General features: G+C 35.0%; 2 protein-coding genes across 4 annotated transcripts in view; one reads left to right on the top strand and one right to left on the bottom strand.

The window, feature by feature from the left end:
• The window catches only part of METTL15 (methyltransferase 15, mitochondrial 12S rRNA N4-cytidine), a 192,958-nt gene extending 155,627 nt beyond the window's left edge, over positions 1 to 37,331 (bottom strand). For 2 of the 3 annotated variants that reach the window (XM_024764741.1, XM_024764743.1), the window contains exons 1-3: positions 37,208 to 37,331; positions 35,094 to 35,142; positions 33,928 to 34,205 (exon numbers count right to left, since the gene is read on the bottom strand). In XM_024764741.1, coding sequence (XP_024620509.1) covers positions 33,928 to 34,188 — 261 coding nt within the window. In that variant the 5' untranslated portion in view covers positions 34,189 to 34,205; positions 35,094 to 35,142; positions 37,208 to 37,331. The remainder of the gene's footprint in view (positions 1 to 33,927; positions 34,206 to 35,093; positions 35,143 to 37,207) is intronic. The other variant, XM_024764742.1, reaches the window with a different exon arrangement.
• Positions 37,332 to 39,552: 2,221 nt separating this feature from the next.
• KIF18A (kinesin family member 18A) lies at positions 39,553 to 118,333 on the top strand. Its single transcript, XM_024764693.1, has 17 exons — positions 39,553 to 39,605; positions 48,348 to 48,720; positions 50,969 to 51,126; positions 54,311 to 54,415; positions 54,830 to 54,940; positions 55,987 to 56,184; positions 58,506 to 58,682; positions 60,080 to 60,154; positions 60,367 to 60,473; positions 65,694 to 65,856; positions 72,392 to 72,556; positions 78,335 to 78,456; positions 85,399 to 85,634; positions 108,271 to 108,712; positions 109,456 to 109,563; positions 115,160 to 115,269; positions 117,773 to 118,333. Exons 2-17 carry the CDS (start codon positions 48,396 to 48,398, stop codon positions 117,853 to 117,855), a joined length of 2,685 nt encoding a protein of 894 aa, XP_024620461.1. The 5' UTR covers positions 39,553 to 39,605; positions 48,348 to 48,395; the 3' UTR covers positions 117,856 to 118,333.
• Positions 118,334 to 144,179: the final 25,846 nt, after the last annotated feature.

Here is a 144,179-nt window from a genome sequence, read left to right as displayed (position 1 = left end):
AGTTACTTGAAATAAATTCAAGTGTTTAGGCTAAATAAACAGCAGGATAGGAAAAGTGAAGCATATTACTCCCTTGCCCAAAAGCTATCTTACCGAGCAGCGTCTTAGCCTGGCGGTAATGGCGGTAAAATTGCTAAACAACCTGGCACCAGTCCACATTTCTAATCTCATCTTCCATATCCTTTAATGCAGTATTATACTGCTTTGGGTCCCCTTTATATGTTATAAATTCAGTTAAGTTATGAATTAATGGCTTTTTTGTCACTGAGATCATAGGGTGCTTGAAAATACAGAGTATGTAAACTCCCTAATGGCCACTACAGTTCTGAAAACATAACACAAACTCAAGAATACTTGCTGACAGGAATGATGACAAGTACCATAAGTAAGAAAGGAATAAATTGAAAAAGACTGCAATAAAATCAGTATACTAAATGCCTTGGTGACTGAAGAAACATAGTCATCTATTGGCCAACAGGAAGACTGGTAAGAAGAAGTTAGTTTAGCTTAGGTATAAAAAGCCAAAGACTTAGGCAGTCTCTTTTGTACAGAAGTGCTAAGAATACGGCTCCAGAAACAACATTATTAAAATGAAGAACATACAGTAATTGGGAAAAGTGTGACCAAATATTACATGATTAAATAATCCTGACAGAACACGTAATTGCTAAGTAAACTGACTCCAGATTTAGAGAGAGGGCAAAGGGAAGTGGGGAGAGAAGAAGAGGGGAGTCAGGAAGTAAAGAGATAAACAAGAAAAATAGCAGGGAATGGAGATTTACTCCTTCTTAGTGAGTCCTTGAGGATGAAAAATGTCATACCTTTGAAGAGATCAGCATAAGATATGGTAATTAGGCTCCCATAATCTCCTGAACTTTAGATGTCATAAAATGCCAGAAAAAGGAGTTTTTCCTTTGTAATTTATACATTAACAAGAATTCTCTAGTTGTTCAGAATCTCTAATAAAACTCCAAACACCCAGTTAATAAGATTCAAATATCACAATTTTGCTAGCAAAAGAGGAAAAACTATATACCAAGACATGACTCAAGGGAAAAAAAAAAAAAGGCAAGGAATTGGTAAAGTGGTGTGGCCAAGCCATGAGCGAAAAAATAAAAATAAAATGAGCATGGGTAAGAAGATTGAAAAAAAAAAAATCCTTTAGGTGGGGTTGGGGAAGAGTGAAATAGGTGAGAGAAACTAAGGTACAAACTTCCAGTTACAGAATAAATGAGTCACAGGGATGAAATGTACAGCATAGAGAATATGGTCAATAATAATATAATATATTTTATGGTGATAGATGGTAACTAGACTTATCAGGGTGATTATTTTGTAATGTATAGAAATATCAAATCACTATATTGTGTAACGGTAACTAACATAGTGTTGTAGGTCAATTATACATCAGAAAGCAAACAAAAAAACTCATGGGAAAAGAGATTAGATTTGTGGTTACCAGGGGCGGGGGAGGGGGCGGTGCTGGGGGAGGGGTCGGTGCTGGTGGGGGCAGGTAACTGGATGAAGGCAGTCAAAAGGTACAAACTTCCAGTTACAAACTGAACAAGTACTAGCGATGTAATATACAACATGATTAATATAATTAACATCACTATATGTTATATATGAAAGTTGAGAAAGTAAATCCTAGGAGTTCTGATCACAAGGAAAATTATTTTTTCTTTTAGTTTGTATCTGTATGAGATGATGGATGTACACTAAACTTATTGTGGTAACCATTTCATGATATATGCAAGCCAAATCATTATGCTGTACATCTTAAACTTATACAGTGCTGTATTTCAATTATAGCTCAATAAAACTGGAAGAAAAATAGAAAAATCTGTTGACCCTCAGAAAGGTTAAACTCTAACTGGTGATAGTCTTAGGCAAAAGAGTATGTAATCCAGCACTTCTCAACATTACATATGCAGAGATTAAATTCTTCAAGCATATTCACTATGTTCTTTGAAAAACAGACAGGTAAGAAAGAGGTGGGGTGGTAAGAATTCTTTGGTTAAATAAGTTTGTACAGTGGGTACAGAAAGTTAAAAATATTTTGCTTTTTTCCCCCCCTAGGATTCTTACATGCTAGTGTATAATAAGAATCTCCAAGAGAAGTACAGATTATGCTATGTTTCTAAAACTTAATTAACCATAGAATTCTTTAAAGCCCATCTCATTAGAAGAGACTTAAGGGAAAATGAATGAAAACCCTAAAGGTCAAAATGTTGCCTTTGTTCTTAAATGTTTCTAAGGAGTGAAAAGAACAAGGACCATCTACTATATTCCAACAAATCTAAGATCATACTGATTATGAGATGAAGCATTAATACGTACTATGAAAGAAAGATGCTGCCAATTAAATTATGACATGTCATCAATTGTAAAATGTGTCTCAATTTCAAATAGCTTCAAAAGTAATATTTAAGAGTAATGATGCAAAGATGTGTAATCCATTTACTGTCATATAGATTATCTATTGTATATCTAGATCAAATACTTTTCCTAAATTTCCTTTCCAAATCTGGCATGAGACAGCACACTAGTGTGCTGCCATAAATTGCCTAACGTGCTTATTATACAGATATTGTTGAAGACTTTCAATAAGTTACTCATTAGCTGGGCTTCAAGTTCCACATTTGATTATGGGTAAATAATTCCCACCTCCAAGGGGTGCTGGGAGGATTTAAAGAAATAATATATGGAAAGTGTGAGGAAATAAGTAGGCACTTAATATGTGAGTTATCTTCTCTTTCTCCTTCTTTTATTTCTCCCCCTCAGTAATTAACCCTAGCACTTTATCATCTTGCCAGAACATATTTGATCGCTTCAGCCAAAATACCTTACTGGTCTCGATTTCTTGTTTAACCTTCTGTAAACATGAAGAACACCTAATAAATCCCCCCTTGCAGAATCCTTTATACAAATAAAAGTACTTTCAAACAAATATGAGCACAATGAAGAAACAGAATCTTTCAAAAACATGTCATTTTTAATAAGTTTATTAAGGTCAAATTTATGCAATGTAAAGGAAACTAAGCATGCCATTTAACTTCCGACATGTTTAGTTGGAGAGCGGGCTCTTATTTGACAAATCAATGTACTATTATTGTATGAACTAGTTTCTGTGGAGCATAAAAGAGTTCTCTCATGGTCTGATAAATTAGCAAGCTAAAAAGAGAAGGAATTGTATTGAATAATTTTTAAGGGAAAAAAGCATCAAGCAAGGGAGAAATTAAACACAAATGATATAGGGTTCATAAAAGAGCTTTAAAAAAAATCAACATGGTAAAGATAGGTCTATTCAACAGACCAAAAAAAAATAAAAATCATAAAGCAAAACAAAAACCTAAACACCAAAGAACAATTAAGCAAGTTGCCAAAAAACAAAATACTTTGGTGGGATGTCAATCAGTAACAGTGAGCTGACAACTGTGCCTTAATTAATTTTGAAACTGTTTCCAATTAGTTAGTATAGAACACTAGAGGCTTCATGCTGCCTATGACTCAGTGCACTGACTCATCAACCAAAACTTTTCTTACAGAAGAAATATCCAAGCACCCGCCAGGATGCAAGATCAAAAGGAAAGAAGGTTCACCAACCTTCTTAGTTAAAGGCCTGTGATAAATTTAGATGACCGGAAGGATATGGAACAACTTTCCAGAAAGGTTTAATAGCCAGAAATAACTTGAAAAGTTTGATTTGTTAACAAAACAATGAAAATATATTCCTTAAAATTGCTACTGCAACTATCTCTATAAAGAATGCTAGTTGTTTTTTAAACTATACAGAGGATATAAGTAATAAAACCAATATTAAAGTGTTTAATTAAATTCACCTATTCATCATATATAAATATCTCATATTTCCTAACTTCTTAAAATAGCAGTGGAAACAAAATTTAGATATGAATAAAATCCTAAAACCATCATATACATTTAGCCCATTGAAAGTTTTTAATATTTTTTTCAGATTTAGTTTATCCTTAGTGTGATCCAAGATTACTGACCTTTCTAGAATTAATATAAATGCCTTAAGTGGTTCTTCAAAATAACTACAAAAATAAAAAAGAATGCAAGTAACTACCTTTCCTTGCTTTTATCATAAAATTTATCTCTACCTAACATTTTATCTCTACCTCAAACATTTTATTAAATCACAGTTGCAATATAGGTAGCTATTTGTAAAACAGTTTAGGAATGTTTTGGGGTTGGGAAAGAGAGAAAAGAGGAATGAAAGACTACTCCCTGCAGGGAAAACAAAGAAGACCCTTTATTCAGAAACTGGAATCTAGGAGAGGGGGTGCTCCACAGGACTCAGCCAGTCTCAATATTGCAGAGAGCCTAGGGGATCCAAGGAGAGATGTCAAATTAATACCAAGTCAGTTCCTAAACAAATTGCCAATAAGATATCCATTACGCTGTAGAAGTCTATATGTAATGATTCAAAAAAATTAATGACTTACAAAGACAAGTTAGTACAGGAAGTAAAAAAGTAAAGACATGGAGATAGGAAGGGAATGAAGATGGCAATAAAGATAGAAGAACTAAAAAGGTAAAAAGGTAAAAGGAAGACCACAAAATTTATCAGTTTCCTAGAAGCCACTGCAAAGAGAGAAACATATGCAGTCACACGATTCATCATATCCAGAAAAACAAACACACACACACACACACATAAAAAAAAAAAACCTAGTCATTCAAAATAAGATTTCTTACTACTATTGTACCTTGAAAAAAATTTCCTATCAGTCCTCATAAAAAAATCACAGAAAACCACCTTCTCCTCCACCCCTACAGTGAATATAACAATGAGTTTTAAAGTTGTGTTGCTTTTAATATTCCTCAATATAAGCGATGGAATAACAGTGAAGCACAATTCAATTAAACTAATTCTAATGTGAAAACCATATGGTACAAGTACACTGCAGTCCTTCATAAATTTTATTTCCCCCAAACTTTTTATAGATATTAGGTGGCCGAGAGTTCAAAGTCATAATCTAAGACAAGAACCTGGAGTCTAGCTACTTTATGTTGTTTGCTAAAGAGCAAGTCTATATATTTTGACAGTAAGCAGGAAAAGAAATGTGGCTGATAGACACACACGAAGCCTAATGAGTCTAATGAGAACACCTGCCTGAATTAATTAAACAAGTGCTTAACGAGTCCCATTACATACAAGATAAAATAGTACTTAGTGGGGATACAATGTTGAACTTGTCTACCACCCTCCCTAGCAGAGGTTAGAGTGCTGGGAACCACATGCAATTAAATAAATAATTACAGCAGTGATAAGGACAATAATAAGATTGAGTGGCTGCCGGAGAAGAGCCTAACCTGGAAATGAAATGTTTAAAAAGGCCTTCCAAAGAAACCATTATCTAAGCGAAGACCTGAGACCTGAAGCAGCAGTTAGCTCAGAGGTTCCAGACAGAAGTTAACACAGATCCCAATCAGTCCTCCTCTAGGCTCATCTTCCTTACCCCAACCATTAAATGATGGAGCTACTTAAGGATCAGGACACTTTCATTTACTCAAAGACAAGGAAAAATACTCTAAGCCCATGGCTTCAATTTTTACTTAATGCTGAAAACTAGGTGACATGACAAAAATCAGTAATATGTCACTGTTCTCAGAGGTGTTCCATGACTTTCTTCTCCCTAAGTCATCAAAAGAATACCTGGCTTTGAGCTCCCAGTTTCTTTCCCTACTCTCCACTGCAAGCAAGGCCCTATGTTGTCAAAACAGGAAAACACAGTTACATCAATTTAAATAATGAAGAGCAAAGAAGATGAAGGGTGAATTAGAATAAAAGTTAGCCTGAATGGGAGTAGAAGGGTAGCTTCTTCAGGAGTTTTGAAGAAAGGGGTGGTACAACAGCTGCATTTGATGAAGACAGAAGATGAGAAAAGGAACAAGAACAAAATTACAAAGTACTGCTGGGAATTCAGAGTTCCATTCATAGTTTTGACAAATGCATAAAAAACTTGCACTATTTTGAAATAATTTTTGTTTTAATGAACTGTGTTCTTTTGACCACACACTCCTCAAAGACTGCATCACATGAATTATGACTTTATATGAAATAAAACTGACAAGTTTTTGTCTCATGCTCAGACCTTTCCTCTGAGTTCCCAAACAATTTATCCAACTAGCTCTTGAAACTCCATGTTGACTATGTGAAAAGCACCTAAAAACATGTCCCCCACACACACAAAAAAAAAATAGAAAATCTTCCTTAAAAAATCTGAGTCTTCATCCATCCAATGACAAGGCTATATACCTACCTTAACAGCTACATTTCTTTTCACCTCTCAGGTCTAACTCCTCATCACCACATTCTGTTTAGTTTTAATACAAAACCTCTCAAATCTGCCTACTTCTCTCCATCTAAACTGTCACCACTCTAGTCCAAACTATCAACATCTCTTTAGATAAGTTCTATTACTTTCTAACTGGTCTCCTTTCACCCACCCTTACACAACCTATTCCCAGCCTACTACCTCTAATCTATTCTCCACAAGGCTATCCAAAATGTTCTTTACAAAATACATATCTAGTCTAGTTACCCCACATCCCCCTGCTGAAAACTTTTCAATGGATTCCCACTGCTTTTCAAATAAAGACCAAAATCCTTAATATGGTCTTGAGCCTAGCATTTTCTGATGAAGACTTCATCTCTTTCCATCTCTTCTTTGCTGTCTACACTTAGCCACACTGGTGGTCTTCAGGTTTCTCAAAAGTGCCCTGTTTCTCCCACAACAGCATTTCACATGATGTCCCTGCCAGGAATGTTCTTTCCTATTCTTTAGATCTAAGCTCATAAACCTTTCCCAAACACCCATACTAAATCAGAAGTCTGTTTGCCACTCACAGACGTACACACCTTTCTCTAACGGCAATTATCACAGTTGACACTCTGTTCTTATTTGTGTATATTATTCCTCAGTGCTGTTACGAATTACCCTAAATTTAGGGTTTTAAAACAATAAACATTTATTATCTCACAGTTTCTATGGATCAGGAATATCTGACTTGAGGTCTCTCACAGATTGCAATAACAGTGTCACCCAGGGCTGCATTCATCTGAAGGCTTGTTGAGGCTGGAAGATCTGCTTCCAAGATAGCCTACTCACCTGGTGCTGGTTGTTACCAGGAGGCCTCAATTCCACTCTATGTAAGCCTCTCCATGGGCTGCTTAAGCATTCTAATGACATGTTAACTGGCCTCCCAGAGCAAGCAATCCAAGATACAGCACAATTTCTTTTCTGACCTAGCCTTTGAAGCAACTAGCATCATCATTTCTGCAATATCTTATTGGTTACACTGGTCAACCCAATTCATTATGGAAAAGAACTATGAAACAACACGAAAACCAGGAAGTGAAGATCAATGGAAGCCATTTTGTAGACACTGGCTATGACAATATGTTAACTGATCTTTTATTCAATCTTCCCTATTGATTAAACTCCAGGACTTAAATTTAAGTGACTATAGTTAGCCTGAAATTACCTTGAAGTCTTGTGCTTAATCTTAGTCACAACTCCCATCCCGAAAGTACCCTATTTCCTGCCATGATCCAAAAACATCCTCTTCCTACCTTTCAACCACTATTTCTAGCCCTACTACTCCAAGAGACATTTTTTCAATTTTTCTAAATATTCCAAGAAAGGAACACTTACAAATTTTCATACCCTAAGATTTACCTTTTGTCTTTTTTTTAAATCAGATTACTTTTAATTAACATTCCAGATAGGATTTTGTCATGACATGATATATTTGAACAATTTTGTAAGATTTAGAAGCTGCATTTAATTTCCTTATGCATCATTATTCCAATATGTCTGTGAACTCCTAAATCTGAGATGAAAATTGAAAATTAAAAAATACACTTTTCCCTTTAATCATATCAAACTTTTGTTGATTTTTGGAATAAGTACTAATTCAATACTTTATTCAAGTAAAACATACTAAAATTACAGTATAATGCAGTGGGGAAATAAGAGGTTTTTTGTTTTTGTTTTCTCAATTTGATTTTCACAAAACTTTTCAGGAACTTGTCTAAAACAAACAAGCAAAAACACTACATTGTGTGTCAAAGAAAGAAATAATTCTCATCTAATGTACCACATGACACACCAAAGTGAATTTACAAAGGACAGACGATTGAACAACTCACTTTAGGGCAAATAAAAACTCAATTATAGTTTCTGAAAATCTCATAGGAACCCCCCCCAACAGGATGAACTTAAAAGCAGGTGAAATTAATCTGTTAATTGATTTAATGGATTCATTTTTGAGATTATTAAGGGTCCATGATAAAATAAGAAAAAGAGATCGAGAACAAATTATTTTCTACCAGTTTAAAACATAGACTAAGTAACGTATTAAGGTTAAGGGACAAGAACAAATTGGATTTTATGAAATATCTAACTTTTCTCACATAAAAATGATATATATTTTAATATAAAAGAATGTAACTTAATAAAGAGATGCTACCCATGCATATAATCGTGATATAATTACATAGCGCCATTTAAATCAGCTATGTGACCATTACAGGGCTCCATTTCTAGACCTATGTCTTGTTGCTATGACATTTACAAGGCAAAAAAAAAAAAAAAAGGTTCAATTTTTACAGCTCTGGCTTCTCTGCAGGGAGACCCAAGAAGCTTAACAATTAATGTTAATCACAATGATTTCCATGGCATGGGCATATACCCCAGGAAATAGACTGAAAGTAGGAAAATATTTCACAAAGCATGCATACTTCAGGAACTACTCATCTTCACTATCAGGTTTTACTTCACAAATGAAGCTAAAAACCTCATCAAACCTCATTTAATTCCCTGGGCAAACGTTTTTATCATGCTAAATTTTTATTTACAATGAAAAATATTGTTCAGTATTACAAAAATCACCTAATTTAAAATAAGCACAATATCTAAATAGCACAACTTGGCTAGATTTTCAAGATTAATCTTTTGAAAGCAATACTTCTGATTGATTAGGATCACCAGAAGTAAACTACTGCAAATGATTCTTCCAAAAATAACAAACCCATTAACACTGGACAAGGATGACACTATTAAAAGTTTATCAGTTTGAACAAAAGATGAAACTGCAATAATTCCACTGCATTTTAGTGCACATTTGGAATGTTCATAAGCAAACACAGAAATTCAAAGATTACATTTTTATGCAACATATTTACTGACGGCAAGAAAAAATAGAGAAATAAACATTTTAATGGGAAAGATCAGGTATGTTCACCTGTTTTCATATGGAAAAGGAATGCTTGGAAGTATAGTAGAAAGGGAAGAAAATGCTAAGGTAGTTAAAAGAGAAGTTATGCTGAAATTACTCTTCACCAAATCCAGTCAAGAATTCTTACTGTACTAGGCCACTGAGTGTTAATTAACCTGGCTACCAGATACATCTAAGCTGGGGTGCCTTGGGGGAAGGAGTTAACAAGGACAGAGGCTGAGATGGTAAAGAAACTTTACTACCTTGCAACACTGCAACTTTATATCAGGATTCTACTGAAATTTTGTTGCCAGGTAATTCCCTGCTTCACATCTCTATACTAGGTCACTGTGCAAACCAGGACCCTTTTCCTTGGTTCTAATCCACATGCTACTTTGTGCCGTCTTTCCCCTAACCCAGTGGTGCTCAATGAGGGCGTTGAAAAAATGTGTTCAGGCTATTACAAAGAATTGGAGGATGCCACCAGCATTTAATGGGTGAGGTACAAGAATGCTGGATGTCCTGCAGTGCACAGCACAGTGCTTCAAAATAACCCAAATTCTATATGACACACAGTTCACAAAGTGGGGGGAGGGGGAAAGGGAGAACAATGATCTAAGCCTGAAACCAAATTCTGTTTTACATCTCATACAGTACTTTTTACAAGGATTGAATATACATTGAATTTTCTAGGAATGGAACTATTGTGTAAATTGAGAGAAACTTTACCAAGAATAGCTCTCCATTTCAGAAAATCACGTCACGTTCAGCAATGCCACTTGTCATATTTAAGTGGTCAATACAACACCCCTTTGTTGGTCTGCATGTGCAGATTTGCGTTCAGTCATTCTGTTTATAAGTACAAACCTCTGATACTTCAACAAAATGTCCATCTCAAATCCAATGACCTTCACCTCTCACAGTCAGTTGCTAGAACTTTTCACTGGCTTATCATGTTCTAACTGAAATTTTAAATTCAAATACTCTATTCTTTAACCACAACTACTCCAGTTCTCACGTGGGCACATCCACTTGTGTTCTTATTCTGTCTCTCCCTTCCCCAACCACACTACTTTCAATTACTTTATCCCCCACATTTCAAGTATATAATAACACTTGAAAAATATCAGTAATAATCAGAATTATAATTTATAGAGTATTTACTATGTACCAGATATACTTTACACACATCTATACTTAAACATTTATTAACCCTCACAATATTCTAATGAGGTAGGAACTATAATTATCCCCTTTCTTAGATGAAAACTGAGGCACAGAAAAATAATGTAATTTGCCTGTGGTCACACAACTCATCAGTAGAAGAGTTCCAGGGCCCAGGCTCTTAACCACCACACCACACTGCCTCATGTCTCGATGACTATTCTAAATTTTCAACAACCTCCTTGAACCCCCACTTCAATAATCTCTTCAAACAGCTTTCTGATTTACAGACAACATTGTCTTTGATCTCATCCTGAAAATAAAGGCACTCAGGCTAGATTCCTCTCAATTTTTCTGGCCCATTACCTACAAATTTATCTTCAATCACACCCATCCTCACTTCAAGTCTCTCCTCTACTCAAAGCCAATCTTGCACCTGTGCTCTTGAACCAAGACTCTCCTCCAGCTTTCATCAGACCTGCCCTCTCCTGTATCTTCAAACTTTCTCTCTGGCCTACTCTATCCTCACAGAAATAAGGAGTATAACTACCTACCTACCTGCCCTCCTCCCTACCCACATACATACATACACACACACACACACACACACACACATATATAAAACTCTTTCTTGACATACTACTATCCATAGTCTACCCTCCTTTACTCATCCAAATCTTTTCATATCAATTTATACTTGCTCTCTCTTCCTGTCCCTTCCATACAGGAATCTGATTTCCAATGAACCATTACTCCATTGAAACTGCTCTCCCTAAGGTAATCATTTAACTGTCAGCTCTGAAAAATATTTTCTAGCCTCTACCTTTCTGAAATTCGGGTGCATCTGGCATTGTTGATGGCTTGTGTCTTAAAACTCTATTTCCTTAGCTCACATGCAACCAGAGTCTCCTGGTCCTCTGCATACCTCTTTAACCATTCCTTCTCTCTCTCCTTCCTTAGGTCATCTTCTTCGACCAAATTTGTAATACATTAGCTTCCTCTGCACTTCCATCTGTAAAAAAAAAAATGAGGGACCTCATTCTCTTTTTGGCTTCAATACTGCCTCGCTGATGACTCCTTAAATTACTTTTTCTAATCTGCTCTTCTCCTTCTTGCTTCAGACTATTCAGTCAATCAACTACCTTCTGGACAGGAAAACCTAGATGTCCTTTAGGCATCTCAAACACACAAGCCCCAAATTTAATTCATTGACTTCCCCCAAACCTAATCCTCCTCCATTATTCTCCATATCATGGAGCAGCATCACTCTCCATTGGGCTAGTCACACAAAGAAGAGAGTGATGATAAGCTTTCTCCCCTTCATCCAATCCACTGCCACAACTGCTGACTTTTCAACTCCTTGCTTCAACACACTGATTATTGCTCCTTTTGTTCAGATACCTATTATCTTTTATCTAATATAAAACATCAGCCTCTTTGCCTACAAATTCTCCCAATATATAGCCACTGAGTAGCCCAAAAAAAATGGAAATTTAACCAGGTCACTCCATATCTTAAAACTCTTCAAAGATTCCCCATTGCCACAAGAAAAAACTCTACACATCTTGATCTGACTAGCCTAATGGTATTTTCTGCCAGGAAAATGACCTAAATAAAATTGTTGAGCTCTCAATTGATTATACAGTGAAGATAAGGGGGAACGTACACATGCATATATACACACATCTCTAAAACAAGTAACCACTGAAAATTAACATATTAGTCAGAGAGCTTATCATGTAGTCCCTCACAGAATATTTTCATTTTACAGAGACTCTTCATGACACTTAATGGTAATAAGTCCTTAAGATACAGAGATTGGTAGCAAGTCATTCCAAGAGAATAGAAAGCATTCAGTCAGTTCTGGAAGGGGAAAAAAGAAAAAGGTGGCACACCCAAACTTGGTAATTTGAGAATGATAGTTTAATTAACGAACTATTTATAAAGATGTAGACAGAGTTTAGGGGATAGGGAACAGGGAATAGTGTACAGCTCCAGAGGATCAGACAACAGCCAGAGACGTTACCATCCCAAGCCTGAAGGGCAAAAGGAGTAAGTGATTACCATTATCTAGAGAGGGTTAGTTATATAGAGAGGGCCTCCTGACAGGTGCTATGGCTCTGGGGAAAGAAAAGCAACCAATTCAAGGCAACACAAAGGAGTATGATGGCTTCACTTTCCCCTCACCCTCTGATCTCTAGCTGGTATCTCCCATTGGTATAATCCAACCAGAAGCCAAAGGGCAGAGGAGCTAGATGATATAGTTGGTAAAGGTCATCCTCCCAGGGCACATACAGGGTGAAAAGGATAGAAAGTGGTTCTGGAAAGGTAAACAGAAGATATCCAGCCCTTTATAAAGTCAACTTTGACAATTACAAATAATGTTATGTTTGTAAGAGACCTTAAAGAGGATATAGTTCCAAAATCTTCACTTTCCATATTAGGAACTGAGGCTTAGATAAGCAAGTGACATTTCCAAGGTCACATCATTACTTAGGAGTAACACATGAACTGGATGCCAGGTCAGGTGATAATCTCCATTTTGGTAACCTCTTGGTCCCCCAACACAGTGCTAAACATATAAAAAAACATTCAGGGACTTCCCTGGTGGTCCAGTGGTTAAGAATCCATCTTGCAATGCAGGGAACACCAGTTTGATCCCTGGTCAGGGAACTAAGATCCCTCGTGCCACGGAGCTACTGAGGCCGTGAGCCACAACAAGAGAGCCCGCGTGCCTCAACTACAGAGTTCATGTGCTCTGGAGCCCACACACCACAACTGGAGAAAAGCCCGTGCACTGCAACGAAGAGCCCACTGCAACAAAAGATCCCGTGTGCGGCAACTAAGACCCAATGCAGCCACTAAATAAATAAATAAATACTAAAAAAACAAAAACAAAAAAACATTCAATACATACTTATTGGATTGAATTTTGTAAAGTTCTTTTAGAGAATACAAAAAAACCAAAAGTAATTTGATATGAAAATTTCCCCCGTAGTCATTATGTTAGAAAGAAAAAAATACAAAAACAAATATCAAACTATATGAGTGTGCCTTTCTTCTGCAATCTAGCAAAATTAATATATAAAATGTTACGAAAATTGGGGGAAAATCTAAACAATTTCAAATGTTCAAAATAACCACATGTACCTATTCATAGACATGTTGACCTAAAGTCTACTGACCTGCTGTGTAAACAAAAAGCATCTAAAAGACCTCTCATTTCTGAGTCATGAAAATAAGTTAGCATAACAAAAAAGAAAACCATCAAAGGCTAATTGATGTAGTATAGACAATTTAATGTTTTTGTATTTTCCTAAAACATCACTAGAACTACTTCAAGTTACAGTCTACAAAATTCTGTTGATGATCAACACATACCGAAATCATCTAAGTTAATTAAATAATAAAGCTTTACCTATAAAATCTTAATAATCAGAAAACTCATTTCAAAGAATTTAGTTTCCCCACTCACACTTTTACAGGAAATTACATATACCCAAATTGATCAAAGAGAATAACAGTGAATGAATAGTTTCTGCTCACATTTGAACTTTTATGCAAAACATTAGAAAATGAAACCACAATGAGAGATTCATATAAAATATCCTTACTAAAAAAAAAAAAGCTTATAACTCTATCACTGACATTTTATTTGAGGGAAAACTATTCAAAGTATGTCGAATTTTTAAGAATCTTGAAAATAAATGTTTATAGCAAGAATACACATTTTATGTTAATTTTTGGCAATTGCAATACATTTACAAAAACCATACTCACCGAATGCCTCTCTTAAACATCATGCAAACTTTACTTTCAATTTTGAACATTATGTAGATTTAAGCTAAACTATTTTTATTTAAAATATTCTTATAGACTATGAGTGTGGTATATAGTACCTAATTGCAACATCCATTCATCTAGAATTCATCTGGAGATTATACTGTTATTCCTGGTTAATTATTTTTCTACTCAATTTTTTTTTTTACCCTATCTATTTAATACCATCAATACATAAATATGAAGAAAAGGTTTCTGCCTTGGTTAAAATAGTTGCCATAAGAAAATACCTGCAGAGCATTCAATGGAAACTCACATGGAAGAAGATCCTTCCCTCTTTTCCTTTAGGTATGAACATATATAATTCATCAAGTAGATCAGGAAAGATAAAATTAAGAAATCACATTCACAACTCAAGTGGGTATTCCCTGTCACTTAATTTTTACCCCAAACACAGGTCAGTCTCTGAAAGGTAATAAGCCAACTAACAGGTTGAATATTAGCCCAAGACACTGAAGCTACAAAAATTCAGCAAAATTCAAATAATTGACCAGAGATAGGTTTTCTCCAAGCTGGCAAACTTTGAACTTTCAGAGCAATTTCTTTAGTACTTTTTTGTAAACGAATTTGTCAGGATTAGTACTAATAATAATATTAGTTTGATTAGTTGGATCTATGTTATAATGTTTATTCTACATAAAACAATAGCAATGAAAAGCTTTCAAATAAACTCACTTTACAACATTTAGGTTTCTAGATGAAATACAATAATGCGTATGTTGTGGACTACCAAATGGGTGTTTTAGAGTTTGGATGAAATACTGTTAATTATAGCAAGGGAAGAGTTTATTCTAAATACGAGTAAGAAAACAGTCTAGGTATGGAAGGTATAAAAAATCATTTTTAGCTTTTATTTGATCTATTCACAAAGCCAGAAAACAAAATTTTCCTTAAACTCCTAGGCCAATGGGGCCAAAGTAATGAAGCAGATTAGACGTGGAGCCATTCATATTTCAACTTACTTTATGTATTTACCAACTTCTCTTATCCCTTCTTTTTCCATCTCCCAAATTCCTTTACAGCTTTGATATTCAATGTAAGTGTTATCCAAGGTTTCCTTCTTTTTGCCTTGACAATCATATCTATTCTCAAGGGTTTAAATATCACCTGTGTGGTAAATTCAATCTCCGTATCTAATTTCTAACTCTAGTCTCTCATTTCTGTTACTGGACATTCAAGTGACAGCCCCCCTCTTCAAACACAATCATCCATCTTTCCATCTCTATTCCCAAATAAGCTTCAACTCCAGAAATTCCTTGTCAAACCTCAGGGCACTGAGAGAAAGTATCAAGGCTCCCCATGTCCAAAAGGTAAAGTCCCATATCATTAGCAAGTCTTACAAATTCCTTTATGTTCTGAACATTTGCTTACCTGAGCAAATGCTGCTTTCTCAAGACTTTCTGCATTTGCACAAATAGTTCTCTTTACCTAGAATTCCCTTCCTCTCCACCTAGAATTCCCTTCCTCTCCACCTAGAATTCCCTTCCTCTCCTTATCCACTTAGAAAACTCCTTGTTATTTCTGAAGATGCATATTAGCCTTCATCTCCTTTGTGAAAATCCAGGTAGAATAGTTTCCCTTACTATTATATCAAAGCAACATATATATATACATATATATAATGGAATGTTTTATTTCAAAGAGTTCTTCTACTGCAGGCTATTTCTTTTTTGTATCCCTTGTACGTAATACAGTGTCTAACATGAAAATGGTGTTTAATTCATGTCAGCATCATCCTGTACTTTTTAATTCCTAAATATCTCTCTCAAATCTGTGCATTCCTCTCCAAATCTACAATTATCACCACTCATTATCTTTGGTCAAAAGTCTCATTAGTCTAGACCAATCCATTCTCAATAATGTAGAGAGAATAATCTTTTTAAAAGGAAAACTTAATCATCTCTGACCTCCACCTTCCTCTCCAGCCTCATCTTTCAAACCTCCCCTTTGCATCTTCAGCTCATTCAGTGGCTTGTTTACAATCCTTCAGTCTTGTCATACTCTTACCCAGCATAAAACCTTTATATATGTTCTCTCTTCTCTCTGAAGTGAATTCAACATCCATTTATGGTAAAAACTCTCAACAAAGTGGATATAGAGGGAACATACCTCAACATAATACAGGCCATATATGACAAGCCTAAAGCGAACATAATACTCAATGATGAAGAGCTGAAAGCATTTCCTCTAATATCAGGAACAAGACAAGGATGTCCACTCTCACCACTTTTATTCAACATAGTATTAGAAGTCTGAGCAACAGCAATCAGACAAGAAAAAGAAATAAAATGAATCCAAATTAAAAAGGAAGTAGTAGAACTGTCACTGTTTGCAAATGACATGATACTATACATAGAAAATCCTAAAGACACCACCAAACATCTATCAGAACTCATCAATGAATTCAGTAAAATTACAGGATACAAAATTAATATACAGAAATCTGTTGTGTTTCTATACACTAACAATGAACTATCAGAAAGAGAAATTAAGAAAACAATCCAATTTACAATCACATCAAAAAGAATAAAATATCTAGGAATAAACCTAACTAAGAAGGTAAAAGAACTGTACTCAGAAAACTCTAAGACACTGAGGAAATAAACTGAAGATGACACAGAGAGATGTAATGATATATTATGTTCATGAACTGGAAGAATTAACATTGTTAAAATGATGATATTGACTAAGGCAATCTACATGATTCAGTGCAATCCATATCAAAATACCAATGGCATTTTTTCACAGAACTACTACAAAGAATTCTAAAATTCATACAGAAACATAGAAGACCCCAAATGGCCAAAACAATCTTAAGAAAGAAGAACAAAGCTGGAGGTATCATACTCCCTGATTTTGTAACAGAGCAGGGCCCTATGGGTTTTCCTGGGACAGAGCCCTCCCCACAGGTCCTCTGGTTTAGCTCCTCTCTGAAGTATCTAATGAATGTAAATTGGTGCAGCCACTATGGAAAACAGTATGGAGACTCCTCAAAAAATTAAAAATTGAACTACCACAGGATTCAGCAATTCCACTCCTGGGTATTTATCCAAAGAAAACGAAAACACTAATTGGAAAAGATATATATACCCATATGTTTATTGCAGCATTATTTACAATAGCCAAGTTATGGAAGCAACCTAAGTGCCCATCAATAGATACATGGAAAAAGAAGATGTGGAGTATATATACAATGGAATCATACTCAGCCACAAGAGAATGAAACCTTCCCACTTGCTACAACATGAATGGACCTAGAGGTTATTACTCTAAGTGAAATAAGTCAGAGAAAAACAAATACTGTATGATTTCACTTAAATGTGGAATCTAAAAAACAAAACAAATGAATAAACATAATCAAAACAGACTCATAGATACAGAGAACAAACAGGTGGTTGCCAGAGAGGAAGGGGCTCAAGGGAGGAGAGAAATAGATGAGGGAGATTAAGAGGTACAAACTTCCAGTTGCAAAATAAATGAGTCATGGGGATGAAATGTACAGCATAGGAATATAATCAATAATAATGTAATATCTTTGTATGGTGAGAGATAGTAACTAGATTTATTGTGGTGATATTTTGAAATGTATAGAAATATTGAATCACTATGTTGTATAACAGGAACTAACATAGTGTTGAAGGTCAATTATACTTCAAAAACAAGCAAACAAACAAACTTATAGAAAAAGAGATCAGACTTATGGTCACCAGAGGTGGGGTAGGGGAGGGGGAACTGGAAGAAGGCAATCAAAAGGTACAAACTTCCAGTTATAAGATAAATAGGTACTAGTGATGTAATGTACAGCATGATAAATATAATTAACACTGCTGAATGTTATACATAAATGCTGTTAAGAGAGTAAATCCTAAGAGCTCTCATCTCAAGGAAAAAATTTTTTTTTCTATTTCTTCAATTTTGTATCTATATGAGATGATGGATAGTAACTAAACTTACTGTGGTAACCATTTCATGATGTAGGTAAATCAAATCATTACAGTACACACCTTAAATTTATCGTGCTGTATGTCAATTATATCTCAATAAAACTTGAAGGGAAAAAAATAGTGTAGTATTTTCATATAACCTAAGCCATGCTCTCATATACTTTAAATCATCCCTTGATTACTTAGAATACCTAATACAATGTACATACTATGTAAATAGGTGTAAACACAATGTAAATGTTTTGTAAATAGTTGCCTGTGAGCTGCAAATTCAAATTTTGATTTTTGGAACTTGCTGGAATTTTTTTCCTGAATATTTCCATCTGCAGTTAGTTGAATCTATGGATGTGTAACTGCAGATATGGAGGGCTGACTGTATTCTCCTTCACAGCTGTGGAAATTTCACATTCACCTTGATAATTATTTGATAAATGCCTGCCTCCTCCACTAAATTATAAGCTCCTTAGAGGCTAAGATCATGTCCAGTTTTGCTCCACATTGTATCCCCAACATCAAGAGCACTGCACCTGTTACACAGAAGCTCAATAAATATTTATTGAAAAAATGAGGAAATGATCTCATTTTCACACAGAAACTTAGACCTAACAGCTCATTGTCTTTTATGTCAATTTCCCAAAGCTTTCCTCACTTCACCCAATCACTTGCCATACCTACCTTCTTAATGTTTCTCTTACCAGTACCTTTCTTTTCATTGTTGCTTTTGATAATTATTTTAACGAATATTTATAGAGTACTTTCTGGATGCCAGTCACTGTCTTCAGCATTGAGGACACAGTTCTAAAGAAACAGAAAAAAACCCAAGCTTTGTGGAACTTAAATTCCAGGATGCCATGGAGGGAGGGTGTGAGGGAGGGGCAATAATTAAGAAGCAAGATGGGGCTTCCCTGGTGGCGCAGTCGTTGAGAGTCCGCCTGCCGATGCAGGGGACACGCATTCGTGCCCCGGTTCGGGAAGATCCCACATGCTGCGGAGCGGCTGGGCCCGTGAGCCACGGCCACTGAGCCTGCGTGTCCGGAGCCTGTGCTCTGCAACGGGAGAGGCCACAACAGTGAGAGGCCTGCATACGGCAAAAAAAAAAAAAGAAGCAAGAGGAAAATGAAAAAATATAGCATGTTACTGATAAGTATTAGGGATAAAGAAAAAAAGCAAGGAAAGGGGATATCAAACATTGTGGGATGGTAGTTGAAATTTTAAATAGGGTGGCCAGGGATGATATCTCTAAAAAGGTGTCATTTGAATGAAGACCAGAAGTGAGGGAGGCAGTCATGTGGATATCTGAGGGATGACTATTCCAGGTTTTCTGACTTAACAGATGTGCTATCTACTTTCACCTAGAAACTCCAGTTTGCTTAGATCAGCTCTACTGGAAAATTTAGTAGTGATGAACTTGCTCTAAGTGAACATACTAAGAAATGAGCACCAGCAGAAAAGATTAAAAATGCACCCAGAAATATATAGCCATGTAGGGATTTAGGGAAGGAAGAAATTAAGGCACTTAGAAAATCACTGTTACATAGAACAGAAAAGAACGGATATTCAAAATTACAACCTTAACTCAATTTTAAAAAGTTTAATTTAGATGTGTAGACTCTAAGGTAAGTAAGGTTATACTTTGGAAAGATTTATAAGACTTTTTACCCAAAAACCAATATAAAACAAAAGTAATGAATAAAAACATTTATAGAACTTAAAGTAGTAACTGGAATATGCAATCATCCTAATTTACAATCACACATAAGTGTTAAAAATGTTTTTCTCATTTAACTAGTCAATTCTTGGTCTCCCATAATCAGGAAGTAAATAGTATCAGAGACCTGCAATACTGTAGTTAACATCCTAAACTGACATAATGAGCTAGAGAGTAATGCTGTAATGAATCTTATTTAAAATGCAAATTAGTATCTTGCTTTTCATATCATAATGTAAATGAATATCTGCCTTTTTATATCATAAAATTCTCTACTTTGTAGATGTAATTATATGTTATAAACTTAGAGTTTGCTCTCTCTCAGCAAAATGAGCATCCATAAAATAGATTACCTTTGACCTATTATTTACTATTAGTTCTGTTAACAATATTAATAGTTTAGTTACTTATCCTGCCATTCAGGCTGCCTTTCCCTTACCTCCTTCAGGAAACTCTAAGCTATTTTTGGTGGGTGCCAGATCATATTCTTTGTTTCTTCAAAAATGAAAGAAAAATTTTTACCCTGTGGTAGACTGAATGTCCATATCCACCCAAAGTTCATATGCTGAAATCTTAACCCCCAAAGATGATGGTACTAGGAAGGGGGGCCTTTATGAGGTACCTAAATCATGAGGATGGAGTCCTCACGAATGGGATTAGTGCCTTATAAAAGAGGCTCCACCATATGAAGACACAGCAAGAAGACACTTGCTATGAAACAGGAAGAGGGCTTTCACAAGAACATCTGGCACAATGATCCTGGACTTACAACTATAGACTGTGAAAAATAAATTGCTGTTGTTTATAAACTACCACCTACTTGGTGGTATTTCCTTATAGCAGCCCAAATGGACTAAGACATACCCAGTGGATGGTCAGTAAATACTTATTAAGTTAGCCATGAACAAAGAACATTTTGATTTATATGGTTACATCTTCAGAATGATAAAACTCATTCATTAATCATTTATAAAAAACAATTACTTTTTGAATTTTTTTCCATGTGTAATTATAAAACCAAATCTGTCAAGTCAGTTACCTTGAATGTAATAAAAAAATTCAGACCAGAACACACTGAAAACAAAAAAATTGCAAAAAATGTCAGTTGTAGTTGGATACTTGTTTACCTTTATCCTCTATCCTTCAGCATAATCGAATCAGAATTATGTCAATCCATAAATAGATTTTACAGGAAATGGAGAATTTGACACTAACACCACTTCTCACCCCAGGCTTTCAGAAGGTATAGTCACATTAAAAAGAACTGACTCAATATCCCTAATATAAGTTTCTCAAAGAATTTCTAACACTTACTTTGAATAAATTCTGAAATAAAATATTTTTTTTTGTATGTTATTAACCATGCATTTAAGCTAATGGCTCTTCAGGGGAAAACAATAACTTTAGAAAAATCTCAGCAGTTTGTATAATGAACAAGATGTTACAAAAATATTAAACCAAGAAAACAGTATAAAACATTTCTCTCTCATAGTTGTCTATGTCTCACTTAGAAACATCTGAAATATCTCACTTTGTATTTAAGCTCTAAAGTAGTCCTTTGCAAGAAAAGTTGGCTTCATGCTCATTCATTAAGGTAGTTTGCTGCTTTGATCATTTTAAATTAGAGCAAAATCAAGCCTTTCTATTCAAAAATGTTGGTTTCACATGTATTACTCAAAGAAGAAATCATCTTGGTGACAATATTCCGTACTAGTGGAAAAGTTAGTCTTCATAAGACCATTTTGAAGATCATTTCTAAAGTGGGAGGAAGGATGAATGACTGAATTTGCTTTAATTATTTCATGATTTCTGCTATAAAGGAAGGTAAAATCAAAACCACAGAGAAGAGACATAAGGTAGCGTGGAGGCTGGAAAATGAAGGGAAAATATATAGAGAAGATAGAAATTCATGAAGTTTGTCTCCCTTTTTAGTACTAACACTGTTTCCTGAAAACATCCTCTTACAGTTTCCTTCCCTTGACAGCACCCTTTCCCTTTATCTCCATCTCTAAGCCTCAGTCACTTGATGGTTCTAGTCAATTTATGCTATACCTTTCTTTGAGTTAACTTCTTTTGCATTTCAAAAAGAAAAAAATATACAACAAAAGAAAGAATTGGCTTTTTTCTGGAAATGTAATTATAAATACAGAAAAATACTGTATAGCACACAGAGCAAATGAATATGACAAGGATAAAATATATCCTTAAAATTATTACACAATGCAATATAATATCACATACATTAAAGACTCAAGCAAACCAGGCTTCCCTGGTGGCGCAGTGGTTGAGAGTCCGCCTGCCGATGCAGGGGACACGCATTCGTGCCCCGGTCCGGGAGGATCCCACATGCCGCGGAGAGGCTGGGCCCGTGAGCCATGGCCGCTGAGCCTGCGCGTCTGGAGCCTGTGCTCCGCAACGGGAGAGGCCACAACAGTGAGAGGCCCGCGTACCACAAAAGAAAAAAAAAAAAAGACTCAAGCAAACCGAGTGAAAAGTTTATAGGGAACAAGAAAAATTAAGTAGCCATAAAAATGCATATAAATACGTTCTGAAACAACATTCATCAAATTAAATAAAATCTTTAAATGCACATTACCTTCTGATAAATATTTGTTTCACCCAAAGGAGACAAAAACTAGCACCCACAAAAAAAGTTAGAGCAAGAGAGTTCACAGATTACAACAAGATGAGTCACCATAAAGCTTTGCAACTTCGTTTATTATAAAATAACATTTTAAGTATTCTACTTACAGCTAAGTAGTTTGTTATACGAAGAGAAGGTAGTGGAAGAAGAGTAAAATAAAATGTTCTTAGAGCTCACAAGGTCAAGGTACACTTCCTACCACTTTTAACAAAAATAATATGGGACCTAGAAAAAAAACCACTGGACCTAGCCTCTTGCAGTAACTATGATTAGACTATTGATCAGGGACTAGTGCTGACCTAAATAGACAGTAACCAGTACTCAGAATGACTCATGCAAATGTGCTTTGTGAACAGAAAAACCTCACCTGTTTCTCCTTTTTCTTTCTCTGAGCCTCCCTTACAGAATGGACCTTTGTTTTCTTCCTGCTCAAATAAATTTTAAAGTTCAGTACTTATGTCTGACATTTAGAAATGGAAGATCATTTTCGCAACCATGGAACCACATATATTTGGGGATTATCGCTGAACCAAAAACTGTAATTTCTAATTACCTTTTAAGTTAAATTTAAAACAAAAAAAGAATCTTAAATTCTCATATTTGAATAGCAAACATATAGGAAAGATTCATCTTCTGGGGTACAAAAAAGACCAAATTATAAGAAGATAATTTAAAGACATTGGATAGGCAAAAGAATCAATTAAGTCATTGGTCTTATTTATCCAATGTCCTTTATAATCTGCTTCTAAATTCTAATGAAGATAATTATATACAGGGATAAAAATGCATTAAGCCACTGATAGAAAAGCAAGAATATTCTCATGGATACTAAACTTACTAGAAAGGGTGGATATACATTCAAGAAGTACACTGCAATTATTAAAGATTTCAATATGAAAACTAATGTAATTATACATATTTATTTAAATAAATGTGCATAAAAATACATAACTGTAAAATAACTATTTTAAATAGTACCACATCTTTAAGGGAAAATAAGCATGAACAAGTTATTCTTTTAGTTATAAACGATGTATCTAAAACTCTAAAGAACTGTTAAAGAAACTAACATTTTGGGCATGATTGAGTAGCTCATTTACCTAAAGACCTTATTTCTTTATATATGCCAAATAAAATTTGAAAAAATAACCCAAAAACTCATTTTTGCATCAATTTTTCACATTTCTTATAACATGAACAAACATTTTATAAATAGCATTAAATATATACATTCCCATTAGAGAAAATATGCTAAATTTATCATTGGGATCCATACTCCCATATGCCCCACCCTAAAACTCTTAAGAGGAATTCTTTTTTTTTTTTTTTAAGAGGAATTTCTATATTTGATACTTTGAGTAAGATGGGTTTAACTAATACACATTAGAGCTGATAAACTGTAGTTTTTACAACAAAAAATGAGTGATAAAAAATTATAATTAAATGAGCAGATATAAGAATTCAATATTTAATTGTCTAATTGTTTTGTTTATTACTGTTGACTCCCTGAAAGATTTTAAATACCTTAACAACAGTATGTAAAATGTTCATCACATCACCAGGTAGTGCAGGCTACATATAAATGCTACTAATAGCTGAAATATCAGATAACATATTAAATAAATATGGTACTAATAAAATATTGCATATAATAAACACAAAGCTAATCATGAGATCCAATACTAATGGGATTTTAAAATATATATTAAAGACATATTTTAGAAGTATACATAGAAGAAATCTGCAAGAAATACAGAATCTGCAACAGTAAAATAAAAAAGCAACAATATTTATTTTACTTGAAGGTTGACATATAATTATAAAACAATCATCTATTTCTAGAAGCCATAATTTAATATAAAAAGAAGTGTTTTCTCAAAACAGTAACTTGCTCTTTTTTAAAACAAATTTTTATTATGCTAAAATACACATAACTTAAACCCACCATCTTAAGCATTTTTAAGTGTATTTTTCAGTGGTAGGTATTAAATACATTCATAATGTTGTGCAACCATGCCTACCATCCATTTACGTATCTCATTTTATCTTTTCTATTAAACAGTCACACCCCATTCCCCTCCCCTACAGCCCTTGGCAGCCACCATTCTACTTTCTGCCTATGAGTTTGACTACAGTAAATGCCTCGTGTAAGTGGAATCATATACTATGTGTCTTTTTATGACTGGCTTATTCACTTAGCAAAATGTCTTCATAGTTCATCCATGCTGTAGCATACTGCAGGATTCCCTTCCTTTTTAAGGCTGAATAATACCCTATTTTATGTATAGGCCACATTTTTCTTCTTTCTTCACCCATCAATGAACATTTAGGTTAATTCCATGCTCTAGGTATTGTGAATAATGCTGCTATGAACATGGGTGTGCAAATACTGCTTCAAGACCTGTCTTTCAATTCTTTTGAGTATATACCCCGAAGTGGAATTGCTGGATCATATGGTAATATTCTATTTTAAATTTTTTGAGGAACTGCCATACTGCTTTTCACAGCATCTGTATCATTCTGCATTCCCACCAGCAGTGCACAAGAGTTCCAATTTTTCCACATCCTCACCAACATTTATTTTCTGATTTTTTTGACAGTAGGCATTCTAATGGGTGTGGGGTGGTATCCCATTATAGTTTTGATTTGTATTTCCCTAATGATTAGTGATCTTGAGCATCAATTTCATGTGCTTATTGGCCATTTGTATATCTTCTTTGGAGAAATGTCTGTTCAAGTTCTTTGCCCATTTTTGAATCAGATTGTTTGTGTTGTTGAGTTTTAAAAGTTCTCTATATATTCTGGATATTGAATCCTTATCAGATATATGATTTGCAAATATTTTCTCCCATTCTGTGAGTCACCTTTTTAACTCTGTGAATAGTGTCTTTTCATGCACAAATTTTTAAAATTTTCATGAAGTACAATTTATCTATTTTTGTCTCTTGCTATGTGTCCTTTGGTGTTATATGCAAGAAATCACTGCTAAATCCAATGTTGTAAAGTTTTGTTCTATGTCTTCTTCTAAGAGTGTTACAGTTTTAGGTGTTGTATTTAGGTCTTTGATCCATTTAGAGTAAATTTTTTATGTAGTATTAGATAAGAGCCCAACTTCATTCTTCTCTCTGTAGATATCCAGTTTTCCCAGCACCATTTGTTAAAAAGACTGTCCTTTCCCCATTGAATGATCTTGTCACCCTTGTCAAAAATCATTTGACCATATATGCGAGGGTTTATTTCTGGGTTTTCTTTTCTAGTCCATTGGTTTGTATGTCTGATTTTACGCCAGTACCACACTCTTGATTACTGTACTTCTGTAGTATGTTTTGAAATTAGGAAGCATGATTCCACCAGGTTTGTTCTTTTTCAAGACTGTTTTGACTATTCAGGGTCCCTTTAGATTCCAAATGAATTTTAGGATGAATTTTGCTATTTCTACAAAAAACATCGTTGGGATTTTGGAACAAATTTCATTGAATCTGTAGACGGCTTTGGGTAATATTGACCTTTTAACAATATTAAGTACTCAAATCCATGAACACAGGATGCGTGTATCTTTTTTATGTCTTCTTTAATTTCTTTTAGAACTGTCTTGGGGATTTCATTGTACAGTCTTTCAACTCCTTGCTTAAGTTTATTCCTAAGCATTTTATTCTTTTCAATGCTATTGTAAATGGAACTATATCATAATTTTCTTTTCAGATTGTTGATTGTTCATGTGTAGTGATTTTTGTGTGCTGCCTTTGTATCCTGCTAGTTTACTGAATTTATTTATAAGTTCTTTAGGTTTTGTTTTGGATTGGGTTTGTGTGTGGGATCTATAGGGTTTTCTACATATAAGATCATATCATCTGCACAGATAATATTACTTCTTCCTTTCCAATATGGATGCCATTTTCTTCTTTTTCTTGACTAACTGCTCCAGCTAGAACTTCTAGTAGTATGTTGAACAGAATTGGTGAAAGTGGACATCACTGCCTTGTTCTTGATCTTAGGGAAAACACTTTCAGTCTTTCACAGCGTATGATATTTACTGTGAGTTTTTCCATGTAAGGCTTTTATTAGGTTGAGGTAGTTTCCTTCTATTCTAGTTTGTTGAGTGTTTTTATCATGAAAAGGTGTTAAATTTTGTAAAACGTTTTTTCTGCACTGATTAAGATGATTACATGTTTTTTTTCCCTTCATTTTGTTGATGTGGCATATTACACCAATTGATTTTTGTATGTTGAACCATCCTTGCATTCCAGGAATAAATCCTACTTGGTCATGCTGTATAATTCTATCAATGTGATGCTGAATTCTGTTTGCTAGTATTTATTGAGGATTTTTGTGTCAGTGTTTATAAGGGATATTGGTCTGTAGTTTTCTTTTCTTGTAGTGTCTTTGTCCGGCTTTGGTATCAAGAAAATGCTGGCCTCATAGGATGTTAGAAAGTATCTCCTCCTCTTTAGTTTTTTAGAAAAGTCTGAGAAGGGTTAATATTAATTCTTCTTTGAATGTTTAGTAGAATTCACCAGTGAAGCCATCAGGTCTGGGGCTTTCCTTTGTCAAGAGATTTTTTGATTACTGATTCAATCTCCTTTCTAGTTATAGGTCTATTCAGATTTTCTATTTCTTCATGATTTACTCTTGGTAGCTTCTGTGGTTTCTAGGAATTTATCCAATTAATCTAGGTTACCCAATTTGTTGGCATACAACTGTTCATAGTACTCTTATATAATCCTTTCTATTTCTGTAGAACTGGTGGTTATGTCCCCATTTTCAGTTTAGTAATTTGAGTCTTCTCTCTTTTTCTCTTAGACCTTCCAGCTAAGATTGTCAACTTTGTTGGTCCCTTCAATTTGGTTCCATTGATTTTCTTCATTGTTTTTCTTTGGGTTTCATTATTCTTCTTTTCCTAGTTGCTTAAGTTGTAAAGCTAGGTTGCTGATTTGAGAACTTTCTTGTTTTTTTTAATCTAAGCATTTATAGTTATAAATTTCTCCCTTAGCACTTCTTTTACTGTGTGCCTTCAGTTCTGGTATATTGTGGTTTTGTTTTCATTCATCTCTAAGTATTTTCTAATTTCCCTTGTGATTTCTTTGATCCATTGGTTGTTTAAGAGTGGGTTGTTTAATTTCCACAAATTCATGAATTTTCCAGATTTTGTTCTGTTATTGATTTCTAACTTCATCCCATTGCTACTGGAGAAGATACTTTAAATGATATCTGTCTTTTAAAATCTATTGAGACTGAATTTATAGCTTAACATATGGTTTATCCTGGAAAATATCCCATGTGCACTTGAGACGTGTATGCTGTTGATATTGGGTAGAGTGTTCTGTAAATGTTAGATCTAGTTGGTTTATTGTGTTAAGTCCTCTATTTCCTTATTTATATTCTGTCTGCTTGTTCTATAGACTATTGTGAGTGGGGCATTGAAGTCTCTATTATTGTAGCACTGTCTCTTTCTCCCTTCAATTCTGTCAGTTTTTGCTTCATTTATTTTGATGGTCTGACATTAGGTGCATAAATATTTATAATTGCTTTATCTTATTGCTGTACTGAACCTTTAATTAATATTTTATTACTAAAATGGTCTTTTTGATTTAATTAAAATTCTCTTACTACTTCTACTTAATTAAAAATTAAGGTGAGATTCCAGGAAAACTGTTTACAAAACAGTTACATTTTTATTATTTATTTACCTGTGTGAATCCAAACTGTGCAAAAAAAAAAAAGACACTGATGTTGATTTCAAAGTTTCTGCACCCAACAAAATGTCTCACTGTTACATAATGCATAATGGACTTGATAACAAGTAAATTACATAAACAAATTCATACTATACAATACCATTTTTAACCTGTTTTATATTTGGGATGGATTGTTTATTAGAGAGAGAAAAAAAGAATACCACTGTTAAAAAGTAGATGAGAACAGTATTCTATGGCTACACCATGGTACCTTCCAGGAGAAACATAAAATATAAGTCTTAATGAGGGAATGTCAAATAAGCTAAGGGAAAAATTTACAGACTGTACTAATTTTCAGAATTGTCAGGCAAAAATTTTTGCCATTATATAATCTACAGATACCTAATGGCAACAACCATGAGGGTCCTATCCAGTGTTATTCACACTAGCTAGAGAGAGCCAACTGTACATATTTCTTCCTAATGCTACATTCAGTGACACCAGATTAGTAGCTTGAATTGTGCATTGTAGGAATTTGTATTTCATGGGAATCTGCAAACAAAATAAATCAAGGTTTTTGGTTTTTTTTAAATCCGTACCCCACCCTGATCCACACACCAGGTGTTACATATTTACCAGTACAACACTGGAAATATCACATTCCTGAAGGTATTTTGATACATAGGTCACTTAACTAGCTACACAATGCTTTAAAACAGAAACATTTTTCAAATAAACAATGGTAGAAAGAAGTGTAAAATAAAAATTTGCTTCCAAGAAAGCTATATGTTAAAAAATAAAGGAGAGGACACTGCATCTTGACACAGCCCATTCTATCTGAAATTTAATAGTTCTTTCTTTAGGAAAATAATGCATCTCCCTACATGTGCTATAGCACAGGTCCTGTCTCATATAAAAGTTCCTAACTTTTTCAATAATTTGAGGTTAAACAAAATAAACTGCTCCTTTCTGTTATCGATCAGCGTTTAATATTTAAAGACAGTAAACCTATAGTTCCAGGATTTTCTCTTTGATGTTCACTCTCTGTTTAAAGATTATAAAGGATTTAAAGTAAAACAAGTGAAATACTGCAATTGATGTTAAGAAAAATCCATTATATAGAGCATAGGGCGTTTTTTAGAAAGAAAATTATCATATCTTGTACCACGACAGCTTTGGTAAATCAAGTAATGATGAAATTAATGTTAAATGTTAGACTATCAAAATAGATTAAATACTTATTTTGAATATTTAGAAACCCAACCTTATAACCTTAGCCTGACATTTATCACAATCTATTTTGCATCAGTTAGGTACCAACTCATTTTCTCAGTCCTCATATCTGTTCCTTCCCCAGATTTCTCCAGTTACTTCATCAGACTGGGCCTGCCACACTGAGGCTGGAATCATATAAGTCTTGAGCCTGAGAAGCTACCATAATACCCGAGGGACATTCCTTTTATCTGTGCCTCACATCTGTCCTCCAGTTTACTCTGACTTTTATTCATTCCCTTAAAAATCATTACAAAGCCACCATGTTACAGTCCTTATGCTAGGCCCTGAAGATATAATGATACAATGGTAGACAAGATAAAGATGTCCATGACTTTCATGGAGGGCAGTCTGCTAGGAGAGATGTCCACTGAATAAATAATCTCATTTAAAAATTATAATTATAAACTATTATAAGTACTATGAAAGAAAAGTATATAACTCCATGAATGTATTAATCAGGAGACCGCCCTCCTCTGTAGGCTCCAGAAAAGCTTCCCTGAGAAAGTGAAATTTAACTCAAGACGTGAAGAATGGTTCAGGCAAAAGAAACGGTACTTTTTCAGTTCCAAACACGTTGGTTCCACCTTTGCTGGAACTTTTATTTCCACCTTTGCTGCCTCCTGGCATTTTTCTCCTGAATTTTATTGTATCTAGCTACCAATGCTGACCTTCCTAATCCCCATAATAGTATCAGATAATGTTTATTGAGCTCATACTACTCAGAAGATATCATTCTAAGCAATTTACATAAATGAACTCATTTAACCCTTACAATGACCATATGAGATAGGTTGTATTTCTTCATTTTACAGATGAGAAATCTGAGGCAGAGGCATGATAAGTTAGTTATATGAAATTACACATCTACTGGTACTAGTCCTTGCATGACCATCATGTCCCTCATAACTTATCACTCCTATAGAAACTCTAAGGCACCAAGCTACATTAGCAATACTACTGGGCAAAGAATACCAAGACTCCTATAACCTTCAAACTGTTATCATTTTCAACTAGACAGGATCATGCATATTTTCTCCAGCTTTCAGAAATAAGGAATAAAAAACTGACCAAGGTAGCTTACACCAAAACATCCTCAGGAGCAAGAAAAATGTCTTTAGAACAAGTAATACTTTCTTACAAAAATTATTCACCCAGACTATGAAATAATGAAAATGGGGCAAGGAGAAGAATTATAATTTATTTAATTCCTTCTGTACCTCCCAAGGAAGAGGAAGAGGAATTTTATTCTTTTAATTCAAATTCATAAATATTTTGCATGTATTTGCAAAACTAAGTTAATGTGTAGTGAATTGGCTATGATGCAGAAGAAATTACCAAAATCAATTATTTCTTTAAGTAAACATCTTTTAAATATTAAAGAAAAGGGAATAATTATCAAATGACCGAGGCCTCACTCAAAACTATATTTAAAGTTCCTGTTATGATCAAAGTTTCATTTGTAAATTTATCATTGAAGGTGATGTGAAAAACAGTAATTAAGTAGGTGATTGATACAAGTGAATGTATGACTCATAGTTTGCAAAGGAAAATAATTTTGGAGAAAAGGCTCAGGAAGAAAAGCAGCAAATAATGGGTTCTGGAAGAAATGAAGATCTTTCCTGTCCAAGGACTGTCAGTAGTTCTTTATTACTTGAAGATTAAGGGAATAGTGAATAAAGCTGTCTGCCAGACAGTAGAAATGGTAAGAAATAACATTGTCTCTATAAGTGTACCTCACATTAAATTTCTCATAAATAACATTCATAAAATTAAACTTTCTATAAAAAGTTACTAGAAAACCCAACTCAAATCAGAACAATGGAAATGTCAAAATAAACCAACATTACAATTGTCACAAACTTGAACAGAATGAAACAGCAGGGTAGGTCAAGTTGTAGAATCGCCTAATTTTATCCCACTTGGTTTTTAAAAAAAAGGCAGATCCAGTACTGAATTAGGAGGAGACTTAGCCAGGTTTGTTTTTGTTTGGTTGTTTTTCTACTTCATGGGTTATTGCAAAATAAACATTTGGTTTTTGCTACTAGGGTTCAGCAAATTTATACAATGAATTTGGTTTCTGGTTCCAGAGATCAAATTCAAGCCATCAAATCCAGTTTCACATTTTTACTAACTGCCCCTCCCCTCTCATATATATCTCAAATATATATAGTTATACATACATTTTAAAACTCACATTTTGGTATGAGTTTTAATTACTATCCTTGCCTTATGAATCTTTAAAGGAAATGAAGAGAATTTCATTTTGATGAAGTCATACTTAACAGGAAGTTTTATCCAATTTAATTTTTTAACTTACATTTTCATGTATATTTTGGAGTCCCTACTATGTGACAGCATTTAGCCAGATACTTTAAACACATAATCTCATTTAAGAATACTGGGTTTGGGGCTTCCCTGATGGCGCAGTGGTTGAGAGTCCGCCTGCCGATGCAGGGGACATGGGTTCGTGCCCCGGTCCAAGAAGATCCCACATGCAGCGGAGTGGCTAGGCCCGTGAGCCATGGCCGCTGAGCCTGCGCGTCCGGAGCCTGTGCTCCGCAACGGGAGAGGCCACAACAGTGAGAGGCCCCCGTACCACAAAAAAAAAAAAAAAGAATACTGGGTTTATTTCATTATATATATACTGCCTGAGGACAAGGTAAACAGAATATTTTTTATGATAAAGCAACCTAAGTCCTATCACTGATGGCTTTTTAAGGGCTGTGTGTATGTGTTCACACACACATGCGTACTAGACAATGGGTTCAAACCTACACAGTCTTGTTATAGAATCTTTGCTCTTAACTACTAAGCCACTATATGTTGGGAAAAGAAACAAAGAATGGCTTTAAAAATGAATATAACTGATTTAGGTAATAATAGTAGCTTCTAGAATAAGAGATCATAGTTTGGAAGTCAATATGCTAATTACTATCAGCATAAAGTTATAAGCAGACATTTAATGAAAATTTACAATGATAAAGATTTCTTTTCCTTTGGTAAATGTGATTAATTTTCAGAAAGACTAGTTTTTTTCTTTTTGGATATTGTATCACCTAACATTTTTGTGAACTTTTTATAGATTTTAAAGATTTTCATACCTAAGACCTTATACAATCATGTTAGCAACACTATAAATAAGGCAAGTATGATGGATAATTTTATATGTCAACTTGGCTGAGCCATAGTGCCCAGATATTTGGTCATACATTACTCTGGATGTTTCTGTGAAGGTATTTTTTAGATAAGAATTAACATTTAAATTGCTGGACTGAGTAAAGCAGATTACCCTCCATATAATGGGTGGGTCTCATCTAATCACTAGAAAGCCTTAATAGAACAAACACTGACCTCCCTAGCACAAGGAGGAATTCTGCCAGCCAACTGCCTTTGGACTCAACCTGGAAATCTTACCTGGGTCTCCGGCCTACCAGCCTACCGTGCAGATCCTGAATTTACCAACCCTCTATAATCACGTGAGTTAATTCCTTAAAATCAATCAAACAATCTCTCTTTCTCTCTCTCTTTATACACACATACACCATACACCCCCCCACCACACACACAGACACACACACATATTCTGTTGGTCCTGTATCTCTGGAGAACTCTCAGTAAGACAGAAAGGTAGCGGAAAACTAAGCCTAAGAAAACAGGGGACAGGAATTTAGATTTTTATCTTTGTCTTCAGTCATTCCTAAAAAGATACGAAAATTCTCAAGAAGCTATACTAGAATTCAGTTTTCATACCCTAACCACATAGCTGGAATGATGTTCTTTTCCTTTTAAAACTGTTATTTGACAAAACTAATCAATTCTGGAAAACAGCTTAGCAGATTCTCAAAAAGTTAGGCAAAAAGTTACCATATGACCCAGTAATTCCACTCCTAGATACATGCCCAAGAGAACTGAATACCTGTCCACACAAAAACTTGTACATGATGTTCATAGCAGCATTACTCAGAGTGGTCCAAATGTGGAAACATAAATCTCATCAATTGATGAATGGATAAAAAAAAATAAAAGTCGTATCCATACAACGGAATGATTCAGGAATAAAAAGAAACGAAGTACTGACAAACGCTAAAATGTGGATAAATACTGAAAACATGCTAAGTAAAAGAAGGCAGGCGGAAAAGACCGCATATTGTATGAATTCATTGATATGAAATGTCCAGATTAGACAAATCCATATAAACAAAAAATAGATTAGTGGTTGTCAGGGGTAAGAAGGGGGTCAATGGGGAGTGAATGCTAATGGGTATGGGGTTTCCTAGTGAGATGATAAAAATGTTCTTGCATTAGACAGTGGTGATAATTGCATAAGCTCATGAATATACTAAAAAACACTGAATTGTACACCTTAAAATTGTGAATATTAAGTGAATCATATCTCAGTTAAAAAGTGTTAGAAAATATAAAACTTACCTGCCTTTTTTGTGGTGCCAAACAACGAACAACTTCATCCACCATCACTGGAATATGTAATTTAGTCATCACTTCAGAATCTCTGCCTTGTAACTCCTGAGCTCCAGTTTGATCTGTTTGCTCCTGGGCTTCATATTCATTATATCTTTCTGCTGTAGCATGTATCTTTTTTGGCCAGACACCCAAATTAAATATGCCAGATTCCAACCAGCACGAAAGAAATTTTTTATAGATTCTACAAAAATATGGGTATTGAAGCATTCTGTAGATCAACAAATCTAGAAAAAAAATTTAAATATCATGATTGTTGGCTTTTTTCAAAAGAATGTTATAATACTTGGGGGAAAGCAAATTAGTATGAAATATTTAACACAGGAAAAATATGTAAAACTCATCATCTCAGACAAGTGAAGGTAACTACCCTCCTTATGCAAAGCATGGAACCCAAGAGAACCCCAGAAACTATCTGAAAATACAATTTTTAATGTGGGCCTGATAAGCTCTGAGACCATTAATGTTTTAACCATCAGAGATGTGAATATTGATTAATCAGTCATCATTTTTCTGAAAGGGATTAAAAACATTATTTTATTTTAGGTTCACATGGTCTTTTATTTCAAGGTCTTCTAATTGTTTTTCTCATAATGCTAAATCTTCATTTTCAATTTAACTTTGTTTGAAAAATTGTCCCTGAAAAAAGACTATGCATGTACAACCAAAAAGAAAAGGTTATCAGTCTATGAAAATCTTACAGATTTGTCATGGATATGCTCTGACGAAATCATCTCACCATGGCTTGTATCAGTGAAATACATATCATTTTAAACTATAACTTTATAAACACTCCACTGAACACACTTTGGCACTTCATATCATTTTAATTATCTGCTCCCTGCCCCATGCCCCCAAAAAAGCAAGTAAATAACTGATACATTCCTTTGCTTTCTCTCACTTGCTCCATTTTATTCTGTAATCTGTAATTCTTTAAAATGGAGAGGAAAAAAGTAATTTATGAAATGTATTAACAGAATACCTTTTGAAAACATTACGTTCTTTACCCATTTGGATGTAAGCAACATTTTTGATATTATTAAAGTAAATAACAATTTAACACTACTCTTTTCCTTCCTCATGGATTATGAGTTATTTAAAAGTAAGAACCACACCTTTATATCCACGAAATCAGATGCACACTAGGCGCTTAATACGTGTTTTCTGGAAAAAAGAAAAATATAAAAGAATGGATGGATAAATTCCAGATTCTATAGAATTAAACTTGCTTTAGAAAATTTTACTTGTCTCACTGACCCTACCAAAAACCACATTCTCAAAATATTTAAGAAACATAAATCTTGATTAAATATGCCTTCCCTTCCTTTTGCATTAGAAAATGAAGAATAATGTTGAAAAGTCAATCACATGTAATGACTGGAAAATAAATAAAAATACATATTTGATATTGTATCAATATAATATCAGTAAGATGTAACCTTGAGGATACCAAAGACGTAATTCACAGAATTATGTTGTAAATCTGACACAGAAAAAATATGGCAAAAAAAAAATTTTAATGAGTGTTTTAAGTAAGATTTTGGATGCTCAGCAATAACAAATTAGCCAAATTATGAATTATGCCTTATGTTTTCCAGAAAGTTTACAAAAGTAAGCCAAACTATGCTCTAATAGCTTAGCATTTCTAACATATTTCAAAATAAAAGCTATGCTCTAACTTAGCATTTCTAACATATTTCAAAATAAAAGCTAACATTTATTGAGCACTTACTAAGTACCACTTACTATTCTAAGCACACTACATGTACAAACTCATTCAATCCTTACCCCAACTCTTAAAGGTAGGTACTATTATTATTTCCATGTTGCAGATGAGGAAAACAGAAAAGTAATTTGCTGAAAAGGCACAAAGCTGGAGAGCCATAAAGCTAGAACTGTAACATCAGCATTCTATCCCCAGAACTTTTTCTCTTAACCTATATGCTATAAACACAGCCCACTGGCTCTATTTGATACACTCATGTAATTGAATGGTACACTTTAATTACACTATGACTAGGTATTTGCAGTATTCCATGAATTAGATTCATTTTTTTTAAGGAGCCAATATGTTATTGCTTGGTCCTACTCCACTTGGAAATACAGTATACTGTGGGGCACCCAACAGAGGACACAAGAACGATGTACAGCCCTAAATAGTGGAATATGGAGTATTTAAACAATACAACCAATAACTTATTCGATTCTTTTGCCTATCCAATATATGTAAACAATCTATACTGTATGTTCAGATTTTGATTTTTTTAAAAAAACAAGCGAACAAACAAATAAAAAGCCCATCAACTCCAATATCAGAATCAGAACCACACAGGAAAAAGCAAATAGGGTAGAAAAAAATGCTTCTTTCAACAGCGCTTAATTTTCTTCTGCATTCAGTTTCTTTGTATTTACTCAAATATATTCAAGGTACAAAGCCTCTAGATTTTAGTATACACTAATTGGCTACTAATGTGGGTAAACATGGAGAAAAAGACTCAATAATTAATCTTCCTTTTTGGTTGTGTCTTTGAATACCTCCCTAAAAATGGAAGAGGGTAAATTCTAAAGGGAGTTCCTTCCCTCTCTTCTGCAGCCCCATATCCCACCAGATAACCCAGAGCACTTCCACAGTCTGCTAAGAACTAGCCCCCCTAGACGATTTAAGATAGTTTAACTTCCCTCTGTTCACAGAAAAGAAGCAGGATATCAGGAAACCTAAACTCTACAGCCAACTCTGTGGTTTCCTAGGCAAGCCATTTAACTTTTCTCTGCCAGCAAAATTCAATTTAAACTGAGACCACGGAATTAGCCAGGTTACTCTTTTAAATGTGGGAACACAAAGGTGAGCGATACCTTTGAAAACTACTTACTCAACGGAGCTACCAATTACCGTCATTGCAGTCAGCTCCCCCTGCAGAGAACACCCTTCGGAAATTTAATTCCTAAGGCCAAAAATTCGACCTGGAGGCTGGCACCCGAACACAGAGAAAGTGAAAGAGGTCCTAAAGAATAAGTTAGAATCCATTCTTCTGCGTAAAGATTACACTCTGACAAGAGAAACTGTTTAGAAACTTCTGAACTCAGGACGAATGAGTGTTGAGAGGAAGCGGGAGAGCAGAGGCGCGAGTTTCCTCTGTGCTGGGTGAATCCGGCAACCCCTAGAAGTTCCCCCAAAGGTGAGTGGGGGGGCTCCAAAAGAGCTCCCGGGACTCGGCCACCTTCCCCTCACCTGAGGCACGAAGATTTCTCAGTTGGCCTCTAATTCGGGCCTGCGACGACCACTACGGTGACAGAGAACCTGAATTTGCCTCCCGCACAAGTCCCAGCCCTGGGGGAAACTTGCGAGAACGGACAGATTGGGCCCACGTCCGCCCCAGCAACAGAGGACCGTCTGCCTTTGGTTCCGCTGCTTCCAGGCCCCAGCTGCCAAAGGGCCCCAGGAGCTCGGGGTTCCAAATGGTGCTCCTGGGGGAGGTGCGGGATTTAAGTCCCTAGCATTACCAGGTTGAAATTCACTTTTACTTTTTTTTTTAATGTCTAATGAAACTTCAAATCTCACTTTCCATTTTATCCTTCTCTCCACTCTTTTCAGTTTACTCTGAATCGATGTTAAATTTCTGTTTTAAATAACGTTAGTATACTCTAATTTCTAACAAAAGGTGGGAATTTCTGTCTCCTTAGCACTACGTGTTTGGAAAGTTTTGGTTCTTTTCCCTTCATTTCGTTACAAAATACGCCAATTTCTTGTCCTTTCTGTTGTACGCCTTAATGTCTTGCCAAACTAAAGAGAAGCCAGCTGGCATAGTAAATCTACAATTCCTTAAAAATATGGACTTCAAAATCTGAACACTGTTAAATGGCAAGTGTAAGGCAGAATTTAAAGTTAAATGTAAAATAAGCATTTAGATTAGGTGTGGAAACACCTGTGAGACTAGTCAGCCTTATACAATGTGGGTATCAAAAACGACGAAATTGAAACACTTCTACTTATTCACCAATGATCAGTGCACCTTTACAAGAAATTGGTAATATATGCCTATTTTCAGACTACATTAAGATAGCATCTTAATATCACTTAATCTAGAAAGTATTTCAGAAACAAATGACTCCATTCCGAATTCGCTGGGTTGTACCCTTCAACAGAAATATTTTCCTTTAGAGATTTTCTGAAAACTTCAGTTTTCTCTTCAGTAAAATGAATAGTATCTACATCTCATGGACTGTTACGAAAATTAAGTGACCAGATAACATATATAAAATTAATAAATGTCCAGGACATCAAAGGTAAAGTACTATAGAGTGCATATTGAAATAAAATTAAAAGGCTTCTCAATTTTATTACCAAACCCAGCACCATACAAATCACTGTCTCATTAGCTAAGATATATGTAATACAGCCAGCAATTAGTAGCTTTATTGATGCTCTATCCAGTGTTCAGAAAGAATCTTATAATATGTATCATATACAATACATAGTGTTTCTGATTTTCAATAGGAAATAAATGTCTATAATATGAGCGTTTCCCCTACATTGTTTCACTTATAATACTCTGCATTTGGTGTTGTGCCATCCTGTATATATGGTGTTGCTGAATCACTAGAGCATAAGCTCTGAGAGTGCAGGGATTTTGACTCAATTGTGTGCTATTATGTCCTTAAAATCTACAATCAATAACTGCTGAATGAATGGATACAACAATAGTAACATAAAGAACAACAATAAAATTCAGATCATACTACTAAAAATATCCTGATAAATAAAAGATGAATTCTCTTAGCGAACACATTTTCCATTTATTTCCAGGTATTTTTTTCTTTTTAAAGTGTACATTCTAAAATACTACCTACAACCCAGGCTTAAAAGCCCATTGCATCCAATAATGAACTAAGCCAATAAATTTAAATGAATTTATTTTATAATGCCATCATTAGAAAGAAATGTAAAAACCAGCCGTACAACAAATAGTTTCAGAGTCAGCACTAAGGGAGTAGGTCTGGGGTTCCTGAGAAATGAAGCCTGGGGCCTCAAGCCAAAGTCCTGAACTTTCAATTAACTGAGGCGAATTGACCCCAGTTCGGTCCAACTGAAAGTGGTTGGAGCGAACAGGTCCCTATACCTTCCAGATTATGGGACCTGTGTCTTGGAGGCCTCACTACTCAATAGCGAAAAGGAGAAAACAAACACCCAGAACCCATTAATCCACACCCAACAGGCTCCGCCTCTCCCCCAGCAGAGAGCACCGCCAACCCCCGCCCGCACCCGTCTCACTCACACCCAGAACCCTGGGACCGGAGCCCGCGCCCACGGTCTGAAGGCTGCCTGAAGATCCCAGGTGGCAGCTCCGGCCTAGCCCCGCCCACCTCGGCCAACGCCTCCGGAAACTGCCGTGCGAGTTGCCACGGTGACACGGAGCAAGGTACCTTCCACTGCAAGGGGCCGCTGAGACGCCGGGCGCCAAACTGCAGCGCGCCACGGCCACGTCCGGCGTGATGACGTCACGAAGACGGCAGCCAATGAAACTAGGCGCTGAGAAAGCTGGCTTGGGTTTGAATCTCGTGGCTGAATTTGAATCGCCGAGAGGCGGACATTGAAGTGAAGCGTCTCCGTAACCTCTCCTGGACCTGAGGTGAGTTAAAGGCAAGAGAAGAAAACTCTCGTCTCGGGGACGTTTTTTCGGATGACCCGTCTCGCAGGAAGCGGAGGGGTCCCGCTGCCTCAGGGATAGAGGACCAAGTGGGCTTGTTGACAAATACGGAAGCGTTAGGTGGGGCGGTGAGGGTGAGGACAGGGGTGGGCCTGGTTAGGGTCCCCGTGGAGAAAGTGAAAGAAAGAAGGAACTCGAGAACCCACTAGAATGTGGCTCTGCCTGATCGGGAGACCTCGACTGCTCAGCAGGAAGGTCAGGGATCTCCTGCCTGAAATTCTCAGGAAGTCGGAAGTTTTAAAGGGCATCTTGGCCCCTTTCCCAGACTTTGGCAGAACACTTTTAACTGTCTGGCACCTTACAGTGTAAAGTTCCTTCCGGACTTCAAATTCAGAGTGTTTTGTTTCAGACACAGATGTAAATGTAACTCTGGGCTTAACTATCAAGAGGAGCCTTGGTTCACCAGCTTGTAACCTTTTTGTCCAGCGAGGTTCTGCGTTAACCTGGCAAAGGTCACTTGGGAACCTTCCCAGACCCCAAATGTAGCATCAGAATAAGACCTGCCAGCACTGACTAACGGGATTGCTGGGGATCAGATGAGCTATGGAAGAGATACTGGTTGACAAAGTGCTCTGCAAATGAAAGGGACTTAAAGCACTGAGAATCAGTTCTACCGTCTGTTCGTAGTTTCTGCGAGATTCGTTCGTCTTGAGGAGTGCTCATTAGGCACTCAGTTTCAGAGAAGTCAAGGCTGACTGCTGTTTACTCTATGAGATTATTTGACCAGAATTGAATAATTGTGCTGTATAACGTATAGTTTAGGTTACTAACTATTATCGGGTAGAGTAGAATGTGTTAGGCATTCTACAGGTTTTAGTTGATAGTGTTATTCTACCACAGTCAGCGCCCCCCCGCCTTGGATTTTGGGAGGTATTTATGAACTTTGTTGTGGGAGAATGTAAGATCCAAAGGCTAGATACTGCTTGTTATTAAGTTTCTACTATTTTGTAAGAATTGTGTATTTTGGTACACAAAGGTTATCTGCCTTTAACGGTAGTAATTGTCACCTCTTCTGTTACTAAATAAGTATTTACAAGTACACAAAATTTTCATTTCAAAAATGTATCTTGTCCCACTATAAATATACCTTGAATCAATTAAGGTACACAATAAAATGACTTTTATGCTATGAACTCTGAAAACTAGGAGGAAAAAATAGCCCAGATGTCAGTGCTGCCCTTCCCCCCACTTGAAATTTTCGTTCTTCCTTGATGCTTACAGGTGAATAGAAGCAGTGGCTCTAACATTCAAGTTATTTCCAATAAGAGGTTTAAGTTGCATAGAGACTATACATGATAGAGTGGAGGATAGTTCCTGGTCCTAACAAATGTTTATTGAATCTGAATCTAATTCAGATTTGAATTTGTATTTAAGAAATCATTTATAACTGTGTTACTCCACACATTCAAGAAAATTTATATGACCTTTCTGTTCCATTGTTTGAAAGCCTTCTGTTTTGATTCCAATAGACCAGAGTTGTTAAGAACATGGACTTTGGATTTGGACCTGGATTGACATTCTGGCTTCTCACTTACTCTCTCTTGTCATCTTGGAAAGATTCCTTAGCCTAAAGCTAAGTCTCTGTTTTTGTAAAATGGAGACAATAATAGAGTCTACTTTATCTTTTTAAGGATTGAATGAGATGTTGAATGTCAAATGTTTACCATAATGCCTGGCATATAGAGTGTGCCCAAATGATCATCGTTGTTCATTATTACTAGTTATCGCCATATCTACCTAATCCAAGAGCTCTCAATTAATAGCATATTTTCTGAGAATAGGTAACTGTGTGTGTTATCCAGCAAGCACAGAGAAATCATGAATTTTCAGTTTTATTTCAACATTCATTCAGGAGCACCAATACTAGGCCCTGAGGTTTTCTACCAAAGGTAGGCAAATAGTTTAACTTCTATCAGAAAATTTCTGGGGGTTATATATTTACATCATGGAGAGTGATGATTAAATACTTGAGCTTTAGATTCAGTCAGTCTGAGTTCAAATTCTACGTCTTGTGCTTCCAATAGTGTGACTTAGCCAGTTAACTTAATCTGTCTATACTACAGTTTCTCTCTATATAAAATAGGTACGATAATAATACCTATGTCATAGGATTGTTACAGGGATTAAATGAGAAGTATGTAAATTGCTTAGCACATTTGTATTTGTAGAATAAGAGCTCAGGAGAAAGTATTCCATAGTTGTTACTAAATGAAAGTTTGTGTTTAAGGTAAATTTTAATCTTGTTTTGTTTTGCTTTGTTTTTGAAATAAAAATACCTAGACTTGTTTAAACTCCAAATAATACAAAAGGATATAAAGTAGAAAGTAAGCCTGCCTGTCACCCAGACCCTCATATTTTTCCATCATCAAGCAACTGGTATTATCAATTTCCTCTGTTCTCTTCCTGAGAGAGCCCATGCATGTACAAATATGTATATATCTTTTGAAAATACAAATGTTTGAATGCCAGGTCCACTATTTTGCACTTGTTTTTTGCACACATATCTTGAAACTTTGCATTATTTCATTCAGTTATTCAACAAGTATGTAATAAATCCTAAATATTTGACAAACCCTCTTCTAGGTTCTGGAGTGCAGATGAAGTCCATACTCATAGTGCTTACATTTTAGAAGGTAAATAAGCAATAACTATGTAACCAAATAATATATATTTTCCAAGTAGTCTAGATGCTAGGAAGAAAAATAAAGCAGGCAAGGGCATGGTGATACAGTTTTGTATGGAATCTATTGGGAAAGCCTCTGTGAAGTGACATGAACAGAGACCTGAATGATGAGCTGAGATACTAAGATTTGCAAATATCTGAAGGCAGAGCTTTCCAGGCAAAGAGAAGAGAAGGTGCAGAGGCCATGAGGCCAGAACAAGACTGAGGTGTTGAAGGAACACTAAGGACAGTGTAACTGAAACAATAATTGAGAGGTGGGATAACATTTGGAGACAGGGATGGAGAGGTAGAACCCACAGAACCCACAGATGTAGAACCCACAGAACATGGTAAGGAGTTTCCATTTTATTCTTATGCTGGGAAATCATTGGAGCAGGAGAACAAGATGAGGTCCATAACATGATCTGATTGCTTTTGAAGAAGGTATCAGTACATACAATCAATGAATTAAGTAAAATTTATTATACTTTCATATAATCTTTGACTTAATTGGCTTAAACTTTATCTAGGGAGAACAGTACCTAGATATAAGATAAGGACTTGCCTGTTCCACTTGGTTCATATTCACTTGCAACTATTGAAGAGAATTAGTTTTAACACCTCTTCATTAAACATAACAGAAGAATGAGCTTTTCTATGTGAGTCAATCTCCCAGAAAATTGAATGTTACCCTTGATAAGTGATAGTGTTTTAACCATCTTCAATGATTAACATAAAACATGATCTCGCTTTCCTAATTTTGTAAAGAAATTGGGCACATTATTTAACTATTTTTGATGCCTCGGGGTCCTCATTGGGATTTCTTGTTATTGCCAACCATTGTACTCTACTGTGATAATGTTGGTTCTCTTAGAGAAGTATACATGTTTACCTCTACTCTAAATGGATATATTGCTTTCTTGAATTCCATGTCTACTTTTTAATAACTTATTAATTAATTTATTCATTAATCAAATGTTTGAGAACTTACTATATACCAGGTAAGCTACAAGAGATAAGGAGGGATATAAAGGTAGAAGCATACAGTCCTATTAGCTGTTATGTTTTGTCACTTTCTAGTATACTTTTCTAATCGTATGCAATAATCATAAAATTTAGAGCTAGAAAAGGACTTTAGATGTCATATAGTCTAACCCTGTCATTTTATAGATTACCACTAAAGCCCTTCATTACTCTCTTTCATACTGTACTCTCTCTAGACTAGACAAATACCTTTCTGTTATAATGAAAATGGCATTAGAAGTGTTTATCCTTAATGTTTTAGTCCCATCAATGAAATCCTACCAGCTTGCTTTTTTGATTTTTATCAACAAATACCACTTAAGAGTAGATATGACAAAATTGATCATAGTCTGTGATACTGTCTTCTGAATGGTCATCTGAAAAGAATTTTGAATCAACACAGTATTGCACAGGTAACAATATTTAGGCTTTTCTTTTTCCACTTCTTAGTAAAAATGGTTAAGGATATCCTTTCTGTGTGCCTTATTCAGAATCAACTGGATGTCCATCTCTTTTACCTGGCCATGTTAGAAAAGAAAGCAGTCATCATGTTTTAATGTAGGAACAACTTTGTTAATCCCTGAAGACATCAGTATATTTGAAGATAATTGAGCAAATTTTTACATTCAGTAATTCCCACTTAACTTAAAATCAAATCTGAGCTCTATAATCTGACATTCAAATCTTCTAGATCCGGCCCCACCTTTATCCAGTTTAATCTTTTTAATACAGCCCTCTCCTTTCCCTTTTCTCTCCAGCTGCAGTCAGGACTGAACAAAGCTAAACTGAGCATCTCTTTAGATGCTCTAGATAGAATTACAATCATCTAAAACTAAACTGTTAAACAAAATGAGATTTAAGCAAATTCACCATGCAGCCAGTTATGTCCTCTACACAAGCTGTTTCCTACCACAGGCTTTTGGACTTGCTGCCTGCAATACTCTTACCCCAGAGAGCCTCTTACTTGCTCAGTCCCTCACTTCAGTCTCTGTAAAAAGTTACCCCACTAGACAAGCTTTTCACAACTACCCCATCTAAAATACAAGCCCACACATACACTTCTGACCCTATCTATCCCAAGACCCAGAAAAATGCCTAGCACATAGAAGGCACTCAATAATATTTATTGAATGCATAACTAGTTTTCTTTCCTGAAACTTTTTTTAACCTGGTTAATAGCTATCCATCCTTCAGCTCTCAGTTCCAGTCATTCCTCTAGGAAGCTTTCTAAGAATATCAATCTCCTATTATAGTCTTAGGTAGCAAAGTTAACCTTTACCTGATAGCACTTGTCACCGTTACACTTTGCATATTTGTGTCATTTTATCAATGTTTCCTCACTAAGCTGTATGTAATAATAACAATAATAGCAGTAATAGCAAACACTTGTAATGCATACTCTGTGCCAGGCATTGTTCTAAGTGCTAATCCTCACAAGAACTCCATGAGGTAGGGATTATTACTAATCCCACTTTACAGATGAGGAAACTAAACCACAAGGGGGTTAAGTAACTTGCCCACTGTCACAGCCAGTAAAGTAGTAGAACTGGGATTTTAACAGTTAGCTTTATGAATTAATGATTAATTAATTAACGAGATACCTTCCAAGCTAAGATCTGTTTTGTGTTTGTTTGTTTTGTTTTTTGTTATTTATTATTTATTTGGCTGAGTCGGGTGTTAGTTGCGGCACAAGGGACCTTCATTGTGGTGCACAGGCTCTTTGTTGCAGCACGTGGACTTCTCTCTAGTTGTGGCACATGGTCTCCAGAGTGAGTCGCCTCTGTAGTTGCGGCACGCAGGCCCTCCAGTTGTGGTGCACGGGCTCATTAGTTGTGGCGCACAGGCTTAGTTGCCCCATGACATGTGGGATCTTAGTTCCCCGGCCAGGGATCAAACCTGCATCGGGAGGAGGATTCTACCACTGTATCACCAGGGAAGTCCCCTAAGATCTGTTTTGAAATAATCACCTGATGTTTTATATATGTTTTTTTAACCATTTCCTTTGTGTGTATTTTATCTATCATTGAAAAAAAAGTGTATCCGTTAAAATCAAGGTATTTGTTGAACATTTCTAAAAGCTTTTAGAAAAGTGTATAGAGGTTAGTTTTTGGTAATACAAAGAATGTGACACTCTACTAGCCTTTAATAGACAGGGATCAGAAATGCTAAACATCCTCTAATACCTGGGACAGTTCCGAATAAGGACGAATTGTCCTACCCAAAGTGCCAATGATAAGCTCATTGGGAAACACTAAAAAGATGGACCAGTATCTTTGGGAAGAAGAGGCAGGAAGGGGGGCAGATAAGGAAGAGAATTAGCATTTATTGAATGCCTTCATACACTTAATAATGTTATCTCCTTCAGCCTTCACAACAGCTATTAGGTATTATTCCTTTTATACAAATGAGAAACCTGAGACTCAGTGAGGCTAAGTAACTTGTCCAAGGTCACAGAAGTGGGGTATAGGTACTCTGTGCGGGTTGGCTAGACAGAAACTCAAGGGTGAAGAAAGAGCGGAGTAGCAACTCACGTGGGACCTCACCGTTAGAATCCAAATGACCATCCTTTCCTCTTCAGTGTTCCAATTTTGGGGAAGAACAGAGTCCTGAAAAGGGGGTGCTGTGTCCAGTGTCTTTTGCTTTTAGATTGCTTTGGCCTTATTCAAAATCTTTCCAAAAGTATATGATTTTACGACATATTTTAGCTTTATCATTGTTGTTATTTCTTCCACTTTAGGAAACAAACAAAATGTCTTTTAACCGTTTCCCCCTCCACCCACACCATTTCTTTGCTTACTTTTGCAGTAGTACTTCCTATATTTGCTATCTGAGTCTTCTTCTATTCAGGCCTTTGTCCTACCATTCCATTCCCCCCAAATTGCTCTTGTTTGTCTTCATGTTGCCAAATCCCCTGATTACTTCTTAGTAAGTACTTAACCTATTAGCAGTATTTAGCACAATTGATCATCCTCTCCTCATTGATTTAAAAGTTCCCCCTAAAAGTTCCCCCTAATACCACGTTAAGCTTTAAAAACTTTGAAAAGCTTCAAATGGCATTAAGACTCTGAGGACAGCGTTTACTTTCGTAACTTAGCTTTCAGCTGCCTTGACATCTCCACCCGATGTTGATTAAAATTCTCAAATTCGGGCTTCCCTGGTGGTGTAGTGGTTGAGAGTCCGCCTGCCGATGCAGGGGACGTGGGTTCGTGCCCGCGGTCCGGGAGGATCCCACATGCCGCGGAGCGGCTGGGCCCGTGAGCCATGGCCGCTGAGCCTGCGCGTCCAGAGCCTGTGCTCCTCAACGGGAGAGGCCACGACAGTGAGAGAGGCCCGTGTACCGCAAAAAAAAAAAAAAAAAAATCTCAAATTCAAGATATCCAGAATGAACTCCTGATCTTCCCCCCAAAACCTGCTCTACCCTCAGATATTTCTATCTCAGTTAATGGCTACTCTATTCTTCCAACACTCAGACCAAGAACTTTGGAGTTATTCTTGAATCATTTCTCTCATTCCCCACATCTATCTATCAGGAAATTCTTTTGTCTTTACCTTTAGCATACATCCAAAATCTGACCACCACCCTGTTCTGAGTTGACAGCATCATCTCCTGTCTACATTACTTCAATGGCCCCACTAGTTTCTATTTCCTAAAGTATGTCAGCAGTGGAAGTAATCAGATTATGTCACAATACAAAAAATTAAATGACACGCACATACAAAAACTTGATAAATCTCTGAAATATTAGTCAGACCCTGGGCTTCCACTTCAACTCAAACTTTGTAGCTAAACCATATAAAATCACAGGTATAGGCTCCCCAAAAAGCTAGGTTTGATTTTTCACAAGGGCTCTGATACTATTTTAGTTTGGATCACAGGAATGGACAAGAAAGGATCTCTCAGAATCATATTAAGGTAATGAAGGGAGAGCTTTGGCTTACGAGCTATTTTTAATAAAAGTGATCTTGGCGGCAAATCTCTTGGCAGTGGAAATTGACACAACCAGGCTTATCTCTGCCTGTATCTCAGAGACCCATAGGGTTAAAAATAGTTCCAGGGATGTGTCAGTTAGCTAGCCCAGGTATGAAGGTGACAGAGATAGTATATTCCCCCAACTGTGTATTCAGAGATCCTAATCTCTGAATATAGATCCTAGTCTCTGCTCTATAATGATGTAAGTTTAAGGTACATCAGTGACAGCAGGTTCAAAAAGTATGGTCTGACTATATGACTACCTCACATAAAAACAAGAAAAGTAAGGATAAACTAATAAAGATCCAACAATTTAAGAACCTCAACTATCCAGAAAAGAATCTAGGATCAAAAAGTTAAGACCAAGAAAAAAAAAGAAAGCCTTTTAGTATTCACTAATTTATTTAGTCATCAAGTATTTATAGTATCTACCATGTGCCAGGCACTGTTTTAGGCTTGGAAAGCATTGATAAGCAAAACAGATTAAAAGAAAAATGCCCTTAAACGGCTTATAGTTTAACTAGAAGAGAGAAAGTAGACAACAAACATGCTAAATATTCTGTTAGGAGGTGGTAAGTGCTTTGGAAAAAATAGAACAGTATAAGGGCGATTAGGAATTGGGTTGGCAATATTAATAAGGGTGGGCAGAAGGGGCAACATTTAAGCCAGGACTTGAAAGAAGTGAAGGAGTTAGTCATGTAGTTATTGAGGAAAGCACTTTATGATAGAGAGAATGGCTAGCAGAAAGATCAGGATTGGGGCGCTTGGTGTGTTAGCTGGAATAGAGTGAGCGAAGAAGAAAGCAATAGGACATTAGGTGAAAAATGTAGGCCATTAACAGAACTTCAACTCTGAATAAGATAACCACTGGAGGGTTTTGAACCAAGGATTTCCAGTAACATTTACCAGATGAGTGGAACAAAATTAACACCTTTCTTTATTTAATAAGTACTATATGCTAGTTATTTTGCATACAAGTAGAAATAATATTAATACTTTTTAATTTCAGAGAAATATTCAACCATTCACATAAACAAAGGAATCAAGATAATCAACAATGTCTGTCACTGAGGAAGACCTGTGTCATCACATGAAAGTAGTTGTTCGTGTGCGTCCTGAGAACACAAAAGAAAAGACATCTGGATTCCATAAAGTGGTCCATGTTGTAGATAAGCATATTCTAGTTTTTGATCCCAAGCAAGAAGAAATCAGTTTTTTCCATGGAAAGAAAACTGTAAATCGAGATATTACAAAGAGACAAAATAAGGACCTTAAATTTGTATTTGATGCTGTTTTTGACGAAACTTCAACTCAATTGGAAGTTTTTGAACACACTACTAAGCCAATTCTTCGTAGTTTTTTGAATGGATATAATTGCACAGGTAATTGTTTCAGTTGGGATTTGATGTTTCCATCTGATTTCAGTTTTATATTAAGACATCTCCTTGACCCTTTCTTCTAAATATAATCAATTTTTAGGTGCTTGTTTGCTAAAAATTCTTTAGTAGTTCACTGTAAATGTAGATTTTCTTTGAAATTTAGTCATCACATATAACATATATCATTTGCAAAACTTTTCCTGGGTCTTGCTTTGGTTCCTATAGATGGTCATCCTTTCAATTTCTTATGTTTTAAAACCATGTGCTTCTGGTAATTGATGCCACATTTCTCACAATTTGTATTCATAAATATTCCCAATGTTCACCTGTACAACTGTCTATCCCTGGGGAATAATGGGACATTTCTGAACATTTGGCAGTTTCTTCATAGCACCATTTTTTTCTTTGTAGTACCTTGAAGTAAAAATTTTTAAAGCCCATGTTGAGTATCATGAGTATCATGCTGTTTTAGCATATCTTCAGCCCAAAAAAGCATATTTAGTGCTCTCGATAGACCTATAATAATTTGCCTTTCAGAATGGCTATGTTGATTTCCTAGAAAGAGAGATCTCCAAAATGCCAGTTAATTGAATGCTTACCAGGCAGTACACACCATTATTACTACCTTATTTTTGTAGTTACCATAATTTATGGCATTTTCTTTAAGACACCCCAAAACTGTTACATGTTTACTGTCTTTCACTGACTCATTCACTTTTATTACAGAAGACTTACCCTCTAGGTCAGGCAAGAATGGAATGTGGTTTATTGATTAGACCTGCTTTGATTCTCATTTTTAAGCAGATATTCTTTTCCTCATTCATGAAACTTCATATTGTCTCTAGAGATTTAAAAACTTTCTCTTGACTCCAAATGAAAAAATCTCTACCAAAGTAATACTGAATCTTTGGTTTCTTCTTGGTTTTACTTTATATTATCCAGCTATCTTAAGACTTCTTGATGTACTACTAGCTTATATAAAATAGAACAAAATGAAACATGCATCAGTTTAATCCATTCTACTGAAAAGTCTCAATAACAAGAAAACAAACAACCCAATCCAAAAATGGGCAGAAGACCTAAATAGACATTTCTCCGAAGAAGATATACAGACTGCCAACAAACAAATGAAAGAATGCTCAACATCATTAATCATTAGAGAAATGAAAAGTATTTTTGTAGTTTGTTAATGAACTTAGCAGAGAGATTTAACCTATAAAAATAATTCTCAAAGACTTATTGCGTTAACTGAATATTATGTTTGGTATTTGCAATATGTAATTCAGAGTAGTTTTTTCCTTTGTTTTTTGCATTTGAAGAAATGCATCACTGTTCTGTTGTACTGGATAGAGTCTTGAAAACAAAGTAATTTGTCTAAAACAAAAATTTTAAAAGGAATTTTATAAATGGCTTTTATCTGGAATTCAGCAAACTTGTATTGAGTACCTGCTTTGTGCCAAGTCACTTGCTAGGTGGGAAGGATACATAGCCTCCACTTTGGTGGAGCTCACAGTTAGAAATACAGTATGATACATGCTAGAAGTAAAAGGATGTAAGCATACACTGAGGGCTCAAATGAGACAGTAGCCACTTCGGCCTAAGACAGTTAGGGAAGGCACAGGAAAGTGACTTTTGTGCTGAATATTTCGTGCAGGTAGAAGTTTTCCAGCTGGATTAAGTAGAGGCACTCTCCAGGACAAAGGCAGTGGACTCAAAAAGGAGCAGCACATGTGGAGAACTTCAGATAATCTAGTATGCCAAAGCACAGCAAGGAAGAAATAGTCTGGAGAGATATGCAGGGATCTTCCCTTAGAGTCACTAGTAATATTTCTAGGTGAAGAATTTGAACTTTCTCATATGGGACTGTGGAACAATTCAGGAGGTTTAACATATTCATATTTCGTTTTCTTAAAAACAACTGTGCAAATTCTAAGGGATTTGTTAAAGAAGATTGAGACTAATAGGTAGGGAGACTGATAATTGATTAAAATTTGTGATTGTTGTCGAAGAAAGGGAGCTTGTGGGGGGCAGTTGGGTGGGGGAAGTTACCATTCATCAATAGAGAACATAGGAGTAAGAGTAGACTTGTGATGAAATTGCCAGGATTTAAAAATAAGACTAAATTAATTTGGATCTGTTGGATTTAAAGTTACTGTTCAGGATATCCCGATGGAAGTATTCATTAGACAGTAGATATAGTAATGTTATATGTCATAACAAAGAGCTTTGATCCCTTTTCATAAAAACTCAGTACTTGCATATGGTGCCACTGGAGCTGGGAAGACCCACACAATGCTAGGATCAGCTGCTGAACCTGGAGTGATGTATCAAACAATGTTAGACCTTTACAAATCCATGGATGAGATTAAAGAAGAGAAAGTATGTAGTACCGCAGTTTCTTATCTGGAGGTAAGTTGGCAATATCATTCTTTAGATTAATCAGTAGTATTAAGAAATCTTTTTTTAAGAAGTTCCATGGTCCATTCAAATTATTCTATCATGCAGAAATTTTCTTATGAATATATAAAATCCTAGTCTTAGGTATTTGTTACGGATCTTACTCTTTTTCTGTTAAGCGTTTTATTTTGCCATAACTTCTGACTTATACAGAAGTAGCAAGATTAGTACAAAGAGCTCCAGATACCCTTCATCCAGATTCCCAATATGTTAACATTTTACTACCTTTGCTTTCTCTCTGTGTGTGTGTGTGTGTGTGTGTGCATTTTTTTTAACTGTTTAAGTTACAGACTTGTAAAAACAGGAAATTTCTTAAATAACCACTGAATAGTAATCAATATCAGGAAATTAACAATGATACACCTTTATCTAATCTATAGACCTTAATGAGATTTTGCTAGTTGTTCTAATAATGCCCTTTATTGAAAAGAAAATCTTAAGATGGCAGATTGCATTCATTTGCAATTCATCTGTTTAGTCCCCTTAATCTGGATTTTTTTTTTTTCCTCTGTATTTTATGTTGCTGTTGTAAAACTTTTAGTTTGGATTTGTCATGATTACATTCAGGTTATGCCCTGGCAGGAACACCACAGAAGTGATGATGAGTTCTTCTTATATAGCATATCAAGAGGCTTATGTAATTAGTTAGTCCCATTACTGGCTATGTTAACTGATCAGTTTCATTATGCTGGTGTCTGCAAAGTTTTTCCACCGTAAAGGTACTACTTTACACTTTATAATTAATAAGTAGCTTGTAGGGAAACAATGTAAATATCCTCTGTCCCCTCAAATTTTAATTTGTTCGTTTTAGCATCCACTGATGATTCATGCCTGAATCAATTACTATCATGATGACAGATGATACTGATTTTTAAATTCCATCATTTCTTCTACATTTGTTCATTGGCTTTCTACTATAAGGAAGAGCTTTCCCTTTCCTCTACTGTATCAATGTAGACTTATGGATTCTTAACATTATTCAGTAGATTATAATCCCTTTCTCTAAGCATTTTTTGTATGTTCAAATTGTGCCAGATTTGGCTAGGTGAGGCTCCTTCATGCTGTCTCTTGTGTTTTTTTGACATATCCCATCATTCTTTGAGCCCTCCTAACCTCTTAATAGCTGACATTCAACAGATCATAACTAAGTGACTGGCACTCTAACTTTGTGTTCAGGTAGTGTTTCAGAAACCAGTGCAGAAACAAATCTCTGATTTTACTGCCTATTTATTTGTGATGTCAGAGAGTGAATTTCTAGTTTTTACTGCTCTTGTTGACATGTTATTGTTTGGTTTCTACTGAGAGAGTTTCTTCTTCACATTTCGAAACTTGATCAAGATTATGTTGCTAAAAATTTTCTTGTCAGTCTATAGAACTTGGTGATAAAAGAGAAGTAAAACTCATTTTCTGTAGTTACGTATTGAAAAGAATTGTTCTGAACTTAATCAGGAAGAGAGCATGGCAGGATTCATTACTTCTTCCTTAGATCCTTTTATAACTGGGAGAATTTTGAAGTTTGATTATTTTTATAATGTTCTTAATTGTTTTTCCTTTTTTTTTAATCTGCTTTCATTTTATTAATGGTAAGGCAATATCTAATCTAATGGTTTTCCACTCAGGCTGTACTCCAAAATTGGCTATAGGGCTTTTTAAAAATAGACATGCTTAGGCCTCACCCCCTGGACATTTTAATTTAATAAGTCTGGATTGTGGCTGAGGCATGTTTTTTTTTTTTTTTTTTTTTGCGGTTTGCGGGCCTCTCACTGTTGTGGCCTCTCCCGTTGAGGAACACAGGCTCTGGACACGCAGGCTCAGCGGCCATGGCTCACGGGCCCAGCCGCTCCGCGGCATGTGGGATCCTCCCGGACCGCGGGCACGAACCCACGTCCCCTGCATCGGCAGGCGGACTCTCAACCACTGCGCCACCAGGGAAGCCCCCGGCATCTATGTATTTTAAAAGCTCCCGGGTGATTTTGATGCAAAGACCAGCTTGAGAGAAATTGTCTAATTATATATTTTGTATGATTGAAGTGGATAAGGGGAATCATTTAAAAAGTGACTGTTGCTTATCAGAAGAATAAGAACCAAAAAATTATCTCTTCATATTATCATTTTACTACTTCTAAGAATTTATTACATTTAAAAATGGTTATCATTCATTGTAGAAAATTATACCAGCAATGAATTATCACTGTGAGCTATTTATTAGAACAGGATATAACTTACACAAAATAATTCTTAAAGACAATTTTATATGTGTTTTTTAATCTTATCATATATGTGTAATTGTCATTTTGTTGGCACGTAGAAAACTTAGTATCTTTAGTAAATTCATAAAATCAAGTCAACTGTATTATTACTGTACGTTATTTACAGAAATTACTAAAAAATCATTGCCAGAGATTTAAAACACAGATGTGTATTCAGTGCCATGCAGTAGAGTAAGGATATCAGGCTCTGATCCCTGCTCTGATATGAATGCTACATCTTCTTGTTCTCATGCTATCCTATTACCTTTGTGACTGTGAACTTGGACAAATCACTTAAACACTTAGGGCCTCAGTTTCCTCATCATTCAAATTGGGGGGGTCGGGGTCCCATTATGGAATTATCATTATGCATTAAACTTAATGTAATTGAAGGATAAATGAAATAAATATCATTTATCTTTGAGTATGGGTTTTCTTTAACTTTTAAACTCTAAAAAGTTTGGATTACTTGGACATCATGAAACAATAAATATCTTCTCCAGTAAGAACCATGGTACTTCCATATAACTTACATTTCAGATTCACTAGAGTTTCCTAAGACCGTGTGTCCGTATATTTCCAGGAAATAGGAAAAGACAATTCCAGCTATCCTATTTCTGTTTCACTGTAGTCATCAAATTGGGAATTATGGGAGGAGGGTATAATGACTCCACCTTTAAATTTTAAGTTCAAGTGCTGGTAATCAAACTCTTCCATTTTCTCAGATGTTAGGAAAGTAATAGCAATGTGTGATAGAAGGGGTGAGATGAATGGAAATGAGCTGCTGCTTCTCTAATATAACCTTAAATCAGCAATGTGTGCATATTTGTGTGATGCTGTCGCTCTTGTTTCATCATCAATGCTAAAGGAGTTCTTTTTATTTTAAGGTATATAATGAACAGATTCGTGACCTCTTAGTAAATTCAGGGCCACTTGCTGTCCGGGAAGATGCCCAAAAAGGGGTGGTTGTTCAGGGATTAACTTTGCATCAGGTATGTTTATAAACTTCTTTTTGGCTTGTTGAAATAGCAAGTATGGTTATTTAGCCATTTACTTATTTTAAAATAATCAGGGTATATCTGTAGTCTTGTTTTGTTTCCCTTTGAAATAATCAAATGGGTTTTCCTTTTAAAAATCTACTTGAACATTTAATATAGTGTATTATTCTGCTTAATATATTTATATTTTATCTCCTCAGAGAGATTAGATTTTATCTTTTATTTTTCATATGTCACCAAAGTACTAAGCAAATGATACACAGTCAATATTTAATAGGATTTAATTTATGGAAAATATTTTCTTACTTATTTTACCTTTAAAAGCCTTCTTGCTTGTTGATGGTTTATTAAAAATTTTAAAGATGAATGGTTAATTTGTGTATTTTTCTTCTACTTCAACTCCTTTAGCCCAAATCCTCAGAGGAAATTTTACAGTTATTGGATAATGGAAACAAAAACAGGACACAGCATCCCACTGATATGAATGCTACATCTTCTCGTTCTCATGCTGTTTTCCAGGTAACAGGTCACTAGACTACAGCTCTTAATATTGAATTTAAAATAAATGAAGCCAAATTTATGAATGGTAATTTTCACACATACGAAAATATCTCTTCATCTGTGGACTTCTCTACTTCTCAGCACTTCCTTTACTTTGAAGCTTTGAGAAGATTCTATCAAGAATATTTAGAATTGAGATGATGTAAGTTAGACGTAAATTTTTACCTGTGTGAAAATATGACAGTAAAGTGGTAGTATTAGAGGTTTTCTTTCCTTTAATTGGCGAAAATATTTAATCTTTACAAAAGATAGTCTTATATTCAGAGCAGACTTTCTCTTTATAGATCTAGATTTACAGAACCAATAAATTGGGGAGATACTGATTCACTTTTTAGAAGATTTCACCATAGTGACCATGTAAGTAGCTGCATTCCTTAAGGAAGTGTGTGATTCAGTTGATAGTGCTTTTTAGGAATACCATTCTAGAAAAACCTAAAGCATAGGTTAGTAGTTATTATTTGTAGTTTCTAGTTCTGTTAAAAATCAAATGATTATACGTCTTTATTCTGGATTATGCTTTGTGGAACTCATCCAATAAAAAGAAATTGTTATAGCTGAAAGAATTCAAATCAGGGGAAACCAAGTCATTCGGAAAGTCTCTAGTCCACATAATTTTATTAATCTTTTCTCTTCTTACCACTGACTCTTCATTTATTAGTAATCTTGAGAGATATCTTTATCGGGGACACTGAGATTTCCCCAAAATGTCTTAGACCCTGCTTTTAAGGGTTACCAGAATATAAGTGGCAGTTGTTTTGACCTTCTATCAAGCCAGGAGTTATTTGCCCTCTAGTGCACATATAGGAAGTCTTTTCGTTTTCAAATTTTCTCAACTTTGGTAATTACTTCTGGTACTCTTGGATATCAGCCAGTCAAGTTATACCTTATTCATTATGTCTTTAAAAATAATTGATTTCATGCTCTTTTAAAAATCAAGTGTATTTCTCTTTTAATTTTGTTAAATCTAATCCTCATTTTCCCAATTCTCCTGTGATTTCAAAAAGATTTATTTGAGACAACAAGATAAAACAGCAAGTATCAATCAAAATGTCCGAATTGCCAAGATGTCACTCATTGACCTGGCAGGGTCTGAAAGAGCCAGTTCTACCAGTGCTAAAGGGACCCGGTTTATAGAAGGCACAAATATTAATCGATCACTTTTAGCTCTTGGGAATGTTATCAATGCCTTAGCAGATACAAAGGTAGGTACTATATGTTTATTTAAGTATTTTGAAATACTGAAATACGTATATTTCCCAGAAAGATATTATTTAATATAATTGTCTTAAAGATCTATTATAAATCAAATTTCAAGGATGTAACAATAAGGTTTACATAAAGAACAAAGACCTCAGAGAACCTAGTATATCAAATAAAGCTAAGGAGTTTTCTTGTTTGTTTGTTTTTTATAAATTTATTTTTTATTTATTTATTTTTGGCTGCGTTGGGTCTTTGCTGTGCACGGGCTTTCTCTAGTTGCGGCGAGCGGGGGCTACTCATCGTTGTGGTGCGCAGGCTTCTCACTGCAGTGGCTTCTCTTGTTGCGGAGCACGTGCTCTAGGCGTGTGGGCTTCAGTAGTTGTGGCACACAGGCTCAGTAGTTGTGGCACACAGGCTCAGTAGTTGTGGCTTGCGGGCTCAGTAGTTGTGGCTCGTGGCCTCTAGAGCTCAGGCTCAGTAGTTGTGGCACACGGGCTTAGTTGCTCTGCAGCATGTGGGCTCTTCCCAGACCAGGGATAGAACCCATGTCCCCTGCGTTGGCAGGCAGATTCTTAACCACTGAGCCACTAGGGAAGTCCCTGTTTGTTTTGTTTTTTAACTTCTAGCTTTATAATCAGAATTTGTTGAATGTAAAGTATTGAATATCAGATTGATAGTTAATATTTTATTATACCTTCTCATCATTTATTTTGAATTTGATTTTTTTTAAATGACCATTTAATGATCACTACACAATAAGCATGATAATTGAATTGGCATGAAAACAAAAAACACATTTTAGAAAAAGTAAACTCTGGTCTGGTTAGTGTTTTATATATATACTATAAAATTGGTTTAAATATTAAAGAGAATTGATTTTTCTTAAAGAGGAAGAGGAGTTAAAATGTAATTAAATTACCTAATAGGATAATGTTTGCTAGATGCTTCTGGGGCATTAAAAAATAGTTTACATCTACTATATGCCAGAAGTGCTTACAGGAACACAGCATATTTGATAGCTTCTGTATTTGTAAAAATGACTTCCTTTTTTCAAAGTTAAAGTATGATAATTTAAGTTCAAACCAGGCTCAGAAGCTTTAGGAAAATTACTGTTAAACTGTTCAAAATGTTGCAATTTGATAAAGTATAAAGTACATTAAAATGATTTGGGAAGTCTTTTTTAAAAGGGCAAGTTTCTGAAATCACATGAATATTACAGAAGCAAAATATATGTCGTATTCTAAGTTAAAATCTCAAAACATGTAAGCAGATAGCATGGTATAGAGACTAATTTCCTAAACTTCAGCCATTCATAGTATTTTTTCCATATACTGACTAAATTTTTAGTAATTGACTCCTGTTGAGTCATTTATTAGTCAGTGTTTAATGCATGTCTTGTACACGCAAAATCAATTCAAGTAGCACCAGCTGTGCACATTCCACACTGTTTGGGAAAGACTGCTATGGTGGAAAGCATAGTACTACTGGGAGTTGGGAGACTAGGGCCTGTTTCTAACTCTGGATTACCAGCCATGTGACCTGAGGCAAGTCATGTCACTGTTTAGCTTCATTTTTCTCTTCTGTAACATGAAAGATTTACATTGGATAGCATAAGGTTGTTTTTAGCTTAACATTATACTGCTCTGTTTCTATATGGAAGTGGTAGTGTTTGGAAAATTTTTTTACTTTAAAATCAGAACTGTATCTTTTAAGTAAAAGAAAACCTAGAAAAATTAAGTTCTCTTAGAACTGTGGTTGTGCTTTCAGATAAATATCTGTAAGACTATAATTTATTTTGTATTCATGTTAGATGGTAATTTAAAGAGAAGTAGCTCTATGCTATACAGAATTCTTACTATGCCTCTAGTATATTTCTCTAGGGCATATATTACTTTTGTATTTTAATTTCTTTTTAAAAAATGGAGATTTTTTTTAATAAACATTTTGTTTTTTAATAATTTTAGATACAGGAAAGTTGGTAAGATAATACAGGAAGATTGTATTAAATATACCCCACACTGTTTCCTCTGTTGTTAACATCTCACATTAATACGGTACCCTTATCACAACTTAATGCAACAATACTGACATTTTATGATTAACTAAAGCTCGTATTTAATCAGATAGAGATATAATGTTTAAATGGGAAATTTGTTTTATATATTCACTGAATAGTTCCATAAGATTCATCATCATTTTGGTCACCAATTATATCATAAGTCTGGGCAAAGTTGAGCAGTTCTTAAATTCTTATAGTGAAATGGTAGCAGGTTTACATTTGAATGTGGAAAATGACATAAGAATTCTTTTTTTGTTCTTTCAGAGAAAGAATCAGCATATTCCTTACAGAAATAGTAAGCTCACTCGCTTGTTAAAGGATTCTCTTGGAGGAAACTGTCAAACTATAATGATAGCTGCTGTTAGTCCTTCCTCTGTGTTCTACGATGACACCTATAACACTCTTAAGTATGCTAACCGTGCAAAGGACATTAAATCTTCTGTAAGTGTGTTTACTCTGCCTTTGTTGTAAGAATACTGGGTGCATTTTTTTCTTTTTTATACTTACAGCAAAAGATGAATTAGAGATGTACTTCTACTAATGAATTAGGAATCAGGGCTAGAAATGTCTTTACTAATCTGGTTAATTGAGCATTCACTGGGACAATTAAACCATTAAGCATCTTAATTACATATATAATAAATACTATTATTTAGTCTTTTGTGGAGCTAGGATGTTTTAGTGTCTTTCTTTCTAACCTTTTTCACATCATGGTACGTGATATTTTGACAGCACCCTGGTGTGATTGGTCAAGGCTTTAACACATTTGTTACAGCCAAGGCTGATGCTCTTCTGTAACCCAGCACCAACACTTTCTACCTGAAAACCTTGGACATGTTTGCTAATCTCTCCAAGCCTTAGTTACTTCATCTGTAAAGTAGATATAATATCTGTCTCAGTTTATAAAGTAAATAGCTCTTTTAAAACAATGTATTGTCACATTCATGATATTGATGTAACCAATCTGTGTGGCCAGAGCAATATAATAATGATTGGTTAGGTTGGTATTTTTGCCAATAATTTGGGGTAATTTTTTAAAACGTAAGTCAAACATGATGTGTAAAATCACAGGATCTCAGGGTTGGAATAGACATAGAGTTCAGCTGGTATGATGGTTTTTTTAGGGGGCTTACCCCTCTGCTACTCCCATTGAATGAAGATAAGTGGGTTATTATCTTCCTTAGAGAAATATTTATATATTGTTTATATAATAAATTGGGAAAGGTTGTACTGTATTAGGTATACAAACTTCTTTCACACAAGTTTTTCATGCAGTGCTTACACCAACTCATTGAGGAAGACATTTTTAGCTCCAGTTGAGGAATCACGTGGTCAGAGTTTTAAGTAAAAAGTGGGCAGGGCCTCAAAATCAAGTATTTGGATTACATGTTTAATGTTCTTTCCACTATTCCATAGCTGCCAGGGGGCTCATACTTTTATAAAAAGGATAAAATATATTAAGAACTCATTAAAAACTACTTGAACTTACAAATGGGTGGAAATTTAAATTATCTCTTTATATCTTAAAAGTCAAAGGACCAGAAAAAGAAAGTGGGTAATTTTTATGTGAATGACTGTTTTGCAAGTCCTTTAAAGTACCTTTTCTCAGATAGTAAGGGAGTTTCTTTTATAAATTCAGTATTAATGTGCTCAACATATCCTCTTGTCATAGATTTTTAAACATGAACATAATTGATTATGATTGTCAAATGATCGTAATTGTCACAAATTCTGGATTCATGGAACTGAATTAATGAGGCTATAATGCTATTTTGTTCATGTATACGACTGATTTTTATCTCTATATATACGCAATCATAATTTCTATTTTTTAACAGTTGAAGAGCAATGTTCTTAACCTCGACAATCACATAACTCAGTATGTAAAGATCTGTAATGAACAGAAGGAAGAGGTATGTCTCCTCTTTACATTGTGGCTAATCTCCCTCAATTCCTCATTTATGGGATTCTGCAATCTTTATTGTCTAAAACTTTGATTTGCTTTTCTTTTATAATTGAAATCTTGCTTTTTCAGTTATTTTTCACAGCTGAAATTTTTCTGTGGTCATGTATAATGGAGACAAATAATTTGTTTTGTATTTTAACTACTGTTTCTCTCTATTAGATTTTAATGTTAAAAGAAAAACTAAAGGCCTATGAAGAACAGAAAGCCTTTACTGATGAAAATAACAAAGTAATGATTTCAAACCCTCAGGAAAAAGAAATTGAAAGGTAAAATTGACATTAAGATCTCAGTTTGAGGATTTTGTGAAATTTAGTCAGCTATTTAAAGTTTAAAATTTAGTCAGATATTTTGTTATCATCATCATTTGTTGTATGTCTTTATATATTCTCAACTGAATTCAGGAAGTCACTGAATTGGTCTTATATTGCACACGTTGGAGGTCAGGTAATTTTAAGTGTGATTATACAGATAATGAGAACCAGGTCTTAGGTATAAGATGGAGAAAGAAAGCCAATTATGAAATTGGTTTTTAGTAGTTTCCATATTTTTCTTCTGTAGTGTCTTACTCCCTTCTGGCTTCTATAACGAAGTACCACAGACTGGGTAGCGTATAAACAAACAAACAAAAAATTATTTCTTATAGTTCTGGAAGCTGGAAGTCCTAGATCAGGGTGCCAGCATGGTTGTTTGAGGACCTTCTTCCACATTGTAGACTTCTCCTTGAATCCTCACATTGCCAAAAGAGAGGGAGATCTCTCTAGAGGCTCTTTTATAAGGGCACTAATCCCATCCATAGGATCTCTGCCCTCATGACCTGATCACCTCCCAAAGGCTCTGCTTCCCAATACCATCAGCTTGGGTGTTAGGTTTCAACATTTAAATTTGGGGGGACACAAACATTCAAGCATCTGGCATTATCATTATTTACATGGTTCATGTAAATCATACCTACCCTTTCCAGACTTTATATAACTCTAATAATCCACTTAATTGAGTTTAAGCAGCTAATTATTTGAAGGGACATCTCTCAGTGATATAAATTGACATAGAAATATGATCTGTACCCTCTAAGCTTTTAGCAGGTAAATTTTAAAAAAAGAAAGCTGTAATACAGTACTTGCAAGTACTTTTTCCCTAAGCAATTAAGACAATTTCCAAGTTGTCCTGATGGGACAATAGTTCAAAAGCTGTAAATCTTGAGTAGTTCTAAGCAGACAGTAAGGAATTCTTGGATCAAACAAGTTTGAAAATTATTCCTTACTTAAGGAATCTAAGAGGTTTCCAAAGTACATCAGCATATTAAAAGCTTAGAGGCCCTGTAGGAAAGGAATCTGTTCACCTTTGATTAAAATTGAGTAATTATTCTCCAAAGCTAATTTTCTATTATCGTTAGTATGAGAAACTAACCACATCTTAAACCATTGATTATTCACACTGTTTTGGGACTCTTGAGTTTGTAGAAGATGTTTTAGGGTACATAAGGAAGACTAGTTGGCAGTGATTTTCAACCTAGTTTCAAGTACAACACTTTTTAAAAATTGGATTTGTGTGTTGACGTTTATATAAAATATCCTTGATTTTAAAAAAATCATTTTTTCTGCCTCAGTAGACCCCAGATGCTAAGATAACTTCTTCTAATAAAATAACACTTTATGTTTGTAGCTGGCTTTGTAGATTTTGATGATTTTTAGGCCCACATTAATTTCATCTGATCACTACAACAACTCTGAAATTTGAAGTGGGGTATTGTTTTCTAACTTACAGATAAGGGCAAGAAATATATATCATCTCTTTCAAGTATTAATCCTTTGCTCCCATGCTATGCTATTTTACAAATACCATAAGAAGTAATTAAACAGTTATTTCTCTCTATCAGTGATAATGAGTCCATTTTTCATATAGCATAAAGTTAACCTATGTATTGTTATAGTACAATACCTCTGTTTATACCAGAGATTTCCTAAAGTGTTTAAATTATTTTCTGTTAATCCCCCTAACAACCCATTGACAAAATAAAGTTATATTTAATAGTCTTACGATGCTTTTTGTTATATTCTACCAATTTTACAGTGTCTTTTAAAAAATAACAAGCAAAATGATTCCTCATATTCCTTTAATCTTAACAATGAAAGCTTTTAACTCTGCTGTTATTAGTTGTGTTACTATATTTTGTTAGTCAAATGTAGGATTGGTCCTCATGCAACCAGATATCTTGTCAGTGATGCATGTTTCTTGAAAATTAAAGCAGTGACCAACTGCTCAAATTTGGAGTCGTTGCTTGCATAAAATTGCTCAGCAGTGCTTAACCAGATCAGTTACCAATTAAAACCTTACAAATTGGTAGACTTTTCTGGAGTTGATGTGGCTTTAAGTCATTGACTCTTTCTTTCTGGTAAAATGATTCAAGAAGGAGATGGCCTGAGCTATGAAATAAACACTTATTTGGATATTTTTTGCATTTCAACCTGACTTAACCAACAATAAAAACTTTGAGTTTTAATTCACTCAACAGGTTAAATAATTTACTTGTATTTATAAAGCAGGTAATAATAAAATTATATACCCCATAGCCTTTGTCATTTTCTCACAAAAGTATCTGTCTCCTTAAATAAATATATGGAATACCTTTGATCATACTTCACATAGAATTTTTTTAAATGGCATGAATTTTCAGTTTCTTTAAAAAATAACATTTTTATGAAGTTTAAACAGATAAAGGGAAGAATATACAGTATTTTCTCTCTATTAAAGCTATTTGGAAAGATAATATTCAAAAAATCATAAAAAGAAAGTACAGTTGTTCTTTATACAGAGTAATTATAAAACTTCACTTGTGACTATACCAAGAAAATTGTCTAGAGTTTATCATATGTCACCTAAAGTTATTAGCAAAGATTTTTCTTTTCTAGCTATTTGAATGTTTTAAATGACTAGAAAATAGTTATTATTAGTCAATCCCTTAGGGCTCTCTGTTTTAAAAATGACAGTTTTTTTTTTAAAAAGAGCTCTCTAGAAACCTTTGATACTAATTCCCTTCCTTCCATCCTAAACCATACACCACCAACTAAAATAAATCTGAACCATAAAATTTTGAAATTGACAAATATTTAACTATGTCCTTGGGTGAAGTGTTCCAGGAAAACTAAGAAATTATCTTTGAGTGTAACCTAAAGATAACTTATCAAATCATTTACTGGCCTTAGCCTTGTTGTAATATAATACAATGAAATTGCAATGTCCATACATACTTCCTATGAAATATTTATCAGTTTGACAAAACTGCAGTAAAGTCGATGTATTGTGGTTTAATATTCATTCTCAATAGTTTCATTAAGAACTACTGACGTAAATTGTCAGTGTTTTTACCACAGATCCTTACAAATATATCTAAAATTCTGGCCAAAGAAACTTTATTTTTAAATGCATATACTTTGTTACCATGTTATTTTAAAAGCTTCAAGTTAATTTTTCTTTGAGAGAAAAATTGTTTGCCTATGTACGATTGTTTATACTGTTACTGTAGCTCAGACCTGATCTGTGACCAATATTCTGCTGACCCTGGAGAATGCAGGATTTCAGGCTCCTTTTAGGGCTTTCATAGAAGTGATTTAGCTTGAGGTCTTTATGCATTTTCAGGAGATGTGAGTCACACTCCCCAACTTTGATTCCCTATATCTATATTGCCCTTTGGAGGAAGCACAGTGGAGGGGCTTTTCCTAGATTTACCACATTGTAAACTTGGATGTTTTCGGTCCTGGCATTGTCAGCTGACTCTTAGCCAAGCTGTAGGGGGTACCTAACCATATGGTGTGTTTTCACTGTAACAAGTTCTAAAGCTAAAAACTGGCTATCTCACTTTCCCTAGGGCGCCATAGAGGCACCATATGATTATGCCACCCACTGCTTATTTCTTCACAGCGAGCCAACACCAGAAGAACACATAATACTGTGTTGCTTCTGAGGCCTTATGAATTGGGAGAGTACAGGTCCACTTTATCATCCTTTTCTTACATACAAAATATTTTATTTTTGGTAAGCTACTGGATTATGCAGACCAAATACAGCATATGACTAATACCATAGGCCTTAAAATACCTATATCTTTTAATAACATGATCTTTGGAGGAGAGAGAGAGAAACCCAGTGCTGTAAAAATAAAGTTCAGAACCCATTCCAAACATTTTTGTTGTTTAATAGGAAAACAGTCACTCAAACCTATTTACTGTTTATCATTGAATCTAATTCTACGAATGGTGTATATTCTCTTGTTCATGCACTTCATTTTTTTTTGACATCTTTATTGGAGTATAATTGCTTTACAATGTTGTGTTAGTTTCTGCTGTATAACAAAGTGAATATATGTATACATATATCCCCATATCCCCTCCCTCTTGTGCCTCCCTCCCACCCTCCATGTCCCACTCCTCTAGGTCGTCACAAAGCATCGAGCTGATCTCCCTGTACTGTGTGGCTGCTTCCCACTAGCTGTCTATTTTATGTTTGGTAGTGTATGTATGTCCATGCCACTCTCACTTTGTCCCAGCTTACCTTTCCCCCTCCCCATATCCTCAAGTCCATTCTCTAGTAGATCTGTGTCTTTATTCCCATCTTGCCCCTAAGTTCTTCATGACCGTTTTTTGTGTGTGTGTGTTTTTTTTTAGATTCCATATATATGTGTTAGCATACGGTATTTGTTTTTCTCTTTCTGACTTACTGCACTCTGTATGACAGACTCTAGGTCCATCCACCTCACTACAAATAACTCAGTTTCGTTTCTTTTTATGGCTGAGTAATATTCCATTGTATATATATGCCACATCTTCTTTATCCATTCATCTGTCGATGGACACTTAGGTTGCTTCCATGTCCTGGCTGTTCTAAATAGTGCTGCAGTGAACACTGTGGTACATAACTCTTTTTGAATTATGGTTTTCTCAGAGTTTATGCCCAGTAGTGGAATTGCTGGGTCCTATGGTAGTTCTATTTTTAGTTTTTTAAGGAACCTCTATACTGTTCTCCATAGCGGCTGTATCAATTTACATTCCCACCAACAGTGCAAGAGGGTCCCCTTTTCTCCACACCCTCTCCAGCATTTATTGTTTGCAGACTTTTTGATGATGGCCATTCTGACCAGTGTGAGGTGATACCTCATTGTAGTTTTTATTTGCATTTCTCTAATGATTCGTGATGTTGAGCATCCTTTCATGTGTTTGTTGGCAATCTGTATATCTTCTTTGGAGAAATGTCTATTTAGGGTCTTCTGCCCATTTTTGGATTGGGTTGTTTCTTTTTTTGATACTGAGCTGCATGAGCTGCTTGTATATTTTGGAGACTAATCCTTTGTCAGTTGCTTCATTTGCAAATATTTTCTCCCATTCTGAGGATTGTCTTTTCGTCTTGTTTATGGTTTCCCATGCATTTCTTTAAGTAAACTTTGCATTATCTATCACAAAATACTGAGATTCTATGTGTTTTATTTTTGGTAGATTTCAAGAAATTCTGAACTGCTTGTTCCAGAATCGAGAAGAAATCAGGCAAGAATATCTGAAGTTAGAAATGTTACTTAAAGAAAATGAACTTAAATCATTCTATCAACAACAGTGCCATAAGCAAATAGAAATGATGTGTTCTGAAGACAAAGTAGAAAAGGTATTTAACAACTTTATCCTTAAATTGTAGAGAATGTAAAAACATGGGGACTTATAATTCTAGAAATTTGATAGGTGATGTTGCTTAATCACCCATTCTCTACAAATCCCTAGAAATGCTAGAGGAAATGTAGAAGACATTGTTTTAAATGTATAGTTAAGTCTACAAGAAAAAAATTAAATTCCTAGGTGTGAGAAACAAAAAGGAAACAAAACCCCTAAAATCTCAGTTATGACTGTTGCTTCTGTGAGGATGATGGAATGCTTAACAGGTAGGTAACACACTCAGGGAGAGTTGGGTACCAACGTGGGGCAGTGAGAACAGTCCACCCCAGATGCAGGCAGTAGTTTACAACTTAGACCATTGAGAGGTTTTTTTCCTCCCCAGGGAAGAATATTTTGTCACTGACATTGTTACAGTTTCCACTGCATCAGTGCTAAGAAAAAACCAGATCAACTTTTAATCAGTTTTATTGTTTAATGTAGTAGTGCACTGCCCTTCCCCTTCACACACACAGACCACTTTCACTACTCTGCTTTGATGTACACCACTACTTAGGTAGGGGGCCCGAGGGAGACAGGGAGTTAGAAATGACAGTCCCCACGTAAAGCCAGGAATCTCAGAGACCTTCACTCTTCATATTGGAAATACAGCAGGAGAAAACATTTTACCAACTAGCACAGGAAAACAAGGAACCAAGCCTAGGGTAAGAAAAAAAAGTCTCATTTGAAGACTGTCATTATAGATATACTTTTCACTATAGATTTTCATTATAGATTATACTTTTATAATCCATGTGTTTTATTTAGCAAATCCCTACAATGAGACATTAGCACAGAAAATGGCATCAGAGCAGTGATAATCTATAGGAAACTGAGCAGAGGCAATGCAGAATCAGCCTAGTGAAACAGATCCTCAATTCAAACCACTAATGAGAGCTCACTGTCCAAACTTACAAAACCCATGAAACAATCCTCCACAAGCAAGTCAGCAGAGTTAGCAAATATGACAGAATCCTCCAAACGTCAGATACTATAGCAACCTGATAAAACCTATAAAAATGAATAAAGTCATCAAAGAAGGACTTAACAATAAAGGAATCAAAGAAAAAAAGAACATACATATATGAGAAGAAAACAAATGACACTTCCAGAAAGTAAAGATTTATTTACTGAAACTTAAAATTTCAGTTTATAGGTACAATACTAGGCAATGTTTTAAATACTTCACGTACATTAACTCATTTAATTCTCAGAAAATCCTGTGGGCTATGTGATATTATTGTCCTTATAATTAAGATGAGGAAACCAAGGCACAGAGAAGTCATTCTGCCAAAGGTTACCCAGCTCATAGAGTAAGAGCTATGATTTGAACTCAAGCCAGCTGATTCCAGATCCTGAGCTCTTATCCCTGTCCTTTTATGCATGTTAGATATAGCTAAAGAGAGAATTAAAGAACTGGGAGATCTGAGGAAATCACACCAAATACAGGATAAAAAGATAGCAGAGGTGAACAAGATGTTGCTATTTGAAAGATAGACTAGAAAGTCATGCATTCATCTAATAGATATTCTGAAGGAGATACATTAGTGCAAAAGAACAAAGGATAATGTGCAAAGTCTAAGGCTCAGAATTTTCTAGGACTATTAAGATGTGAATAAGATGTAAATTCAAGAAACATGAGTTCTAAGCAGGATAAAAGAATGTATACTTGGAGGTGTGCAACTCCAGAGCACCAAAGATCAGAAAAATAAACATTTTGAAAATACTGGATTTCCCCCAGTTTGATGTTCGTTGATGATAAGGTTAATTGCATTTTTAAGTACTATTTTACACTTAGTAGTATAGTGCTTTAAGAAACTAACATTTTAGGTTTTTGTCAGCCTATGAAATGGGAAAGATGTGATGTGCTAAGAAATTAATCATAAAGTATTAATAAATATATCATGACTATGAATTTATAAGTAGCTATTAAGCTATATTATCAAAATTAGTAATTTATTTACTGAATATGCATTTATTATGCCTTATTGAAGCTATCTTTGTTTTAAACCACTTTATTGATATATATGATTAATATATGAAGAAACCATAAATATTTAATATAGACAATTTGACGGGTTTGGTGATAAATATATACTAGTGAAACCATCACCATAATCTATGCTATAAGCCTGTACCTTACCTCCTAAAGTTTCCTCCCACCCTCTTTATTAGTAGTAGTATTATATTAATAACAACACTTAACATAAGACCTACCCTCTTAGCCATTTTTAAGTATACAACAATAGACTATCATTCACCTTTTAAAAAAGAAGAAAATTCTACCAATTGCAACAACATAGATGAACCTGGAGGACATGCTAAGTGAAATAAGCCAGACACAGAGGGACAAATTTTACATGATACCATTTATATGAAAAATCTAAAATCGTCAAACTCAGAAGTAGAATCAGATGGTGGTTGCCAGAGGCTGTGGGGAAGGCGAAACCAGGAAGTATTAGTCAAAGAGTACAAAGTGTTAGTTATACAAGACAAATAAACCCTAGAGATCTACTTCTGTACAGCATAGGGCCTATAGTTTATAATGTATTGAATACTGAAAATTTCTTTTTGATTTTGTTTATCAAATGCATTTAAAATATTCCTCACATCCTTTTAAGGCAGAAGAAAAATAGAATTTATATCTTTATTTGAAATTTGTTGCTGTAGTTGTACTTTAACTTTCTTGAACTGCAAAATTGTTGCCAGTATTTTTGATGACCTTCGTGATTTCCAAATAACAGAATATCTCATAGAATTAATATATCAGTTTGTTGTTGTGAAATCCTTTCATATGTTTGCTAAATGGAATTCTGAAATACTGTTATATTTACCTATTCTAAAAGTTGTATGTATTATCTCAATTAATTGCACTTATTATAGAGTTATTTTCAGTGGGGATAATAATTCTCAATTTTGTGTAGGTATCCATTAAATAAATATCAATTATCTGAAAGTGCAATTATCTGATTTATCTCTTGAAAAAAGGCAAGAAATTCAGTCATGGAAAACTGCTAGTGACTTAATATCTCAACTTTTAACAACAGCTTGTTTTGAACACTTTTGTTTATATGCAGAGCATTGTGCTAGACACAATAGAGGTTAAAAAAAGTATAAGACAATATATGTACTTCAGTAATTTATAAGCTAGTTGGAGCAATAAACTGATATAAAAATGACACAGCACTATATGATTGTGCTGTAAGGAGTAGTGCAATAATAAAAACAGCTAATATTATTGAGCATTAACTACGTGCCAGATACTTTTCAAAGTCCTTTGCATGGGTTAATTCATTTAGTATTTATAACAAGCCTATGAGGTAGATCCTGTATTATCACCATTTGTGAGCAACAGAGATACTGAGAATTAAAGTAAGCTGTCTAGAGTTATACACCTAATTAATGTGGTTGAACCAATATTAAACTCTGGATGTCTGGCCTCAGTCTGCACTTTTAATCATTCTGCTATACTATAAGTACTTTAAGTGCTATAGCCATTCAAAGGAGAAAACAGTGGCTTCCAGTTGTTGTGGAGGAGAAAGGCTTCCTAGTGGAGAGATGAGATTTATACTGGGCATTACATGAGAATATTAGAGGGAAAAGAATAAAAGGAATAGTGTATTCAAATGAGGACACCAGTTTGACCAGAACACAGCATATTTGTAGGTCAGTGTATGTGGAAGTACATAACTATACTCTCAACACTTCCTGCCAATTCCCACTGCTTTACCCATAGCAGATATCATTGATTGATTACAGCACTCTTTCTCTCTGAATCTGAAGTTGCCAGAGTTAACCACTATAAATAGATTGAAAATGGCACATGATATAAGATATATTTTGCTATATTGGGAATTAGTCAATTCCGGATAGAATAAAAGGCCAAATTGTGGAAGCTTTGGTTGCCAAGAATTATACGGTCTATTTGTGTAGTCAAAAGGCAGTCTTTGAAGCAAATGAGTAGTGTATTATCAGAGCTTAGAATCAGATTGCCATTTTTTGAACATTAGAATATTAGTACAATTAGTAAGTTTGGTCTATTTAATCCCAAGCTAATTTAAATCATGGTTATTTTAGCCTGTTTTACTTACCCCATTGAATTGTGAATGTGCATGCTTGGAAACATTAAGACATAGAGTAAGGAAATGGCTTTGGCTGGTTTCTGTAATCTTTTTCTGTTTTCATCTTTATTCTGCTTTTTTCAACCCACTTGCCTTTTCTGATATCTCACTTTTGGTCATTTCAATCTATGTTCCAATTCTTATAGCTATTCTTACGAGACTAAGAATAGCTGAGTCTAATAGCTAATGAGACTTACCTAAGCAATGAGAATAAAACCTCTTAAGTTTATTGGTTGTAAACTATTGAAAAACATAGAAAGACATCTAGAGGCTGAGTTTGTTCTCACAGAAGTGTCAAACTATAGTTTTACTAAACTGCTTGCTAGGTCAAGGAATTTTAGATTTGTCTTGGACCCTCTCTGAAGAGGTTTACTCTCATAATTGCTGAAAGAATCTCACTGATTAAGCTATAAATGGTTCTTGAGTATGGACTCTGAGAGTAGTATTAAAGTGAAGTTCCGGGGTAAATTTATAGTCATATAAAGATAGTACACAAATTATTTTCAGTGAAATAATCAGTTTACCGTGTTAGCAGTCAGTTCTTTTGCACAAAGCAATAATAATACCTAAATTTTAGAATTTCATGCTTATTCTCACTCGAGACCTTTTGCGTTATTCTGGAGATTTTGTTAATAAAATATGTAAAGCTTTTTTGAAACTTTAATGGGAAACAATTAACTTTAATGTCAGGGTTTAACATACATATTTTAGAATTTATTTCCAAACACTTACTTGGTATTTATTTCAGAACAGTAATTCAATAAGAATTACCCTGATGGAAAATGTCCCCATGGAGAACCATCATAGAGTCTACATTTGATGAACATTAGAAGTACAAACTCAAAAAACATACCCTCTGGGATTTTTAGTCAGGATCTTTTGGTATTAAATATTGACTGCCATCAGACCTGCAGATCATGTCCTGCCCTGGTTTCTAAGAGTACCTACAACATTTTTAAACATTAAAGGAAAATAAAGGTAGTTTGATATAATGCCTTCCTTCAGGCAGGTACAATACTTTTATGTTCATTTTTCAAATAAGGTGACTGAAGAGCCACTGAGATTGACTTGCCTAAGTTTTCACACCTGCTGAATAGCAGAAGAAAGTCAAGAAGCCACATATGCTACCTTCTGTTGGATACCAGTGGCTCTAAACTTTCCAGGCTTCAGGACCCCTTTCTGCTTTAAAATAAAATATTTAGGACCCCAAAGAGCTTTTGTTTATGTGGATTTCATCTACCAATGTTCTATTAGAAATTTAAACTGAAATTTACAAAAATACATTATGTATTAGCTAACTTAAGAACAATCAATTACCCATTGCATGACAATGAAAAATAACTAATTATTTTCTAAAACAAAAAGAGGTAGTGAGAAGAGTGACATTATTACCTATTTTTGCAAATTTCTTTAATGGCTGGCTTTTCCTCAAAATGTCAACTTACCTTTTCTTTTATTAAAGATAATAAGGAAGTAGAACTTAATCTCCTAAAGAGAGTAGGTTTTTAATCAAGTTCAAATGTAGTTCCTGCTCCTTTTTTCGTTTTTCTTTCCATTTTTCATTTTTTTTCATAGGATGTGTTCATCCCTACTTCCAAAACCAGCTACAAGTGCTTGTTCTAATCTTTGGGGATCTGTTGTCTCAGGTCCAGCTATCAAATCTGATGATTATTGAGTTTAGTGTCTTTTGGAAAATAGTCCAAAGAGGTCAAGCTGTTCTGGCCCACAGTGCCCATGATAGTGTGCAAGACCCTTGGGGTAAAAAACCAGAAGGCCAGTTTTGATCTCAATTCATGTGTAGGTAAAACACCGAAAATATTTGGACTATCCAGTATGTGTCCTGAACCAACCATCAGGCGAGATCAGATGTTTATGACACCTGGATATACGCTCTCTTTTCTTTCATTGGCAACAGCCAATCTAAAGGCCTTGTAGACAAAACCACAACAATAGAATACTTCTTCACATCTTTCAAACTGAAGGAAAGACAAGAGCAGGACATGTATCTATTTTGTTTTGAGTAAGGAAATCATGAGATTTATCAGGCCTCACATGAACTTTTCAAATGCAACATTTAAAGGAATGTATTTTGGCAAAAAAAAAAAATGTGATAGTCTTCAATTTGGCCATTGTATTTCTTAAAGTCATAAACTCTCAACATGTAATGTTATAAAAATGACTCACAACTCAATTTCCTGTTTTCCTGCAAGCAGTAGTATTGTGAGATTTCAGAGGAGAAATAGCTTTAAGTACAAAAGTATAGCCTAATTTAATAGACAACAATAGCACACTTAAAAGGAAATATACTACTGTACTAATATCACATACGTCACGTATCATAAAAGGTTGACTATTAAATGCATTATTTTTCAGGCCACTTGCAAAAGAGATCATAGACTCGCAATGTTGAAAACTCGCCGCTGCTACCTGGAGAAGAAAAAGGAAGAGGAACTGAAGCAATTTGATGAGAATACTAATTGGCTCCATCGTGTGGAAACTGAAATGGGACTCTTAGGTCAAAATGGTCATATTCCAAAGGTACATATGTGTTTGTATATTCAGATTTATTTTCTAAGAACTGAGTTCATTAAACCCATTGTCTTTGTTATTGAGTAAATATCTTTCATAAGACAACTTTTGGTCCATCTCCCGGAGATTTGACTCATTTTACTGTTTTTAACTGAATATACCTTCTGCCTCCCTGATTACCTATTAGATTTGCCTTTCTTGTACTTTCAGAAGAGTAGTTACTTTTAAATGTTATTCTTAAGTGATTGCATCCTTTTATGAGGAGCTCTTAAGTTAGAATGAAGTAATTCTATTTCAGACTGTACTTGAAGTTTCATCATGTAGGTAATTTAAGTTTGTTTTAATACTTGATATTTTGTGCAAAAATAGTTTTAAATGTGGTCAGCATTATTTGTATTATAGCTAAAGAAAGCCAGTTTGAAAGCTGTATGCATTTATGTTTATGTACTAAACTGAAGATATTCCACCTAGAATGGCAAAAGTTTATATTTATAAAGAGTAGCGATGGGTAATGATGGTTAATGGCTGAATCAGATCAGAATTGTGTTCAGCTACGATGTTACAGATAGTTTTCTCCCTTAACAGTAGTAAGCTACAGAAGTATGCAGTTCATTCCTAATAAAGTACCTCCCAAATGTCTTCAGTGTCATCATTATACTTTTCTTTTCATAGTTGTGATAACACTATTTCATCTTTAGTCTTGAGTTCACACTTAGGCCAGAAGAGGAATGAAAGAAAGGGGAGAGAGACATCTGTATTGGGAAAGCAAAAACTTTTCCAGAAATCCCTAACAGACATATCTGAATTGACTAGAACTGTCACGTGGCTATCCCTAGATACAGGGGAATCTGGAAGGGTGAGTGTTTTGCTGGACATATTATCATCCTGAACAAAATTAGAGTTCTCTTAATAAGAAAGAAGGGGAAAATTAATATGGAATAAGCAGCTAGCAAACAAACTGCTACAAAGTAACTAATTTTGATCTCTAAATACCTAATACTTTAAAAGAACAACTTTTTTATACTCTTTTTTTTTAAAAGAAGAGTATCTAAAGTCTTTAATTTGATGATGCTCTTCTGAAAGTCTATATTATGTATCAGCTCTGAAATCTTAAAATTTCTATAAAAGCATTAAACTGAAAATAAATACAGGTGAAATGGAGTATAAAATATTCAGTACAAATGAATGCAGCTAGTGACTGTTAATATTCAAAGATATCAATTTTTTGTTATAATTTAAAGATATTAACCAATGCATCATGACTAGGAAAATCGATATAAATGTCCATCCTTTTAACACTGAAGCTCAGACTGAAGGGAGAGGAGACTAGCAGGAGTAGTGAATGATGACAGTTCAAGGTAGTAAAATTGGAGCAGGGAGCAACAGATACCTCGTTTCCTAAGAAGAGGGCCAAGGATAAACAGAGACTGAATAGTTCTTTAGTGTGGAAATTCATTGAGGGCCAACCAACAGTTTAATCGACACTCAGCAGTCCTAGAAGTCTTCACAATATCTTGATGAAAGTATGCCAGCCAGTTAGTTCAGTAGATTGAATATTAAATGTAGTACAAAGCATACTTTAATGAGATTTTATAACTTAACTTAATTGACAAAGCACTTTAGAAGATTAATATTCCTTATAGCAAGAATGTAAATATTGGATAGAGGATAGACACTGGAGTTGAAGTGGTTGGTAATTCCATTATTTGATAGTTGTGTTGAATACTAACTCTAACACTAACCATATAACTTGGGGCAAGTTGTTTAACTTCACTGTCTTAACTTCTCATCTTTAAAATATATTTAAGGCATTATGAACTTAAATAAAATGCTGTATGCAAAGGCCTAGCACCACTTCATACATAATGAGTGGTTGATAAATAATAGTTTAATATTCTAAGCCACAACATCATAGACATCAATAGCCAAAGAAAGGTGTATACAAAAGGAACACAGCAGCATTAGCTGTATTATAAAATACATTTGCTATTTTTCCTCCAGAACAGTGTTTCTGACCTTTTTGGGTCATAGATGCCTTTGAGAATCTGATTAAAGAGCTATATATAGATCTTCTCCTAGATGGACGATTCGGAGGGGGGGATCACATTCATACAATTTTACTTTTTTTTTTTTTTTTGGTCATTTTTTCCATTAATACAACATTAAGGATATCTGCTCTAGAAGAAAGCTAAAGCGCACTTATTTTAAAATGCCATATTCCTCTTAAGATTACGTAATGGACATATTTACATGACTTCAAAGGAATAAGCAAAAAAAACAATGATTAATCAGTAAACTGTAATAGGGATTAACTAGGCTTTCAAGCGGTAACGTCTGAAAGTCCATGCTTGATCTGAGAATCTAAAGCTGTAGAGGCCCATCATAGAATGCAACAGCCTCCATCAAAGTACTTGTCAGGGTCCCCAAGCCACAGTCTGGATATGTTTTCAGAGAAAACAGCTGATATCCTGGCCAAATGAGTGTTTCTCACTCAGTGCGCAAGAGCTGTTTCTCTTGAAAAGGTAGCAGATATTGAATGTTTATAGTAGTTTTTGGTTTGTTTCACTTATATTTGTCATGTTTCACTTATTTGTTAGAGATTATGTATATCTAAAGAAGTCTTATTCTCAAGGTGATCATTGTCAAAATGACAGTGTATTTCTTGGTTAGTTTTCTTTACTATTACTTACGGCCATGATGTTCTAATAGAATATTTAGCCATTCTAGTGAGCAAAAACTTTCTCATGAAGGGTCTAAAAAATGTTTTTGGCATATGGTAAAATATAACATAAAATTTACCAGTTTTAGGTGTACAGTTCAAGTGGCATTATATTCATAAAAAGAATTAATAGATATACATTTAAAAATGTTATTTTCATCTCACAATAGCCTTGCTTAATTTACATTATACTTATAATCTAGTACATTTGTGTAATCAACAATCTAAAATATAGCCCAACTCCAACTAGAGGAGTACTTAAGAACTTTTTAATATTAAAAGAAGCAAAAAAATCAATTGTAGATATTTACTAGTTTGCCTTTGTTTTCCCATATTTATCTTAAGCTCCCAATTTTTAAAATGGTACAGTATTCTTTTTAGTAGTATTATTGCTATTTTTTTTTTTTTTTGGCTACTTAGTAGCATTTATAAAGTTAATATTGTTCAGGTTATTTTCAATAAATTTAAATTTTTTCACCATGGTCAAATCTAATTTTTCTAATAATCTGTCTTCTATTACTCTTTTAAGCAGGACTTTTCACACCTGAATATGAATCTGGAATTGATTTTTAAATTCTTGTTTTTTAATGCATTTTATTATAAATAATTTGAAAAAATTAAAATTAAAGCTGTTTCCATTCCCGTCATCCTAATCCCACTCTCAGTTTTTTTTTCCTGTGGATATTTTCACAGCTGAAACAGTTATCTATGTATAAGCCATTATTTCTTACATAAACAAACTGAGACATAACTTTGTGAAAAGATTTATCCACAGTTGTACAACTCTGGACAGAGATCCAGTACTGTGACTTTCAAATTGCTGCCCTTTTTTCTATACCCTCCTGCATTATCTACCTCTTAACCTCACGAATTTATCCACTTCTCTGTATCTCCCCCGCCACTACCCTAATTCAGATTCCCAGCCCCCATTATTGGACTGGTACATTTGACCTTTATGCTTCCATTCGTATTCTACTGCAATTCATTCTCTCTACTGCAAGCAAAATGAGCTTTCTAAAAGGTAACTCCGATCATATCACTCTTCAGTACTTTCTCCCTAATGTAAACTCTGTTATGATTTCCCAGGTCTGGCATGGCACCTGAAGACCTTTCACATTTTATATATTGCCTCTCACTATATTCTTACTTCAGCTATTACTAACCTCCCCGTAGCTCTCATAATAGGCTATGCGCTTCCAATCAGATTCAGACATTAGTGTATCAAAACAAGAAAAAGATTCAAATTGTAAACTTGGTTTTTCAAAGACAACAAACTAGCCAAGAACAATTATTGAGTAAAATAATTATACAGTCAAGGCTTGTCTCTTTAAGAGTGGTGCAAGAAGATAAAACAATAGGATTAACAGAGGGAGTAAATAAAGAAGGGTTTTTTTTTTTTTTAAGAGAAAAGGTGGAATATTTGACAAACATGGTCATACTTTTAGGGTCGTTGAATTTTTTGACTGGAAAAGACTAAAGAGATCATCTAGGCAAGCTCTTAAATTTTAGTCAAGTAAACCGATATCCATAAAGACCATATTTTGGGTTCCAGGTAGCATTTGTGTCATAGTTGAGCCATCTCTAAAATCACCTGATTCATAGGCCAATGCTCTAACCATATCATCCTGACTCCCTAAAGAGAGTTCGCTCTAAAATACTTGCTGTATTTCTTGAAATATAATTATGAATCATGTGAATAAACAACCCCCAATTTTACTATATCTCAGACACATAGAATTACATTGTTTCCCTGTCATAGTGCCCACCACTAGCTTAGGAAGTATTACAAAAAAGAAAAAAATAACTTTAAGCTTACAGAGAACCAGTGGCCAACTGCAGGTTGAGAAGGAGTATTGAAAACCTAAAATGGATTATGGGAATTATCTGTAGGAAGTTTCTAGGCACAGCTCCCCTGATTATAGGATTTTTGTCTCAGCCCCTTACAATGTCCAAAATATTTCACTCCGTTTTATTTTATTAACTAAAATTTTTCCAATTTAAGATTCTGAGAATGCTACTGGATTATTACCATTCATACTTTAGTGTATCCACTTAGCTGACATTTTCCATACTTAAGGTTTAGTAGATTTGAGAAAAGATAAGTAATTTTAGGTGGTAGATTAGAGAACACAGCTGGGAACATACTTCAACATAATAAAGACCATATATGACACTTTTGGCCTAGAATTAAGCTTATACCAAGACTGGATGAAGGTAAGAATTTTTTTTTTTTTTTTTTTTTTTTTTGGCCACACCTCGTGGCATGTGGGATCTTAACTCCCCAACCAGGGATCAAACCTATGCCCCCTGCTGTGGAAGCATGGAGCCCTAACCACTGGACTGCCAGGGAATTCCCCAAGAGATTTTTTTTTGCGGTACGCAGGCCTCTCACTGTTGTGGCCTCTCGCGTTGTGGAGCACAGGCTCCGGACACGCAGGCTCAGCGGCTATGGCTCACGGGCCCCGCCGCCGCACGGCATGTGGGATCTTCCCGGACCGGGGCACGAACCCGTGCCCCCCTGCATCGGCAGGCGGACTCTCAACCACTGCACCACCAGAGAAGCCCCCCAAGAGATTTTTATTGTATGAAACTTTTATTGTATTGACATAGCCCCTGTCCTGGTGGTATACCTTACGTTCTAATATGGAGAATCTACGAAAAATAAATAAATGGAATTGTTACTAATCAATGCTATGGCAGAAACTATCGGGTGGAGAGTGTCCATCTTTAAATGTGAAGCTTAGGAAAAGCCTCCCTGAAGAAGTGACATTTAAGCAAAAATGGGCCATATTCATGTACTTTCAAAGTATTATGGACAAGTTGGATAGACCAAGAAACTGTCACTACAGTAAAATTCCTGATGTTCAGTTTCTGAGGAAATTTGAAACTTGTAAATCATAGACCACCTGTACCAGAACACTTGTTTTTCAAATTGTTCCTAAACATACCACTTCATATTTTTAAGAATTAAAACTATTGACACCAATATAAAATAAGTTTTATTAAAATTGATTTAATTTTAACATTTTTAAATGAATCTGAGGTATAGTGTGTATTATTTTCCCCAGGAACTCAATAAAGAACTTCATTGCCACCATTTGCACCTCCAGAACAAAGATTTGAAAGCACAAATTAAACATATGATGGATCTAGCTTGTCTTCAAGAACAGCAACACAGGCAGACGGAGGCGTAAGTACATGGATTTACCTGTTCTAAAAATTTTAATACTATAGACCTAAGGAACCTGAAGCATAGAAGTTTAGTTTTCCATTGCCAGAAAATTTAATTTTATCCAGTACAAGGTACATATTTTTTTTTAAGTGTCTGCCAGCATCAGAAATCATGCAGAGTTAGAAAACACCGAGAAAGTATAAAGGATGTTGTTCTTCTCCTCTAACTAAGTTTTTATAGTGCTTTATAGTTTTGAAAACATTTTTTAATGTATTATTTTTATGTAATGTATGTCATATAATACAAAATTTCAAAGATGCCTCTACAGTGAAAGAGTCTGTCTTCTACGTGTCCTCTAGCCATCCTTGTCCCCTCCTAGAAACTACTACTATTAATACCAACTGAATTTTTAAGTAGACAGTTTTTCAGCATTCGTAATTCCAGAATGATTTTTTGCTATCATTAAAATGAAGTTATTAAAAGTGTATATTTTTTAACATCATGTCCCAAGTTTTAAGTGATGCTATAGTAGCTCTTTCATGCTCTCTCTACTAACTCAGTAGTAACACCTTTTAATTTTTGAAACATAATAGTAAAAAAGTATAACTTGATCTTTTATTACCTTGGATATGTCAATCAACTCCTTAGGTGTCACTTTCATGCTCTGTAAAAATGAGAAATTTATTTCTCTAAGGGCTTTCTGCCAATCTAAAATTCTACTGGAGTTCTTCTAGTGTTCTCAAATAACTGGTAATTAATTTTCCATACTTTTGATTTAAAGGAAATTATATTAGCATAGTTATTTTTTAAAAGAATAAGAAAAAGGGAAGGAAAAACTTTAGGGAAATATTATCCTGTGGATAGAAGCTCACCCTGCTCTCCCCATACTTTCTATATTTATACCTAGAGCATACATTGAACATTCATTTACTTGTACTCACACCACCTGCAAGAGTTAAACTTATCAAAGAAACATTAATTTATTTTGACCATACTGTATTTGATATACCATACAAATAGATTAATATATTTAAGATACATTTTTGCCTCAAAATGGGCAAAAAGATTTCTAACTTTGAAAATTGGTGAACCAGAGCATTACAGAGGCAATACAATATAGTAGAAAGAGTATGAGTTTTAGAGTTGGTCGTGAATTCTAGTTTATATGAGCACTATAACCTTGCATAAATTATTTTACCTCACTAACCCTTAGTTTTCTTATATGTTAAATTATACTTTCCCTATAACAATTTTAAAAGGATTAAATAACAAAAAATAATAGGTGTGATGAACTGTCTTAGCCTGAGCTTATAGAGTGGAAACAAACAAACAAAAAGATTTAGTATATATTCAGAGTGCTGAAAGAAAAAAATTTTCAACCAATAAGACTACCTCGCAAAGTTATCATTCAGAATTGAAGAAGAAATAAAAGAGTTTTCCATACAAGCAAGAGCTAAAGGAGTTCATCAATCACTTATAAAGCTAGTATGAAGGTTAAAAGAAGAAAGTAGTAAAAATAACTAACTACAATAATTCCTTAAGGAATACACAAGATAAAAAGATATAAAATATAACGTCAAAAACATAAAATGTGGTGGGGGATGAAAACGTAGACCTTGAGAATGCATTCGAATTTAAGTGGCTACCAGCTTTAAATAGACTGTTTTAAATTTGTTGTTATATGTAAGCCTCATGGAAACTTCCAAGCAAAAACCCATAATAGAGGGCTTCCCTGGTGGCGCAGTGGTTGAGAGTCCACCTGCCGATGCAGGGGACACGGGTTCGTGCCCCAGTCCGGGAAGATCCCACATGCCACGGAGCGGCTGGGCCCGTGAGCCATGGTCGCTGAGCCTGCGCGTCCAGAGCCTGTGCTCCACAACGGGAGAGGCCACAACAGTGAGAGGCCCTCATACCACAAAAAAACCTAGAGTAGATGCACAAAAAATAATAAGAAAGGAATTAAGCATGCCACTAAAGACAGTCATCAAACCACAAAGGAAGAGAACAAGAGAAGAAAGGGACGGAGGAACTACCAAACAGCCAAAAAAGAATTAATAAAATGGCAGTAAGTACATACCTGTTAATAATTACTTTACATGTAAATGTACTAAATGCTCCAGTCGAAAGACAGTGGCTGAATGGATATAAAAACAAGCCCCATCTATATGCTGCCTACAAGAGACTCATTTCAGACATAAAGACAATTCACGGACTGAAAGTTAAGGGATGGAAAAAGGTATCCCATGCAAATGGAAACCAAAAGAAAGCTGGGGTAGCTATACTTATATCAGACAAAATAGGTTTTAAAACAAAGACTGTAATAAGAGACAAAGATCAGCATTACATAATGATAAAGGAGGTCAATCCAACAAGAGGATATAACATTTGTAAATATTTATGCACCTGACATAGGAGAACCTAAATATATAAAGCAAATATTAATAACATAATGAGAAATAGACAGCAATACAGTAAGAATAAGGGACTTTAATACCCCACTCACATCAATGGATGGGTCATCCAGACAGAAAATCAATAAGGAAACATCTTCCTTAAACAACATGTTACAGTAGACAAACTTTACAGATATATAAAGAACATTCCATACAAAAGCCACTGAATATACATTCTTCTAAACTGCACATGTGACATTCTCCAGGATAGATCATATCTTAGGCCACAAAATAAGTCTTAACAGATCTAAGAAGATTGAAATCATATTAAGCATATTTTCTGACCACAGTGGTATAAAACTAGAAATGATTCCAAAAAGAAAACTGGAAATTTTACAAACAAGTGATTAAACAACATGCTACTGAACAACCAGTTCATCAAAGAAGAAGTCAAAAGCAAAATCAAAAAATAGACAAACAGAAAAACAAGAATAAAGCCCAACGTTAGTAGTAGGAAGGAAATAGCACAGCTTGGAGCAGAAATAAGTGAAATAGAGACTAAAATACAACAAAAAAGATCAATGAAACCAAGAGCTGCTTCTTTGAAAAGATAAAATTGACAAACCTTTATCTAGACTCATGGAGAAAAACAGAGAGAAGGCTCAGATAAATAAAATCAGAAGTAAAAGTGGAGATGTTACAACTGATACTACACAAATACAAAGGATCCTTAGAGACTACTACAATTATATAGCAACAAATTGGACAACCTAGAAATGGATAAATTGCTAGAAATATACAACCTACCAAGACTGACTCATGAAGAAATAAGAAATCTGAGCAGACCAATTACTAGTAAGGAGATTGAATTAGTACTTAAAAACCTTCCTACAAGCAAAAGTTCAGGACCAGATGGCTTTACTGGTTAATTCTATCAAACATTCAAAGAAAAGTTAATACCAATTCTTCTCAAACTCTTTCAATTAAAAATTAGAAGAGGAGGGAACACTTCCAAACTCATTTATAGGCTAGCATTACCCTGACACCAAAGCCAGACAAGGATAGAACAAGAGAAGAAAATTTCAGGCCAATATCCCTGATGAACATAGACACAAAAATCCTCAACAAAATATTAGCAAACCAAATTGACCAATGCAATACTTTAAAAGGATCATACACCACAATCAAGTGGGGTTTATTCCAGAGATGCAAGGATAGTTCCGCATCTGCAAATCAATCAGTGTGATAACAAAATGAAGGATAAGGCATCATGTGATCATCTCAATAGATGCAGGAAAAGCATGTGACAAAATTTAATATCCATTTATGATTAAACTTGCAACAAAGTGATTATAGAGGGAACATACTTCAACATAATAAAGACCATATATGACATGCCAACAGCTAACATCATACTCAGTGGTGAAAAGCTGAAAAGCTTTTCCTCTAAGATCAGGAAGAAGACAAAGATGCCCACTCTTGCCACTTTTATTCAACATGTACACACTACTGTATATAAAATAGATAACTAATAAGAACTTACTGTATATCACAGGGAACTCTATTCAATATTCTGTAATGACCTACATGGGAAAAGAATCTAAAAAATAGTGGATATATGTATATGTATAACTCATTCACTTTGCTGAACAGCAGAAACTAACACAACATTTTAAATCAACTATACCCCAATAAAAATTAACTTTAAAAAAAGTAGTATTAGAAGTCCCAGCCACAGCAGTCAGACAAGAAAAAGAAATAAAAGGCATCTAAATTCAAAAGGAAGGAGTAAAACTGTCACTTTTGCCAATGACATGATATTATAAACAGAAAACTCTGAGGACACAACCAAAAAACTATTAGAATAAACAAATTCAGTAAAGTTGCAGGATACAAAAGTCAGTATACAGAAATCTGTTGTGTTTCTATACACTAATAGCAAACTATCAAAAAGAAAATTGAGAAAACAATTCCATTACAATTGCACCAAAAAGAATAAAATACCTAGGAATAAATTTAACCAAGGAGAAGAAAGACCTGTACACTGCAAACTATAAGACATTCATGAAAGAAATTGAAGAAGACACAAATAAATGGAAATATATTCCATGCTTATGGATTGGAAGAATTAGTATTGTTACAATGTCCATACTACCCAAAGCAATCTACAGATTTAGAACAATCCCTATCAATACTCAATGGCATTTTTCACAGAACTAGAACAAACAATTCTAAAATTTGTGTGGAACCACAAAAGACTCCAAATAACCAAAGCATTCTTGAGAAAGACAAAGTGTGAGGGACCACACTCCCAATTTAAAACTATACTACAAAGCAATAATAATCAAAACAGCATAGTACTGGCACAAAAGCAGACACATAGATCAATGGAACAGAATAGAGATCCCAGAAATAATCCCATGCATATATGGTCAATTAATTTACAACAAAGGTGCCAAGAATATACAATAGGGAATGGATAGTCTCTTCAATAAATGGTGCTGGGAAAAGTGCACAGCAACAAGCCAAAGGATATCTTACACCATACACAAAATTGTATTAACTCAAAATAGATTAAAAACTTGTACGTAAGATCTGAAACCATAACACCCTGAGTAGAAAACATAGGCAGGTAAAAATAACTGTCATATAATACAGCAGTTCAACTTCTGGGTATTTTTTCAAAGAAAATGAAAACACTAACACAAAATATAAAGCACACCTGTGTTCATTGCTACAAAAACAAAACCCAAGTTTATAGATACAGAGAACAGATTATACAGGTTGGTGGTGGGGTGTTGGGGGCAGGGATGGGGAATTGGTCAAGGGAGTCACAAAGTACAAATTTCCAGTTATTAAGTAAATCATGGAGATGTAATGTACAGCATGGCAACTATGGTTAATAATACTGTACTGCATATTTGAGAGTTGCCAAGAAAGTATATCTTAAAAGTTCTCATCAGAAGAAAAAGAATTCTGTGACAGATGTTAACTAGACTTATTGTGATGATCATTTTGCAATATATATCAATATCGAGTCCAAAAACTTAAAAATAAATTTATGAATGCATAAATACATACAAACATACATACATGCACACATATATACATAAATAACATATGTCCTGGGTCCCTGAGACCACCTCCATGTTTGATAATTTACTAGGATGACTCACAGAGCCCATCATATAGTTGACTCCATAGTTATGATTTATTAGAGTAAAAGCATACAAAACAAAATCAGCAAAAGGCAAAGGTGAATGGGGCAAAGAACAAAGGAAACCAGTTAGTGGTAAGCTTTCAAGTGTCCTCATCCAGTGGGCCCACATAGTTGTGCTTAAGTTCTCCAGAAAAAAGTTGTAATGACCCATGTCAAATGACGTCTACTTTGGAATCTCGTTAGGCTGACACTTAGTGTCCTGGATTTTTATTGGGAGCTGGTTGAATAGGTGCCCTGTGCCTAGCAGGGTGAATCAAAATTCTAGACTTTCCAAAAGGAAAGCAGTTGTAAATAACTGTTTTTATTGACTTTCTGATTAATGACTTTTCCCTACAATTGTTACCTACTTGGCTTAAATGGCATACTCCCCACTATCACCAAAAAGAAAAATGTCACAGACTATTTGTACTGCTATCTAAATATTTAAGATTCTTAGATAATAAAGCAGTTATTTCCTTAAGTGTTAAAATTAGTGCCTATTCTTCTCCCACTGCCCTATTCCTACTTCAGATGGTTCTATTCTTCTGGATGTTATGAGTCAGCTGGAACACCAGGACTAAGTCATTTCAAGATTATTCATGTTGTTTGATGTCTTCGTTGATATAAAAGTTAGGAACCACTTATAACTTTTAGTTCTGGCATTTCTTCAGTGAACACTCTTCATGGAGGTCTAATACATAAAAAGATGCATTTAGTACTGCTCTGATTGACAGCAATGGGCGAGATTTTGAATCAGAGCCAAGAATCCAATGCCCCATCATTTTCCTGTACCCACCATACTTTTCCACAATTCTTCCTTCGAATGGCTTTGAAAGCTATTGCTTTAGCTCATGAAGAGCTAACTTCAAGGAAAGTTGACTTTTGTTCACTTTTTATTTTTTAAATCTTATATACCTAAATTGACCTTCATCGTTTGACAGTGTATTAATATTTCATTTCAATCTCATAGTATTTACTAACAATAACAACACTACTTTTGATTTGTAAACCACATTATGCTTTGCATAGTTCTGAAAACAATCTCCTATTGAAAGTAGTGGCTGTCCAGTCGTACCCCACATTATAGAGGAGAAACCTCAGGTAGTGCCTTATCCAAGGTCATATAGAAGCAAGTGAAGACTTGCTGAGACTACAGCCTGGTGCTTGTAATTCCCATCCAACATTCTTTCCAATCTATACTTAATGTATTAAGAATATTTGAGGTATTTGATTGAAATATTCTAAAGGAAAATATGTACAGGGAACCATTTTAATCATCTGCTATTACTTTGGATGTTGCATAGAACCATAATAATGTATTTAAAATTTAGTATTTATCTTTCTTTTCTTGTCACCTTCTGTATGCAGAGTATTGAATGCTTTACTTCCAGCCCTAAGAAAACAGTATTGTGCATTAAAAGAATCTGGCCTGTTAAATGCTACTTTTGAGTCTGACTTCAAAGAAATTGAACATTTGGTAGAGAGGAAGAAAGTGGTGGTTTGGGCTGACCAAACTACTGAACATGCAAAGCAAAATGATCTACCAGGGGTTTCTATTCTTATGACCTTTCCACAACTTGGACCAGTTCAGTCTTCTCCTTGTTGTAAGTACAGATTTTATTTCATTAAGTAAATAACATTATTTCTAAGGAGTAGCCTCTGTTACAATATCAATCAAGTTTTTTAGTAGGTTTGCTATTTTGTGAAAATGGGAGAATTAACTTCAGAATCATTTCAATTAACCAGTATCTTTCAAAGGTATAAGAGTAAGTATGCTTGATGTTCTAAATAATTCTGGCAGTAAAGTTATTTTATTTTACCTTTTTTTGATAAGATAATTTTACTTCTACCCTTCTTTAAAATTTAACCTCTGTTAAAGACTGAAGATTATAATTAAGAATATTATATTCTGTAATACATAACAATCTTGTATGTTCTTAAGATCAACTAACAGTGTAGAATTTACTGTTTTTCTGTTGGCAGATCACTTGATGTCTCTGCTCTCATAAAAGTGTGCATGGGACATTTTAATTGAAAAACTAACATATAATCTTGGTTTTAAAATATTCAGATTCTATAGCAGTAGAGTGCCCTCTTCAACTTTTCCCAGAACCTCAATCTTCTGTGCTATCTTAGAGATGAATGCCTATTAACAGTTTGGTTATCATTACAGTGTGTGTATAATATTTGTATTAGATAATTAACTCATTAGCTTTTTGTTGCATTTCACATGAATGCTAGCATATTGTATATATATTAAACTACAACTGTTTTTATTTGTTTAGTTTATTTGAACAGTTTTAGGGTACATACGTAAAGAATCTAGCATGTTTTTTAATAGTTGTGAGAATAGATGTACCATCATTTACTTAACCATTGTTCTATTGGTGAACAGAGAGCATGCCCATATACAGTAGTTATCTGCAGTTTCACTTTCCACCATTTCAGTTACTTGCAGTAAGCTGAGGTCCAAAAATGTTAAATGGAAAATTTCAGAAATAAAAACTTTATAAGGTTTAAATTGCACACTGTTCTGAGTATCATGATAAAATCTCATGCTGCCCTACTCTGTCCTTCCCAGGATGTGACTCATCTCTTTGTCCATCATATTCTTCCCATTTGTCATTTAGTAGCCATCTTGGCTATCAGATCGACTGTCACAGTGTTGCAGTGCTTGTATTTAAGTAACCATTGTTTTACTTAATAATGGCCCCAAAGTGCAAGAGTAGTGATGCTAGCAATTTGGGTTTGCCATAGAGAAGCCATAAAGAGCTTCCTTTTAAGTGAAAAGGTGAAAATTCTAGACTTAATAAGGAAAGAAAAATAAATCACGTGCTGTGGTTGCTAAAATTTATGAGAAGAGCGAATACTCTATCCATGAAGCCATGAAGAAGGAAGAAGAAATTCATGTTAGTTTTGCTCTTGAACCTCAAATTGCAAAAGTTATGGCCACAATGCATGGTAAGTGCTTAGTTCAGATGGAAAAGGCATTAAATTTGTACAGTAAGATATTTTGAGAGAGTGAGTCCACAGTTACAAACTTTTATTACAGTATATTGTTAGAATTGTTCTATTTTATTATTAATTGTTGTTGTTAATCTCTTACTGTGCCTAATTTATAAATTACACTTTACCTTAGGTAGATATGTATAGGCAAAAAAAAAAAAACATAGTAAACACATGGTTCAGTGCTATCTGCAGTTTCAGGTATCCACTGGTAGTCTTGGAATGTTTTCCCCCTTGGTTAAGGGGAGACTACTGTATTCCCGTGTCTGCATGTGTACTAGTTGCCTAGGAACTAATTTGCTGGGTCAGAGAACAAATAATTTTTTTTTTAATTAAGATGATCTGTCAAACTCTCCAAAAGTTTTCTTATACAAATGTTTATGAGATTTTACATTTGTTTATGTCTCATCTTTACCTTAACCCAAAGTAAAAACAGTAACACTAAATTAATGTATATTCTTTTTAAATTTGCAACTCTTATTTTTAGTGATTTTAATTCTTTGAAGTTTGTGGAGACTTCTTTAAAGCCCAGCATAGAGTTGGTGTAAATGTTTCAATTATGCTTTTAAAGAATATATTAAGTCAGGTCAAATTGGTTGTGTTCTTCAAATCTTGTTCTTACTGACTTATTTTTTAATTCATGTTCTATCAAATACTGAGGTGAACTATTAAAAACTTCATCTTTTACTGTGGATTTTTCCATTTATATCAGGCTTCTATTGCAACGCTAAAAAATTAATACAAACATATCAACTTAAAATAACACTGATTTATTATCTCAGAGTTCTGTAGATTGGAAGTCCGGCAGGCTCAGTTGGTTACTCTGCCTCAAGTATCACAGGTTATAATCAAGGTGTCAGCTAGTTGGGTCTCCTGTCTGGAGTTTCTGGGGGAGAATGTGCTTCGAAGCTCATGCCGGTTGTTTGCAGAATTCAATTCTGTGTGGCTGTAGGGCTGAGGTCCCTGTTTTCTTGTTGGCTATTGGCCAGGCAGCTCGAATTCAGAGCAAGCCCAAACTTGCTAAAGTACCTGGCATTGTGCAGGCACTCAGTTTTTAGAGGTCACCCCTATTCCCTAGCATGTGGCCCTCTTCATCACTTCATCTCCTAGCCAACAAAAGCAGGTCAAGTCATTCTCATGCTTCAGATCTCTCTTACCTTCCCTTCTGCCTCATCTCTTCTGCCTACAGTTAGAGAAAGTTTTTGCTTTTAAGCGCTCATATGGTTAGATTGAGCCCATCAGGTAATCTAAAATAATCTCCCTATCTTAAATTTCATAACCTCAATTACTTCTGAAGATGTATGTAGCTTACTTATTTTCTTGAAGACTGTTTAGCTGGGTACAGAATTCCAGTTTGGTGTTCTTCTATTTTAGCACTTTAAAGATATCATTTCATTATCTCCTGGTTTTTGTTGTTGCTTTTGTAGCCAGCTTTCATTCTAAGTGTTGCTCCTTTGAATATAATCTGACTTCTGGCTTCCTAAAATGTTTTCTCTTTGTCTTTGGAGTCTTAGTAGTTTTGCTGTATTGTGCCTAAATGTTATTTTATTCCTCCCTCTCTTACTTGGGTTCACAGGACTCTCTGAATTTGTGTCTGCATTATTTTTCAGCAGTTTTGTAAAGTTCTTAACCATTATATCTTCAAATATTGCTTCTGCCACTTTTATTCTCTTCTCTACTTCTGAGACTCCAATTATATTACATGGTACCTTCTTATTGTCTTAGCTATGACTTTTACTCTCTTCTGCTTTTCATTGTTTTTTCTCTTCCTGGAAATTTCTTTTCACATATTCTGTAGTTTCTCTTTTCAGCTGTGTCAAATGGTTCTTAAATCCATCAAGTTCCCTATCTCAGTTATATTTCAATTCCAGAATTTCCATTTGATTCTTTCTTTATAGTTTCCATTTCTTTGCAGAAATTCTCACTGAATACGGTGGGTGAAGTCTGTGCCTGAGAATTACCAAGCCTAGAACCCACTGTGTCTGTTTCTGTTCTCTTTCTGCTGGATTTCTTTCACGTGCATTTCCTTGAATGCATGATAATTTTTGTGCATCCCACATGTATTTGCAGAATCGTTTGTAGAAATGCTTTGAGGCTTCTGATAACAATGTCTTCCTCAGAGAGGATTAATATTTGCTTATTCCAGGCTCCTTTTGGCATTAGCAGTCTAAAATCATTTCAGTCCAGTTTTAGAGACTGAGATAATTTGAAACTGAACTTCAGCTTCTGCGAGGACCTGCCTACTCCTAGTTTACCCTGTGGAGTTTAACTGTGCCCCAACTCAAATTGGGGAGGGTTTAGGAAGAACTCCCTTTAGTAGGCACTAAATTCCGGTTCCTGCATCCCAGTCCTACAAAGCTCTCAACAATGCTACTAAGCTGTTCTGCCACCTCCAGCATCAGCAAATAACCTTGAGGGGAAAATAGCTGTAAATGCAGAGATTACTTTCCTGAGCCTTCAACTTCCTCCTGATACCTGCCTATAATTCTTCACAATCTTGTTAGCTCTCCTGTGCCTTCAAGCCTGTGTTTTTTATATTTTGTCCAGATTTTTTACTTGCCTTCAGTAGAGAGGTTGCTCTGAATTACCTAGGTCTCTTATTATTAGGTTTCCTATACTATATCTTTACATTAAGATGACAGGCAAGTTGGGGTTATATGTATATTCTTTTTCTCTTAATAAAGCATTATCCTCATCAGAAGTGACCTCGTTGAGATCATTAGAAGGAAAACTTAAGATTTTTTTTCAGATTCTCTCATACCTTTGGGGCCTTGATTCTTTATTTATAGTGCATTCAAGATGTTGGAGAGGAAATAGAGTTTTAACACCAAGATTGAGAAATACTGACCACCTGCTATGTGATGATCATTATCCCTTATTTAAAAATCTGTATTTCACTTACAGTGTAATTGCGTAGACTATACTTGTCAACAGTAAAACAAAACATTTATTTGGTTCTGAATTCTTTTTCACAATATATTCAAAAGGAAAGACTATTGAGGTTATGTTACCTTTTATAATCATGAACTTTCTTCTGAAAATGTACCAGAAGGCAGGTTTTGTTTTTATTATGTTTTGTTCTTACTTTATTATTTTAATATTCAAGTGATTTTATAGATTAACTATTTGCTTAATATGTCTTGTTCATTCCATGAATTATGTATGTTATATTCATTATGAAGAGAGAGTCAAAGATGAATAACAGGGAAGGGGTATAAAGTGAGTCCATTTATAAATGTTTATTTTTCTTAGTCTTAGAATATTGAAATAGTTCGTTTTAAAAAGTAAATAGTGAAATTTACTCTTGAATTTCTAAAGACATGAAGCAATAGCCAAATAGCATATATTGCTAAAATTTATCAATAAATAGTCTTAACAAATTTTAGAAGTAAAATTCAACTCAAGCAAAACATGAGTCAAATGTGTCTCATTCATCTTAAGCTTATACATGTGCGACTGACTTTTTTCCTATACTCCTGTAATGTCAAGTGGTTTTGTTGTTAAATTTCAAAATTACTAAATGCTGTGGGGTTTGAATATTTTATTTCTGGTGCTTTAAAAAGTATTTACTAGATCAGCTACATTCTTTGTATTTAAAACACACACACTGTGTTTTTAAAAATCTGATGAGATTATAATTGATAAAATCTGTACTCTATTGTTAGGAATTTAGGTTGTTTAATAAATTTTCATTATTATAAATAATATTGTAGTGAGCAAATATATATTTATCCTGGTGCTCATGCCTGATTACCCCTATGATAAATTCCTAAAAGTGGAATTCCTGGCTCAAGAAATCTACACTTCTTTAAAAGTTTCTAATATATATTGCTAAGTAACTTCTCCCTCTCCTATATGGTTGTACCAATTTTAACTCCCATGAACAGTGTAAGAAAATGAGCTCCTTGATTCTCCAAGTGGGGAGATTGTTAGTAAAGCGGCTGGAATGGTGAACCCGAGCACCAGGAGATGAATAGATGAGGTGCGTTTTAGAAACCTTTCCCGATCACACGGTGTACCATCCTCTGGTTTTCCCATGCATGTTTTAGCTGTAGGAAGATTCCCCTGAACCTGGAGATTTGGGACCCATGGAATGGGTACCATGCAGTATTACTTTAAAGGGTCTGCATTTGCTCACCCAACCTCACCAATCCTCTCAGCCCCAAGAGTGTCCAGACTTATGTCTCATCCAGGTGTGGGTCTAGATGTGGTCAATCCAGGTTGCATCACAGCCCCTGAACGAATTTTGTAAGAATTTCTCTCTCTTTCACTGTCTTTGTTTTTCGGTTTTTTGTTTTTTTGGGTTTTTTTGTAACTTATTTTTATTATGGGGTTTAGCTGATTTTCAATGCTGTGTTTATGCCACTTTACACCCAGTTGATTCACTTACAGAGAGATATCAATAAATACTTTTTAAGATTAAAAAAAAGAAAAGAAAATGAGCTCCTTTTAACTTCTCCAGCTGTTGGTGTTAAAATATTTTTAATTTTTAGAAAATCATTTTCAAACACACATAGAAATACAAAGAAAACTATACTGAGCCTCATGTACTGTACCTATCACCTAACTTTAAGAATTATCTCATGGCTAGTCTTGAGAACCCCACCTACTTTCCTCCACGCCATCTATATCTACACTGGATTATTTTGAAGGAAAACTCAGGCAACATATCATTTCTTCCGTTTACATCTTAGTGTCTCTAAAAGAAAACACAATGCCCTTTTCATAACTAATGCCATCAGTGTTCAAATTTCCTCCATTGTCCCGTAAATGATTTCTTTTTATAGCTTTTTTATATCAGTATCCAGACAAGGCCCATACTTTGTCATTGGTTGGGATGTATCTATTAAATCCTTTTAAATCTGGGGTTCTCTCTCCCTCTTTTGTCTTTGCTAATTAATTATTGATTCTTTGCCACTTTAATAGTCATAAATATTATCTTCTTTCTGTTTTTTCTTTGCTTACTAGTATACTTGAGTGTATTTTTTTCCATCTATTTAAGGATATATTTTCTGTGAATGACCTAGCCAATCATTTGAACATTTTTTTTCACATAGTCATGTATAGCAAAAATTGTTACTTATTTACAAGAGCTTAAGATATGGATGTTTATTCATTCATTCAGTAATATTTATTGAACTTTTACTGTGTGCCAGGCACTTATCTGATGGTAAGGATACATCAAAGTACAAAGGCAGATCATGTAGAACCTTGTAGGTCATTATAAGGACATAGGCTTTTACTCTGAACTAAACGGAACTATGGCATGATCTAAGCAGAGAAGTAACATATCTTAGTCATGTTTTTATAAGATCCCTCTGGTTTCTGTGTTGAGAATAGATTGTCATATGGCAAGGGTTGAAACTTAAGACACCATTGCAATAACCCAAGTAAAAGATGGTGGTAGCTCGACCAGGTTGGTAGCAGTGGAGTTGGTGAGAAGTGGTCAGATTCTAATATATTTTGAAGGTAGAGCCAGCAGGATTTCCTGACAAATTGGATTTGGGGTGTGAGAGAAAGAAAGGGCAAAATTGACTAAGATTTCTGAACTCCGCAACTGAAAGAATCCAGTCACCTTAAAAGAGATGGTGGAGCAGGTTTATAGGGTAGAGGTGACAGAAGATTAGGAGTTCAATTTGGAGCATTTTAAATTTGTCTAAGATACATCCAAGTGGAGATATCATGTAAGCAGTTGGATATAAGAATCTGGAGTTTAGAAGTCTGAACTGAAAGATAAATTTGAGAATTGTTAACATTTAGATGATATTTAAAGCCATAGGACTAGATGAGATCATCAAAGGATATTAACTCTTTCCTGTAAGATACATGTTGCAAGTATATTCTTCAAGTTTATCATTTACTGTTAACTTTGTTTGAGATGTCCTTTTTAATACTGAAATTTTAAACTCTTATCTAATAAAATAGCTTCATTTGGTTTTTTTTTCCCCCCTGCCTTTGGAATTATTCCTCAAAAGGCCTTTTCACCTATAAATTTTTTTAATTTTTGCTTCCATTTACTCCAAATTTATTTTGACATATGTTAACAGGCAAGACTCTAACTTAATTTTTTTCCAAAGAGCTAGTCATTCTTGTATAATATATTGACAGTCTATCCTTATGGCACCATTAATTTACATACAGTAGTCATAGGTAATTCTGTTTATTGGATTTTTATCTTATTATTTTGCCTATTTGTCTATCCTAGAGCTAGTAACTATTATTTTAAAAACTAATAGTTTATAGTATTTTTTGACATATAGCAGTGCTGGTCCCCCTTTTTTATTCTTTGTTTTTAAAGTGTCCCTGACTCAGAAATGTCTGTCAGAATCATTTTTTTCTGATTCCAAGGAAGTAAAATCTTTTAAAAATTTTGTAAATTAATTTTGTCTTCACATTTTCCTACTGTCAAATCTTCTCACTCTAGAATAGTTTGCCTCTCCATATGAATACCCTCTTGTATGTTCCTCAGCAAAATTTTAGAATTTTCTTCATATATGTCTTATACATTTGTTAATTAAAGATATCCTTAGTTTTTATATTTTTGTTATATAGACTAATTTTATTTTTCTTATATTAATAAGCCTATATTACTTCTTATTCAAGAAGAAATTAACTTTTTTAATTTTGTTAATTTTAATACTTTACCAATGTCAGTACTTAATTTTGGGATAGATATTTATTTGACTTAAAATCTTTGCTTCCAAACTACATGTCTGTTGACTTGGAGTAAAACATGCACCTATTTTGGGTCTGGAAAACAGAGAAAGCACTCACTGAGTGCCATGCAGGGTGGGGATGCCGGCAGCAGGGTTTAATTATGGAACTGATAAAATTTCTGACATTAAATGAAAAGTCAAGATTTCCTCATTATCCATCTGGAAACTCACATTTAGTAATATTTCTGTCTCTAACCTTTCCTTTTCTTAAATTTTGCACCCCATGTCAGTGATTTTATCTTAGAGTACAATAAAAGATACTAGTAGAACCAGTTTCTTATAGTACAGATATTCTGATTGAATACAGGGTTCTTATGTAAGTTTGTTTCCCCTGTAATTACTTGAATACAAAGATGTTTCATTTTATAAAAAAGATCTCTATACTAATTCCTCGTATAATAAATATGAAGAAGCAAAATGCTTATAAACTGAATCTTTCATATATCTTCCCATTTGGCAACAAAATTTAATCAATGCCAATAGACAATGAAAGTCTTTTTTGAAGCCCTAAATACATTTCGTTTGGCCCTTAGTCTCCTTGTACACAAGGCATTGTTCAGTTATTCACCTGTAACTGCAAATATCACTGTAAATTAAAAGGTTCTTTGCATTGTCGTTTTCTTTTTTCCCATCTTACATAAGCATGAATACTAGGAAAATGAGACGGAGAGGAAAACATGGTATCTGCTATTTCCCACGGAGACAGGTTTCAAAAGGTTATGGTTGATTTATTACTCAGAATGCTGGATTAATTTAAAGGACTGTAACAGTTCTTAAAATGTATTCTCTCTTTGTGATATTCGTAAATAGCTGATATTATCTCTGTAGGCATTAATTACTGCAATAACCACAATAGTGTCTTATGAATACATTATAAAATGTTTATTGTTTTGGTTAATTCACTAGTACCTTAAGGTTATTTATCTTTTAAATAGTTAAAATTCATTCACCTGTACATTTGCATCTGCGAATTCCATGAGTCACAAGGCTGTTAAAAAGAATCCAGATTTATGATTAGTACAGTAATTGTATCAATCACTTGTAGCCTAGAAGTGTTTATTGAAATGCATATATTAATATTTGATTTCACTTTAGAACTTTGCCAACTAATTTTAACTTAGCATAGTTTCCCAAAATACTTGCTCACGTACATATTAACATGAGTGCTAGCAAAAGAAAAATCCTTGCCATCATTTTGTACCAAACCTCAATTAGATCTAATCCCATTCATCAGTGTCTCCCTGTCATGAACCCTACTTTGCAGCCTGTGACTCATGTTTGCTAAATACTGCATTCTGCTTTTTACACTAACGTACAGCTCTGTAAATCTTTTAACATTTGCAGTCTTAAGCTTTTGATAAATTAGTTCCCCTGGGTAAAATCATTCAGGACACATGATATGGCACATCAAAAATGACCCCAGAAGGCCTGCCCATTTTTTAAGAGGGGGATTTTTAACTCATTAGTGATAAATTATCTAGTCTCTCTATTTAGAGGAACCATCTGTGGAATATTTCAAAAAGCTGAAAAATAAATATAGACCCCTCCTACCTAAGAAACCACATGAAATTGCCAGTTAGTACTTGTGTTTTAGAGATTTATTTAAACAGAATAGAGTGATGATTCTTAATTCAGTTTATTTTAAAACACTTTGAGAAGAGTTGATGTAAGAAATGAATAATTATAGTGATATCTAGAACAGTTTCCATTTCTCACCTCTCCCCCTCTACAATCTACTCTTCACCCTAAAATGATCTTCCTAGCAAAGTTCAGACCCCTTACTTAGAAGAACCTTTAAAGGCTTTCCCAGCCCCATGCAGACTCACTTCCCTATGGCACTCAGTGTCCCAACCTCCTCTTAAACATGCTTTCATTTTCTTGCCTCTACAGTTTCCAGGCTTCTCCCTCGATCTTGAGTGCTACTTTCTTTCCATCCCACATCCTAGCACATTAAGATCCTTATCCTCATTGACAGTCCAATTTAGATACTGCCTTCTTTGTGAAACCTTCCCATTAATGAGTCCTCCCCACTTTGCCTGCACACACTCTTTTACATTTCCATTATATTTTTTATTCCATTGTTATAACAATTATCATATCTTACCTTCCCTCTCCCCAACAAACTATAACTTCATTGACAGTCGAAAACAGTTTTTTCATCACTTTTAGGTTTATTGCCCCTTTCACTAATGTTTTAACCTCGTTTTGCTTTTTTTCACAGAACCCCTTGTTATACACACATTTTCCTATCAAATATGAATTTAAGTAACTTTTGTTACCTGCATATTATATTTACCTAATCCCCTATTAATGAACGTTCAGTTGTTTCCCCTTTCTTGCTGTTGTAAGCAACACTCCACTGGACATCTGTGTGTGTGTGTGCATATTTTGCGACTTGTTTAATTATTTCCTTAGGCTAAGACCCCCAAAAGTAGAATAGTTAGGTCAGAGGGTCTGTACATTTTTAAAGCATTTGATATGCATTGTCAGGTTATTCTCCAGAACTATTATAAGTGTACAGTCCACCCCGATAAAGGGGGGTAGAAGGTGAATATTTTTTTAATGTGCTTTTGTCCATTTGTATTTCATTCTGAGTTACCTGTTTATCTCCTTTGTCTTATTTTTCTATTATCTTTCATTTTCCTTATTTACTTTGTTTGATAGATAGATGACCACATATGTATATACATAGATATACATATATATACAGACAAGAGCTTTAAACACTTTGCCATATATGGCACATATTTTTCTTTTATTTATGGTGGTTGTTAATTTCTACATAACCCAACTTTAAATTATAAAGGTATTTATCTATTTAATTCACATTTATGTTTTCTTTCTTCTAGTAGTAGTAGGTAGATGACATCTCAGTTTTGAGGGGTTGAAATGGTATAGTGCCTTCTATTCATATTTTTGGGTCTGTGAAGAAAATTTTGTATTTTTAAGTCTTCATTATAATCATATTTATATATGTTATTACTTTGTATTGCTTGGTTTCTTTACCTGACTTGCCCCTGGTAAATCAATAAGGGACTTTAGTTATGCCAACAACAAATATGATTGATATATGAGCATATCACTTTTCTTGCTGTGAGCAACAAATTATAAAGTAGGAAAGTTTAAGTGAACATTAATATCATATAGTGCTAAATTCTGGTTCTGTGTTTGAGATGAACCCCACTGTGATTTTCCTGGTGGCCTATAATTAATCAAGAATTAGTATGACCATTTTAAAGTGGAAATTCAGTAAAAAACTATATACATTGCTAAACTATATGATTTTTATGATGTAAGAATATCATAAAGTAAGGGTTTCTATTACTTGGGCCTTTCTTTTTTTGCTACTATGAAACATGTGTAAGTTTTAATTTCCTTTTCCTCTGTAATGGGCATTGGTTTAAAATTATTTAGATGTGACTTGTTGTTAATAATGCATTGATTTAAGGGCATTTCTTATAATAATTAAAAGAATTCATTTAAAAGTAAAAATATACTGACATTTCCTAAAACTGCTTTTAGGAAAACAGACAAAACAAGTCTGTTTTTTCTATTTTCTATTAAAATGCATGTTGGATGATGTATAACAAATTCTAAACAGTATGCTTACTGCTGTTTATTGATTCATCTATGTTTAGGTATTATCAGCTCATTCTAAGAGATGAAGATTTAGCTCATTTACACCACCACTTTATTTCTTTTTCCTACTAATGTACTAGCATATTATATAATATATAATTATCTTAAATTATATAATATCCTTGTGTATTAGTAGGATCATATAAGAAGTGGCCTATATTAATATATGTAACATTTAATCCTATGGCCTCGTTAAGGAAATTTTTTATAATAAGCAAAAAAATAAATATTGTAAAAAAATCTTTTAAAAGTAAAAATATACTGACATTTCTTAAAACTACTTTTAGAAAGACGGACATGAAACAACTCTTTCCTGCTTTCTACTGGAAACATTTTAGAGTCCTAAATCAAATCGGTGGGATAAGCTTCTTGGAGAAATGAAATATTTGAAAGATTGAAATAATGAAGCAAACTAGATTATGCTCACAAGTGGACTTAAATAGCTTAAAGAACAATGCAGCCAGTAAATACATTTTTATATGTTTCTCTTGAGGTATAGGCAATTTCTCAAATGTCTTTTTCATATACTTCTTTATGAGACTCTCCTGTATTTCACTAACAAAGTCAAAATATCTAATTTATTGCTTTTATTGCACCGCCATTAGTTGATCATATTCCTTAAAATTTCAGAAGTTTGGGGGAATGATGGCAAATGGCAGATTAATATCTAAACTGTGTTTACTTCTTCATTAACCAGTCATCAAATATTTGTTCATAATTTCTTTTAACCACTTAGCAAATATAATTTAGTGATCAGACAAATTAATTCTAATTTTATTACTATTTTTACTGTTTTTGTTTTGATATTAAGCTGTGGCTTATATTAATAGCATATTTTATTCTATAAAATGCTACACAGACTACACAAATGTTAATGTTCTTATGTTGTAATCTAGGTAACATTGTGTTAGAATTTGGAATACTACTGATGAAAATTGTATTTTTTCACTATCCACAATTTTAGCACTTGCATTTAGAGTTAATTTTGAAAGTGGTTTTAATACTTAAAAGACTTTGAAAGGCTTGTAAACCTTGGCAGTCTCAACAAATGTTTTTTTCTGACTTCCTTTTTAAGTCTCTTTATGGACTTACAGTAAACAAACTTTTTGAAGCGGGAATCTCTAGTCATAATGTAGGAACAGACAAATAGAACACTAAACCACTTTATCCTGAAATGCACATTTTCAGCTGTATATATGATGCCTTAAAGCACCATATAAATATTTTAAGATATTTCCTAAACTATTAATGGTTAAGTATTACAAAGACTAGGATTGGATTCATTAAGCAAAATTTACCCTAGGGTTTAGAAGAGAGACTTTTCTATATCTTTCATTAGCTCTGATCTGTCTCTGATCACTTTTCAAATCCTGGTCTAAATTGTAGGACATAGTCATTTTGAAAAGTTATATTATTTAATCATATAACTTTCATTGCCTACCCTCTTCCCTAAACCTCTTCCCTAAAGGAGTTGATGAATAAATCTCTAGCATTGTTTATGCATTTTTTGCTAAAAAGGCTTTATAACTATAAAAACAACAATAGGGTGCATTATATTGTTATTTTATTAATATGTGCCTTCAACTATTTGAGGTGTTAAAAAGCCCTAAGAGATCGTCTTGAATTTCAAGATAACTATGTTAGACCTTTATAAGTAAAGCAATACCAAAGTTATTTTTCAATGAACATTTTCTCTCCAGGAAGTTCCCAAACTGTTCTTTAGAATTGTATGTATTCTAGTTAATTTGAAAACAGTAATAGAAAATGTCTTGATCCTTAAAGTGGTATCCTCTCTGTTTAATCATCTGAATATCTCAACAGACCTGTGAAGAAATTAAAGTATATCTTACCTTCGTATGGAATCTAAATGTAAAGATAAAGATAGGTATAAGACATATCATTAAAGCTAGAGGTCTTTAGGACACTTAAAATATCTGAAAGCAAACTGATTAAATCCATGTCCTCATACAAAATATATCTTTTATTTCTTAGAATTTTTGCTATCTAAGCTTTATTTTTATTTCTACTATTTATTATGTGCTATAAACTTTAAAGCATAACAGAATTACACATGCTAACATTCAGATTTCACAAGTGGTTTACCTCTTCCCTGAAGAAGAGGAATTTTCCTTCATTCCTGGGACTCATGACTTTAAATCCATTCTGCTCATTCTCACCATATTGAATGATTTATTTTTGCTGATTGATTCACATTTTTATTGGCCCTCTTTAAATTACTAGGTAGATAACTGTTCTGCCTTTCTTTTTGTTGCATGCTAGGGAAAACGTAAGTAGGAGAGTGAGATGGTAAGCCAGTGGAGAATGGGGCTAAATAAAAGATCTCTCCCACCTTCCCTAGGCCTAGAATGTTCATTTTGCCCTTCTATTTGATTGCCAATTCCATTTCATGTTATCTGCTTGCATGTTTCAGTTAGACTCATAGCTTTGGCTAGTTTGACCCCACTCAGAGTCCACAGATTTGGGGTAAAGCTATCCCAGGACAAGCAAGAGATGTGATTTTGGACTGCTCTTTCCTTTTATAGCCCCAAAGTTTAACCATTTTTCTTTTCATTAAAAGCTTCTGCATCTGTGTGCATGTGTGTGTGTGTGTGTGTGTCTGTCTCTCCCATCTCCCCCTGCCCCCTCCTTTTTTCCCCCTCTTCACCTCCACCTCCTTTTAAAATTCAGTTTATATTTTTATAAAAGTAATACCTGCACATAATTTAGAAAGCTAACAAGTACTATAATATTTGTGTAAGTATTCCTTGCCCTATTGCTGCCCACTCCCAATTCTTATTCACCTTTTGACTATTTCTTTTGATTTTTCCTCCTAATTTCTAAATTTCAAATTTATACTGCTAATTCTTTTTGTTTATATTTTTCCAATTTTAGATGTTATCTACTTACTTTTATTTCATTTTATTTTAAAGGATTTAGCTCCTTTACAATGTGTATACATTTCCTCCTGTCCCCCTTTTTGCCAAAAGAGTTTTTCACCTTTTTAAAAATAAATCTCTAGAGTGTTATCAAGTAAATATCGTTCTCTGTTGAGCTAAGAAGTGTATAAATTCTCTTTCTTGTACAGCTTTATGGTTTCTGTATGTAGTATTTGTTTTTTTCCCATCCTCTTTCTTGTTTTCTCCTTTATTCTACGGAAGTACATCCTCCAATAAATTCGGGAGAATGGGTGCATAGGAAGTAAAATTTTTTTTAGACCTTGGATGTACAGCAATATTTTTATTTTCTGATTGACTAGGTATGGAATTCTAGGTTGGAAATAATTTTTCTAAGAACTGTGAAGACATTGCTCCATTGATTTCTAGATTCCAGTGTTGCCATTAACTGTCATGCCATTTTTATTCTTCATACTTTGTGTGGGACTTTTTCTCCCAGGAAGATTTTGGGATCCTTGGTATTCTGAAATGTCACAATGCTATACCTTGGTGTTAGTCTTTTTTAAGTTCATTATGCTAAACAGTTTGTGGGCCTTTTGCTCTGGAAACCTTTATGCTTTCACTCAGAAATTTTCACATATGTATTCAAGCACTTCCACGTGCTTACATACATAAACCTCCATAATATGTTTCTGCCCTTCTTTCTGTTCTGTCTTTGGAACACTTATCATTCTGATGTTGGATCTTCTGGATTGATCCTCTAATTCTATTATCTGTTTTCTAGTATTTACCTCTTTTGGTTTGTTTTTTCTTCTTTCTAGGAGATGTCTTCCACTTTATCTTAGAACCTTTACTTTTATTTTGTTTTCCTCTCATTTTAAATTTCTAAGAACTCTTTCTTAAAATTCAGTGTTTCTTCTTATAGCACTTTGGTTTTGCTTCATGAATGTAATAATGTCTCATTTCTCAGAAGATATTAATTATGGTTGTCCTAATATACTCATTTATTTCCTCTCACTTTTTTTTCCTGTGTGTAGTCATATGTCTTGATTATCATGTTGAAAGACATACTCTCAAATATCTGGTGACCCTGGTTGTGTTCTGTGTACATAGTTCGGTCTTTCAGCTAATGAGCCATATTTCCTTCTGCTCTGTTTTCTGTGACTTTTTCACCCCCTTTTCGCTCATGGGGTCTGTATGTACATGCTTTGATTTGGTTTTGATGGGGGTTTTGTTTTTTTTTCAAAATTGGGATCATGCTGTATTTAAATTTCTTTACTGCTTCATTTCATGGGATGTTTTCCCAAATCATCAGATAATCTGTAAAATATGGCTTTAAATAACAGTGTAATTATGTATGTCCCATGTTTTATTTAGCCATTATCCTAATTGATTAAATTCTCCCTGTGGTGGTAGCTCGGTGTAGGTAAAACATGGCTTCTGGATTATCAGAAGGCCTGAGTTTGTGTGCCAGTTCTGCCTCTCCTTTATACTGTATTATCCTTTTACTGGTCCAGTGAGTTTCCTCTGTGCTTATTGGTAGTATGGTTTTGCCCTTAACTTCCTGATAATCAAGTAGATAGTAAGGTCCAGGGATATGGGGGAAGTGCATTCCTTTTCATGGACCTCACAGCCCAGGGAGTATAGAAAAGAAACCAGAGCCTCAGGTAGAAACTTTGCCTCTTTGCCACCAGTGCTGGGAGCAAGGCCCACAGGGTTGGGCACTTTCTGTTCAGTGTTCCTTTCTACGGTGAGACAGCTAGACCAGGACTGAATCTTAGGGCCTCTTAGTGCTGCTGCTAGCGTTCACATATTGTCATTTCACTGTATCTCATAGTGTTATCTCACCCTTTCTCCTCCTACCCTATCTACTCCCTCATCCCTGTTCCTCATTTAAGGAACTTCAGTGACATTCTTCCAGTGCCTTTTACTTCACTCCCAAGGATAGCATTGAAGGATGAAGTGGGGAAATTATAAGTTATTCTCTCTATGCCTTCCTTTTTTCCAGTTCTAGCTACACAATATTTCTCATAAGGTCCTCTACTGTCCTGGTGTGCAGATAATACTCTTCTCTTATTTCTAACATTAGAGCAAGTTTTCTCCTATTTCTATTATATGGTCCTTTTAAAAGGAATCTGGAAGGGGAGCTACATACCTCTACTCAGATTACCACCTTGGTTAAAACTGGTTTTCTTTTACAAAGTTAACCTTCATATCTCTTCTTGTACTACGGGTGTTTCTAAGGTGAGACATTTAAGGCGGAGCCAACCAAGGACTGGATCTTCTAGTGAGCAATTTAAGTATTCAGTGCCTTTCTATCTTGTGCCCCTACCAAAAAGAAAAGGTTCTAATATCATGTATATCATATATTACTTGATTAATGCATTCACTACAAGACCACATTTTGCATTTTCAAGGCTTCACTAAACATGGATTTAAAATGCATTGGCTCCTTTTTAAGTAATTGAATGTTCAAGATAATTATCAAGATATTGGGAGGGAAGCAGTCAGCACTTGTGTCTGAAATCACAGTATGTCTATGTCTGGAAGTGAAGATAAATGTTTCAGTTGTTTGAGGGTGTTTAGAGATGAGAAAGTAGAGTGCCTGACCTAAAAGGAGATCCCTTTCCCATCACTCTATTAACTTACATCTTCCCCTCACATTGCTTTTTGTACAACTTCCTAGGAGCCAAAATCCATTTTCAATAAATTTTCTTCTGTCTGCCACCCTTGTTCTAGAGCCATTTCCTACTTAGCCTCACTCTCCTTCCTTCCTTTTCCCTACCCCAGCATGATAATAACACCCATCATCTCTAACTAAGAAATCATATCCTCAAACCCCAAAGAGCACCTGCTGCCTCAAGTCCATGCGTATCCAGACCAGAGAGGGAAGGAGGCAGGTTCTAAGACACCTGAATTCACTTGGATCAGAGCTCCTCAAGGGGACAGGACTTCAAGCCTGATGAGTGGGGGCTGGGAGCAGGTAATGTCAGTAAGAAGAGAATGCCAAATTTGAGGGATGATATTTAGGACCTTTTGAACCTTTCTGTAATTGTGCATGTCAAATGGTTCATGGTTTTATGGAATGTTGTCAATTTCTGTAAAATGGTATAAAATTAATATATACTACTCCTTTGTGTGAACTCCTTATCTTTGTTCCTGATTGTCAGACACCTCATCACACCTATGTATGTTATTACATACATTCTGGATTTACTTTATATAATTTTTATCTGATTATTTGATTACCACACCCTTCCCACATCTATCACTACTACCACTCGAGTCCAAGCTCTTGTTATTTCTTGCCTGAGCTATAGCAATAGTCTTGTTACTGTTCTTGTTCCTTGTTTCCTCTCTTACCCATTCACATTTTCTCCACACAGTAAGCAAAGCAATCTTTTTTTAAAATGTAAATCAGATCACATCATAACCATGCTTAGAATCCTCCACAGATATCCCTTTGCACTTGGAATAAATCCAAGCCCTTATCCATATATCCTAACACAGGCTGGCCTCTTTCAATATCTCTAGCTTCTCATTTCTTCTCTCCCTCTTAACTCACTACACTTCAATCACACTAGCCTTCTCTCGTTTCCTTGAGCTCAACAAATTTATTGTTGCCACTGGATCTTGCGCTTCCTGTTTCCTCTGCCTCTTTCCCCAGATCTTTGTAGGCCTGCCTCCTTCATAGCCATTCAAGTCTCAGATCACATATCCCATTCTTAGAATCACCTTCCCTGGCCATCATAAACCACACCCCTCCTATCTCCCATCACCCTCTACTCCACTTTTCTGTCTTACTGTCTTTACAACTCATATATCATTATTAACGTATTAAGATAATTTATTTTTCTGCCTTCTCCCCTCAGAAATGTAGATTCTTAATTGTTCTGTTTGCTGCTATATTCTCAATACCTAGAAAAGGTCTGGAACATGGCAGTGCTTAATACTAGATGAATGAACAAACAGTGAATCTTTTTATGCACATGCAGTCCTCTTAGATTGTTTTTCTTGTTCCATAGCTGACTACAGCCTTTTTTTTCATTAATCAAATAAACGTTGATACCGTATTGAAAATAATAGTAGTAACTTCTTTTAAAGGTCTCGACGTTATGGTTATTGTTATTATTTGGACATGAATTTCAACAAGTCATATTCACATAACCATGGATCATAACCATTTCAGAGCAATAGAAATGCAGTACACCTACACTGTGCTGGAGAATTAAAGTTCCAAGACATGGTCTAGAAATAACAAAATTTTTCAGAACATAGGATACCTGCTACCTTCTATCCTTAGTATATGATGTAGTAGGCTGCTTCTTTAGATGGAGAGACCCTGGAGAGAAGACTTGCTTTCCTCCCAAGCAGCTGCCAATCTTTTCCATCCCCATTTATAAGATCCTACCTTATAACAATGCATTTTTAATGTCCTGTCACCTCCTGTGTGGCACCTCTATTGCTGAGGTATTTCATTGACTACCATTACCTATTAGAGTCCCTTGTTCTGAAAGTCCTTAACTACATGATTCCTTTTCTCGTTTTATGGGCCCTTTTTAAAGGAATTATAATCTTCCTCCAGGTTACCTTCTTTGTCATTTCCACTCTGTAGGCCAAAGAATTACAGAATCTTGTTAGATAGTATTTTCCCAGGCTGAATCAAGGGAAACTACAGACTCCCCAAGCCTGCTTTTCTGGAAAGTTACTGCACATCCTCTAATGGAAAAGTACAGCAGATCTCTTTTATAGACATAGACCTAGTATATCCAGTGGTTGTTGTAGCCTCTAATCCAGCACCCTCCAGTTTGTCATACCCACTTAAAGTATTCTTGCCTAACTAAAGGGGAATGACTATTTATTATATAGTTGTATTTATATATTCTGGATATCGTATTCAAAGTGAAATCTCATGTTGTTTATCGTGCTCTTTTAGTCTTCAGGAATAAATGGAGTCATTATCCCCTTACAGTTACAGTGAATTGACTGTCTAATTTTTATTTAAGCCTTTAAATCTTAATTTGCTCTGATTATCTTCTGAACCTTTCTTAGCAACTAGTCAGCCTAAGTAGTCCTGAATTGACCATCTATTTTCTGCTCTCTTTTTATTTTATCTGTACTTAATAACTGAGAGGATAGAAAGAAAAGAACCCCCTGGATTTGTATTTTGTACATGCTGTGTGTCTGTAGCATCTCTCCTTTCAGGTCCAGTAAAACAGTGGTATGTGAGTCCATTATCGGCCTCATCTTCACGTTTCTCCTTCAAGTTATCATATCCTATCAGGAGAGCAGAATTATAGCTAAAGATAATGTCATTGTAAGATTACTATTGCTTTCACTGCAAACTGTTACTTAGTCTGATCATACCAAAATTTGATATTGGATGTATGTTTAGATTATCCCAAAGAACTGGTAGATTTTTCTTTTTGGTGTGTTATGGAAGACACCCCCCCGCTTTTCATGCTGTTTATAAGCAATAGAGAAAACATGGTCCACCATCATGGGAATTTGCCCACTGCCACTCCAGAGATTATCCCTCTGTAGATATGCACAAGAAAAATAGTTACTCTGGATAATCCCTATCCCTTGAGGTTTCATGGTCCATTGTGTTCTAAATTTTAGAATGTTGTTACCACGCCTGCATGTTCAAATAGCACTTAGATGTGCCTGCTTTCACAGTACCTTGGGTTTATATTACAATTTATCATCAGTCTTGATAAATTGGGTATCTGATAAACTGAAAGTGAAATATATTCAAACAATATATTGTTTGAAATATATTCTTTTGGTGATAATGGTGTGCTGGGTATTGATGGAATACTGGAAAGTAAATTACAGCTTACCCTGTGAACGTCACAATGCTAACAGTTGAAGCCTATATTTCTAGAGCCTTTCCTTGAGCTCTAAGTATTTTATAGATATTATCTAATCCTAGAAAATCCCTGTACATAGAAAGATAGTATCCCCTTTTTTCTAGGGGGTATTAATGCCCACACTGCTTAAGTGAGTTGCCCAAGGTCACTCAGTGTGTTGTTGGTGAAGCCAGAAATAGAATCCAAGTCTCCTGACTCCCAATTCAGTTTTCTATCCTCGATATAGTTTTCTATCCTCTGCATACCCCTGCTCCCTCTCCTGGGAAAAGAAGTTAATCTTCCAGCTATTAATAGCCACCAAATTGGTGGTAGCAGCACAGTGGAGAAAAGTTACTGTCTTTACACTGCAGCATTAGTATAAAAATATCTGGTAATGGAAAATTTGACAAATGTCATGTAAAAGGGAGTGGAAAATTATTTTAAGATCTGGATATCATTTATCTAGTTCTCAGAAAAGTAAAATTCCTTAGTAGAACAGGGATCATATTTTTCTTCCTGTTTTTAAATTGTATTTCCTAGAGGGTAATTGTCAACCTAGCCACAGCAGAGTCTACTGTCAACTAATGTAATAAGAATAATGCATGTACTGTTGCTGATTGTTATCAGTGTATTTTCTAACTTGGTTGAAAGTTTGAATTGCTTTATTGAAATACACAGCACTTATTTTATTCAGCTTTCAGTGTTACTTAAGTTATTATTATATTGTAAAGCAAATATAACATCAATTGGGAATTTTACTGCCTGATTTGAAAACATGGTGAGAAATACACCTTATAGTTTCTTCCCTGGACAGCACACTCCAAGCAGAGTTACTTTGTGTCAGGCACCATGAAGTTTACCAGAATGAAATAGGCAAAGCAGAAAAAAGATATATTAATTTAAAAATGCAACATAAGTACACTGGAGCTGATCAAGATTATTGTTATATATGTAAACAAGTCATTATTTTGTACACTAAAAGAAAGTGAGAAGTCTTTCTGTACTTAAATATTTAAGCATGTCTAGTATTGTGGGAGTTCACACTTAAGTTCAAACAAAACAATTTGTCTCTTAATTTTGGAGCAAGGAACAAGAATTCCCCTACTAAAAATCTCTGGGCATTATGTTTCTGTTTAAAGATTACTAAACATCTTTAATCAGGGGAATGACATGATCAGAATTATGTTTTAACTGTAAGTGTAAAAGAGGCAGGATTGGTGAAGATTGGGAAATGCAAGGAAAAAGTAAAAATCTAGTTATATGGGACCCACATGACTGAGAAGGTAATGGCAAGAGGATAATTAGAAATAGAGTGTATAGCCATAAAAAAAGAACGAGATAATGCCATTTGCAGCAACATGGATGGACTTAGAGATTATCATACTAAGTGAAGTAAGTCAGAGAAAGACAAATATCATATGATACCACTTAAATGTGGAATGTAAGAAAAAAGATACAAATAAACTTATTTACAAAACAGAAAGACTCCCAGACATAAGAAACACATTTATGGTTACCAAAGGGGAAAGGAGGGGTAGGGATAAATTAGGAGTTTGAGATAAGCAGATTAAAAACTACTGTATGTAAAATAGGTGAACAGCAAGGTCCTACTGTATAGCACAGGTAACTATATTCAATGTCTTATAATAAACTATAATGGAAAAGAATCCAAAAAAGAATATATATATAAAACTGAATCAATTTGCTGTACACCAGAAACTAACAATGTTGTAAACCAACTATACTTCAATTAAACAAAGAAAAAGAAAAGAAATAAGAATATAGAATAAGAGGGTCAGGTACAGATCCTTAGAGAAATGTATACATTTACTGGATGCAGTTTATTTTCATAATTGCCCAATATCTCAAGACAGCTGTATCTATAATATTGATATTAGCTACTTAGTATCTATTTTCTGTTGTAGAATTTCTTTATAATGAGTTTATTAACTTTAACGTTATTAGCAATAACTTTTTTCTTTCCAACTTATTTATTTTCTTTTAAATTTTTATCAATTTGGCAGAAAATATACTTATTACTGGGGGTCTTTTTTTTCCTTCTCTTAACTGGTAAGGTTATTGGAAAACTATTTAGGCAACATTATTGAACTTGTTTTTAATTTTGTTGAACAGGCACATCTCCGAGTGAATCTAATCTGCTTAAAATTCCTCCACAAAAAAGAACCCGAAGAAAATTAATGCCTTCTCCCTTGAAAGCAAAACATCCCCAGAAATCTACACTGTCTGAAAATATGCAGCTCAATGATTCCCTCAGCAAAGAACTTCAACCCATTGTGTATACTCCAGAAGACTGTATAAAAACTTCTCAATATCCATCTGCAGTGACCTTATTAAAATCATCATCACATACTACCAGTTTTCAGACCATCAACTCAAATACAAACAGTGATAATTCTCTGAAAATGTTGTGTGAAGTAGATATCCCTCTCAGCAAGAGAAAAGAATATGGCCAGGAGGATTTGGAGTCTACATTTATTATATGTGAAGACACCAAGAGCTTGAAAAGTAAATTACCTGAACAAGAATCACTACCAAACAATAACATTTTACAAAGGTACACAGGACTATTTGCCAATTCTTCTTTTGTTTTATTTACATAGCCTTTAAACTATTAGCTTTCTTTTTCCTCTGTAGGTATATTTAAGATCTGTTTCGTAGATGAAGTATGCTACCTTGATTACAAAAGTCAGTGTTTTTACCTTCATTAAATCTTATTTGTCTTTCTCTCTAAATATTAAGCCACTAACACAATATTGTGAAGTCTTTAATTTTAAAACTTAAGTTGATTGACACTTGTTAGGCTAGAGGAGACCTTAAGATATATTTAGTTTGTTCTTCATACTCCAAAGTTAAGATGTTCCAAGCCATCAGTAGATGATTACCAATTGTTTATATTATTCATTAATATCTTCACTAAAGGAAATACCACAGTTTCTATTGATGTTTAGCAAACCTCAGCTCACTCTGAAATAGTCGTAAGTCTAAGGTATGGTTGACTGCATGTCATCCAAGCAAAAACATATCCTTCTCACTTAATATGTATGTTCACAATTAATCTAAATATGGGAAGAATGATACCTTCACCTTTCTATGCTATGGGAATGCAGAAATCTATCTATGGTTTAAAAAAGAGAGAAGAAAACCCCAGGCAATCAAGGGAAGTTTATAGTATTGAATAATGTTTTCCTTTATGTATTAAGACAAAATGATGTTCTAATTATGGAAGTGTATGCCCCCTTTTTTCTCCATAGTACAAATCAAAATTAGTCTTTTTATTTTTCATTATTTAATATACAGGCTTGCCCCTTCTTCATTCTCAACTAAGCATTCTCTGCCTATACCAAGCATAGTACCATCCTACATGGCAATGACTGCTGCTGCCAAAAGGAAACGGAAACTAACAAGGTACATTTAAACATCAACTGGTTCAGGCTTTATACATATGTAAGATCATCTTTATACTTTGTTTCCTACAGCTCTTTTTATTTCTTGTAATTAGACTGTCAATTCACATTTAAGCATACACATAGTAAACTGCTCTGAATACAGCACTAGTTTTATTTATTTATTTATTTTTAATTTATTTATTTTTGGCTGCACTGGGTCTTTGTTACTGTGCGCGGGCTTCTCATTGCAGTGGCTTCTCTTGCTGCGGAGCATGGAGTCTAGGCGCACAGGCTTCAGCAGTTGTGGCACACGGGCTCAGTAGTCGTGGCGCACGGGCTCTAGAGCGCAGGCTCAGTAGTTGTGGCGCATGGGCTTAGATGCTCTGTGGTATGTGGGATCTTCCCGGACCAGGGCTCAAACCCGTGTCCCCTGCGTTGGCAGGTGGATTCTTAACCACTGTGTCACCAGGGAAGTCCCAGCACTAGTTTTATATTATCAAAGGGAGATCTTGATAAAGCCCAAATATTTCACTTGATATTTGTATAAAGTATTCCATATTTCAGATTATTAAAAATAAATTTTAAAGTCTTCTGGCCTTCAGAAAGGTCATTTAAGTTTTCTTCTGTTGACAATTTTTACTCATTTGGTATTTCTCCCTTCAGACATTACTGAATTTCTTCAGTCCTAAAATTATATTATTTTAATGGATTTTGATATATGACTAAAATGTGATGAGTGAATAGACTTCTGTTTCTGGCTATGACATTGTAGCTTGTATCAGACCAAGTTTTCCATCAGGAACAATTATAAAAGCTGATAAAATTCAACTAACAGCTGCTTGAAGGCACTCGGGAACAACCAACACAGCCAGGACTTGAGGGTCTAAGATCCCAGAGGAAAGGAAAACAAGTTGTGGAGAACGAGACCTTCTCTGCCTCTTTTTTTCCATTTAGCATTTGCCAGTTCATGGCATCAAATATAGAGGTCAAGCCAAAAATGGAAGCCTATAGCTATCAACATCTCACTGAGCTAGGGAAACAAAATCTGTGTAGCTTTTGCCCTCAAGGTATTGGCCAATTTCTAAACTCTCTGTAATAAGAGGCCACAAAACCAACTAAAAGTGGCTGCCAAGAGGCTAAAGTAATAAGCAGAGTTTTGACCTTCTCATGGGACCAGGACACAAAAATTGTTGTTTAGGGATCATCATGGAGAAAAGGCCCTGTTAAACGCCCAGGGTTTTATTTGAAATCTTTGAAGGCCTATGCTTTAGGTAGGAGTGGGGCAAACTGGAAATAGACTGGTTCTTGAAAGGCTGAAACAGACCTTTGACCAGTTCAATCCCATTTTGGATCAAGGTGATCTATCTCTATTTTGCCTACTTGCCAGAAGAAAATTAAATCATCTCTGAAGAATATACCACCTCCAGCCTCTACAGTTTTTCATATGCAGTGTTTAGCACTTAAGCAAAAGTTACCAAGAATGCCGGGAGACAGGATGAAATGACTGAAAATCAAGAGAAAAAAACAAATTAGAGAAGCAGCAATACAGATATTGAGATTATCAGATAGGGACTTTAAAAATTTAATTGTGATTAAGTTCAATAAAATAGATGATAATTTCCCAGAGAACTGGATTCTATTAAAATGAATCAAATGGATATTCTAGAAATGAAAAATAGAATATACTGAAATTGCAAACTCAAATCAATTTAACAGATTAGGCATGGCAGAAGAAAGTTTAGTGAACTGTAAGATAGGTTAACAGAAAAATGTTCAAACCAATTGCAAAAGTATAAAAAGATAAAAATATAGAGAAGAGCAAAAAGAGACATATGGGACACAATTTAAAAGGTCTAGCATATGTGTATTTTGAGTCCCAGAAAGAAGTGAGAAAAAGAATGGGAAAAAACAGTATTTGAGAAGATGCTGGCTAATAATTTTCCAAGACTGACCAAAGTTGGCAAATCACAGGTTTGAGAAGCAATGCAAACTGCAAGCAGCATTAATACAAAGAGAAACATACCTAGGTACATAGCAGTAAAACAGCTAAAAATTAAAGACAAGGAAAAAAGTCTTAAATATATTGAGTTATATGACATGAAGCCCATTATATAGTCTGTATATCCTGTAGCATAGAATGCAATGACAAGATACAATGAATGGTTAAATTGTAAAATGGATCTGACTTGCTTTACCTCTTTTTCTTTATCATGTGATTATGGAGAGAAGAGCATACGATCTTAAGATAACTCTTTTTTAAGTTTCCTATATTCCACCATGGACGTGTTATCATCCGGGCTAGTGCTAACAAATTTACAAACGCCTATTTATTTGTGCCACATAGAGTATCATCTCATAGTTGCATTTAGCATCTGTCCAAAGTACCAGTGGAGTCTTGAAATGTTTATGTTTAAAATTCATGGATTGATTTTTCCTGAATGTCTCTGACTATCCATGACATTTACAATTTTGTATTTTGCTGTGTCACAAATTTGAATTGTGCAATTAGTCATATATGGGAATCAGTCACTTAGCCTAGCTAACCACCATCATCTGTTTTACCCATCTTGTCACTAATTTTCATTGTGTGAGTCATGTTATTCTTTTCTTTAATTAATGCTGGGGACTTTCCTTGTTCTTCACTGGTAACATGCTCTGCTGTTGTAACTAAGATGTAGCAAAAGTTTATAGCTAAGAATAACTTTTAAATGTAAACAGAGTCATTATCAAAACCAAATGATTTTTCAAGAAATGTCTTGGTATGTAAATTGTGTATTTGGAGTGGGTTTAGATGAGTTAAAGGGCTTCCGAAATAAAATTAAAGGACAGCTAAAGAAAGCAAGATTTCTCATAGCCTATTAATTGCTCTGTTACATTCCCTCTGGTACCAATAATTAGATCCTGCCATTAACTAAGGTTAAAAGAGATTAATGCTAGAAATGTACATAATTACTTTTTAAAAGAATCTTCCTTTCGCCCAATTAAATCTACATGAGCTTGAGAGTAATGGACTCTGGTATTTTCCACTTAACAGCTTTATGTACATATTTAGGTGTGTGTATATTTTGTTATGGTTTTTAAAAATGAGGAACAGCTCCATGTATATAATTACTTCTTTTATTTTTTATCAGTTTTTCTCTCAAAAGAAAAAAAAAAAAAAAATTAGCATCTAGAAGCACTGGATATTCCAGAAACCTACCAGACTGAATTTTTTAGTAACTACTGAAATTGAGAATATCAGATGTGTAATCATTTCAATTTATATAATCACTGTAACAGACTATTTTAACTAAATGTATCAATTTACCAAATACACAAATATATATGTAAATTTTTTCTTATAAATTATATTTATTAATTTGGGGTTTTGTTTGCTTTGTGTCTGGTTGGTTGGTTGGTTTTTTGTTTGTTCCACAGTCTTTCTTGGCACTCAAAAGTGGTCTCACACCTACATACATTTTTGGTTTATTTTGAAAAATGTCTATGATTCCAGCTAGAAATTATCTCCACTGAAAGAATATGAGATGCATTATGTTTATCAAGCAAAAATATTATACCTATGTAAGGGAACAAAAGACTAATCTTAACTTTTATTGATAGTTATGGAAATACATTTGGCTTACAACTAGAAGATTCTGTAGGTTTCTTCTCAAAACAGTCTTTAAAATAATTTGAATTTGTACCCATACCAATTTTAGGTCTTTTTATTTTGTGATCTAATATAAATCTAACAAATTTATAACAAATGTTAAATATTTTATTAGTTGACTATGTTACCTAAATCCTAAAAATGTTTGAGTGTGTTTTACTTATATATAAATACATAACTTATTTGATTAGGCTTTGATTTCATTCCTAGAAATGTGAGTTTTATTCAAATAGATTTATTCAAAACCCTGATTTTCAAATAAAAACAATCTGTGAGTGAAAACGAGGTCTTAGAACTAACCAAAGTGAAGAATCATACCATAAAATAATAAAGAAAACCTTAAGATATATTGCAGGGAAAACAACCCTCTTCGAAAGTAACCAGTGACATTGATCTTTACACTTGAAGACATAAAATCACCAAATGACCCCAAAAGAATTTTTGCCTTAGACAGCTGATATATATATATATATATATATATATATAATCAAAACTGTATGTTTTAGTATCCAAAATAGATTTATAGTAACTTAGTTTATTTGGCACCATTTGTGAATAGAAAATTTCTACAACTGAATTTGTTTACTTTCATAACACAAGTACTTCTCTGTAACCATTTTGGGAAGATATTTGCATTCTTGAACAGAGCTGGCAAAATCATCATTATGAACACCATAATCATTTCTCTTACAGGCTCTAGAAAATTTAGATACATAGGTTGACTTATTTTTCCCAGCATTCACTGTGCTTATACCCATTTTTCTTTGCTAACATATTAAATTGCCATTTCTGACTAGTTTCATTGAGCATATAACCCATATTCTCCTGTTCCACAAACATAAACCCACATCACTTTACCACAGGTTTAGGATTACCAGAACAAGTTGTTGCCATAAAGGGAAGCCTCCAATTGTTAATCCAAACTGACAAGCAAATTAATATCAACTTGTAAAATGGTATATAATATCTTGACTAGCCAGAAATTTCCTAAAATTAGCTTATTTGAATCAGTGTGGAAAGGGATGTTCATCTCCCACTTTGACCTCCAACCCTGCCTGCTAAAACTTGATCCTCTGTAGGACTGGGAAGGGTTGGATTGCTATTTTTCAGGACCCAGATCAATCTCATCTCATCCACAAAATCTTCCAATTTTCATTCTTCTTCTAAACTCAGGAACCTGCGGCTTCTTGTACTTTGAAAACCTGTGGTGCTGTTTTTTGTTCTGCCTTGTATTATTTTGTGTATTTGTCCTATTTTTCCCCCATCCCACCATATATCTATTATGTAAGTTTTCAGGACATGGGTTGTTTGTGCCTTACTCACTTGTATATCCTGTGACATGAGGCCACAATATGTGTTTTGTAATATGTCAACTCAAATTGAGTTAGAAATTTGACCCATTAATAACATGAGAGTGATATAAATTTTTGAAGACAAAACAAATGAAAATACGTCATTCTTTTCATTTCACTTTCTATAATTGCAATAATCAGAGAGAGATTCTCATTCTATTACCATGCTTTGATTTAAAAACAAGGTTTGCAAACAATCTCACCTGTTCATATTCCCCAGATTAGGGGTTTGGTAATCTGAGATTCGTTTTTCACCTCTTGCAATGTGCTCCTTATCTCTACACTTTGAATAACAGTGCTTGCATGCAGTCCAGCACAGCACCCTGAAATGTTCTGTTAAAGAATTGTGACAAAAAAAAAAAAAAAAAAAAAGAATTGTGACATACACCTCTACTCATAATCTCCAATTTGAATAAACGTCATTAAAATCACACACTGCTAAACTTCCCTATGGGCCAAAAATTTATTTAGTATCTCCAATTACTTCTATGGGATTTTACAACTTAATATTTTAGTATTTCACTTTTTCTTTAATCATTATTGAATGTAGAATATGTATTTGAATTTAGAGATATAAAAAAAGACTTTACTAAAATAAAAATTTTCCCTTGAAGCTCTACATCAAATACCTCACTAAGTGCTGAGGTAAATTCTGGATCTGCCAAGCGTGTTCACCAAGATAATTCAAGTGATAAGCACTTCCAAGAAAACAGACCAACAATGGGTATGTTTCAGCTCTTATTTTGATATTTAATAACATGATTAACTAATATATGTATAGTACTTTACATATTTTTACAGTGTTTTCATGAGAGTCTCCTTTTATGTACTCATCACCTTTATTATTGTACATGGTGAGTGTGGTTATCCCTGTTACAGATAAGAAAACTTAAGACACAAAATAAAAAACATGCTCACCCAAGATCACAGAGATATTTCATGATGGAGCCAGAACCCAGAACTGGATCTCCTAACTCTATATTCTGTACCCTTTTTGTTATCCATACTGCCTCGTATTGCAGAAGAATGTGTAAATAATTTAACTAATAATTGAAATAATTAACTATGTTATTTAATAGGTTAGTGATTAAGTATATTTTACAGATAAACTATATCCACTTGAAATTTTTCTCTTAGCCTCTTATTTTTAATAATTTGGCCTCTGATTCACTTGTGCAATTATTGTGAGGTTCCAGTCTATACCTAGTTACAATCATATTTTAACTCCAATTAGCAAGTTGAAAAAAAATGCTGATGGTGGTGATTACATCCTCTCAATTGCATATGGAGGTGACATGAGTCCATGGTAAGGAAACATCTTCAGTGAAACTAGAGGTATATAGCACCTACCAATTTCTAGGCCTTTGTGTCCAGACCTATGTTTCTCTGACACTGTAGTTTCTAAGACTTCAATCAGGAAGTATTTATTTACTATGCAGTCACTATGTGCTAGGTTCTGTGATGAATATAAAGATCATTAAGACCCAGTTTGGTTCTTCTCTAAAGGAACTTATAATTATAGCACTTGGAATTTAAAGGGGTTTCACGAGATAACGAGTATGTTTAAGAATAACATGAAAACTATTATTAATTTTTTTTCTGCCAATGCTTTTTCATTAGAGTAATATAAAATTTCTCAATAGCTTTGCCAAGCTGCATTGATAAATCCTTAATTGTTGTGGTGCCCAGTGGCAGTTGTTTACCTTAAGCTCAGTGGAAATGTCTTTCGTGCAGATTTAAAAATCAAACAATGAAGTCCTGAAAAGAAGAATTTACTATGACTATTTGGTTCAACTTGCCATATTTAATAATGTTTAACATTGTGTATATGCAGTTGTTGTAGATATGTACTGTCCCACTGGTCTTCTGAAAAAGTTCTCCAGGAAGTCATAATCCTGCAACCAAATAATAAATTTATGATAATTCTCAAATAATAGAGACTTAGGTTTCCTAATATGCTTATTTTCTAAGAATAGTATAAAATGCATCAAATATCTTATATGTAAAGAGAGATGAATAATCTATAGAGAAAGCAGTGGGAGAGAATACTAAACTACAGTACTTGCCAAAGAGGAAAGATTTTGCCTTGTTAAGGATAATGGAGCACTTAGAAAAAGGTATTAGTCTAAGGGAAGATAATGGTTTATGTACATTAGGATATCCAAGTGAAAATGGCCAAATACACATCAGGAATTACTAGAAAAGTAAAAGAGAACTGGGGCTGCCTTCCTTAGAATGTATTCAGCTGACTCCAACTAACAGTGTACAAATTAAAAAGGAAAAAAAAAAAGGAACATCCGTGGGAAAGAAGGAAACTCTGTTTACTGAGCATTTAGAGAAATAAGAAATAGTGTCAAGAGAATATGTGCCCCTAAAACTAAAACCTAATGTGATCAAGAAAATGGATGAGAGATTAGACAGACCCATAAAGAAGTCAGTGGGCCCCTTTTGTAACAACACTTCGTTGAGTAGAGAATCATTGTGAACAGTGAAGAAGAACCAGAAGAGTGGACATAGATAGGTGGAACACATTTTAGAGGTAGCCGTGAAAGGAAAAAAGAGCTATGGGATCAGGATCAGCACATTAAGAAGTACTGGACTCAAGGGCTTCCCTGGTGGCGCAGTGGTTGAGAGTCCGCCTGCCGATTCAGGGGACACGGGTTCGTGTCCTGGTCCGGGAGGATCCCGCATACCGCGGAGCGGCTGGGCCCGTGAGCCATGGCTGCTGAGCCTGCGTGTCCGGAGCCTGTGCTCTGCAACGGGAGAGGCCACAACAGTGAGAGGCCCGGGTGCCGCAAAAAAAAAAAAAAGTAGTACTGGACTGAAATGATACTTCTAAATTGGAAAAATATGGAAGTTTGAAAGTCCTTGGGAAATAATCCAAAGAATGAAAAACAAAAGTTGATGATGCACAAAAGAAAGGGAACAGTGTTCACAGAAGTAGTCTTTCCTTAGTTCAAGAACAGAAGTAAATGTGGTAGTTTATTCACTGACTTCACTTGATAGCTTTGGGGCAGGGGAAGGGGTGTACGTACATGCGCACTAAAACTTCAGTTTACAATGTGGAGAAATGAATTCCTACTTTCAAACCAAGGGTATTAATGTTTCTTTGTTGGTGTTCTGTTTTAAATCAGGTTAATTAACAGCTGTGAAGTTTAACGAATGGTGAAAATTCTTTTTGAATGATACTTTTACCATATTTATGTATCTTTTTATTTCTTCTCTAGAATATAAAAGAAACATCCATAAAGTAAAGCCAAGCATGGTTAGAAAATTTGGAAGAAATATTTCAAAAGGAAATCTAAGATAAGTCTCTTCAAAATCAAGGGAAATGAAATTGACAAGTCAGCTTTTAAAAGGGTTTGTTGCCAGTACCCTTTCAGAAACTTCTTAAAAATCTTTGAAAGAAGACCATCTTAAAAGCTAGGTTTACCCAAATATCTTCAGCAAGCAGAAAACGAAATTCCTTCTGTTTTGTGCTTTTGTATTCTAAGCAAATGTAAAATTTCAACAGAAAACGTGTGTTTTAAGTTCCTAAAATATTTGCTGCCCTTTAAAATACCTAAGTCAGTATGGTAGCAACTCAGTTTTACTATGCTACAACAAGTTGATTAGGACATTTTAGAAAATAGTAGACTTAAATTATCTTTACTGTTTTTTAAAAATAAGGAAAATTTAGGAGTGATAAAATTATGACCCAGAATTTATTTGGTCTCTTCTTTCCAAAAATACTTTGATGTACAAATGTCCATATATGTGCCCATAAAGTTGTTGTAAATATTATTTAAGTAGTCTTCATGAATAAAATACTAATATTGTTTCTCACTACTAGATACATTAAAGATGTAGATTTTATAGTGCTTGCTTTTCTGTCTCGTGACGACTACCCCTTACACACCTTAAACTATTATTTTTTATAAAATGTTACTTTTGTATATTTGTATTTCAGATTAGCTCAAGATATGTGGCACTAGAACCAAACCTGAAAATAACCCATAGGTTCCTTACTAATAATGAGAAGATGTTTTAATCATTTTCTCTGCTATAGGAAGTACATGAAGCTGCAACTTAATCTTATGTCCTTGTTCACCTGCTTTGTTTGCCTTGTTTATCTTCTGAAAACAACAAGTATTTGCTTAAATGAACTTCTAATTTCATATGGCCTAGGACCTGTCCCATCAAAGCAAACAACCATTTAACAACCAGCTGCAAATTTTAGACCTTTCTGTTATTAGTCATGTTTTTCAAATCAAAATCTAGTTGAGAAAGTATGAGATGGAATAATGATCTTTGAAGTTCCTTCCAACTGTGACACTCATAATTCCATATTCATAAAAGTATACCTAGGATCTGATGTAGGGAGAACAACCATAGACAATTTTTGTTTTCCCTTTGTCATTAGGCCTTTGGTTGTATCACCTATTTATCAGCTACATTAGTGTCTCTATTATTCCTTTCCATCTATTTTAGGTAATTATATGTTTCAAAAGAAATCTTTTTACCACATACTGATGAATGGCTAGCTAGCAGGATTGTGACCCTACCTCGTGGTCCACCTCACACCATAAGACGTGAGTGATTTTCTTATATGCCATTTTTATCAGCTAGGGATTTCACCTTCTGTAAAAGTTACTAACAACACCTTTGCAATGCAGCCACATTAAGGGGAAATTAGAGAGAATAAATAGTAATGAACGTGGGAAAGGAAAACTGTGGAATATATGAATAAGGAAAAAATTCATGCATTTAAACTAAAACAAGGTGCTATTTAATAAGTCACTAGAAAGCAATTTTTAAATGAACTTATGTAGAAAATAGACCAATCATAAATATATGGCTAAATGAATTTTCACAAAGTGAACAAACCCACTAACCAGCCCTCAGATCAAGGAATAGAGAATTATCAGAACTCTAGAAGCCTCTCTTGTATCCTACCTCCCTCTAAGGGTGACCACTATCCCAGCACCATAGATTGATTTTTAACTAAAATAATTTATTTTTGTTAAAAAACAATGTTATTCCAAAAAGAGCTGTAAACATTAAAAATGTGCTTCCTCCTCCCCCACTCCACTCCCGCTACCAATATCATCCCCAGTTGTAACCACTGCTAATAGTTTAGGTACCCTGCCCAGTCATTTGTTTTATTCATATACAAACCTATATACTTGTTTTTTTATTAAAAAAGTATCATACTATTTAGTTTGCAATTTGTTTTTTTATTCTCATTTGAAAGCAGCGTGGGCATCTTTGTAAAATTTTTAAGTGTGAACTTTATAAATACTGCTACCACAGATTGATTGCTCTTAGTGACAGGTGACAACAAATAATTTTTGTGAGGCAAATCAAAGATCAGAGAGAAAACCTAGATGATGCTGTCTCTTCTGACTAACACTGTACGCCGTTTCTGAGAACATTTTGGAGTATCCACTAGAACTTGTACATCATGATGTCCAAAGTATAGTCCACAGAACATGGCTCACCTGGATACTCTCTGCCAAGGAAAGGGTTCCATGTCAAAGAAGAGTGGGAATGGCAGCCCGCCAGGACGCGGACCGTGCACGCTGACAGTATAAGCCCCTGAAGTCTTGCAGTCAGAATCTTACTTGGTTTATCCCAGTAACTCCCAAATTCCTTTGAAACATCGAGCTCTTAAAAAAAATGTTTAATGGAGGATAGTACAATGAACCCTCATATAATCATAATACTGAGTCCAATTACCAAATTTTTCCACATTTGTCTGGAATATCCCTTTTTTCCCTTGTTTTTCTTCCTTTGCTGGAGTGTTTTAAAGCACCCAAGATATCGTTTCATTTCATCACTGTACACTTGTTTATGAATCTGAAAATATGGCCATATTCTTATTTAATACAAAAAATAATGCATCCTTTTATTAAAGCACTCCTGGTGATATCCCTAAGAACATCCTTTGAACAATGTTCTGGATTAATAATGGCTATATATACAATGGAATATTACTCAGCCATGGAAAGAAATGAAATTGAGTTATTTGTAATGAGGTGGATGGACCTAGAGTCTGTCATACAGAGTGAAGTAAGTCAGAAAGAGAAAAACAAATACCGTATGCTAACATATATATATGAAATCTAAGAAAAAAAAAGGTCATGAAGAGCCTGGGGGCAAGAGGGGAATGAAGACACAGACCTACTAGAGAATGGACTTGAGGATATGGGGAGGGGGAAGGGTAAGCTGTGACGGAGTGAGAGAGTGGCATGGACATATATACACTACCAAATGTAAAATAGATAGCTAGTGGGAAGTAGCCGCATAGCACAGGGAGATCAGCTCGGTGCTTTGTGACCACCTAGAGGGGTGGGATAGGAAGGGTGGGAGGGAGATGCAAGAGGGAAGAGATATGGGAACATATGTATGTGTATAGCTGATTCACTTTGTTATAAAGCAGAAACTGACACACCATTGTAAAGTAATTATACTCCAATAAAGATGTTTAAAAAAAATCAACAGAGGATTAGAGAATAGAATAGAGTTATGGTGGTAGGGGTTTAACTCAAGAGAGTTATGTGCCAGTTTGGAGCAACCACTTTCCACACACTAATGCTAACTCCACCAGTCTTTCTCTTTCACTTTTACTAAATTTGACTTACTTAAAGTTTGGTTTTTGTAGAATAACATATTAAAAAGTAAGTTTATATATTATGCTTTCCTACTTTTGTAAATTAGTTGGAGTACTTGTTCTTATGTGCCTGGATATTGTATTAACTTTGTTTACATGCCAAAAGGTAGGTACAGTACACACCAGGTATGATGAACGACAGTTAGCTCTGCTATAACAGGGCATATGTGTTCCTAAAAATCACTGAGTTATGCCTAATTGTGCAGTGAAACCACAGGGCTTATGGGGCAAATGGGGTTAGGGGCACAGCACTCAAAATCTTTGTCATTGGCACAGTAAAAGAAAGACCGAAACCTAATATAAACAGCCCCGTTTTACATGTGAAGCATTAATAAATGCATAAGTACTACTATAATTATGGCACTTTGCCTTGAAAAAGAAGTGAAGTTTGCTCGTGGAAGCGGCTGTAGGAGAGTTGCAGCATGTGGGTTAAAATGAAATGATGACAGGCCAGCCGGTGATCTGAATCAGGTAGAAATTTGTAACACCAGATGTGGGTGGCTGTGGCGCATTGTTCCTGAGAGGTGTGTGTGTTTTGTGCACACCTCCGTGACTTGGTTCACCTGCGTGCAGTTTTCTATGTTCACCTAATATTTCATTTGGATGAAATCCTCATAAACAAATGCAAAATGCACATTATGCTCAAATTGTTCCCTGATATAATAAATGGTGTTGGAGCAAAATCATGTTTTCAAAATAGTTATAGCAGAACTAACTATAAATTTTGAATTTTTGCTTAATAATCTAAAAATGGATTAGTATTCATAAAAAATGTATTTTATTTTAAATTATCCTTTGGTTCTTTCACATTTGAATAACTTGGATATCTAAGATAACTGCTCAATTAGAGCTTTGGTATTAGTGGTGATGCAAGTTCTAGAATCAGATCAGACATTTTAACCTTGCCTTGAGAGAGACTTCCAGTCACAGGCCTTATATAGTGTCCCATCATTTGTGAAGGAGCCATCAGTCAATAGCTCTTAATAATAGTCTTACTTATCTGGGCTCTTATCATGTGATAATCACTTTAAATGCATTTTTCATTTATTCCTCACCACAAGCCTCTAAAGTAGATGTTACAGACTCACAGTCCCTCATTTACAATTCGAAAAATTCACAAATTTTGAAAATCAGAAGTTTTTTGTTTTCGTAATTTTGGCCCATAAAATCTTACATCCACTAATGTGAGACTATTGATGGTCTTTATTTATCCCATCTAGTATGAACATTTAAAGTTCATACTAAGAAAGTTCATACTGCAGAAATATTGATGTCTGATTATGAGATGTTGCCTCAGACCCCATAGGTGTTGTTATATAAGTACACCATGTATATTATATTGATTTTCTTAAACAAAAAATTTTGAATTTCCAATCTCCTAGCCACAGTTATTTCACATGATGGTTTATAGACAAAATGTATTTATTCTTCTACTTAGAAAAGAAGATGATGACACTTAGAAAAGTTAATTTGCCAAAGATCACAGTAGCAGAGCTGGGACTTGGAACTCAGCTTGGTACAAAAGAGTTGCTGTTATCCCTAGTTGATACACTGCCTCCATCTACAGTGGGGCTAGTACTCTGCATAGATAGATAGATAGATAGATAGATAGATAACTATACAAAAAGCATCTGCCACAGAAAACAAATTCCCCTCCCATGGTCATCTGTGATTTGGTAGAAAGATTTATTCAATGCATTTTATAGTTATAATTAAATTATGTTTAGCTTGTATTGTTTATACCAAAAACAAAAACAATTTAAAGTATTATTAGTAAAATATTAGTAGCAGTCTTTAATATCACTGAAGGCATTCACAAATCCTATGGATTGATTTTTCAAGGACAATTTTATGTGTGTCTTTTGCAATCAAAATATCACATAGTATTACTTGTTGCATATTCACAACTTGCTCATAAGTTGTTGGCAACTACTCAAGATATAAAATCACTGGTTTATATTCTGAATGTTTTTGTATTAAAACTCTATAATCAAAGTCTGAAAACGCAACTTGGACACTAAGACAAAATACAACCTTGTGTTTCAGGAATTGGCACAGGACAATTGTTTGTGAAATGTATATGTAGAATACTAAGTTCTTCCTCTCCTGTAACTTCCCGCAAAAGATAGGCCTATCTTCTCAGAGTGAACATCATTTAAGAAACCACTCAAACTTTGCAAATGGCAGATACTGCGTAAAGCCACTGTAGGGATTAGTCTATCAAAGAGTTGTCAGGAAGGGTTAGTTCTGAGATATTTCTGTCATGTGTGTGTATCTAAAGCAGACGTAAGACAAAATAAGCCAGGAGCCATAATAAAAAAAAAAATTAAGAATGAAAAAGTAGTTTATTCTCATACTTTCAAACAGATGGAAGGTGAAAGATGTATGTTTGGTATAATTAAGAAGATTAGTGATATGAGAGGATAACAGTTCTATGATCAAGACTTTGGACAAAAATACTGTCCTTAGCCTCATTTCTCATCACTGCAGAATATTCTTATTCTCTACAAGCCACCTGTCAAATATAAAATGTTGGGAATCCTTTTTAATACCACCACCCTCTGCACACATTCCTTTCCCATTCTCCCTTCATGTGGCTGTTTCAGAATCACGTGTTTTTTTTTTAATTATTATTCCCTCCTGTTCTTCCTAATAACAATTATTAATATCGGTTAACTCCCACCCCAAATCTCAGTCAGTTCAAAATGCTACCTGAAAAAGTTCCAAGTGCATTGCTCCCCTGAATTCTTCATATCAGATAAAAAATATTAATCTATTTGAACTAAGCCTGAAAGATCATCACCTGACTGCTCTTACTATATGTTCTCCTCTCTGCCTGCTTCCTTTGCTTTCTCCAAATATATCTACCTTCATTCCACCTCCCCATTCAATTTCAAGTCAGCTGAACCATTGACTCCCCAGTTAGCTCTGCCCCTACAGTTTGAAGAGAATCTACTCACTCAAAATACGTCCCCAGCAGCCAACAACCTTTTTACTGTCTTGTGCTACAGAGCACCACCTAAAATGCCCCAACTGAGAAAAAAGTCCCCAGCTACCACTGAGCTTAGTAGATAACTACAAGTGGGGTTTTTGCCTGTAAAAAAGATATTTTCCAAGTTTGAGTGTGTGTTCTTAAATATTGGCGTCAATGTTAGAGGGCCTCTGTTTCTTTTTCCAAAACTTCAACTTAAGCTATTTCAGCTATCATCATTTTACCTATAAAATTTGGTTCTCTGTATGATTTAAAGACCAAAGTGAATTTCTAACTTTTCGTTATCAACTTCACTTGCGTTGCGGTGTTGTTGAGATTCATTTTGCCACACATCTTGGAACCATATTTCTTGTAGGTCTTTAGTTAATTACTAAATTTTGTTCATTCTTACTAGCCTTTACTTTTCTTTCCCAAAACACATATAATTTAAACCTTTAACCTCTCTTCATTATACTATATAATTATTCAAATGTTTTGCAAGTTAGATTATCAGTATTTATACATGTCCACAGAGTCGTCATTCTGACATTTTGGTAATATAGCAGACATTTGTTTTGCCTGGTCCACCTAATCTGAGTTTGATGAGACGATCTCACTTGTTCTTTGGGAAACCACTCTTCCTCAGTGAGTTCCTAATGTAACTATCTCTGCACACACTCACACACATTCCCCCAGCCCACCATGACCACTCAGTGTAGTCCATCTTCCTGATAACAATAATTGGTTCCAAGAGGACATCTGATCCAAAATTCAGAGTTTTCCCAGTCTTCTTTGATAAGTGGTGCTGGGGGAACTGGACAGCTATATGTAAAATAATGAGATTAGAACATTCTCTAACACCATATACAAAAATAAACTCAAAATGGACTAAAGACCTAAATGTAAGACCAGATACTGTAAAACTCCTAGAGGAAAACAGAATACTCTTTGACATAAATCGTAGCAGTATTTTTTGGACCCATCTCCTAAAGCAAAGGAAATAAAAGCAAAAATAAACAAATGGGACCTAATTAAACTTGAAAGATTTTGCACTGCAAAGGAAAACCACTGATGAAAGGAAAATACAACCCACTGAATGGGAGAAAATATTTGCAAATGACATGACCAACAAGGGATTAATATCCAACATATATAAACAGCTCATACAACTCAACATCAAAAAAACAAACAACCTAATTAAAAAATGGGCAGAAGAATTGAATAGACATTTTTCTAAAGAGGAAATGGAGAAGGCCAAAAGGCACATGAGAAGATGCTCAACATCACTAATCATCAGAGAAATGCAAATCAAACCACAATGAGGTATCACCTCACACTTGTCAGAATGGCTGTCATCAAAAAAGAACACAACAAATGTTGGCGAGGATGTGGAGAAAAGGGAACCCTCATATACTTTTGGTGGGAATGTAAATTGGTGCAGCCACTGTGGAAAACAATATTGAGGTGTCTCAAAAAACTAAAAATAGAACTACCATATGACCCAGCAATTCCACCTCTGGGTATATATCTGAAAAAAAAGAAAAAAACAACATTACTTTGAAAAGATACATGCACTCCAATGTTCACAGCAGCATTATTTACAATTGCCACGATAAGGAGGCAACCTAAGTATCCATCAACAGATGAATGGGTAAAGATGATGTGGTATACATATACAATAGAATACTACTCAGCCATAGAAAAGAATGAAATTTTTGCCGTTTCCAGCAACATGGATGGTCTTGGAGGGCATTATGCTAAGTAAAGTAAGTCAGACAGAGAAAGACAAATAGTGTAGAATCTGTATTTGTATGTGGAATCTAAAAAATACCAAAAAAAACTAGTGAATATAACAAAAAAGAAGCAGACTCACAAACAGAACAAACTAGTGGTTACCAGTGGGGATGAGGAAGGGGTGGGAGAGTAGGAGGTACAAACTATTGGGTGTTAAGATAGGCTACAAGGATGTTTTGTACAACACGGGGAATATAGCCAGTATTTTGTAATAACTCTAAATAGAGTGTAACCTTTAAAAATTGCATAAAAATTTAAAAAAGAAATTGAGTCTTCCCTATGAATGGAAGAGAATTTGTTTCCTTCCTGGGTTACAAGAAATTAGGATCAGGTAAGCTTAGATCTCCGACATCTTCCCCAGCTTCATGGAGAAAGCTGTCTGCAGAATGAAGTCAACACAGAAAGGTGAGCAGAGCTGAGAAAAGGAGAAAGAGAGAAAGCTCCTAATGACATCATTTGAGCTCCTTAATCCAGGTTTGCCTAAAACTAGGTAGATTCAACCCCTGTACTACCCAATTCCATAAACCAGTGTATTCTCTTTTTCACTTAAACCACTTTTTTTTTTTACTCTTTATTTTGAGATATAGATTCACACGAAGTTGCAAAAATAGTACAGAAAGGTTCTGTGTACTTTTCACCCAGTGTTTCCCCAATTGTTCTTACATCACTATAGCACAAGATCAAGCCAAGAAATGGGCATTGGTACAATATGTGCGCACAGTTCTCTGCCATTTCATCATGTGTGCTTTTTAATCTAACCACCGCTGCGATTGAGATACAGGACTATTCTATCACCACAAAGACCTCCCTGGTGTTACCTCTTTCTCGTCAAACCCACCCATCCACCTGCCATCCCTCACCCTTGGCAATCACTAATCTGTTCTCCATCTCTATTATTTTGAGAATGTTATATAAATGGAATAATACAGTATATGACCATTTGAGATTGGCTTTTCTCACTCAGCTTAATGTCCTTGAACTCATCCAAGTTGATACATGTATCAATAATTCATTCCTTTTTATTCCTTTTTTATTTGGTATCCCATGATGTGGATATACCATAATTTGTTTAACTGTTCACTTCTTGAAGAACATTTTGGTTGTTTCCATTTAGGGGCTGTTACAAATAAAACCTCTATAAACATTCACATATAGGCTTTTTGTGTGTTGAGCCACTTTTAATTGATTTTCTGTCATTTGCAACTGAAAGCGTTTTGAATAATACAACCAGAAAAATGACAGAAGAGAGTAGGAAGAAAATTTTTCTCCGTCTTTACATATTCCTTCATTTGCCCATAAAATAGAAACTTCATCCAACATTTACTCTCTCTGAGAGGAATTAGAGAAACTCTTTCTCCACATTCTTATTTTTTCTCCCCTAAGAGAAGTGACCTATCTAAGCTGGGATAGTAAAATCCCAACATCCATTGTTCCACATTGTTCTACTGGGCTGGATTAAAGTGTAGAATGGTACTACTCTACTTCATATAGAGCCTGGCCTCTTGCTACATTCTCTTGCCTTCTCGTGGCCTGTGTTTTCTCATATTTTAGTTCCACGCAGTAAACAGCCGGGGTCAGGACACAAGCCAAGAGCCTCACTGTCCTCTCAGCATTTTCTTTCCTCATTTGCATTCAAAGAGCATTGCGTAAGCCATGTTCCTTCATGGGGTTGACTGGATAAGAATTCCAAGGTCTGAACTTGGAGAGAAGTAGTGAAAAGCTCTATCTATACTCTTAGTACTCCCATCTGGATCTCATGTCTACTTCTCAGTTGGTTTTGAACCCAGGGGAGAAAAGATGTGAGGGATTAGTTTTTCCCAAACTCCCAACGTAAAATGCTTATTTGTACTATACGACTTCTCAAAGATATGTCCACATTTAAGTTCTTTCCATTATTAACCTGAAATTTCTTTTTTATTATATCAGAGTGATCACTTAAACTCTAATCTGTTCATGTTCGCTCTATCCCTTCTTTCCTCCTTTCATATACATATAAGTAAACACCAAAACTTCACACATGGTCCTCTGAGTTTCTGAATTAAATCACTCCCCATGCACAGGTGACCCATAACTACACTGTTCAATTCCATCTATCCTCAAGTTTCCATCCCCATTTCAAACACACTTACCTTTATTAGAATGATCAGTGCTGCCGCATCTTTTACATTGTTATCATTACTGAAATGTACAATTTTTACATTACTGTTCTTTACCTGTTTATCTCATAGAATTCCACTAACTTTCCCTCATAAACATCCTTCCATCTTTTCCAAAAGAAAAAAAACCAAGTATTAGCATCAACAGAGCTTGCAGTTCTCTGCCTGGCCATCACTGGCACAAGAGCAGCAAAGCCAGAGCGGGATATAAGATGTCAAAAAGAGATATGCATGCTGGGCAAAGGTAGAACATCCATCAGTAATTCTAGTAACATAGGCCTGTATATTTTGGGCATCTTTCGTGTGGATTTTTCCAAAATCAGTGTTTAACTCCAAGCTAATGCATCTGCCAAACTAATTTCCTTTGCTGTTAATTGGGTAAAGCCACCCTGAGACTTTCCCACTAGAGTATAAATCATTCAAGCAGTTGGGTGCTTACACTACTGAAGGCCCCAAGTCCATGATTCTAGCCCTTGCTTTCAGAGTCTATAATGAGAGAGGCCTCCCTCTTGCTTACCTTTTCTGTTTTGAAGCAGTGACCAAGCTTATTAGCTCCTTGTGGTACCCAGCCAGCCAAAGGTATTCTCTTAAATAATAATACTTTAAATACTTGGATGATTTTGACTCTTGAAGAAATGTACTGTTGCTATTCTCCATTTCATGGAAAGTCTAAAGACAAGCCTTAAGAATTAATTGAACTAGACAAACTATGCAGGTGAATTTTAGTGCCTCTTTTTGACCAACACAATACTTTCTGATTCCTGTAAAGATGATTTTCCCTGGGAGACTGCTTCCTTATGACTGACTGTAAGTTTAATTTTGTAGGAGATATAGTGTAATGAACTTTCGGTTTTATTTAGTAGTCATCATAACTCCCTAGATCGACTCATTCTCCCTCCCAAAAAAGGAAATGATGGATAACAATTCGTGATATTAAGCATCTTTTGTAGGTATTGGGTAAGTTTCATCATCTTTCTTTCCCACTATTGAAAGTTAATTTTTAACTAAGGGTGGTGGGAAGTGATGGCTGTCAGAATTAGTTGGAACTCATTTCAAAATTCTCCATCTGTCAGTAGTTCAACATCATTGCTCATAGTCCCAAGATGATACAGTTGATTGCAGAGAAATGGCATCTCCAGGTGAAATCCATTTACAAAAGTAAACTAATTTCCAGCAATGACCTTAATGACCATTAGAGAGAGTTCCTCATCAACCAAAAGCAAGCTGCAAAGGGAAGATGAATGCAATCATTCACTTGGCATGCACCAGACATGAAAATTTTCTAGGTTTTTTCCCAATTCACTTAATGCTCATTTAGAAATATGCACCCAAAAGGACTTGATATTTCATTCTTGTATAAACTATAAACACATCACAGTGGTATTTGGATATCTTACAGACCTTGTCTGTAAACAGAAGTTGCTTCAAGGCATATTCCAGATACTTACTGGTACAAAATTTTAGATGCTTAACAAGTTCTTCAAATGAATGGCAATAATTTTTACCATTTGGATAAGAAAAGCACATTTGGTACAATGAAAAATGTTATAGTTGTTACTTTTTAGTGACCATCACAAAAGCTATGTATAGAACACATTTGCAAGATAAATCCTGAATTGTAGGTAGTTTCATGATACCTTGAAACATATCTATATCTGAAACATATTTAAATAAAAATTCAAGATTCTAGATCCTATCATATTATCTAATGCCAGACGGAATTGAACATAATATTGCACAACTTAGCATGACTCAGCAATGCAAGTGGCTTAGATTTAGAATATTTTTCAATTAGAAGTGTCATTAGAAAGAAGAATGCTAGGGTTGGGGGAAGGAAGAAAACCTATTCCTGAATAACCAATTCTTCAGACTATTGATGAGGTCAGTTGTAGCATTAGCAGACATATAGCAAAAAGGACCTTTTGTATTCAAACATGTCTATTTGTGAAAGGGCCAATCAGCATATCCACAGGTGTATAGTAAGAAGCATTCATAACTGGTTGAAAAGTTAAAGTAAATGAAAAGAAATCACTAATGCAAACATGAAACTATATACACTTTAGATGAAAACCAAAAACTGAGTAGAAAAATACCCACTGTGAATATTCATGCGGCAATTAGACTTTGAAACCTTAGATTTGGTATTATAAGATTAACCTATACACGTAAGGTTCAGAAATGTCATTTATGTTTATTTTACTTAACTAAAATCAGAGCCAATAGTCTAAGAGGTTTGTATAGCGATAAATGTTCGGCAGAACCCATTGGCTTATTTGTAAATAAGCTTGCCTTTCTTGGGAGTGAGCTGTTTCTATTTAGAGTGTGAAAAACAAGAAAGAAGTTATTTCACTTAAAAAGAATAAATTAGCGTTTAATATTCCATCACATGTTAGTCATGCGATGTTCACAGCAACAAGACCGTAAGCTCTGTGAAATCGTATCGCTTTTGTTCCCCCTTGCACCTCAACACCTAACACAGTACCTGATCCTATGTTTTCCTGTGTTCAAGAAATCCAATGGGAGACCCTACTATGGTTCATGTTTGGCATTTCCCAGGGGAAAGCAAGCTGCTTAATTTAGGGGAACACAAGTCCAATGCTGTACAAATGGCACAGTGATTTTTTTTTCACCAGCAATAAAAATAAAGTGATTTATTTCTTACAACTAAATTTTAAAATATGTTCTGACTTCTCCAGAGTGGCCTGGGTCATATGTTCTATATCTCTCAGGTGGTGAGTGAGTCATACAACTTGAGAGGTGTATGCCATTTCTCCCCTCTGGACAGTGGGACATGTGGCCATGCCATTCTTGGCAAGGCTCTCATTTTAGCCCTAAACATTGAATTGTTTAATAATAACTTTGGTTGAAATTTTTAAAAATCACATCTTAACATGTTGGACTTTCCTATAATGTCAAGATTATTAAATAATCACCTAGAGTTATAACTGTAATTGTTTACAGGGTATTTTTAGCCAAAAGTAAAGAATTATTTTCTTTTGCTGAATTGAAATGCATACTACATATCTATTAGACAGGTTTGATTAATCCTGTGTAAGTTTACCCTTTCAATATGCTTAAAAGTCTAGGTTCTGTACTATAGTTTCATTTTCCTATGTCTATTAACTCATAGAAGAAAGAAAAAAAATCACATTTTTATATGTAAATAAAATGTTTCATTTTTATGAATAGGAATCAGATGAAATTACAATTATCTCTAACTGTCCAGTGTAATTTCAATCAGAATTGAGGAAATGGGGTGCTCTGGTTATTTGAATTTGAAATTTAACCATTTTTTTAAAGTTTATGATTTAAAGCCTTTTTGATTTTGACACTCATTGTTGAAAATTGATATTAGAACCTTGGAGTAAGAGGGAATATCGGTAGTTTCTCATCTGTCCTTCCGTGCAGTTCTGGAATCCATTCTATGGTGTTTCTGCCTCCTCCTGAAAATTTTAATGGATAGGAGATTAATCTCTGCAAGATAGCACACTCCATTAATGGAATGCGGTATTAGAAAGTTCTAATTTATGTTGAATCCAAATCTGACCCACTGAAACTTTGGACCATTGGTTCTAGTTCTGTTCTTGCAAGCAATGAAGCTGTATCTTTTGCTCCCATTTTACCACTTATACGTAATCTAAAATCTTGTGCAGTATCTTTAACCATTATTACAAGTGCTTGACAACATCACTGGGAAACATTCAGTTCCTGAGTGATTGCATCTGTTGTGTGAGTCAGAAATGCCTTCAGCTGCAAGGAAAAGAATGCCCAACTACAGTAACTTATGAAGTGAGGACTGACTTTTCGCATACTACAGATCTGGAGGTAACTAATTGCTGATGTTTGTTCAGCAGCCTGACAATGCTCAGGAATGTTTCCCCTGATGTCCTCTAGGTCTTTCTTGTCACTATCTGTATTCAAGGCAGGAAGAAAAGGAAGGTACAAGGTTTTCCCCAGATGTATCTCTCTTTTTCTCAAGAAGACAAAAATTTCCCAGAAATACTCCAACCAGACTGTATGGCTTATTTACAGTTTTGTTTGCAGCCCTTAATAGAATGGGGCGCCCAGCAAGTGATCACGAAATGTGAAATTAATACATGAGTAAATGTCTTAACATCAACATCCCCATGTGAATAAAACTCTGACTTCAGAAGAATTCAGACCAGACAGGGGATAAATATAAAATCAAAATACAAAGCAGTCAAAAAGCTCTCACTCCTCTTTGAAAGAGAAAAGAAAGCCACCATAAAGAAGGGTACTATAGTGAGACTTGTTTAAATGTTATTGCTTGCTTGCTTTCTAGTTATTTAAAACTGGAAAGGGGGCTGTAATGGTACGCATTTGGTAACAGTTGTTTTCAAATAAAATAATAGTAAACGTAAAATAAATGACCAGTAAGTTATTGTTGTGGAGGTTTTTCTGGGGAAATCTCAAAACACAAAGAATAGAAAGAAAATATTAATGTTTCTAGGGAGAAAGAAACCTGGGAGCTTGTTTGAAATGCAAAAATCTCAGACCTCACCCCAGACCTCCTGTATCAAAATCTGTATTTTAACAAGATCCCCAGGTGATTTGTAATGTGTACATCCTTACATCTTTTCTTCCTCCACCATCAATTTTTCTTAATTATATTATTATAGAATAAGTGTTCTGTTCTTTTACATAATCCTCCTACGGAGTCTCAATATTATTAGTATAATTATGTAGATGGCATCCATACAGAGCTAAATATGACTTGATCCAAGTTGAAGGAAATGTAATACTCGACATCAGAGTTTACACGATTAACATTTGGGGCACCATTGGCATTTGGAGCCAGATTATTTTCTGTTACAGAGGGCTGTCCTGTAGGAGATAGGATGTTGAGCAGCATTCCTGGCCTCTACGCATTTGATGCCAGCAGCCATCCCTATCCAGTTGTGAAAACCAAAAATGTTCCCAGACATTGCCACATTTTCCCAGGGAACAACATATTCCCCTGTTGAGAAACTATAGTCTATATGAATACTGCCCTTTGACAAAGAATCTTCCAAGCAGCTTCTCTTAATTTCTTTCTAGCTCTTTCTTTACTTCTCTGTTTATATACTGTAAATAGACTATATATTATATACTCTATTTACAGTGTTTAATGTTGGTCTGTTTACTTGGATGTGTTTTTTATTTTGCAACTGTATCCTCTTGAGTAAATTTTTAAATAAAAGGTGTATGGACAGTAAACTTTCTGAGTTCTTACTTATCTAAAAATATCTCACCTTGGCTCTTAGTACTGATTACTAGTTTGGCTGAATATAGAATTCTATATTCAGTATCCTTTACATGCAGAACTTTGAAGACATTGCTTTACTGGTTCATGCAGTGTTAACAATGTGAAGTCTGATAGCAATGTTATCATTATTTCCTATACATTTCGGTGTAAATATGTTATCTCACGTAGGTTGAGTTATATGAAATCACCAATATCTGACCATTTTTTCCTACAAACCAACAATTTTATCTGGATCAATCTAATATTTGCCATCTCTTTGTCTTGCTTGTTCTATACTTCCTTTTTCCCTCGTGGTTGCCTTCTTTGGGGTTGTATTTATTACATTTTTCTCTGTTAGTTTGAAAGTATGGATTATTTTACTATTTAGTGATTACAATAGAAATTATAGCATGCATCACTGACTTACTAAAGTCTAATGGCTTGATGTTTTTACCTCCTCCCAGGCAAAACAAAGATCATCACACACTCTTTTTAGGCTTTCCTGTCTTACATGCTTTTGCTTTATATATGAATTTGTCCTATATGTTAACTTGCAAACAAAATTATCATTGTATACAATGTTTACTTGGATTTACTCTCATCATTTTACATTTTGGTTGATTTTTATTCGTCCTGTATCTTCTTGCTCCCTTGACAGACTCTTCTTCTTTTTTTTTTTTTTAATATATCCTTATTGGAGTATAATTGCTTCACAATACCGTGTTAGTTTCTGTTGCACAACAAAGCGAATCAGCAGTATGCATACACATGTCCCCATATCCCCGCCCTCCCATCCTCCCTATCCACCCCTCTAGCTCATCACAAAACACGGAGCTGATCTCCCTGTGCTATGCTGCTGCTTCCCACCAGCCAACTATTTTACATTCGGTAGTGTATATGTGTCGATGCTACTCTCACTTAACCCTAGCTTCACCCTCCCACCTCATGTCATCGAGTCCATTCTCTACGTCTGCATCTTTATTCCTGTCCAGCCCTTAGGTTCTTCAGAACCTTTCTTTTTTAGATTCCATATGTATGTGTTAGCATATGGTATTTGTTTTTCTCTTTCTGACTTACTTCACTCTGTATGACAGACTCTAGGTCCATCCACCTCACTACAGATAACTCAATTTCATTTCTTTTTATGTCTGACTAATATTCTATTGTATAAATGTGCCACATCTTCTTATTCCATTCATCTGTCAATGGACACTTAGGTTGCTTCCATGTCCTGGCTATTGTAAATAGTGCTACAATGAACATTGTGGTACATGACTCTTTTTGAATTATGGTTTTCTCAGGGTATATGCCCAGTAGTGGAATTGCTGGGTCCTATGGTAGTTCTATTTTTAGTTTTTTAAGGAACCTGCATACTGATTTCCATAGTGGTTGCATCAATTTACATTCCCACCGACAGTGTAGGAGAATTCCCTTTTCATCACACCCTTGCCAGAATGTATTGCTTCTAGCTTTTTTGATAATGGCCATTCTGACTGGCGTGAGATGATACCTCAATGTAGTTTTAATTTGCATTTCTCTAATATTAGTGATGTTGAGCATCTTTTCATGTGCCCCTTGGCCATCTGTATGTTTTCCTTGGTGAAATGTCTATTTAGGTCTTCTGCCCATTTTTTAACAGGATTCTTTGTTTTTTTGATATTGAGTTCCATGCGCTGTTTGTATATTTTGGAGATTAATTCTTTGTCTGTTGTTTCATTTGCAAATATTTTCTCCCATTCTGAGGGTTGTCTTTTTGTCTAGTTTATGGTTTCCTTTGCTGTGCAAAAGCTTTTAAGTTTAATTAAGTCCCATTTGTTTATTTTTGTTTTTATTTCTGTTACTCTAGGAGGTGGATCAATAAAAGATCTTGCTGTGGTTTATGTCAGACAGTGTTTTTCCTATGTTTTGTTTTATAGTGTTCTGGACTTACATTTAAGTCTTTAATCCACTTTGAGTTTATTTTTGTGTGTGGTGTTAGGGAGTGTTCTAATTTCATTCTTTTACATGCAGCTGTCCAGTTTTCCCAGCACCACTTATTGAAGAGGCTGTCTTTTCTCCGTTGTAAGTTCTTGCCTCCTTTGTCATAAATTAGAGGCCCATATGTGCGTGGGTTTATGTCTTGGCATTCTATCCTGTACCACTGATCTATATTTCTGTTTTTGTACCAGTATCATACTGTCTTGATTACTGTAGCTTTGTGGTATGCTTTGAAGTCAAGAAGCCTGATTCCTCCAACTCCGTTTTTCTTTCTCAAGATTGCTTTGGCTATTCGGGGTCTTTTGTGTTTCTATACAAATTGTAAGTTTTTTTGTTCTAATTCTGTAAAGAATGTCATTGGGTAGATATGATCTATCCTAGAGAATGTTCCATGTGCACTTGAGAAGAAAGTATATTCTGCCACTTTTGGGTGGAATGTTCTATAAATATCAATTAGATCTATCTAATCTATTGTGTCATTTAAAGCTTGTGTTTCTTTATTTTCTGTTTGGATGATCCATCCATTGTTGAAAGTGTGGTGTTAAAGTCCCCTACTATTATTGTGTTACTGTTGATTTCTCCTTTCATGGTTGTTAGCATTTGCCTTTTGTATTGAGGTGCTACTATGTTGGGTGCATAAACGTTTATAATTGTTATATCTTCTTCTTGGATTGATCCTTTGATCATTATGTAGTGTCCCTCATTTTCTCTTGTAACAGTCTTTATTTTAAAGTCTATTTTATCTACTCCAGCTTTTTTTTTTTTTCCATTTGCATGGAATATCTTTTTCCATTCCTTCACTTTCAATCTGTATGTGTCCCTAGGTCTGAAGTGGTTCTCTTGTTGACAGCAGATATACGGGTCTTGTTTTTGTATCCATTCTGTGTCTTTTGGTTGGGGCATTTAATCTATTTACATTCAAGGTTTTTATCGATATGTATGTTCCTATTACCATTTTCTTCATTGTTTTGTTTTTGTGGGTCTTTTTCTTCTCTTGTGCTTCCCGCCTAGGGAAGTTTCTTTAGCATTTGTTGTAAAGCTGCTTTGGTGGTACTGAATTCTCTTAGCTTTCGTTTGTCTGAAAAGTTTTTGACTTCTCCATCGAATCTGAATGAGATCCTTGCTGGGTAGAGTAATCTTGGTTGTAGCTTTTTCTCTTTCATCGCTTTAAGTATATCCTGCCACTCCCTTCTGACCTGCAGAGTTTCCACTGAAAAATCAGCTGGTAACATTATGGAGATTCCTTTATCTGTTATTTTTTGTTTTTCCCTTGCTGCTCCTAATATTTTTTCTTTGAATTTAATTTTTGTTAGTTTGATTAATACATGTCTTGGCGTGTTTCTCCTTGGATGTATTCTGTATGGGATTCTCTGCTTCCTGGACTTGATTGACTACTTCCTTTCCCATGTTAGGGAAGTTCTCCACTATAATATCTTCAAATATTTTCTTAGACCTTTCTTTTTCTCTTCTTCTTCTGGGACCCCTATAATTTGAATGTTGGTGTGTTTAGTGTTTTCCCAGCTGTCTCTGAGATTGTCTTAAATTCTTTTCATTCTTTTTTCTTTATTCTGCTCCTCGGCATTTATATCCACCGTTTGTCTTCCAGCTCACTTATTCGTTCTTCTGACTCTATTATTCTCTTATTGATTCCTTCTAGTGTATTTTTCATTTCAGTTATTGTGTTGTTCATCTCTGTTTGTTTGTTCTTTAGTTCTTCTAGATCTTTGTTAAACATTTCTTGTATTTTCTCAATCCGTGCTTCCATTCTATTTCCAAGATTCTGGATCATCTTTACTATCATTACTCTGAATTATTTTTCAGGTAGGTTGCCTATTTACTCTTCATTTATTTGCTCTTGTAGGTTTTTACCTTGCTCCTTCATCTGTGACATTTTTTTTTGCTGTCTAATTTTTTTTTTTTAATGAGTAGAATTGTGTTCCTGTTTTACTGGTTGTTTGGCCTGAGGCTTCCAACACTGGAGTTTGTAGGCTATTGGGTAGAGCCAGGTCTTGATGTTGAGATGAAGAACTCTGTGAGACCTCACTCCCATGAACATTCTCTGGCCTCTGAGCTTCTCTATTAGTCCAGTGGTTCAGACTCGGAGCTCCCACCGCAGGAGCTTCTGCCCAACCCTGGGTTTGTGAATCAAGATCCCGCAAGCCTTGTGGGGTGGTGGTTCACTCTGGGGTTCCTCCCATCTCCTTGGGGGTCAGAGTCCCCCCTCCAGTGGCCAGCAGGTGCCCTAGTTGTGGGGAGACAGTAACTCCATGTCTTCCCACACCACCATCTTGACTCCTCCCAATGGACTTTTATTTTGGCCTGAAAACCCCCCTTTAGTCCAGTTCCTTTTGTGAATTCTGTGAGTTTTTATTTACCTGGGACTGTCTTATTTCACTTTTATTCTTTTGTTTTTTAATTGAGATATAATTAACATATAACATTGTAGTATTTTAGGTGTACAACATAATGATTTTATTTATATATATAGTGGAATATATATATACATTTAGGTAACATCCATCACCACCCATAGTTACATTTTTTTTTCTTGTGATGAGAACTTTTAAGATCTACTCTTTTAGCAACTTTCAAATATACAACACAGTATTGTTAACTATAGTCACCATGCTGTACATTACATCTTTCCAGAACTTATTTATCTTATAACTGGAAGTTTTTTTTGGTTTTTTTTTGCGGTACGCGTGCCTTTCACTGTTGTGGCCTCTCCCGTTGCGGAGCACAGGCTCCAGACGTGCAGGCTCAGTGGCCATGGCTCACGGGCCCAGCCACTCCGCAACATGTGGGATCTTCCCGGACTGGGGCATGAACCCGTGTCCCCTGCATCGGCAGGCGGACTCTCAACCACTGTGCCACCAGGGAAGCCCTAACTGGAAGTTTTTACCTTTTGATCAACTTCACCCATTTCACTTTATTCTTGATGAATATTATCTAGCTATAGAATCCTGGGTTGCCAAGTCTTTAAGTACATTAATGACTTCATTCTACTGGTTTCAATTTTAGCTCAGAATTCAATGTCAATCCTACTGCTCTTTTAAAAATAATCTTTTTTTCTTCTCTGGATGCTGTTAAGATTTTCTCTTTATCTTTGGCTTTCTACAATTTTGCTATATGTGAGTGTAGTTTTTTCATTTCTTTTTTTATTTTTCAATTCTGTATAGAAGTCACTGAACATCTTGAATCTGTGCATTTTATCGGTTAGGGAAATTTTCAAGGAGAATTATTAATTGTTCTCTTTAACTAGTATATTTCATCATGTTCATGACACCATTAGTTATAACTTGTACCATTAATTTATGTAACAAGAATAGGAAAAATAAATGCATGCCCAATTAAATAAAAGCAAAATAAATTACCTACACAGATATTCCTAAAACTTCTTCCCATGAAGAATCCACATCTTCTGAAGCACTTTTTGGTAGCTGTCTATGTATAGCGTTTCCTCAAAGATTCCATAAAGGAACTAAAAGCCATCAGATCAGTGATGGGCTCTTAATCTGGCTTTGAAATTATGTCGAACTAACCTACTACTGATTTGTCCTTGGAAAATGTTGTTAAACATGTCTGATCAATCTCCTTTACCCCTCCTCCATATCTATTTTGTTTCATAGTAGGTGAAAAGAGTGCTCCACTATTGTCTCCGGGATTTTCCTCCAAGCCACTGACCCCTGTTCTGAAAGTTTTGATGTTTTCACTTTTGATATTCACATGCACGGGCAATGATAATTGATAGCTGCTGTCCAGTTTCAGTGAAAGTAAAACACATCCTGATTTCAGAAAAGATAAAATGTGAAAAAAATATGCATCTCAGTATCAATGAAATAATTGATAACCTCTGCCTTTTCTTTCTCTCCTTTCTTTCTAGGACTCCAATTAAATCCATATTAAACCTATATATTCAAGCATCTTTCTCCCATATCTTCCATGCTTTCATTGATGATAAATCATACCTTTGGGGTCCTTAATTTTCATTTTTGCATTTCTCAGTTCTAGCATTTCTAGCTGATACTCTTGGAAATAAGCAATGTCCTGATTTTTATGGTTTCCAGTTACTGGATGAAACTTTTATTTGTCTTTTATCTCTAGGAGTATTGCAGGTATTGTTTTGCAGTTATAGTTTATGAAAGGACAGAGGGCTTTTTTGTTAGTAGGTGAATGTACTGTGTGGAATAAAAACCATATTGCATGACTTGCAACTACATACAGTGTACTATAAATACAACAATAGATCATAAAGGATTGGTGATGGATTCTGCTATCAGCTTCTTGTTCCTCCCTGCTAAGGAAGTAGTGGAGCTTAGTGGTCACGAGCAAAGTGAGTTACACAGACATGCATTTGAGTTCTGGCAGTTACTTTATTTCTCTGAGTCTCGCTATCTTTATCAATACAATTAAGATAATAACAGTAGTGATCTTAAAGGGCTGTCTTGGATCAGGTTAGAGTAAGTAAGTATGGATCGAGTATGTAGAGCACTAGCATAGCACCTGGCATATAGTCAATATTAGATAAATGCCCTCTTTAATTAGGATATTGGTGGTAACCAACCCCTTATCTGGGACAGTCTTTGTTTTCCTTCCAGAATCCTGCACTCCAGTTGCATGTGCTGTGATGTCTCCTGTTTCTTCCAGGATCTTTCCACTGAGTCTTGAGCTTTGCTGATGCATTTGGCCAAAAGTTTGTGCTTAAGGTACATCTTTGGTTTCTAGGTCTTATCCACTAGTGTACAGCCTCCTAAGTCTTTCTTCCTTCCATCCTGCTCTGCAAAATGCTGGCCATGCATCACGTTGCAGCTTTCTGTCTCTCTAATAGGAATTGAGGGGGTAGAGAGGAAGAAGAGAGCAGTTATGGAAGAAATTGGAAAAGAACATATAAATTCCCTCTGACAATACAAGTCACTTCCTGTGCAGGGTCCTAACCAGAAACAGATCCTCCAGTGCACAGAAACAAGGGTGCTGAGATAACTCCTGGGCCATTCCACACACCTGACCCCTAGAGGAGATCCACAGGTGTTTCCGTTGTGCTTTTTATTTATACACACATTTCAAATCTCCAAAGGGAGGGGGGCTGTGCCCACCAGTGCAGCCTGAGAGGATTATATGGGAACCCTGGGCCATCACAGGAACGGAAAATATCAGTTGCTGTGTGGAAGACCAGGTTCAATGTGTGCTAGCCCCAGCAGATGCCCCGATGCTGTAAAAATGCAGAATCCTCAAGACGACATCTTATTTGCATCCTTTCCCCTTAAAGTTGACTACAGACAAGTTCCGATTAGTTGGGTTTGGGGTAATAGAAAATGTAATTTCTATGAGGATGGAAGTCATGTCTCATTTATTTCTGTGTCCCCAAGGCAACCACTGAGCAACATTGTTATTGCTTCTTTTTTTTTTTTTTCGGTACGCGGGCCTCTCACTGTTGTGGCCTCTCCCGCCGCGGAGCACAGCCTCCAGACGCGCAGGCCCAACGGCCATGGCTCACGGGCCCAGCCGCTCCACGGCATGTGGAATCTTCCCGGACCGGGGCACGAACCCGTGTTCCCTGCATCGGCAGGCGGACTCTCAACCACCGCGCCACCAGAGAAGCCCCCGCTCCTTAATGCATAAACAATGGTATTGTTAAATTTGGTCTACTCCAAATGATTTAATCCATGACTAATCCATGTTTAAAGGGAAGTAACAACACATGCTATGTTACCCCAACATAACTTTTGATCAAGAAAAAATAAAATACTTAAAAAACTACTACTAGATAGTGTAAAGATGTCTACTACAATTATCATTTATATAACTTGAGAATTTTAGCAACTCATTTCTCTCCTCTGTTGGAGCTGTTGCATTCTCACAACATTATGTAGTGAAGATTAATATGGTGTGAAAAACGTATACTTCTTTCTTTAAAAATCCATATTCAGTTTAATCTGTAACATAAACACAGATACTGGTGCCAGCCCTCTTGGAGGAAAGTTCACTGTGTTATTTTTTTTTTGTTACAAATGTTTTTCCAGGCCTTGCCTTGGTAATAATCACTGGGAAATATTTAGTGCCTGGCTGTGTGCATAGCCCTAAAAGAAATGTGATGATGGTCATTTGCGAGCAGAAATCAGATCCCACTCATTATTAATCTTCCCCCTGTCCAAGGCTAATCCCTGCACCTGCGCTCTGGCCCCGACCTCTCCCACCCCCTCCTGAAACCTATTCCATCATGTATACCTTTTATAACACTTGGCTCCCTATCTCCCTCCTTCTTTAGGCTCCTTTCTCATAACTTGGTTCTTTAGTTCAATATGCTTCAATGAAACACCTGCCATATGCCTAGCACAAAGCTGGGCACTGGGACAGGTGCAAAGAATAACAAGCCGTTATCTTGCCTTCTAGATTCTAGAAGCTCACAGTATAATTTGAGAGGCTGACATGTAAATAAAATATTAAAGTACATATGTGTGGTAACAAAGGCATCTAGAAGTTGCCATGGGAGCAAATATGGTCAGGTACCTCACATCTGACCTAAAGCAACTACAGTTCTCTATTCTTCCGTTTATTGTAAGCTTCTTGAGGTAATATTAGCATACATATATCTTGCTAAGTGTCAGACAGTGTGCTCAGTGCTTTTATCTACATTGTCTCTCTATTCCCACAACAAATCCAGAGCGAAGTTCTAGTATTATTCTCACTCTATAGATGAGGGAACAGAAGCAAAGAGATGTTCCACAGCTTGCTTTAAGATCATACAGCTACTAGGTAATACCTACTTGGATTGGTTAAGATGCTTTCAGTTGCAAGGAGCAACAACAAAACCCTTAAGCTGGATTAAATAATCAAGGGAATATGTTGGTTTATACAACGGAAAGTAGGATGAGCTTCAGGTAAGGTTGGGTCCAGCAGCTCTGTGATGTCACCATGGGCCCAAGTTCTTTCTTTCTCCTTTGCCTTCCATCCTATTCGATTTATCCTTAAGCTGACTCTGCTTGTAGTAGTAGAATGACTGCTGCAATATCTTGCACTGCATGTCTCCTGCTTTTATCCAGAAGAGAGAAGTCTGTCTTCCAGCATCAAACAATGATTCTGGGTTTCCCTTTGGTGCTGTCACTTCTATCCTTGAATCAAACACTATCTCAAGGAGAATGGGATGCTGAGAGATTACACATTTTGCCTCCTGTACCACAGAGTTATTGGAAGGACTTGATGGGATGTCAATACTTAGCATAGTGTTGGCATATAGAACTGCTCATCGAGGTTAGTTGTTGTTATTAACTACTCTGTTACACATTTCCATGAATGAACTATTAACGGTGATTCTTATGAGGGCTCAGAAGAGAACGCTATGATCTGAATGTTTGTGTCCCCCATATGTTGAAATCCTAATGCCCTATGCGGTGAGGTTGGTAGGTTGGACCTTTGGGAGGTGCTTAAGCCATGAGAGTAGAACCCTCATGAATGGGATTATTGCCTTATAAAAGAGGCTCTCATGAGATCCCTAGACCATTCCACCATCTGAGGACACAGAGAGAAAGCACCAACTGTGAACCAGGAAGAGGGCCCTCACCAGAAGGCAAGCATGCTGGCACCTTGATCTTGGCCTTTCCAGCCTCCAGAACTGTGAGCAATAAATTTCTGTTTTTATAAGCTACCCAGTTTTATAAGATACCTGTGGTATTTTGTTATAGATGCCCAAACAAACTAAGACAGCTATCATTGTTATTGTGACTATTATTATTAACTACTTTGTTATATATTCATGTATTCAACATTTACCCATTCATTCAACTAATATTTATTGAGTGTCTTTAATGTACCAGGCACTATTCTAGGTGCTGAGGATACAGCAGTAAAAGAAACCAGGTTCCTGCTCTCCTGGGGCTGACTTTCTGATAGAATATCAATGGATAAATAAACACATAGTAAAACAAATAGAAATTGAATATGTACTGTGAAGAATAAAGAGGGGTGTGGGGATACAGAGCAACATGAAGGGTACACTTTTACAGAGAATGGTCAGAGAAGACCTCACTGATGAGTGACATTTGAGCCTAAAGAAGAGAACCTGTGAACTATGTGGGCATCTGAGAAAAGAGCATTCCTAGAAGAAGGCACAACAAATGCTTTAATTCCTGTATTTGCTTCTAGCTTTCAGGGATCCAGAAAGATGCAGGAATCATAGGAAATTTCTGGGAGTATCTCCAGTACCAAGGTGGACAGCTTACAGCAAAATGACTGGAAGCCACTCTAATGTTTCATGTGTCTTAAAGCCCACAGATCTCTACCACTGCCTGAGAAGCAGCAACATAGGTTTGGCTTTTCTTCCTCCTTCCAACTTTGCATACTAGTGCTCTGGTGGAATCTGTGCTAGTCAGCTGCTAGCAAAGATTTCTGAGAAATGTAGTCTGCAATCTTGCAACCCCTTCACTACAGGGGAGAGCTTAGAAGGGGAAAATAGAGCTGAATTGTCAAAGACGTTTATAGGCACACTTATGAATGCTATTTTTGACATCTTCTATGTGGATCCTAGAGGGTTAGATGTAGGCTATGCCTCTTATACTTCTTTCATGAATACCATTTTTCTCAGCTAAGATTTTTAAAAATTTTTATTGGAGTATAGTTGTTTCACAGTGTTGCGTTATTTTCTGCTGTACAGCCAAATGAATCAATTATACGTATACTCTTTTTAGTTTTCCTTCCCATTTAGGTCACCACAGAGCACTGAGTAGAGTTCCCTGTGCTAAACATTTTATAGCAACTATAGGTTCTCAGTAGTTATCTATTTCATACCTAGTAGTGTATATATGTCAATCCCAATCTCCCACTACATCCCACCTCCCCTTCCCAC

The sequence above is a fragment of the Neophocaena asiaeorientalis genome, unplaced genomic scaffold (genome assembly GCF_003031525.2).
Source record: "Neophocaena asiaeorientalis asiaeorientalis breed wild unplaced genomic scaffold, Neophocaena_asiaeorientalis_V1.1 scaffold230, whole genome shotgun sequence".
Taxonomy (NCBI): domain Eukaryota; kingdom Metazoa; phylum Chordata; class Mammalia; order Artiodactyla; family Phocoenidae; genus Neophocaena; species Neophocaena asiaeorientalis.
The sequence above is the reverse complement of the archived record's forward strand: the minus strand, read 5'-3'. Positions and strand labels throughout refer to the sequence as shown.

Excerpts from the sequence above, each read along its gene's own strand:
- KIF18A (XM_024764693.1), top strand. The coding sequence starts at position 48,396 with ATGTCTGTCACTGAGGAAGACCTGTGTCATCACATGAAAGTAGTTGTT. Across the intron at positions 58,683-60,079 it reads CAAAGGACATTAAATCTTCT|TTGAAGAGCAATGTTCTTAA; the intron begins GTAAGTGTGTTT and ends ATTTTTTAACAG. Across the intron at positions 115,270-117,772 it reads AGAAAACAGACCAACAATGG|AATATAAAAGAAACATCCAT; the intron begins GTATGTTTCAGC and ends TTTCTTCTCTAG.